Source organism: Melanotaenia boesemani, chromosome 11 (genome assembly GCF_017639745.1).
Source record: "Melanotaenia boesemani isolate fMelBoe1 chromosome 11, fMelBoe1.pri, whole genome shotgun sequence".
NCBI classification, from domain to species: Eukaryota; Metazoa; Chordata; class Actinopteri; order Atheriniformes; family Melanotaeniidae; genus Melanotaenia; species Melanotaenia boesemani.
Window position 1 is genome coordinate 8,795,536 of NC_055692.1, and position 144,179 is coordinate 8,939,714.

General features: G+C 37.2%; 3 protein-coding genes across 5 annotated transcripts; all 3 read left to right on the forward strand.

Moving 5' to 3' along the window:
• Window positions 1–1,508: 1,508 nt before the first annotated feature.
• Window positions 1,509–47,292, forward strand: LOC121649450 (transducin-like enhancer protein 4). 3 transcript variants are annotated; one of them, XM_042000294.1, is made up of 20 exons: window positions 1,509–2,091; window positions 2,412–2,509; window positions 4,254–4,317; window positions 4,418–4,462; window positions 16,279–16,341; window positions 24,562–24,636; window positions 25,174–25,375; window positions 29,265–29,281; window positions 36,111–36,233; window positions 36,944–36,997; window positions 37,098–37,250; window positions 37,532–37,664; window positions 37,765–37,952; window positions 38,358–38,434; window positions 38,564–38,813; window positions 38,917–39,164; window positions 39,382–39,529; window positions 40,236–40,386; window positions 43,355–43,431; window positions 43,871–47,292. In XM_042000294.1, the coding sequence occupies exons 1-20, from the start codon at window positions 2,047–2,049 to the stop codon at window positions 43,976–43,978; spliced, it is 2,319 nt and encodes a 772-aa protein (XP_041856228.1). In that variant the 5' UTR covers window positions 1,509–2,046; the 3' UTR covers window positions 43,979–47,292. The 3 variants fall into 3 exon arrangements, with proteins under 3 accessions (XP_041856228.1, XP_041856229.1, XP_041856230.1); XM_042000295.1 differs by having other exon boundaries at window positions 25,177–25,375; XM_042000296.1 differs by having other exon boundaries at window positions 2,424–2,509.
• Window positions 47,293–55,894: 8,602 nt separating this feature from the next.
• mccc2 (methylcrotonyl-CoA carboxylase subunit 2) lies at window positions 55,895–70,195 on the forward strand. The gene is made up of 17 exons (XM_041999877.1): window positions 55,895–56,125; window positions 57,377–57,443; window positions 57,887–57,971; window positions 58,171–58,272; window positions 59,069–59,196; window positions 59,537–59,649; window positions 60,625–60,738; window positions 60,939–61,003; window positions 61,377–61,476; window positions 61,565–61,660; window positions 62,335–62,407; window positions 62,508–62,584; window positions 64,299–64,365; window positions 64,594–64,750; window positions 65,255–65,369; window positions 67,654–67,739; window positions 69,925–70,195. Exons 1-17 carry the CDS (start codon window positions 55,994–55,996, stop codon window positions 70,040–70,042), a joined length of 1,695 nt encoding a protein of 564 aa, XP_041855811.1. The 5' UTR covers window positions 55,895–55,993; the 3' UTR covers window positions 70,043–70,195.
• A 2,993-nt stretch (window positions 70,196–73,188) lies between these two features.
• tmem8b (transmembrane protein 8B) lies at window positions 73,189–113,922 on the forward strand. Its single transcript, XM_042000379.1, has 13 exons — window positions 73,189–73,877; window positions 80,391–80,580; window positions 81,053–81,260; window positions 83,667–83,800; window positions 85,845–86,113; window positions 89,770–90,152; window positions 96,577–96,673; window positions 96,781–96,904; window positions 99,577–99,719; window positions 100,948–101,126; window positions 102,525–102,671; window positions 108,412–108,528; window positions 112,819–113,922. Exons 1-13 carry the CDS (start codon window positions 73,793–73,795, stop codon window positions 113,152–113,154), a joined length of 2,412 nt encoding a protein of 803 aa, XP_041856313.1. The 5' UTR covers window positions 73,189–73,792; the 3' UTR covers window positions 113,155–113,922.
• The last annotated feature ends 30,257 nt before the right edge of the window (window positions 113,923–144,179 follow it).

Genomic DNA, 144,179 nt, shown 5'->3' on the forward strand with positions numbered 1-144,179 from the left:
CCAGTGAGTTGATATCCAGTTGCTAGTGTGTGAAGCAAAGCACAGCTGTCACGTGAAGCTTTGGGCTGGAAAAAAAGAAAGTTTTGAAGAGTGGTTTTGCAGCCCTGGGACAATGCAGGGCAATGGCAGCTCTAAGAAAGTGCATAATGAATGTTATTGTACCAATTAAAATAAGTTAGAAGCATGAGGGTTTAAGGTTGATAACTCATTTATTGTAGCTTTAAAGTACGTGTAAACATGTTGCACTAAAAGTAGCACAAAATCATTCTCAGATCATTGAAGTCAAATATTCCCTCTATGGTGCTGAAACTGACCAAGGTGTTCAAGTGCTTTGTGCTGGGTTTGACCTGGAAGTAACAGAGAAAGTCAGTAATATCAGAAGATAACCACATCATCTTATTTGATTAAATATAAAACACACAGCATAAACAAAATGTTCAGGGCAGTGACATTTTCAATTCACCATTTAACTTACTCTTTTCCAAATAGCTAAAAGATGTTTTGGGCCATGATGTAACAGGTAAAAAAAAAAAAAGAATCAAGTCCCTTCCCCAACTCATGTAAAGGGAGAAGAATTGTGTGGTAAACATGCAAAAGACCCAGTAAAATAAGAATTTTTTTTTTTTTTCCTGTTAGATTATTTTTGAGTCAAGAAAGCTGCTTGTTACCTGTTAGGTACCTGTTAGATTTTTAAATTCATTATAAAATTAACATTGTTCCACAGTTAATGTTTGATACAATCTAAGTAATACACTGTGAATGAAAGAATGCAGGTGTATATTTAAAAAAAATTTTTTACATGCTATCACAGGACCAACAATCCTTCATAATTCAAATTTGACCTATTTTACTCATTTTACAGAAATTAACTAAAATAAGTATAAAGAGGTAGTTAGCATACAATCTACATTTTCAGCTGTAATAGTAATTCAGATGCAAGTGTTTACATTATCTTGTCAGCTCTCTAGATGATGTACACCCTTTGCAAGCAGGCTGAAGTACCTAAGTGTTGCCTGAATGAGAATTTAATTGCAGGGTAGGTGCCGCCTGTGTATATAATCGCAGACTGTTTAATAGGCTATTTCATTAAACAACAGCAAAAAACACGAGACACCTCTAGGCCATATGGTCGCTTCTGTCTGGAAAAAACACCACATAACAGATAGTTTCTAGATCAATCCCTGTGACATCTTCTTGTTCCACGCCGAGTCCCCACGTGGGGTTCTGCATAATTGGAGTCGTTGCGGATGTGATTGGTCGACTTGTGGGTGACTGGCAGGACGATGCAGCGCAGTATGTTAGCTTTTTGTCACTATTGGCTGTCTTTAATGGTTCCGCTCCTCCTTCAGATCACCGACCATTGGCGTTTGGGTGGGGGTGGGGGGGTGTACTTCGCGGAGGAGCCGGGAAGTTGTAGTTCTTTACAGCAGACTCACATCTGTAGGGCTTATTATCGACTTAAACGAATTAAACTACACGTCCCAACGTCACGGTACAGGCTCTTGTAATTGTTGTGAATATGTAATTGCGCTACTATGACTGGTTGCTTCTAAATTTGGCGTCGCAGGGGCAGCCTGGTACAGTTAGCGAGGTGGTCGCTCGGCCGGTGCGGTACAAGGATGTGAACGGGCTGTAGAAAAGAACAGCAGATAGATGCGCGACAGCGGGACCAGCTGGAGAAGCTCAGCCATGGACAAGCTGTGTCACGACATGCCAAAAGTTGCTGCTTTGTAGGAAAATTCAGAGAAAAATGTGAGATTGGTTCGTAGCTCATTAGGAAAGGTTTGATCTTTACGCAAACAGAAAAAAAATTGTTGGAGAATTCGAAGAAGACTGAAGCAGCTTCTGCTTTGATAATTAATCCGAGTGGACTTTTAAAAACACTCATATTTCTTTGGACTAGTCGAGGGTCCAAGGATGTTTCCACTCTTTACGGAACCTGCTCGTAGTCTGCAAACCAGCCGCTGACCGACCTTTTTACGCACAGGGGACGGAAATCTCTCACATATTTTGTTTTCGTGTGGATGACCTTTGCACTAATTTTCAATGATTCGAGACCTGAGCAAGATGTATCCACCGGCACGGCATCCGGTAAGTAGACAGCATTCAAGGCAGTGTGTCAAAACAGCGCTGATTAACAGCCGCGCGTCTGGTGCGTAATCAGTTTAGATCAAGTTTCCGTGCCACTGTGCGCTCGCACGGACAATTGCGCTCATTGTAAAAGTGCTGCAGCTGTATGTGTGTGGCTGTGAGTGGTTTAGCGTGTGAGAAGACTGAGAGAAATAAAAAAAAAAGGCTATCACAGAGGTCTATTGTCAGTTACAAGTCCTGCCTGCGTTAGTCATGACACTACATTTTGGTGGCTCAGTTCTTGCTCTCTTCTCTTGCATGCTATTTTGGATTGGGTTGAGGTCCCCCACCAGCCGGGACAGCCGTTCAAGTTCACTGTCACCGAGTCCTGCGACCGGATCAAGGAGGAGTTCCAGTTCTTGCAAGCCCAGTACCACAGGTAAGAGTTCTGAGGAAAACAACGGAAAGCTTTCTCTATTTTTGAGCAGTGATTTATATGTTGCTATTCTTTGTTCACATTAGAACTGAATAAATTGGTTGATTAACTTATAAGGAAGGGGAAATAACGAATTAAGTCATTTTAAATGGTTTTCTGGAAAATTTGGATGAGCTTGGATTTGAGACTGTAGGTCAGTAGTTTGGGCTCTATAAGAAATTATTGTTCTCATGTTTTTTTTCCCCCAATACAATGTTAACTTTATATTGATGGAGCAAATGGTTAATCAAGAAACCAGTAAACACACTAATCGGTTGCAATCACATGATTAGTTAGAACATGTAAACAACCATCAAATAAGGCAGAGGCCGCGAAATGTTAGAAAAAGATTGGATTATGTGTCGATGCTTGCACCAGTCATGTATGACTTATTCAGTATGACCAACATATTTGGAAGATACATGATGCAATGACAAGAAATACCAGCCAGAAACCTATCCAACTTATGATTGATCAATGAAACATTCTTAGTTTGACCATGTCAAGATGCTGCAAACACTCCCTCCTTAAATGCTCCTTATGAAGCTCACACACCAGCGTTGTAGGCCTTATTTGTCTCAGGTCCATCTATCACCAGCTAAACACAGGTAAAACCCATTGACCTTGGTATGCATGTCTCTCTCTGCAAGTGCAAGTGGTGTGAAATGCTGTTTTACCCGACATGATGAAGTGTGAAATGCGTTGCTACAGGGCAGAACCATAAGCACGATACCTATGCATAATAATCGCCCACTTCTGGCCACCTTGTAATTATTGTCCAATCACCTGGTGAGATGAACCAGTGGTCCAGTTTTCTGGTCAATCCTGGGGGCTGAACGGGCTGAACTGAGGATAATGAGCTGCATGTTTAATGCAGCAGCCACCCACATCAAACGGTTTCTTACCAGTGAAATCCTAACAGGAGCGTGGATTTGGAGAAAGTGGGGTGAACACAGTTCTTTGCTCTGAGAATACACCAAAAATTAAAAATGATTGTCTTGAGGAATGGCTTTTTGGTTAATAGATTTCAAGAGAAGTTGGCATGAGATAGCTTTCATCCAACAGTACAAAGCCATGCCATCTCCTTATAGTATTAATACTTAACTGCAGTTCTGTACCTGTAGTTAAAAACATGTTACACACCTGATGATTTTTTCATAAGCTGAAAAAAAGCTCTGTGTGGTCATAACCTGAAGATTTCCTGTAACCCAGAACATTTTTAAGAGCTAAGCTTTTTGTCTAAAATTGATTCTCATTATCTGGTTGCTTTTTTTGTTGATGGTGCAGTTTTAAGCTCCCACTCACACCGTAAGAATATATGATGAGGTTTGTGTGTTTGTCCATTGATCCAGTAATTACAACACTGCCCCTGATGTGTAAGTTCCTGTGTGTGTTTGTGCAGGAGGAAGCTGTTCAGATCCAAAAAGCTTTTTAAATGATATTTGTTTGGATCTGTTTTGTTCAGTGTGTATTTTTAAAGAAATAGGATGTAGCACCTTTTGGGGCAATACAGTCTGCTAGTTGCACCTGCATTTGAAGTGTGTTAATGTCACATTTTGGCAAAACGTGTTTAGTCTCAGCATGATGTGACACGTTCAACATCAGCTGCCATTCCAGATTATTTTTAATTTGCACTGATTGTTTGTACTTTTTCAGGAGTCTGACGCAGATGCAAACAAATATAATCTTTTTATTTCCTGTTTTTCAGTCTGAAATTGGAATGTGAGAAACTGGCCAGTGAGAAAACTGAGATGCAGAGACACTATGTTATGGTGAGTCTCACTACACTTGCAGCCATTGGTATTTTTATGGTGTGCAACACAAAGACATGTATGATTAACCTCGTTTTTAATCTTGATTTTTTTTTTTTAGTACTATGAAATGTCATATGGATTGAACATCGAGATGCACAAGCAGGTAAGAAGCTTTTTTTTTTATTTATTTATTTTTTTTACTAAAAAAGAAGTTGCTGATTCAAGCTGCACTGAAGTTTTTTATTAGAGGAAAGTAGACAGAAACAAGATCAACATGAGTTTTTTGCTTTTAAATTTGTTGATGCTGTTGCATTCTGATGTGTCATTTATATATGGCTACTATCACCCCCATTCCTGCAAGGTTCAATAGAAAAAGACAAACTGCAGTCACTTTATGGCAGTTTTGAAATTGAAGTTTCTCCAGGCCTCACATTTTATACAACCTGATGTTGACAGTTTTGCTGCCCTCTGCAAGACGACATAATTTGAACTATTTTGCCCTCTTACCTCCTTTGCAGCTTTATGGTCATATTCCCTCCCCTTGATATTCTGGCGTTAGCAGCAGTAATGGTTTGCACAGCACTTACATGACACCTTTTAAACTCAGTGGTTCTTAAAAAAAGCTATATGGTCACACATTGGTGTACCAAAATTGGAGGGAGTGGAACTGTTGTGCAAAGCTCTGGCCTGCCATCTGGAGCAACTTCGGGTATGTTGTGTGGAGGGGCTGCAATTAGACGACAACCTGCTTGTCCACCTGAGCAATAGCAGCCATTCAGTCACATAATCGTGTATGATGCATGGATGTTTGCCATTTCCTGAAAGGTCTTTACTGCTGTATTTGAAGATATTTATAAAATCAGCAGAATTTTAATGCAGAAATCACGTTTCCAAATCCAGCAAAGGTGCTGTAACATAAAAAACAAAACAAACAAAAAAAACTGTAGTATCTGCTTTTCACTCTCTTTTAAAGGTGTCAATATTTTGCTTATATTTGCAAAAATCACGACGTTTTCTGGGTTTAGTGCATTTTTACATTCAAATATTGCTATTTTTCAACTTTTTGGGTGATTTCATGAAGAAAATCTGCTAATTTGAAGGAGTGCCATTGAAAATGACCCATTCAAGAATTTGAACTCTCTCTTCATCCGTCTTATTTCAGAGCTGTTGGTTGCTTTGTAAGGATGAATAGTTCCTTTACATGCGGGTAATAATTTCATCAGCTTAATTGAACAAGAAAATTGGCTGAAAAATGTCTGGAGCCGACGAGGATTTGGCCTTTAACGAGCCTTTACATTACCTCTGCCTTTCTTTTTTCCTCCTTTTTTTTAAACACTGAGTGGCATTAGCATAAATGTCTGCGTTAAGCACATCAGCTGCCATGGTAAATGGACCACAGCTAACCAGCTACAAATTCATTTCCACAGAAATGATGTGTGTGGTGTGTGTGTCAGTATGAAAGGAAGTAATAAATGCTTGGCCTTTGTCTTGCTGTGCTTATGTGTTTTTCTGTAGCTATACAGTGTGTTTGCTTTGCTGTGTGTGTGTGTGTGTGTGTGTTTAACAGCCCGTACATACTGCACATGTTTACTCTGTCTGTGTGTGTTTCTTTGTGTATTTGTCTGTAGGCACACTGTAGTTGTTTATTTAGTTTTGTATGCACTATTTGTGAATCTGTGCACGGTACGAGTGTGCTCACATTTACTTGTGCTTTGCTTTTTGTGTTTGATTCTCTGTCTGAATGTGTGTTTCCATGTGTGATTGCTGTGCACACACACACACAGCCTTTTACTAGCACACTAATCAGAGTTGTCTGATGAAATATGGGGTGTCTACTATAAATCCTGGCTGCCTGCTGCTGTTTGTGTGTGTCTGCGTGTGAGTGTGCGTTTTGTTTGTATGGGCAAGATAGACAAAATGAGAAGCGGTAAAATGTGGCCTGTAGCTCTGTGTGGTGCCGAATGATTTTTGTCAGGAGAGCGGTTCCCTAATTTCTGCCAGCAGTTTGTGTGTGTGCATGGCTTCATGTGTGTGTTTTTTATGTTAGTTTTGGAAACAGATAGCATTGAATTAATGCGTTTTGGGCATTAATGTAGTTTTTCTGTTGTGGTATTCCTTATAGCAATCTAAAGTATGTGGCTCATTGTGTGGATGAGTGGATTTAAGAGAAGGATGATGGTGATGATTCTTGCAGGGGGGTATTAAGGCAGTCAGCCTCCACTACCAACTGAGTCGCTAATATTGCTTGTTTAGCATTTTTTAAGGGTAATAGGCCCATTGATTTTTGGCTCTGCTCTCTGTTTTATTTACACAGAAGAGCTCTGGTGCCCAGGGAGAGAAATGTACCGACGCTCGTTAAAGAGAAATTGACTCGTAGATGGAGGAGAGGACAGACTGGGAGGAAGGGAGGAGGCATAAGGAGGGAGGAGGGGTACGGGAGGTGCGGAGCATGGCAGTGAGAGAGGACAGCTAATCAATTGCAAATTAGTGAGGCTGAAAGAGAAATAAAGCAAGCGCAGGATGTGGAGAAAGAGGGGAAGGAGGCACAAAGACATAGTGGTGAAAGAAGGAAGTAAAATGTTTAGATACCGAAGACTGATGCAGAGTTCAATGAAGTCTGACAGGTTATTTTACTGCAGCAGAGAGGGAGCTATTTACTTCATTGTGAGAACTTTTTCACCAGTAATTAGTCTATTTTGATATTTAAAATTTTAGATTGTTCTTATTGATGTTTTTTTTCATGAAATGCCAAACAAGAGCAAAATTCTCTCAAGGTTCTCTTTTCCAGCAAAGGACAAAGTAACTTTTTCTCCTTGCACAGTTGAAATGATCTATTTTAAACTTGAGCTTAATTGATTTTTTACATTACTTGCATAACAAGAACTTTGGCTATCCAAAAAATGCAATGATCTTAACTAAATAGTCATTCTAACTATTTAGGAAGGGGGGTTGGCCTAGTGGCTAAGGAGATGGACCTAGAGAAGCCCCCTGACTGGCAAGGTAAACTACTGTGGGTCCTTGACCTCAGCCCTTAACTCCCCATGCAGTGCCTATATGACAGTTTGCAAGCTAAACTAAGCTCACAACCAATGGATGCATGAAATGCCATTAAATAGTGAATATGGGAAATGTAGTGATAAAACTACAAGGAGAAATAACTGAAATCATTTGCTTAATTTATCACCAAGACGGGTTAATTAATTTATACCCATCAGTACTGATTTTAACTTAGATATGGCAGGTTGCCATTTGTTAATTTAGAGCCCTGATTACATAGTGTAAGTCAGTGGTTCCCAACCTAGGGTCCGGGATCCCCCCCAACAGGGTCCTCCAAAGAGCACATTCAGAGCTATTGTAATTATTGTCCACATATTATCCCTATTTTTTTTATATATATATATATATATATATATATATATATATATATATATATATATAAACATGCAAGGTTTTTAACTTTGGCTTTATTGAAGGACTCAGTCAGAATACATTATTTATGGTGAGAATCTCACTTTGAAAGCAAAAACAAAGCATGGTTTCAGCATGGGGTGGGCAGGAGGTCCATGGCTTTTTAGTATTTAGGCCTACATGAAAGGGGTCCTCAAGGAAAATATGTTGGGAACTACTGGTTGTAATGTGTGATTTTAGAGGTTCGTGGTGGTCGGCAGATGAAACACACAAAGTCAGAATGCTAGAATAAATGTGTCAGGTTTATTCCCCGCAGCTCATGACACTCATCATTACATCTCAATGGGTTCAGCCTTATAAGCATAGAATAGCTTGCCCTACCTTTGACACGGACTGGAGAGCCAACAATCCCGGTAGAGTGGCTTAGAAAACCCCGGCTGGGCGTTCGTACGTAACCCGCAGCAGACTCTACCGAGATGTGGGATTTCCCCGTCTTTATACTTATTTAGAAAAAACACAACATCGCATGAGAGAGAGGATGGCCGGTCCTTTCCCACAGGCGAGAATGAGTCCTGAGATCCTGTCTTGTAAACATATTTACAAGACACCCTTTTCTCACCCTTCCAAAGATAGGCAGTTACACAGGCACCAAAACAAGCAGAATAATATAACAAAAACAGTATACAGGTGGTCACTTGGGACAAAACAAGCAGTTATATAATATAATAGCATGAAAGTGGGCATTTTAGGACACAAATTAGATATTCCCATATCACTGGTGTAAATAACTTCATAGCAAATTTGGTAGTTGGTAAAGTAAGTAGCATGTTGGCTGCATCTGAACTGATTAGTTTACTCAATTTAACCTTTTTTTTTCAAAGTAGCAGCATGAAATTTGTGTTTCTTATGCCTTTTGATTACACAGTGACATTTTTTATGTATGTATGTACATTTATTTATGCACTACATTATACAAGCAAGTGGATATCAACACACTCTCCGTTTTGTATACGCACCGTGGCTGATTCATTACAGAAATGCAAGAGACATTATTAGAGGAAGAGAGGACAAGAGAGAAAGAAAGGGACAGATCAAGAGATAAAAAAAAGAGTCAACATCAGACTGATTTTTACTGACTAGAAAGAGCTCAGAGCACAGGAAGGATGCAAGGTGGCTGCTAAAATAGCCATTGCAACCAAGTCTGAGTCCTGTAGTGCAATTCTACTACATTTTGGACATGTGGACAAATGGCTGACACACATTTTCAGCTGTGCATTAGAAAATGTGCCAGCTACTCTTACTTTGTGTCGTAGTGGTTCCCAACCTGTAGGTTGAAAACGCAAACTGGATCACAAGTTTAATCTAAGTGAGTGAACATCTGGTCTGACACCTTGGATACTAATGTTTACTTTTGACTTTGTGGCTATATGAGAGGTTTAATCTCGCCTCCTGTTCTTAGACAACCAGTGTGCATCGAATATCCTGAACCATCTTCTCATAAAGACTTGTTTAAACAGCGACTGCTGCACAACCATCTCTGTATTTTTCCTACTTTACTCTCTGATTGCTCCCTCTGGCTAGATGATCTTTAGAATATCCTGTAGTGTGTGATGTGCCATGTTAAATTCCAGCAGGAGCGTCATTGTATCAACAACAATTTAAATATGTCCATTGTTCCTTCACTTTGCAGCAGGAGCTGTTTGTAGTCTGTCTGCACAGCACCTTTTGTATTTCCTCTCTGTTCCTCCCCACCAATCTAGCAGTGTCTTTCACACACCCACTCACTCCGTCACAAGGGAATATAGCCTTTATATGGTGAGGTCCATTAGGTGTATTAGCTGGTGGTGAAAAGTGGTGCTGATGTGGTGCTTACAAAGCTCCACTGGGGAGATGGACATTTGATCTTCTATCTGACCCAATCTGACTCCAGGGTTCCTGCCTGATCTAATTTCATTGTTGTTAGAAGTTAAAGTGAGACTGTTTGAAGTGGTTCACTATATCTCTCTCTTTCCTTTTCTTTTGAGGACCTATTTACTGACAAATACATTCGAAAGACTTATTTTTTTAAACTATATTAGCTTGCTACCTTTTAAAAAAATAATACAGTAATCCAGTAAGTTCATAGAAAACATTGTGGTTTTGTCAGGTAAATAATGAAAGCACATTCAATGTCACTTTCTACAGAAACTCTTTTTGTTTGTAAGATTCTGTGACTTTGGCAGATCACACCATATCATCTTTTTTTTTTTTTTTTTTTTTGTCTGAATTTTGATGTCATCCAGCTTCTATTTTCTGGTTGGTCTCTTTTTAACTGGAGAAAAATTTCTAACAGTATGGTCAGTGATAAATTCACTGCCAGTGATCTCACCTCAGAGGGTGTTGGAGCTTTTATGTGACCGCAGAGTCCTCTAAACTAGCGAAACGCTGCATGGACCGACCTGTTTAGCGTTCTAACCTTAGAAGACTGTCCAATTATTTCACATTATTTATTCACTGTCAAGCCGATTGTAGGTCCAGGTCGAAGCTGACTGAAACAAATTCCCAATGTTTGAACAAACTGCAGGACACTTTCTGAGTGGAAACAAAAGGAGCTTGGCATTTCTCTTTTTTGGTCACTGCAGTGCAAAAAGGCGTGTTAGCCAAACTGCCTGACATCCCTGCACTCTGGCCCACAGTCACGATGGTCTGCTACTGATGTAAAATGTCAGCTGAAAGTAGCTGTGTTGCATAACGCACCTCCATTTCCTTTTCTGCTCCAGTGCTTTTGTTTCCTTTTTGATGCCAACATCTCAGGGTCAACTCTTCAAAATGAATCTTCTATAAACTCAGGTTATTATTGTTTAATGACATATTAATTATACATTATTTCAGAGATAATTTTCCTACAACATAAGTTTGATTATTATCATTATGAATGATGATTTAAATTTCAATTTAGTCGTTATCTTATTATTAAATTATGCCAAAAGAAATGTTAAATGTTAAATTATTTTTTGTTTTCTAGAAAGTGTAAAAAAAGAAGCAGCAGGTTCTTAATTTCAGCACAGTTGTAGTGAATAATAGATTATTCTTTAGTTTAAAAAGAAATTGAATTAGACAGTGACAGAGTTTGCATAATACAATGAAAATTAATATCCCAGAATTTCAAGTATACGGTGGTTTGTAAGACTCTTATGATGCCATGTTTTCTATTTCTGGTCAGCTCACTGTTTTCTCTTATAACATTTAACATAACACTAGCTTAAGATTCATTGCAGATTGTAATTTAAGCCACTAGATGTCACTATATCTTGAACGTAAGACCTCCAATAGGGAAAAAGTTTCCCACTAATTATTTGCTTAAAAAAACAAAACAAAACAAACAAAAAAAAAAAAACTAGAGTTACTGTCATGGTCTATGTTATTGTTATGCTCAGTTTTAGAAGCTCCAGCAGTGAGCCATCCTGAGCATGTTGGGCAGTGTGCAAAAGTGGAAAGGAAAAAAAAAAACTCCTAACAGGAAGGAAAACTTCTAGGCTCAGGAACGGTGGCTCTTTTCCACAACTGGTTGGGAGTGGAGAGGACAGAACAAAGAGTAAACAGACAGCATAACTTTAAGACAGAGATACCTGCTGCAAAACTTTAATGATAATAATAATTTCAAGTATTTATACATGGACAAAAAAATAACAAAAGCTGAGGGAAAAATGGAGGGACATGCTCAGTACATCAGGGGACATCCCCCAACAGTCTACATCTCCATTTCTACCAAGGGTTCAACTCTTGACACTGACTGTATGGTATAATTTGGTTTGGTAAACCCTGACCTCGTTGCTTTTCCACAGCCAACCTTACCTAGAAGGTGGGGTATAAGTTGGTTGAAATAGATGCATCAGCGTGATGTGCTATGCTATGCTATGCCTTTCTTGTATTATAATAAAGAACATGTCACAGAAACGAGGCGAAAATGTCGGACATCAACAATTTGGGCCAATTTCGTATTGGCCTCTGGCTTTAAACAACAGCAACAATTCACCGTATATTTAAACATGTTGTTGTTTCCACTTTTTTCTTATTGCTAAGTCACACAGAGAAATTATGTTTCTTTTGACCAATCAGTGGATTGCACTGTGATGAAGTTCACCCTTTAGGGTAGAATAGGTAAGATTGAAACAAAACGTAGAATTGGTTGGATGCAAGATATTGTGGCACCATCCTAAGTTTTTGTGTACTGTCCCATCCCGCACTAAGCCAAACCTCATAGTGGAAACAGGGGTCAAGTCTATACCAGCATAACCAAAGGCATGGCTAAAGATCATTCAAACCAGACCTAACTTTAAGCTTTATCAAAAAGGAAAGTTTTTCAGCCTCAGCTTTAGGTTAGAGAGGGTATCTGCTTTCCAAACCCAAACCGGAAGTTGGTTCCTTAAGAGAGGAGTCATTTGGAGACTCTAGTAGGGCTGTACCTTTCATCCACTATCTTCCTTAAACATCCACTTTCTTATGTTAGACCATAGGAAGCACTTCTCTTCTTCACTCACTTCTAATGCTATGTAAATATTGACCATGGCAATCACTTAACTCTTAGGTTCCCTTGAGCAAGGCACTTTTACCCCAACAAGCTACCTCTCAGAGGCTAATAGATATGACAAAGCTCCCTCGTGTGTGAATGTGAAGACAAGCCAAGCTTAAAAAGGGCATGTGTACTCAGCACATGTTGCCTGTATAAAGATTAAATATAAAAAGAAAATGTCAATGTTTAGGTTGTCTGTGCAGATGTGTGTGTTGCAGCTTTGTTTTAATAACAGGTAAGTTTAAAAATCAATCCTCCTTTAAGTCCCCATTTATGCCAGATGGTAGATGACTCCTTGATAGCTGATATTTAAAGGTCGTGTGTCTTACAAAAATAATTTCAAACACTGACTAAATTCAAATATGTCATTTATAGATGTTGTGCCTGTTAATGGGTAAGAAGTGAATAAGACTCAACTAGAATAGCATTGTGTCCTTTTTTCATTTCTGTCCACACTTCCTATTTAAATAAAGTCTGCAGGCAGCTTTATATGTTACAGTAATCTCTAGAAATAATGTCCACATCTAGTAAAGCTCTACATTGAGGTGCCAATTATTATGCATTTCTTTGCAAGTCTGTCTTTTGTCTGTGTTTGTGTTTGAGTTGCACTACTAGCCCTCCCTTTGGGACAGTGGATCAGGCAATTTCCTGTAAAAGAAAAAAATGCCACCTGATCTGGAGAGAGTAAATGCTGTATAATCTTTAAAAGCCGAGCCTTGGGTTCAGTAAAAACATCTGATGAATACAGAGAAGGCTGTGAAGGTGAATATAGCCTATGCAATGTGCTGTGCATGCTTGTGCTGTGTGTGCAAACAGTTGTGTTTATGTATACCGTCCTGCTGCAGTGTTGCTTGTGCTTCAAGCTGAAGGATTTATTTAAGTGTGCACCGTGGATTTGCTGTCATTGCCTCTGGGGGCATCTGTTACCGCTGATACCAAACTTCACCTCTTTCAAGGTTATATACATGAAACAAGGTTGGAGATGAGGCTCCTTCTGAGTTTCTGTTGGGCTCGAAGGAATTATTTTATGAGTGATACCATACAACAGGCCCTTTTTAATGGTAAATTGGACAAAAACCTGTTTTTTTGTTTAGCTGTCTTCTCAAGTTAACTTTCTTTTCTCTACTTTCTATTTCTGACTTTTTTTTTTTATCCTCCGTTAAGCTGAATGTTGATTAATGTTCAGAGGTAAAATAAACCTTTAGTGAAACTTAAGGAAAAGTGCTTTACTTTAACTGATTCTGGAGTGATGATGCTGATTAAATCTTTCATGCGTTGAATAGGCTGTGGTACATAATGGTCTGTGTTGAATTCATTATGTTGGGTTGCCCTGATTGTTTGTTTGTGTGTGGGGGGGGGGGGGGGGGGCAAAAAATTTCCTTAATGATTTAGCCATCGTTAATTATTTAATTTTAGCCTTTGTTAGCATGCAGACTGCAGTTAATAGAAAATGTAGCTAATGTAGCAGTTTTTGCCAGGATGAGGGATTGAATGTTTGGCGAAACCAGTCTTGACTACTTGCCAGGCAATGCTGCAGAGTCAACGCATCACTTAGCAGGTGGAGATATGTTTGGGACTATTAGTATCTTTAGGAGAAAGCGGAATGACAGTCTGTCCAGGGTTTACCTTGGGTGTGATGATTAAAGTTTTAAAGTTGCTGGAAAGAAATGGGTTTACCAAAGCTCTGAAACATGCTCTTCATTTCTGTTTTAGACCAGAGACTCACAGATACAAACAACAAAAGAAAAAGTCTATTGTTGTTTGTTGGATTTCATGGCCAAGATCCAATTACAAATGTAAACTTTTTTGTTTTACACATCAGCACCAAAGGTTTAAAGATGGTGCAAAATTTTGGCAAAACCTCTGTCTTTTGAGCAAGTAAGAGATGAGCTGATTTCCCCAAAAAACTTTAAAATATATATTTAGCTTTTATCTTTTACAAAAAAGTAAATAAAATAAACATTTTGTGGTAGCTTTATTCCTTCATTCATTTTCTATACCGTTTAGTCCAGTTAAGGGTTACAGGGAAGCTGGAGCTTATCCAGGCAATTAGCAGGCGAGAAGCAGGCTACATCCTGGATTGGTTGCCAGTCCATCGCAGGGACAGCAGTTCATAAGCAATTTTGTTAGAAGCTCAAACATGTTCAGCTTTTGGTTTTTGGGGATTCTGATTCAGTCTCTGCAAAAACATTGAAGTTCTGTGCCTTCTGGCTTGCATAAAATTTCACTAATTTGTAAGTTGAGCTCTGAGACCTATTTCCAGAATTCATCTGGTTTGTTTTGACATTCATTTCCATCATAGAGCTTTGTAGTGAGAATCCAAAAAAAGGTTTTCATCATGCCTGTACATGTATTGCAACAGAGTAGAACAATTTGCCACCACTTTGCTCCATCTTCCTCAAGATTTGTTCAACAGGCCTTAATTTGCCTCTAGCAAACAAGCAGTTCTTTCACATTTTTCCTTCTTTTAGACCTTTTGGTCTCCACAATTTATCTTAAGTGCAATTTCTTAGTTGTACCTCTGATTCAGAAAACAGAAATATGAAAACATTTTGCTTTTTTCCTGCAAGAGGAGCTTTTGGATGCTTATTGTTGTGTTGAGGTTTGGCTCATTTGGTATTTCTAGTGCCTGTAAACAAGGCGTACCCCTAACATATAGGGATGTAAATGACAAGTTTCATTGTGATGTGATTTATCAATTCAGTGAATAGTAATTTAGTCAATATAAGATGATATCACATGCTGATTGATAACAATAACTTCCATTCATATGAGGTCATAAAAACAACTAAAATATCAAAATGTATTTTTATACCCAAACTCAGTCAGACAATTAAATAAAACATCTGTTCTTTTAACAAAAATTAATATAATAGTCATATTCTGTATATTGAACTTTAAAATTTTCACATATTGTAAAAAAAAAAAACTGGAAAAATAGAACAGTGTTTGTAAAAGTCATGTGCAAAATGCAGATATTCTGTAGAGCATGTCCAAGTCCACTCCTCGAGAGCTACTTTTCTGCAACTTTTAGATGCGTTCCTTCTCCAACACATCTTAATCAAATGAATGGCCTGTTATCAGGAATTCTGTAAAGCTGAATTATATGCAGATAAGGGAATTCAGCCATTTGATTTAGGTGTGTGAGAAGGGATATATCTAAAAGCTGCAGGGTAGTATATCTCAAGGACTGGACTTGGACATCCCTACTGCAGAATGCATAGGCAATGTATGCAGTGTTTGACATTTTTAGCCAATGTATGAAATGCATTTGTTGCATACTTTTCCTTGGCACGTACTATTGTTTATATGCGTATTGCATGTATAGTACTCCATACCCTGTTGGTTTTTCTCTTTTGGTATTGTAAAAAATGCCTTGAAAATGTATGAAATGTCACAGTTTTTTATACTTTGATTATCCCGTTTTGGCATTGTATACACTGCCTAGGCATTCTATACAATATCAAAGTTACACACTACAGTAGTAGATATAGGCTACATTATTCAGCAAATAAAAATACATTAGGCTGTTGGAGCAAAGCAGATGATAATTTAACATGCTCATTCTTAAATAATTACTATATTGATGTCTGATCAATTCTGTTGACTCTTTGATCATTGAGTTCATGTATCAGTGTAGATCAATCTACATTGTCACACCCCTACAAGAAGCTCATCAAGGTTCAAGATCATTTTTTTACTCATACACTGTATGAAGGCAAAGCAATAATTTTCCTTAAAATGTTGAAAACTGTGTTTATCTTTACCCATCTGACTTTCTGAGACCAGTTCATCTTTTACTCACCAGTGACTGTAAGCAGATTCCCAACTGGGAGTGCATAACATTTTAATCTGACCATACAGGTATTTACATGAAAATGACATGGATGGTTACTCCAACATAAACTGCCCTGATCTAAGCAGTTGAAGGTTACGTGAAGAGGATGTTGACGCCTTCTTGTCTGCTGGTGAATTGGAAGATGATTGTGTTTCTTTGCGCCCACCCCTCTGTCTTGCAGGCGGAGATCGTCAAACGGCTGAACGCAATCTGCGCCCAAGTTATTCCCTTCCTCTCTCAAGAGGTAAGACTCAAAAAATGCCTGTCACTGCGAGTTAAGAAGGAAGTGGGTGAGAGAGAGAAAAAGGAGGGAGGAAAATAGATAGAATACAGAAGAGGAGGAGTAGTGTGTGGGGGATTCTGAGGAAAAAAGAGACAAAATATGGACACTCACATGCATGTGTGCACGAACACACACAGATTATCCCAGGCTAAGCCTCCCTGCTCAGGATAGGCAGATATGCTCTAACTTATCAAATGTCTCCCACTAACATATGCAGGAGCCAGAGGCTGAGTGTGTGTGTGTGTGTGTGTGTTAGAGAGAGAGAGAGAAAATACTTTTGTGTTAAAATATAATTTATTTGTGTGCACCTACAGTGGTGGGTGTGAAAAGTGTGTTTTATACAGTGTGTTTATTATGGAAACTTTAGCTGTGTGTGTGTGTGTGTGTGTGTTTAGATGATAAATCCTCCCTCTGAGGAGTTAACGGCGCTTGCGTGTGTGATTGTGTGTGTGTGTGTGTATGTGTTGAGGGGTGGGAACAGCAGGAACGAGTGAGTGTGGACTCCAAAAGCTCTCCTCCAGATTAGCCATGGATTAGGAGGGTTTAGGTTGGATTAGGAATAATGGCATTAGACTGTGGTGCTGCTACACAGCCCTGAGGCCCGCAGAGAGGGGAGGCAGGAAGAGGAAGCTGCTTTGTGTTGATGCACAGCTTTGTTTACTATGCGTGCATATGAAATATAACACATTCATATTATTATTGCGCAGCAAATCACATCGACTGTGTCTGCATATACTTAAGTGGTTTCATTTGACTTATTTACAGATATGGTTTTTTAGTCATTTGAAAACATATTTGACATCCTACTTGTTGTTACTATTAGATTATGCATTTGTTACTTCACAGAAATGCCTCAATAACTCATCTGCTTAATCTCACTATTAGTGAGATTAAGTAATACATCTTACCTGATTTTTTTTTAAACAGTGTTTTAGAGTGACATCTTTTTAAATCCTAAAGTATGTGTGAAATAGATATCAGGGAAACAATATCAGATAAATCCCAGATTCAAGGGCCTTATTGTTCTGATCAGAGATTATGTGATCAATGAGAAATGATGGCAGTACTTCATTTCTAATTAGCATTATATTGTAACATTGTTATAGGTTCAGTAGAAATGGGTGCAAATAAAATTTGATAATGATAGAAGCAACTTATACAATGAACTGAAATGAAAATGAGTCATTATATATACATATATCAAAAAGAGAAAAGAAAGGACTTTGAATAGATATCTGAAAAAGTAAAAACATTTTCTGGTGTGACAAAGTTGTAAAAATTGTGCTTTTAAATTTAACTTTTTTATTTGTATCTTTAAATAATCAAAAACAAAAATGACTGCACATAAGTTGCAAATTTTAAAACAGATTTCCGTTCTTGAATGATGGTAACAATTGCAATATTAATATTAACTCTTTGATGCCTGTCCCAAGAAATAATGGGCAGATAATTGAACTCTTTAAAGATGCATTGCAGAACTTTCTGACCTTAAAACTCTATATTCAAGAGTTGTTTGATGGCACAGTGACATCTATTATGTGCATTTCTAGAGGCTTTGCTGCCCAGCAGCGTCCCGAGGCTGAGAAACCGCACTATATAACTTTTTTATCCAGGATGCCAAGTGCAGCAGAGTTTCGCTTTACGCACCGCGTCACACGCTAGCAGACGAATTTAAACACACCGTCCGATTTAAATACGCGCCATGGCTGAAATGCAGGAAGACATTATTAGAGGAAGAGAGGGATATAGAGAAAAAGAGATAGAAAAAGAGATAAAGACTACAGTAGTATCGTTGAGGATAGAGACAAGAGTCAAGATAAAACTCGACCCTTTGGCTTTTGCTATATGACATGACTGAAATGTTATTGTACAAAAGGTGTCCACCAGGTGGTGTACAAGCATTAGATCGTATACAACAGGGTTTTTAGCAAAGTTTTACCATAAAGTAATGTTAAAGGCTTCAGAAACAGTGCATCAAATATAATAGTTTATGCATTAAAAGGTAATAGAAAATCATTTATATGTACATTTTATAAAATTGATTCAATTAAATTAACACTTTTAAATTATAAGTGTATAGTACTGCTCGTGTATTTTGCACTATATCTCATGTGGTGGAAATAGTTTTACCAAGAGTTTTGATAAGAAGATCACCCTCAAGTTTATTAAACTTTTGCAGCACAAGGAGGGCAGTCATACAGTCATACAGGACATCAGAATGAGGCTCTGCCTAACAGGAGATGTGGAAACCTTTTTATCCTAGAATGCTTTAGAAATACTGGTCCAGATTGGAAGGGAGGAAGGAAACAAATGGACAAGTTGTGACAGAGGAGGTCTTTTGCATACAGACATGATTCAGTGTTATTTCCCCTTCGTGCAATTCACGTTCGTTTGCATACAAGCTGTTCTGTATACAAGACTGAACTTAGACCATCCCGAGTAAAATTCCCATCACACTCAAAACAAATCATCAGGTGCTCTTGGCACTCATAGCGCTTCAACAAATTCATCGTATGCCACCACAGTTGATTGGATATTGTTAATTGTTCAGCATACATTATTAATCCACCAACACTAAACCTTGCCAAACATCTACTGAAGCGAACGTATACACAGAGGTTTTAGATAATGGAATAAAGGCTCAATTCAGGAATCAAAGCAAAATATCTGGGTTAAAAATTTTATTTTCGTCTGTACTGCCTCCTCCTACCCTGCTTATTGATTAAAAAGAGCCTCAAATATACTTCCTCTTAAGGAGAAGCTGTTGTTTCTGCATTTGAATCGATTTATAATTGGATGCAGACTTTTAACCTGCAACAACAGGTGTGCGTCTAGTTCCAGTTTGATGCGCGCTGCTCCAGGGCTGACAGGTTTGTGTGGTAAAACCAGGTCATTCAGAGCTACCCAAAAACAGAACTTAAAAGATACATGTTTGATCCAGAGACTGCATGCTGATCCGTACTCATTTTGGATGGTTTAGAATATAAACAAACCATTTAAAATGTGATTTTTATTTATAGCATTTAAGTCATTTGCATTCAAAATAGATCTAACCACCCAGAGGTGTAAAAAAAAAAAAAAAAAAAAAAAATTTCAGCCAGAAGCAACACATCAAAAGCCCCTTGATTTCACAGGAAAATACCTGGCAACCCTGCATGACTCCTTCAACTTAGGCCTCAGTGGATGTGATGCCATCCACACAGTGTTTCTCCATGAGCACTGTTTTTTAACAAGTGCAGCTTTAAAACTTTAAAACTAAAGTTACAATCAGACATAATTGAGAGAGCCCATTTAAATGTCTTGACAATGACCCGTTGATTAATCAAATCTTACCGTGAATTTAAAAACAGTTTATATCCACTTTCTTTTGTTAACTTACAGGGAAACATTGAGTAATACACCCACTTTAGAGCCAACACAGCAAATTGGATGTTTAAAATGTGTAGCATATATCAGTGTAATGTCAGACAGGCCTCTGTAGGGGTTTTTGGCAGTGAAGGGCACACAGGTGGAGGTGGAGGAACAAACAGGGAGGTTCATTCATATTCATTAAGGCAATGGCAAGCAAACTGTTGTACCTGTTCAGAACTTCTTTACACAAAACCTTCTTTTTAATGAAGCTTTGCAGCCTTCTAAAGGCATCTGTTGCTGCATGTTTCAATGTAATTTTGCCATTGTTTATAATTCTGTACAAATAATAATTAAATGCTACCATACACCTCCACTTTTGAACTATCGGAGATCATTAATACTCTGTGTAATGAGATTCTTTCTAATAAGTTATTCAAGGTATTTTTTCAGTAGAAAACCCAAACCCACTTTAAATGAATGGGTAGAAATGAGACTTACAGCATCACTGAACTATATTTAAGATCAATTTCTATGTAATTTTTTTTAGCTGACAAAGCAAATCAAGCATACTATTTAATTTTATATGGGTTCTCAAGTCTGTGATTATTATAACTAGTGATGATAATATCATAAAAGACCTTTGAAAGTATTCATTGTAGTGATGGGTCTGTTTTTGTGTGCGTGTCACGTTCGGGCAGGTTAGACATCAGTGAGCAGAGGTGTAGCTGAACTCGATGGTCAGGTTCATTTCCACACCTGATAAGCTCTTTCATCTTTGGTTTACTTTGATGTTTTGCGCTCCTGGATGAATCTTGCTGCTCTTTCTCTCTGTCTGGATCTGTCTGCCTCTCTGTACCATCTCTTAGACTTTGCATCGCAAGCTGTCTCTCTCCTATGTATAACTGTCTTCTTCTCTCTACCCACACGTCTGTGTCTCTGTGATGAAGACAAACTGCACTGTTTTGAAATATGTGAACAAAAAAGTCTTGAAAGATGTGGCTATAACTACTGTGTCATAAAAAGAAAACTATCCAAAACATGAAAAATACCTTACACCACATCCAGTATAAGAATACATTCAGGCACACTGGTGCTGTCCATAAATATTAAAGTCTGTAACTTTAATTCTTACAGCCATTGGTATACACAGACCTCAAGCTGCTCCCTTTGACATTTTTCACATTATTTGCTAACAGTAGTGGTGACTCAGATGTGTCTCAAGGATTTTTCTCTGATGGCGCTTAAACTGGCCAGAGTCTTAGATTTTAGTAACATGCTGGATGTTTTTGTCTAGAAACTCAGTGAATAAAATATGTGGTTCACAGTAAATTATGTCAGTCTTTGTTATCTCAACCATAGATTTCTTCCATCTTTGCCAAAAAAAACAAAAAAAAAAAAACAGAACATTGTTCTGTCTTTGTTGTTTGCAGATGCCAAACTAGACAAGACAGAAAAAAAACTGACCATCACTGTCACTGACTGTCTGTCATACAGCATCCTTTCGTTCACTAACCCTGTTAGTGAACACCAGTTCATTCATGGTGATGTGCTTCATGGCATGAACGTGCTTTTGCAACCACTCTGCAGGGGTGCTTTGCAAATGCAAGTCTACATGTGAGATCCTTTTGCTATCAGATGCCACTTGGTTTTAGTCTTAGAAATAAGTAGGCAATCTGAGGTCTGGGTCACTGGAAGTCTTTTCCCCCTTACTTCTGCAACACTGATTAATCTTCTTTTTAAATCAAAACTCATTCTTATCTGTTTAAACTCTATTAATCCCTGCTATCAATTGTTCTGTGTTGTTAGTCTTTAATGTCCTGTTTTAAAGTATTTTAATTGATTTATATTTTATTCTTTTCCAGTAAGGTGTCCTTCAGGGTCATAAAAGGTGCCCAGAAATAGAAAATATTTTCAGTATTATTCCTTATGAGTATTATAGTTGGTCATTTAGCTTTGCTCTGCTGAGAAAACAACAGAAGTAAAAGTAGACAAAGATCTACTTTGTGATGGGGTGAAACTAATAAATGTTAAAGCTATGAAGATTTCCCCGTGTTGGTGAGTTTCGGCCTCTTTAAGTGCTTTCAGACAGCTGCTGTTCTAGTTCCGGCTCTGACTCCGTTCTCCAGTCTCAGAACTTTGGTGCTTTCTCTAGCAAACTGGCCTGTGTTCACACCACTTTAGAACCAGAACCAAAGTGGGCGGACTGGGTGATACTTCACAAAAGAAAATACAGCTTGAAGATGTTGTCATAAAAGCTGATGTTTAAGTCGTCAGGCTCATTTTAAACATACAGCTACCCAAAATAAATAATATATTCAGAAAGCCGGGATTTTGTGAGATGTTATAATGTCAACATGAGCTTATATAAATTGTCTACCAAAATTTCCATAAGTTTCCAGGCAACACAGAAATGCATCGACATTCAGGTATACTCTAAATCAGTATTTATCAATCCAGGTCCTCAGGACCCACTGCCCAGCATGCTTTAGAGGTAACCCTACTTTAACACACCTGAACGAAATTAAAGGCTCTTTAACAGTTTGCAAAGTCTGAATCATATGTGTGTTTAAAAAGACATCTAAAACTTGCAGGGCAGTGGGTCTAGAGAACTAAGAGGATTGAGAATTGATTCGCCTAAGTTAGTCTGAATCTGAACTTTATTTTCAATGGGGGGTCTCCAGTCAATCTGCTGTCTTTATTTGTGAAAGATGCAGGCAGGGACGCTTGGTCGCTGCTTCTTCTTTGGTTTTAGCTGCTTTGAAGGCTGTCCAGCAGCTCCAAAGATGGCTGTGCAAAAAGCTGATTATGTGATCTGCTGTTCATTTAATTTTTTTCAACTTTATTGAAACATGGCATGTAATACAGCACTTGTGTGAACATTAACAGCGACTAGCCAAGCATATTGGTCTGAAGTTTTTTGTTTTGTTTTGTTTTTTTTTTTAACTTTATTGAAACCTAGGTAATACTGCGGTCTGGTGTTCATGAGAGCCAGGCATTTGCCCACCAATGTCTCTTTTGTTGCCCATTGAGAACTGACTTTTCAGGTTTTGAACCAACTTTTTCTTTTCTTTTCTTTTTTTTTTTTTGGTCATACAGCAAGTTCAAAATTTGATTCGGGAATCAGAATCAAGGGCTATTTGTGAATCAAGCTAACTCTGGCATCATGGTAGCTTTCAACCAATCAGCTTATGGACTTTGCATAGCATCAATTTCAAGGTCTTGCACTGTATGTGCTAGTTGAGTGACTAAAATTCTTCATTTCTTGTAGAATAAGCTCAACACAGATACCATATGCAAAAAGAAGGCAGATTGTAACTAAATGACCCACTAAGGATGTCACAATTATAATCTGTTTTCTTGGTATTATTATTGTCAGAAAGAAAATCACAATATTATAATTATTATGATTATTAGGCTTTGGATAAAAGCATCTGCTAATTGACTGTAGAATTATTATGCCTTAGTTATTTTGACCGCACTGAAAATGTGTAAAATCACATGAACACTGTTTATAATTCTTTTAGTTTTTTTTTTTTTTTTTAATTTATATCTTTTCATAACATAACACAATATTATAGCTAAATCCCCCATGCTCTGTAAACAACACAATAACTATGTTTTTCTCTCAGAGAAAATAGAAATAAAAGGCTGCAGGACTTCTACCTGGACTTGGGAGTCTTTCTTTTTTTGGTAAACTACATCATAAAAATGTTTTGAACATTTCTTTTGAGCCTGAGTAGAGAATTTTGTAACGCAGAGAAATAATAAAATGAAGAGCTAGCTTTTGACTTTCAGCTGTCGTTGAGCAGAATAGCTGTCTAAAACATAATACTGCTGGAACTGTGAAAACAAAGAGACCATAGATCTAAAAGGAAATACTGTTTCTGAGAACTTGAAAAAAGGCATCAGTCTCACGCTGTGTCAATCATGTCTGAACAGCAAAACTATTTGCCAAAAAATGTTTAATGCAACGGTAAGTGAATGGAGAAGTGAATGGAGAGTAGATGGTACAAAACAGGTTTTTATTCTGCAGGTGGTGAAACATATTCAGTGTATTTCCACCTATTTTCAACTTTTTATATCATGCTTTACATGATAGCGAGCCATCCCCCACAATGACACCTTAGCAATTTTATTTTAACCAAAAATATCCCACCCTGATCACTTAATCACTTTGTTTGTAGGGAATAACTCTTCCTCTGTCATACTTTCCCACTCCGGCATTCCTGCTCTGCAACTCATGGAATGATAAACAACACCAGCAATAACAGGGATATTGTCCAACTTTTTCCCCTCCCTACACGAGTTGCGTTTATCTGCCGATATGGTTCCATCATAATCTTCTCTGGAAACTGGCAATATTAAAAGACCTTTAAAGTTAATTATGAAATCAAGTAATCATAACATCCCTTTTCCCTTAATCTATTGCCCCAGTAAATATGTTGCTGCCTATTTTAAGGAATTAGTTACAAATGTTTAGGTGCTCTTTAAAAAAAATAATACTAATTTTGTAAACTGTAGTCCCATATAGAATAAAACAAACAGTAAAGCAGCAGATTATTTAGGGAGCGTGTACCTTGAAATAGAGAATCTCCACAATAGGAAGGTGTTTAGTGTCCTCAGGTTCTCAGTCAGGTTCTTCCTTCATTTATAACATCCCATTTCAAAAGTCCAAGGGGGTGACAGTCATAAAGCTGTTAGTGTAATGGTGACATAGTTGTCACCATAGATGTCATATTCTTCATAACCACCTATTAAATAATGACAATTATAATTTGTTGAAAGTCCAGATATAATTCATCAGCTCACTCTATTTCTTATCTATCCCAGCATCAGCAGCAGGTGGTGCAGGCAGTGGAGAGGGCCAAGCAAGTCACCATGGCTGAACTCAACGCCATCATAGGAGTAAGTGTATTCCACACACAAGCACACACAAAGTTAAATAGAAGATAGAAACATTTTCTGGATTGAAAAGGTGGCAGACAGATTAGGAAAGGAAGGACCATTTGTGGAAAGGGGAGCTAAATAAGTACTGCTGAAGGACATGCAGGATGAATGATTGAATGAAATGCTTTTACAAATTTATTTATTTATTTATTTAATTTATGTTATTCATTTGTCAAAGCCCATTTTTCAACATTTTTTAATTCAGTGTGTTTTTATTGTTACACTGGGTCAAGTTACAATGTGAAAAACCATGTTTTACATTTTTGTGACATCATCCTGTGAAAAGGTTGTAAAATGATTGGGTGTTTCTACAAAAAAAAAACACCCCCGCAGATTTAGATGGATTTAATATATATATCCTCATAGGTCACAAAAAAATAATAGTCACGAAACAATACTTAAATTTTCTTCTGGTATACAACTCCAGTCAGTCTGAAAGCTAAATGTTTCAAGTACCTAGTAAAGTCTTAATCTGTGTATCTGTGTGTGCTTCAGCAGCAGCAGCTCCAGGCTCAGCATCTCTCTCATGGCCATGCCATTCCAGTCCCGCTCACCCCCCATCCGGCGGGTCTCCAGCCCCCTCTGCCCCCTGGCGCCAGCACTGCCAGCCTTCTGGCACTGTCTTCTGCCCTGAGTCACCAGCTGCCGCTCAAAGACGAGAGGAAACACCACGATAACAACAGCGAGCACACAAGAGGTAAGACCTATACTGTGTGGGTCTGTTGTTGGTAGTGTTGAAAGTGTCTTTACCTGTTTAAAAAAAAAATTCTAACATGCATCACTGGGTGTGTGTCTGTGTGTCTATCAATCATAAAATGAGTTTTATTATGACTTTTATATATGCTTTCAGTTATTATCACTAAACATGGACGCTGACTCATTTTATTTAAAACTCATTGTTTAAAATGAATTAAGTTGGTATTGTGTCCAGCTTGTTGCATTACTGACATATTGATAAATATTAACTGTGGAGAGAAAACAAGATACAAACCTATTTGAAACCTTTTGATTTACAATATTATTCTTAATACATCACAATGTGATCAAATTGACACAATGGATGTTACAAAATGATCACAAACCAACTTTACATGTTGAATAATCACCACTTATACTGCTGCTTGATTGTTAGTGCTCTGAATGAACAGCAGTTCAAACAATTAAGAACTGATTTCTCATTATGGCATTTTAATTGGTCTAATAAGAAACAGTACACAATCACCACGATGCCTCTTTTCTCTTGTACGCAAAGAATTGCTTTTAGTTTTTCTCTGAGCTGACTTTGAGCTCAAGTATTTAATTACGGTTCATAATAACTGTGTGAGTGTGTGTCTGTGTCTGTGTATGATAGAAGCTGCATGTGCCAGCACTTAATTACTCTGTTGCAGCATGGCAGTGAGGGTTATTATCGTGCAGTCGAGCAGTTAACCTTGCCCTGTAGCTGCAGTAAAGCTAACAGCCGCTAATTCAGGTAGTGCTCACCCGCATTATGAACATAATCAATAGGAATGTAATTCCATTTCCTCCGAGTCCCTGTGAATTAATGTGTGCTTACTGTTGCAAGTTTAGTAATTTTGAAACTGAATTAAATGTCACCTCACCACCTTGACCGATGTGTCCTTCATTTACATATCTAGTAACCAATGTGGTTGTCATTTAAGGCAGACTTTTTTAATTGCTGATTTTTTATGAGCTTAGTATATTATTACTTGCTCACTGACAGCTGTATTAAAAGCAAGACTTTATTTTATAATATCATATTTATAGCAGCCTTTCTCTTTTATCCTTGTGGCAAGAGTTAGTTAAAGATCTCAAAGGATGCTCATTTTGTGTTTATTTTGTATAAAACAAATTCTAATTAGATACTAATATTGATGTTGAAAAACTCACTTTTAGTTGTCCATGACATGATTAGATTCCTCTCATGGCTGACAAGCTGGAGATCAACACAAAAGACGATGTGTGATGTCATGCTATACCATACTATACGAAATTACATCCCCAGTTCTTCACAGTGATTTTTTATTTTCCTTCAGTCTAAAAAAAATAATAATTTCCTGCTTATTGCACTTTAAAACAGTTTTTAAGGGTTTCCAGATATCCAAGTATCCATGTATTTCACACACTAATTCTAACCAACATTAACAATGATCCTGCTGGACATACTGTAGCAGTAAGTGGAATTTATTGATTGGCTACCCCCCACTAACGTCTGTCTTATCTTGGCCACCCCACTGAAAATGTCCTGGATACGCCACTGCTTATGTTTTCAGTTTTAAAAAGAGATGCTATGATTTTAAGTGTAACACATCCAAAATGCAAAATATATAGTCAAAGTAATCAAAGTGTATTTGATTGACAGCAAAGGGCCACAGATCAGGACTTGAACCAAGACCTACTGTTACAAGGACTTTCACCTTCTTCTAAGTTTTCCATTGTCACTCACCTCTAACGCAAAGTGACACATTTAATAACCATTTATTCTTATTCCGTATGGTCTGCACCTGATGTCTGAGTCTGATGGGTACTTTGTTTCTAGTTATTTGAATCTATCTTGTCAACTTTGTGTGTATATCTTGTGTAGTTCATTCTTCATGCAGTTTCACCAGTTTTTTTTTTTAACCATCATTCTAGTCCTTGAATGCCATTTGTTTTGTTTTTTTTTTTTTCTTTTTATTCATTTGAAGAGCATTTATGCTTGAAATGTCACCTTGAGCTGGTATTCATGAAGCAAAAGCTTTTTAAAAAGTCACATTTTGTAAAGTGTTTGCTGATGTTCTGTGAAATGAGAAAAGCCCCTGAAGTTCTTTTTTTAGCTTATATTTTCATCTCAGATGTGTATTTTCTTTTCATGAATGTAGCATTTTATGAAGAAAAAGTAAATACCCTCAATTGCCTGATGTATTTATAATTCCTTAAGATTTTCTGTGGATTACATTACATACATTATTAGAGTCACTTGCTCTGTGTGGTGGTTCAGGGTTAGGGTAGGCTGGGAGCAACTTTTGCTTTAAAGGATAATCTGAATGCATTACTCTGACATGTGCAGGTCCAGATATAGTATTACACAAAATGCAATATACAGTGTAAAATCAGTCAAGTTGCTAGGTATTGTAACAAACATGTTAGAATCACTAAAAGCAAGGTATGATTCAACATATAACTTAAATAGGAAGAACATGCATGAATACATGACAGCTAACACATTCTTGTTTATGGCAAACCTGTCATTTTCATGTAGTAGACACTTAAACACAGCAGCAGCAAATATTGATGCAGATGTGCAAATTTGTGCGTTTAAAAAAAAAAAAATGTTTTCTCTTCAGTCATTGCTGAATATAGTTCCTATATATGTTGATATAGTTAATCTTCCTTCTTGAATCCCGGTGTTTGCATTACAGTTTATGTAATCTCACAATGGAGAGTTCAGTCTGATGCTTGAGTGTTGAGCAGATTCACATAGGTGCTTCAAATGGTCTGCTTCAAATGAAGCCTGGTCCGCTTCCATGGATTGTATGGATTGTTTTGGAGTTAAATGAACACTTATTCACACTGGTGTGGAAGAAACAATAGAATTCTGGTCCACAAAACTGGTGATCTTGGTTCACAAGAGTGTTTTGTGTTGCCGGTGATGGATTGAGTGTTAAAGAAATGGTAAATGGAGTGTCATTATATAGTGCTTTTCTAGTTATTTTTACCACTCAAAGTGCTTTTACACTGCAAGTCACATTTACACACACACTCATAATCTTTCCTAGGAGTTATCTATGGAGTGTTTTTCACTATCACACACACACACACCCGTGAGCACATCAGGGGTTCAGTATCTTGCCCAGGGATATGTTAACATGTAGTCTGGGGAAGCAAGAATTGAACATCCAACCTTTAGGTTCTGGACAATAGATGAACCAGATTTTCTGCTTCCTCCTGCTATTGCTCAGATCAGAAGTCGTTTTAGACAGCAGTTGGTTTGGTTCGTTTGAGTAAAGTTTAGTTTGAAAGTAAATTAAACTAAATGAAGGTGCAACGTTTCTCTGCATTCTCCGCCCAATCTAACCAATATCCCTGGATTATCCTGGTGTGAATGCGCCCTGAAAGTCTAGACTGGGCCAAAGATCTCTTGGCCTACTTTTTACTGTCACTTCACTCCATACTTGTAGTCTTTAACCTCAACCAGTGACATCACTTCCTTTTGGATCCTCAAACACTCTCATACAGCACAACTTTGCCAACAGGATATTATTACAATGAACCCAGAGTCCCATATGAGGACCCTACATTTCAGCTTTTCCCATATCAGAGTGTGTGTGTGTGTGATTGAGATGCAAGTTGTAAAGGATTGTATATTTCCGGACAAGAAAGACAATGTTCAGTTTTTCCATGAGACCTGTTAACAGAATGAATAAATTAGTAGAGTAGCCTGGAAATCTTCCCTTAAAAAACAAAAGCAATACAAACTGTTTTTCTTTTTGTTTGTCTTTCACAATCTGTCTGACATTTTGTGCATGTGTGTGTCTTAGGCTGAAAATAATAATAAATATTTTAATCAGTCATATTTTTCTGTCTTTTGTCCTTCACCTCCTCAGATAGAGACTCAGTCAAGGTAAGTCTTTTTTCTGTTTTTCTTCTCTTTGCAAAACAACATTCTTGGTTACAGCGACATTTCTGCTCTCTCACCTTCAAAACTCCTTTTTTATTATGACACTCTTGCAATGTTTCTAAAAGGATTGAACAGTACTCTTATTAATTGATTTTTCCACAGCTAGAGGTTGGGGGAAAACTGGTATATTAATTTCTTTTTACTTCAGTGTGTTAATTCTTATGCCTCAAACTTCTATTTTTATAGCTAGATTGATTCTTGACAAAACAATGAAGAAAATGAAGTCATTTCACAGCTGCTTTTATTGATAATGAAGACTAAAGGCTCATTTATGTTCTTTGCTAAAGACGGTTTACACGGACGGGAAGGAGACTCTCCAGCGTCCTTTACCTGTGTAATTTGATCCATTTCCAGACCTCTTGCGAATACCATCAGAAACGACAGGGGCGGTGTTGACCTGACATGAAACCATGGAAAGGAACAAAAAGGAAGCTTCATTGTGTTTAATGGCTGCACAAACAACTTCCATCTACTGCGCTACATCTTTTTATGTCTCTTTCTGTGAATTATTTATTATCATGATCTCGTCCACCATCACTATGTTTTCTATTGTCTGAAACTGAAACTCGAAGGCGACCACTGAGCTCTGCACTAACCTCTAGTGGATATACTGGCTAACAACCGTGCCAACTTGGAGGATGCATGGGAGTATAAGGGCAGATGTATTAAAGAATGCTTGAAAAGATGCATTGTACCAGTTTTGGCCACCATCTAATTTGCCTCTGTGTTCCAATATTGTCATGGACCTTACAAGCAAGTGGGAGATCCACAGACTCCTGACATTGCCACCTCATTCTGGTCACCCGTCTGGTCACATTTTGTTGTGGGATGGTGTTCAATTGAGTTGAGATCTGGAATCACAGCAGGCCATTTCATCCTCTCCATTCCCAAAATCTGGCAGTATGGAATCAGTGGAATGTCATTCCAATATGTCTGTCTGTCTACCAATTAGGTGGCAGTCATACATCTGTGTCTGGCACACATCTGGCAGCACTTAAATCTCAAAACAAGAGGCAACATTGTCATAATCTAAGTTGAGAGTTGGGTATCAAGTGAAAAAGGTGTAATCTGTCTCTGATTTAAAAAAATGTTCATGTCTGCATAAGGAATCTATTATAAAAATCTCGAATGTAGCAGATCACACTAATGTTATTTAATGATAGTCAGACATAAATAATGAAAAGCTTCTGACCTTTCCTTCGCTTACACCGTCCCAAAATAGTCACATATTTAAAATATCTGACTTGTGTAGAAAAATTGTGACAACTAAGAAGAAACCCCAGCACAAACAAAGAAAAAGCTTAGTCGAATGGTTAGTAAAGGAAGAAGGGTGCAGAGAAAGGCAGCGCAACAGATCATAGTTACATCCAGTGCTTGTAGTAATTAGTCTTTTAAGCAGGGCTTTTTTTCCCTAGGCAAACATTTGGTTTGTTGAATACTCAATGAGCAGATTAGCATTTCTTTATACCAGCAGCCTGAGCTCACATGCTTGAGCACACATACACACACACACACACACACACACATTAGGATTTTGTGTGCTTTTTAGAGTCTGTGTAAACTGGGGGAATGTTTTAATGTTATCGCCTGCCCTCCCATGTTGCATATCCTCAACTACACACTCAAACAGGTGTGCATACCATGATAAAACATATTAGCAGTCTGTGTGTATGTATGAACTTGTATGTGTTTTGTGTGTGTGAGGTCATCAGAAATCTGTGATAAAAACAGATAGGCCAGAATGATGAATGCCTTTCATTAGCAGCCTGCAAGAACACAGGCTCACATACAGACACGCACACACACCCACACACACACATACATAAACATACAGAGATGCTCTTTGACACAGCAGCCAACAGTCACTCCATGAAACCAATAACTCCCTTGTCAGTGATCTACAGTTGCCTTGGCAACAGTCCACAGACTACAGTGCATGTGGATTGCATGAACATCTGTGCTTTAATGTCCTTGGCGTTAGCACCTCAAACACTGATAAAGGTATGTGGGTATTAACGGCACACACACGTGCGCCTACAGACTTATTGCTTCCAGTACAGGCTGCCGTGGTGCATTCAAGGACAACACCAAGAACTTTTACTGGTGCTGGTGGGTGGAAATAAATAAATGAAAATAAAGCTAATATATGGTTCATTTATCAGTGTTATCAGTAGATTTTTTTAATGACCCTAACTAAGTAGGACCATGTCCTGCATGTATGGAAAAAGTAGATTAATGAATTCCTATCAAAGCATCTTCAAATGATAACTGACCTTTGAAATCAGTGTCCCGTTGGATTAAACATAAGTCCAGTTTAGTGGTTGTGTGGTTGCTTAGATTACTCCTTTTATACTTGATCTTATTTTTGCCTGTTGTAAACAAGCCTCACTGCAGCAGTGCATTTCTCTGTTAATGCTGGGATGCTCTTTTAAAAGCTGTGACAGCAGCGTGCAGCCTGGACTTCCATGCTGTGCAGGTTACAGAATAACATTTTTTTTCTTTGATGGAGGCTATCTAATTGAGTTACTGTGTGAGCTGGTAGCCAACGAAAAAAAGGAGCAAAATTGGACAACTTATTCTATTTCCTAACTCGTCACATACTCCCGCTTGGTCATCACCCCCCGGTGTCACATTTTAATACATTGCAGAGTTTTTCTTTGTCCCTTATGAGTCCCTTTGTATTACCTTTTTGTTTCACTTTCGATCACTATTAGGTTTAGGCACACACACACACACACACACACACACACACACACACAAAAGAAAAAATACTGGGTGATGTCATGGTTTTAGCTGACAACTCGGCACCTTAAAGGGGTACCCATGTGTTACATTGTGATGCTGCAGGTCCGGATGCTAAAGGTCAGTTGTAGGAGATAGCGAGAAGTAAAAATGGGTTTCACAGGAAGACAAAGTATCCACAGGCAAAGTTGTGATTGTTGAACAGCAGTTAACACTTCCTCCTTATCACCTGTCAAGTACATTTGGTTCCGAGATGTTTAAAGCCTCTTATGCTCCCTGTATGTATGTAAACAGGTATGTCTATGTCAAAATTGTCAAAGCATGGCAACAGTGGAAGAGTTATGATAATGCACATTCTCAGAGACAAAAAGAGGCAGTGCACGGCTTCTTCTTAGTTCCTTTCCCTGGTCACACTTCACTTCACCCATACTGCTCCATTTGCACCATCTGGGTACACATCTCTAAGTTTTCTGAAAATGGACTGAAATACACATTTAACGGCCACAGAAGACGGACAGAAGGCACTGATTGTGTGTGTGTATATAATGCTGATAGGAAGCCAAGAAGTCATATGTCTGTGTTGGAAGGCCACCTTTTCACTGAACTATATGAACAACCACACCCCCAAAAAGGAGAGTATTTCTGGATTATATATTTATGTGCATTGATAGCAGTGATGGTGAATAAAAAGGATGCTTGTTTATCCTGTACTGATTACTAGAGATGCGTATGGGAATCTGTTTGTAAAACCAGGAAAAAAAAAACAACAAACAAAAAAAAAAAAGAAAAAACACACAAGAAGTTACAGATATCATCATCAGGACTTGCAGAATCAATTTGACATGGTAGGCAAATATAATTATGATGTCAATGAGAATTAATACTTTCACTCAGCCACACCACAGAGATCGTCACAGCAGCAAAATGCCTGTACTGCCAGCGGCGCTTTCATTTGTCTCCGCAGCAAAATTAATTTGCTTTGATGTTTTTGAAAGAGCTAATTTGCAGGCTAATTAATCTAATCAGTCTGGAAAGAAGGCGCCAGAGAATGAGGATGTTAGTTTGCTCTGTCTCACTTAAGGAAATACACACACCTGTTCCCACACTGACATCTCTAGATTATTTGCACATGGAGAGTACGAACATGTAAACAGGAACAAGTGCTGCACAACCACTCGCACACAGAACCTCACTCCTCCCCCACACAGAATCTTTGTCATCAACACTTGCAGCACGGCAAAGGGCAGTGGAAAGGTTACAAGCGTGAGTTAGTGGAAAGGTCGAGCTAAAGGTCTTGCTTTATTTTTCTTCTCTCCGTCCAGCATCTGCTGGGTAAGCAGCGCCTCCCAATGAGAGGGAGAGATCTGCAGAGACGGACAGAGCAAGAGGGGAAATGTTTAGTTGACCTTAGTTTGATCTTTGCTTCTCAAAGAAGATTAATCCTTTAGTAATGATATTTAAAGCATGCCATATTTGATTAAGAAATGGACCTGCTGCCCCTAATTCCATGATTATGTAATCAAACTGTAAAAAGAATGCTGCAAAGCTTTGGTTAGTTTGTGATAACTTAAAATCACAGGCAGAGACGTTTTTAAAGTGATATGGAGTTCAAGCTGTGGGGAAGAGTTGAGATATATTGTATGGTAAAATGTTCCAGCTGAACTTCTATCAGTCATACAACTGACTGCTGAAATGTGCATGCAGCAAGGAGCCAAGGCAGTGGATCCCCTACTCGCCTACATAGACCCTTCTCTTTCAATGCAATCATGCAAAAGCTTATCATATTAAAAAAAGAAAAATAAAGAATATGCACTCACCTATATTTTTAGGTTTTATAATAAAATGGCAAACCCCCCCTCTGTTACAACTTGATGTCCTAATTAATCACCCAAAACCCTTTATTGTCTGACCAAAGACAGCATTATAAAGACATTTTGAGGATTACTTGATTGCCCTGCAGGTCGGCTTTCTAAAAGGGGAATCTCTTTCATATTGTAGAAAAGGAAACTTCCCAAAAAATCAATTTGAGAATTAATTCAGCTGTTCTAAAAATGCTAATGCACTTGTCCAAGTGCCCAACCCAGCCATAGAGTTCGTCCAGTTATTTCAACATGGTTCATCATCGTCTTTGTCTTTGCATGACTGTCTGACTGGCCGACACTTTTATGCCTGCTATGCTTCAGCTGAAAGTAGATATCTTGACACATTCAGAAGGTTTCTATAACAATAAATTCATTTTTAAAAATGTGGTGATGCTGTGTAAAATATGAAGAGGAAAATAGAATACACTAATCAGTGATTTAAGAAGTATATACTTACAGGTGTTATGCATAGCAGAGGGGATAACTAGAGCAAAAAGTGACCCCATTTCCTTCCCCACTCTACAGAAAGACCATTGTCACATCAGTTTTTGCAGTCCCCTTGCAAGAGGCTTTTATTAAACAGGATAGGTTTAACCTTAGGGTGACAGGTTTACATGATCAAACACCAAAAAAAAGTCTGTGTTCTCCACACAACAGCAATAGTAACATTACGGATCATCACGCAGATAAGCTTGACCAAACCTGGTTGGGAGACTGGAACGCGGTAAAGGCAATTGGTGGCACAGATAGCATCCACTGTTTAAAGGGTGCACAGTCAGCGTCCTGTCCCATCACTAGTTGACATGTAAAAATCCTTTGGAAAAGCACACATCTACATCACACCATCCTCTGATAGGGAGGGAAAAACACAATAGAGTATTTAATATTACCCTAGGTCATAACACCGAGCAGTTTTCCACTTTTGCTTCAGTTCAATTTGAAGCCTCTAAAATATTTCTAGTGTTTCTGAATTTAGTTTAGTGGGGATTTTTTCACCCATGGTAGAGGTTTAACTTGTATTAGTGGAGCTTTGACGAACATTGTTCACTGATACTGGCTTTCAGAAGCATTTCTGAGCCCATGCTTTAATTTCCACGACAAAATCTTATTTTTAATGCACTGCTGTCTGGAAAAATCTGCAGATTTCTGCAGATTTTTACAGGTGACTTTTCTAATGACATTATGGACTATAAATGGGAAAATCTCCTTTGGTAAATTCCTCCTCTGAGGGTCTTAGTATGTTGTCTAAAATATTTAGCAAATAATTTAATTTAGTTTTCATTACATTTTCAACAGCAAGCCAGTTGTTTTTGTTTTTTTCTTTTGTTTGTTTTTTTTTTTTTTTTGGAAATGGGATTGTGCATTTAGACAGCACAAAGTGACTCCCTCTCTTCTACAGGAAGACCATTTCAAATTAGTTTCTGCAGTCCCTGGCGAGAGACTTTTATTGAACAAGGTAGTTGAAACTCAGGGTGACAGGTTTACATGATCAAACAGCAAAAAAAGTCTTTTGTGGGATTGCTTAAAACTGTGAGGCATTATTTTGGTAAGACAGAATTTACACTTGTAATAGCAAACGTGGAACTGGGATTGTGCATTTAGACATTTATCCAGTTTGGTGGACTATAAGTCATTTTTCGTAATCGAATAGTTTCCCTGCCATCGTCCCATTTCTCTCCGACATTGTGTCCTTTAACAAGGAAAGGAACTTTGATCTTTTTATCAAAGATCAAAGTTTTAGGTTGTGTTGCATTTCCTAAAAAACCTCTAATCTCCAATTTTTTCTAACCTGTAAATGACCAAGTATGCTCACCGTGTCATTGGTCAACTGACCTTATAGCTCTGCTTTATAAAGTCATTGTATAATATTTAAATTTATGCTGTATGTCACAGGCTAACCCTTACAGCTGTCTAATCTGACTCCCCTACGCAAAGCAAATTTGTTCAGCAACAACACAGCAGCCAGACCTGCTTGCTACGATGCTGGACTGGACAAGTTTAAAGAAAAAATAAAAAAAAAATGAAGATGGATACAAATGGAGGCCATAATTTATTATCAAATTTTTAAACGTATGTGTTACACACAGGCCATAGTTAATATATTTCTAACAGAAAGCTTTGTTTACTTCAGCTTACTTACATCTTTTTTTTATTATCCTTTTTTCAAGAGCTCTTCCGTGTCTCCGTCAGCCAGTTTTCGAACTGGAGAGAAACACCGGAGTTCAAGCGATTATTCATCCGAGAGCAAGAAACAGAAGACGGATGATAAGGAGCTGACCTCCACACGCTATGTGAGTGAAGATGCTCTGATTAACCTTTTCCGGAAAGAAGATTTAATGTTAAGCAAATTGTTTTTGATGGAATGAGAACATTTAGTTCACATGACCCCTGTATTGCTATAATTTTAGAGTCTTAGTTTGGGTGTAAATGGAAGTCTCAGGTCTTTTTATCTTGTTATTTTATTTTATTTATTTACTTTGATTTGTGTTTTTTTTATTATTGATTTATTATTAATTTTTATACATGATAAAGATTAATTTATTTCATATTTAATTGTTTCATTGTCTTTTTGTTATCATTTCCTTTTTTATTTATTTATTTATTTATTTTTTTAATATAATTGTAAATAAATTGCACACAGAGAAAAACCAAACCCGTAGTAATGTTGGAGTTTGGCTGTGAAACCATGGGCTCCCACTTTTTGGCCCATACCTTTTTATGATAATTTCAGTTTTCCACAGTGAGGCTATTTTCAAATTCCACACCTGATGCCTTTGTTATACTCTGATTTCTAGATGATCATTTGGTTAAACACACATATTCACATCTCTCTGCAGTTTGCGGGAAATAAATGAAAGGTGGTGATATTTTTTTCTTGTCAAACAAGAGGACACAGGAGTTTTCATAATCCTAACCATCCTAATCATTTGAATGCTGTTAGTGATATTTTGTACAAGTACCTCTATCAATGAATGAGATTAAATGGCATTTTGTGTCTCAGGAAAGTGATGGAGAGAAGAGTGATGAAAACTTAGTAGTGGATGTCTCCAATGAGGTATGAAACAATTTGCCATGATGTCACTCACTGCATTACCTGCTCAAAAAAATAAAATGAATCTCATTCCCTCACCTTAACCTGTGCGCACCTTCCTCAGGATCCAGTGTCTCCTCGAGGAAGCCCCGCCCACTCTCCCAGAGAGAACGGATTGGACAAAAACCGGCTGGTAAAGAAAGATGCACCCCTGAGTCCTTCTTCTATCGCCTCCTCCAGCAGCACACCTTCATCCAAGTCCAAAGAGATTAATTTGGTGAGTCATTTTGGGTAATTATACCTTTTTGATCTTTTTCATTATTTCTCAGGGTAGTTTTCTATTTTTAGACATTTAGACAAAAGTGAAAATCAGAAGCAGTCATTGGGAAAAGGTGTGGAGGAAAAATGAAGGTTTAATGTCAAAGACTGGAAACTCAGATGCAGAAAAGAACTCTTCATATGAATAATTTTGCTGTTAAATCAGGAAATGTCTTTTAGCTACAAATTTCTCCTTTGTGTCGTCATCTGTTAAGATTACATTTGTATTTTTTGTTGCAGAATGAAAAGTCCACAACCCCTGTGTCTAAATCCAGCACCCCTACATCCCGCTCAGAGGCCCCCACACCAAGCAGTACATCCACCCCGGGTTTGAGGTCTGCACCAAGTAAAACAACAGGAGTTGAGACGCTGGGTGAGTTTTGAAAAGATTATTAGTGAGATAATCTTGTCTTACCAAAATAGTCTCTCACAGTTTTAAGTATAACTGTCCTGGATGTGGCTCTGTCTTGTAGCTCCTGGTCTTCGCACGCCGCTGGCAGTTCCCTGCTCGTACCCTGGTCCGTTTGGAATGGTTCCTCACCCGGGCATGAACGGAGAGCTGAGTGGAGCAGGAGCAGCCTACACCGGCCTGCATAACATCTCCCCGCAGATGAGTGCAGTGGCTGCTGCTGCTGTGGCAGCCTACGGACGCACGCAAGTGGTACCAGAACATTTATGAACACCAACACTGATTATATAAACATATAATATTGCCTCTCATGTGTCATTGGTGTATGAATGCACAAAGAGCACTATGTATATACTAGGAAGTGCTTTATAAGTGTGTGTGTGAATAGGTAAATGTGATTTGTGATGTAAAAATGCTCTGAGTGGTCAGCAAGGGTAGAAAAGTCCCATATAAATACAGTCCATTTATCATATTCCATTTTAACTGTTGCTACTAGCAATTATTATATAACTTATTTAAGCCAGACCAACAAATGAATCTTGATTAAGATCATTTGTCTTGCTGATTAGTGTACGCCTATATTTTAAGCCACTTAAGATCATGTCGTGTTAACAGCTGTGTATTGTTAAAATTATCTCTATTTTTTAAACTCTTTAGGTGGGATTTGATCCTCACCACCACATTCGTGTCCCCGGCCTTCCGCCCAACCTGTCAGGAATTCCTGGAGGAAAGCCGTATGTTTGGTCTCCTCATTCTTGTACAGCACAGTCACATAGAAAAAATCAACAAAATGAACTGTTAATTAATCCTGTTTGCTCTTAACTGTCTTGCTTCTCTCCTGTCGCGGCTCTTTGTTCCTACAGAGCTTACTCCTTTCATGTGAGCGCTGATGGACAAATGCAGCCTGTGCCTTTTCCTCCTGATGCTCTGATCGGTCCTGGCATCCCACGCCATGCTCGACAGATCAATACTCTGACCCACGGGGAGGTGGTGTGTGCTGTTACCATCAGTAACCCGACGCGTCATGTGTACACTGGTGGCAAGGGTTGTGTAAAAGTGTGGGACATCAGTCACCCTGGCAACAAGACCCCTGTATCCCAGCTGGACTGCCTTGTGAGTGCAAAATGTTGCTCCTTACATTCATAAGGAATTACATAAATGAATTGGAGTGCCTTTTGTATAATTCTTAATGACAATGCTGTTTCCATCACATCAGAACAGAGATAATTACATCCGTTCCTGCCGGCTGCTTCCTGATGGACGAACTCTCATTGTCGGGGGCGAGGCGAGCACCTTGTCCATCTGGGATTTGGCTACACCAACTCCCCGTATCAAAGCAGAACTAACATCATCTGCCCCGGCATGTTATGCTCTGGCCATCAGTCCTGACTCAAAAGTTTGCTTTTCCTGCTGCTCTGATGGAAACATAGCTGTCTGGGATCTCCACAACCAGACTCTGGTTAGGTAGGTTGCAGGGGGGTGTGCTTGAAAACCCAAGTTCAATAACATGACAACAATTAAAACTAATTAGAGCAACTAATTATGTCTAACTGTGAGTGGCTTACTGAAATAAAAACCAGTTTTACTTTGCCATTTCTCCATGTTACGAACGTCTCTTATTTACCCGATATAGATGTTCAACAGTATTAATCAGTCTGGGTTTGTTTGTGTTTTCCTGCAGGCAGTTTCAAGGCCACACTGATGGAGCCAGCTGCATCGACATCTCTAATGATGGGACCAAGCTGTGGACTGGAGGCCTGGATAACACTGTCCGATCCTGGGATCTGAGAGAAGGGCGGCAGCTGCAACAGCATGACTTTACTTCCCAGGTACACAGAAACATAGTCCTTAATAAAACATATGAACCAAGCTACTTCTTTACCTGCATTTGTCTGTTCCAGCAGCTGGTGGGTGCAAGTAATTGGTTTGCTAGCTTGGTATTGGGTAGATAATTTCTTTTTTTTTATCATTATTTGATGCTTAAAACAAAGGAATAATGTTACAGACTGCTAAAATTGTCCATCATAAGATGAGTCGCTGCCATTTACAGTTGGTGTGATTACTGTCTCAGCTTTTGATGTATTGCAGTAATTTACAAGCTCAGTTCAGAGCGTTTAACCCACACTAAAGGCCAAACGTAGCTGAGTTTTTTTTTCTTTTTTTTTGTCCTGCGCTCAAATACTCTCAACACTAATAATACTTATAGTTAGAATTTGCTTTTTTACAGGTGAAAAGAAAAGCAGCAACAGTAGAACATTGCAGCAATTTTCCCTAATAGACCCATTTTAGTCTAGTGTGCAAATGAGTGTGCATTAAAGAGAGTTCAAAGATGGCATGGCTGATCTGGTTTTATACCCCCTCCTGAAAGTTTCAGCAAATTTATCACCATTAATTTCATAAAAAAGCAGCATCACTTAATGTTTTCTTTTTTAATATTCACCATGTGTAATAATATTATGGTTGTTCATCTAAATCAGGCACCCATGTTGTTTCATGTACTTCTGTTAAAACAGGATGTTTTTTTTTTGGTTGCAGATCTTTTCACTGGGATATTGTCCAACGGGTGAGTGGCTGGCAGTGGGAATGGAAAATAGTAATGTGGAGGTCCTGCATGTCACCAAACCTGACAAATACCAGCTCCACCTGCATGAAAGCTGTGTGCTGTCACTCAGATTTGCTCATTGTGGTAAGAATCCGGCACACTGCTGTGTTAATTTGTAAAAACTGTCATGAAATGTAATATTTCATTCATGATCTTTTTTGTCTCATGTACATGTGGAACTCAAAAAATTAGATTACCGCACAAAACTTAATTTATTTCTGTAATTTAACTTAAAGAGGAAACTCATATTATTTAGATTCATTACATGCAAAGTAAGATATTTCAAGCTTTTATTTGTTATAATTTTGATGATTATGGCTTACAGACCCAAGAAACATAACCTCAGAAAATTAGAATATTACATGAAATCAATAAAAAAGGATTTTAATACAGAAATGTCAACCATCTGAAAAGAATAGTCATGCATATACTCAGTACTTGGTTTGAGCCCCTTTTGCATGAATTACTGCCTCAACGTGGCGTGTCATGGATGTTATCAGCCTGTGGTCCTGCTGGGGTGTAATGGAAGACCAGGATGCTTCAACAGCAGCCTTCAGCTCTTCTGCATTGCTCCGTCTCATGTGTCTCATCTCTTGGAAACTCCATAGATTTTCTATGGGGTTCAGGAGAGAAGAGTTTTCTGGCCAATCAAGCACAGTAATTCCTGGTCATTGTACCAAGTTTTGGTTCTTTTGGCAGTGTGGGCAGACGCCAAGTCTTGTTGGAAAATAAAGTCAGCATCTCCAAAAAGCCTTTCTGCTGAAGGAAGCATGAAGTGCTCTAAAATTTCCTGGTAGACGGCTGCGTTGACCCTGGACTTAATAGTGGACCAACACCTGCAGATTACATGGCTCCCAAATTAACACAGACTGTGGAAACTTCACATTGCACTGTAAGAGTCTCACAAGTCTCCAGTCTTCCTCCAGACTCTGGGACCTTGATTTCCAAAAGAGATGCAAAGTTTGCTCACATCAGAAAAGACCACTTTGGACCACTGCTCAACACACTAGTTTTCTTTAGCCCAGGTAAGACGCTTCTGATGTGTTTAGGAGTGGCTTGACAAGAGGAATACGGCATGTAAAGCCCGGGTCCAGGATCCGTCTGTGTGTGGTGGCTCTCGAAGAACTAACTCCAGCCTCAGTCCCCTCCATGTGAAGCTCCCCCACATTTTTGAATGGCCTTTTCCTGACAATCCTCTCCAGTCATCCTTGCTGGTTGTTCCACCTTTTTCTTCCACACTTTTCTCTTCCATTCTACTTTTTATTGGCATGCTTTGATAGAGCGCTTAGCGAACATCCAGCTTCTTTCGCAATTACCTTTTGAGGCTTTCCCGTCTTGTGGACGGTGTCAATGATGTTTTTCTTAACAACTGTCGGGTCAGCAACCTTCTCCATTAATGTGAATTCTACTGAAACAGAGAAAAACCATTTAAATGCCCAGGAGTCATTTGCTGGTGTTTTGGATTAATTAGATGACTAGAGTGGCACTTAGAGGCTACAACACTGAACCTTTTCACACTATTCTATTTTTTTTAGATTTAGATTTTTGGGTTTTCATAAGCTGTAAGCCATAACCATCAAAATTAAAACGAATAAATGTTTCAAATTTCTCACTTTGCATATATCGAGTCTATACAATATGTTAGTTTCCCCCTTTTAAATTGAATTACTGAAATAAATTAAGTTTTGTGTGAAATTATAATTTTTTGAGTTTCACCTGTAGATGGACACAGAAGATAATTATACACAACTATATATTATATATCAAAGTTGTATAGGCAAAGTTGTTTACTTTTAGAAGGGCCAAGGGAGTGAAGGTGGTCCCAGTTCCGCTCATGACTAAATCAGTACTTTTTATGCTACATTTTATAATTGATATGTATTTTCTCTCACGGTTTCCTTTCACTCACTGTTTGGTCAGGTTTAGGCCTCTAAACAACTTGGTTAGGCCCACCATTATGTTAACCATTTCAAATATTCTTTCTTACTGGGTTGAGGAGTCTGACCCCATTAGTAGCTAACACAAAATAAACTTCCAGCCGAAGTATTGTACTGTATTAAAATGGGCCAATTGTCCCCCTCAAAAAGCAGTGTTAAGCTTGTTTGATTTCTGTGTTTGTGGTTATTTTATAATTGACCCTGACAGCAGGCCAAAGAGTTTAACGTGAAGATGTGACATGTTTTCCTTCTAAAACCAGCATTTAAACACGAAGAAAAGGAACTGTAGCGTTCCAGTTTGTAAACTTTAGAGCACCTTTTGGTTGAATTGGGTGTTTTTCTAAAAGTAAAAAGGTTGTAATGAAATTTGTTTTAGTTGAGTTAGAAAAAATATTAATATCTTTAGAATAGCCGTTTTATTTGTGTTGCGCTTCCCTGTTTCTACATTTAACCAGAGTGGACCAATAAGAGTTGCCAGATTTCCCTTGTCATTTTGATTCTTAATTAGAAAATGTGAATAAAAATGAATGGAACATTAAAAAAAGCCTTCCTCTAATGCACATATAACTTTAATGTTCTCCTCTCTAGTGTTTTTTTTTTTTTTTGCCTGATTTTGAGGAAGACGTCATCTTCATTAGGGGACATTAAAAGACTTTTGCAATTCTGACCTTGCAATGTTTAAAAATGATATCACCCAGCAGCAGTTTCTGGCCCAGGCCAAACACAATAAACTCGCATGAATGACTGTTGTTTTCTCAGATATAGTATCCCAAATTTTCCTAATAATATTCCCAAAGAGCTCCCTCTATTTCCCTGTTATGGATGTCCACCATAAAGTTTTATTTTTCTGCTGGAGGTTTGCAGTTAATACTACTACTCTTGATTCACAACCACAAGCAATTTAGCCCATATACTGCCACTATCAGATGTCTGATGAATATTTCCTTTAATATATTTTCATTTATTTATTTGTCTTTTCATAAGATTACTTCATATGCGCTTTGCTAGTGAAGGAAAACCTGACTAGTGTCTCCTTCTTTAAAAATTGCACATGAAATGCATAAAAGACTTATATATAGGTGACAGAGACATGTAAACATTTTGTCACTCTGCAGGGAAGTGGTTTGTGAGCACAGGAAAAGACAATCTGCTCAACGCATGGAGAACTCCATATGGAGCCAGCATATTCCAGGTTAGTATGGAAGAGCATGCCACTAGAATATAAAAATGCATTAGTTTGAGAACCGAGAATCCCAGCACAACACAGCTGTATCACCAGGAGATTCACCGAAATATCAAACCTGTTCCTTCTTGCTAAATTTATATTTTTCTGCAAAAACAGTCAACAAAAAGGATAAATGCTCAGTTATTGAAAGATGTAAAAATCTTTTGAACTATGTACCCTCATGTGGAGATGCAGGGTTTAACTAAATCACACTCAGCTCTCACTCAGTATGCATGTGCATCCGTCTGCTTTAAACTCATAGAAAACAGAGAACTGAAGGAAGAGTTCTGCGTTTTTTTGTATTTATTCATAGTCTTTTGTCCATTATCTCTGTCAAATTGTGGCATTTATCCTTCTCTTTTTTCTGTTTTTTTACATCCACACATACATTTTATTCCCCATGCAGTCAAAGGAGTCATCCTCAGTGCTGAGCTGCGACATCTCCATAGATGATAAGTATATTGTGACGGGTTCAGGAGACAAAAAAGCAACAGTTTATGAGGTCATCTACTAGGGGAGCTGAACTACGAGATCAAGCTTACATCTGGGCAGGAAGTCTCCATCATCTGTGTACAATTTTTTATGTGTATAAATTTGGATGGAACAAACCAGACATTTTCCTAGACCGTGATCTTTTGACCTGCTGGCTGGTTGTGGATCAGAGCAAACATGCGGAAGAGCACAGAGATTTTTCTTTTCTTGTTTGTTCTCATGTTCTTAGGTGGCTTTTTGTAGTTGTGAGGATGAGTGAATGTCCATGTGTACTGAATCTGGAGTGACCAGATTACATTCCTTTAAGTAACATTTGACACAAGCCCCTGGTATATTTGATTTTCCCTTCCCCTCCAACATTTAAACAAGCAGCTATGTCTCAAATATCTTGGTTCATAAGTTACTTGTTTATGTTCTTTGTATATACCCAAAGGTTTCAAAGTGCTGATAAACAGGGCGGTTAACCAAGGACGACTTCAAAGCAGCTTTCTAGAAAACTTGCACTGTATACCCCTAACTAAAGATTAGGGTATAAATATAAAACATTTTGATTTTAATATTAGGACAATTGCAGAAGAAGTCAAAGTTGCAAAAAGTTTCTCCTTTTTCTTTTTCATTGTTTCAGAGCCTGTTGTTGCATTTACATCCTGATTTCCTGCATCATTTGTTTGACAGCTGTGACTTACACGGGCGTGGCATTAATTTATAAGACACATTCTTTGTACAGGAGACATGATAGACAAGAGACACAGTTTTTTTTACATTAGTGGGTTTTTTTTTTCAAGCAAATTGTGAGAACAATGCTGAAATGCTTTTTTTATGCGCTCCAAATGCAATATTTTCATCTTATACTTTGTTGATTCTGTATTACCTTCACATGCAGTTCATTGTCATTTTGATTTTAAAACCTCTAAGATTTTTTTATATGCTTGTTTTTCATTTAAATATTAAAAACCTAACAAAAATGTACATTACAACTGCATGATGAATGGTACTTCATATGAAAGGCCCCCACTCATAATAGAAGGCTTTCTTAATATCTCAGAGCTCCTTCAAGGACTGACTAATTTAGAGGCTAAATGGTGAAAAAGGTGACATTGTCCTTCAAGGAACCTTAAACACTCTGCAAGCATTTCACATATTTGCAGAGAGAAACACAGTAACTCTGCAACCTATGACCTTAGAGCCATTAGCTTAGCTTAGCTTAGCATAGCTAAAGCATAAAGGTTGGCTGCAGAGATTTTTCCAAAAACAAAAGGGGTTTACTGTACATAAATGTTTACTTTATTTACATAAATGCTTGATTTAGTTATACTATATCGTTCCCCACATTAAACAAAAATGACATTGTGTGATCAAAATGTTTTTTTCCTCTCTGAACAGATGAGGCTAATTTGTAGTTTGCAACGGTTCATCATGCTGAGCTTAGTTAAACAACATTTCAAATAGTTTGTTCTATTTATTTAAACATGTTCTTATTACCTTCAAAGTTTACTGAGTTTTCTACCAGTGTTTCTTAAATGTTTTTATTTTTGTTATTTTCTCTTGTAATTCAATTTTATGTGAGTGAGCTCAGTCCATCTGTGTGCATATGTGTGTTGTGTACATGTTTGGACCTTGTGGGCACAGAATGAACAAACTAACAAGACTGCCCTTGGTGTCCTTACTACTGACTGACCCTTGCACTTGGTTCTGCCCCTCAGTTTGGACTCCATTGGATGCCCCCTGGCCGCCTCCTGACAGATTTCAGTAAAACTGATTTATTGGTGTTTTGAGGTCAAACTCCTTCCATTTCTAGTCAGGATTTTCTGCAAAGACCTTTTGGCTTTTATCTGAAAAAAAGTGGTCAGCAGTAGTGCCAGGGTTTATCTTTCATACTTCTTTTGGCTTGTAGAAATAACACAGTGCCTTTACGCTGCTGCGCTTCTGTCATTTTGTCCTGCTGATTGTTCAACAGTCTTCATCTGAAATGTCTTATGATGGCTAGGTTCTTTATTATTAAGATTTTTCTTTTTTTTTATTAAACTAGAGTGTTTGAGTGTACATCTTGCAACATTAAAGGATGGGTTTTGCTGAAAAGATCAGTTGGCAGTAATAGTTCCTCTGATCATGCACTCTTCTTTTGAAATAATCAGGACCAAACTTCTCTTTATGCTGACTGCTTTGCTGAGCAAGTACATGTAACATACACTATTCATGGCCACTGCAGTTGTTGCAGTTCAGTTTAAATCAGGGGAGGGGAACCCTTATCCTCTAGGCCCACGGTCCTGAAGGTGTTAAATGTTTTCCTGATTCAAATTAATGAATCCAAGTACATGAACTTGATAAGCTGATGGATCCATTTAATTTAAATCAGTTGCATTGGAGGGGGAAAACATCTAAAACCTGAAGGACAGTGTGAATTCTAGACATTACCACTATTTTTTTTTACCCTTGTTTTTTTTATTTATTTATTTTTATAAATAAAAAACCATTGTTTGTTTTGAGACTTCATTCTGGTCAAGCTGAAACAGAGATTGGTATCAAAACTTGCACATTTTAGCTTTAACTTTTAGTTTTATATCTACATTAAGAACAAAATTATTAAATGGTGGATTAAGAATAAAAAGGTTGGTACCAAACAAATGGCAGTTTACCATTGGTGTAGTGTTGAATTCTGTCTTGCACTAAAGGGAAAATGTCTTCTTTTACTTAAAGGCAAAAACGTCCTTACATAATAATGCCACTGATGTGAATGCAAAAGCACTTTTTTCATTCTTACTGGGATAAAAGGACCAACAAATTTCATGTGAAGCCACATAAAAAGTAATTTACTGTTATACCATATATCTTTGGAATTTTCCTGGTAGCCACACACAGACTGTGTACATTCAAAAACCTGGGTGCTTTGTCTTCCCTTTTATGTGTCTGCTTTTGCCATTTATTTTCTGTTTGCTTCTGTCAGCTGCACTTTTTAACTTGATATTTTTCACTTTGTTCTGCTCAAAAATGAGTCAAGAAATCTGGTGACACCTTTTTAAGTGAATTAAAGACTGAATTGCAAAATTTTGGTTGTACTCATGTAAAGACTCAAACTTGAATGTTTCATGTCTCATCTGATTGTTACCAGTTATATGAGCTTATACAGTAATGATGTTACATACAACAATGACGTATAGAGCACCTAGCTTGACTGAGCTCACAAAGGTGTTATAATTGACTGTAAACATGTAATTATTTGAGCTTACAGCAAAAAGAAATTTCCTGTTGCCAGTTGAGCTTTTTCATTCAGTACAAAATGCCTTTGCTCTCTTTTTCTAGTCTGTGGTTGATTTTAATAAATTATTGTGTGGCGTATTTTTCTGAGTGTCATTTACTCTATTTACTATTGATTACAACGAAATATCCCAAACACACCAAGCTGCATTACCAACCCATTAGAGGCCATTAATTGCTGTGTAATGCAGGAATGTTTCAGATCATAAACAACACCTTCTGTTTGTAATGTCAGGCATCTTTGAAAATTTGGATGAAACTGCTTTTTTTATTCCCTCCAAAAACATTACATTTTAGAGAAGAAGCTGCAGCAGGACCCAAAATGTGGCTAATGATGAAAAGAAAAACTAAGGAGAAGAAAGATTTTGACATTGCCGTAATTTATTGTGCTTACCCATAGGTTCAAACTTGAGCCATATTGAAAGTGATATGTAAATATTCTAAGCCTTGTGTTCATTTTCCATTTAATTAAGGAAAGTTTAATAAATTGCATCTAGGGTTTTACTGAAAACATAGTTGAAAACAAAATTTAAACTGCTTGTTCGAAACAAAGGTGTCAGCAACATCAAATTTTGGAGCAATGCATTATAATAAGAATGTAAATTTATATGGCTGTGTTTTCTCTGCTGACTGTGTAGAAAAACAGACTTTTAAAACAAGATAACAGTCAAAGACAACAGATCTATTCCCTGCTGCTAAAAAGATATTAAATGCTCATTATAAATCACATGACTTTTCCATTGCCACTGGTGTTCTCATTTTTCATCTATCAGTTCACACATTTATGTACGACAAGCTGCTAATGGCCTCATTATCAACCTCCCTATTTTCTGTCAGTGCCCAGGGCTTTAATATTGTAATGGTTTCCCTGGCGTTGTACAGTAATATTACAGCACTAGTACACAAAGATAAAACAACCGGCCACAGACTGACATTTAATAGCTGTAAAGTTTGCTGTGGCAAGTGTCTGCTTTTGAATTTATGTAACTGTTCTGTAGTACAACATCATCAATTTTTAGTTTGTCCCTTTATTTGTTTTACTCAGTTTTAAACTTAGGGACACTGTTTAATAGTTCTTTTGTCCACAGTGCATAAATATAGTAGCCTTACAGCAAAGGCATAAAAACTGTGAGATAGCAATGTTTTATGTTGCCTATTGTTTTCTAAAGACCAGTGTTCACATGACATAACAGCAGACCTTAACTACAGTATGCATTGTTATGATATACCTAACCCTTACAATGTACAACCCAAATTCCAAAAAGCTGGGAGGCTTTTTAAAATATAAGTAAAAACTGAATGTTTTGTATATCTCAAACTATATCACAATTCTGTCATGCAAAGAAGCAGCCAAATGTGATCATGATCCAAAAATACCGCCATCTTCTGTGGACCAAAGCTAATTTAAAATAATCTGAGGTAATGTGGAAAACTGTTTTGAGGTCAGATAATTTGAAATTTGAAATTCTTTTGTGGAAACCATGGATGCCATATCCTGCAGATTAAATATGTTACCATCCCCTAAACTCCACATATGTAATTAATCCTCTGTGTCCACTTTAGCGTACAGACTTACAGCAATAATAAAAGTATCAATCCTGACTTGTGTGTAGCAGTCCTATTCTACATTCGTATTAAGTGGGCTGTGTGAAACAAGGGTTTCAAGTGTTTTACTGTGGCATTTCAGTACAAGCTGACAGGTCAGAGCTAGTCTCAGTCTAACCTCCCATTGTGAACGTGCTGTATTCATGCAAAGCAATATTCTGGACTGCTAAAGTGGATTAAGTGATCTAAGTGAGGTCTGTGGAGGAGGATGCTCTGCCATTACAGTGAATGATACTTCTGCTGCAGTTCTCCAATCAGCACTTCACATAGCCAAAAGTGGTAAAGAAGGAGGAAAGGTGGGGATGCAATGTAGGAATGAGCCACCCTACTTCTACTTTTTATATTAAGAGCACTTACAGCATGCAAATTGCCCACTTTCCTGAGAAGCACATAAGTTGGATTAAACAAACAGGCCACAAAACCATAAGGCACCATCAGCTTTGATGTGTTACACCATGTTGCTGGTGGATTTGGCTCATATACTGCAAAGACAGCATTTTCCTTATAAGACAGTATGCATATGTTGATTTTTCTTTTTTTTAAAAGAATTTATGTTTGCCATTAATGTAAACTCCTTTAAATAACTATGTTAGTAACTGTGTTTGTAAAGTGCACTTTAACAATTACAACTCTCTTTTACTGTCAAAACTGCCCATACAGTGATTAATTCACTGGTTAACAACATTGACGGCACACTGTGGAGACTCTGAAGGAAGATTATAAAAGCTGTAAATATTCACTGCACTTCTAATCAAGTGTGTATGACACTCTCACGCTCGCTCAGCGCAGCTCACTACTAAAGCAAATAAGTAGACTTAGTCTGAAGGCCCCCAAACAACTTTGTCATACTTATGGGCAAAGTAGTTCTTTAGGCTACATATGCAGATGAAGATCAGCTTTAGTTCCTTTCCTAAAAAGTCACTTAAATATTTGGTCTGGCGATCTTAGTGTCACATTTGAATGTACTGAGCAAACCTGGGTAACAGCAATTTTCTAAAATATCCACTTTTGTTATTGTTTCTGTGTTTTTCTGCACTGTATCCCCAACAAGTTTCTTCTCCATTTTCTGATTTTAAAACATATGTTGCACATCAGCAAAATCATCTGTGTTTAATGTATTTCAAATGCTCTTATGCTTTCTTCGAAGTTCAGCTTCCTATCTGCTACCTCACTGAGAAGGATCCCTTTCTATGGCTGCTGAAGAAGTTTCATCTCCCAGTAAGGTTGATGGCAAACTTCTACACTTCACTGAATCCATCCTCACATCCACCATAACGTTTTGGTTTTCTGCAGCCACGGCCAACAGCAAGGCCAAGCTGCACCTCCCATTTCTGCTGGGCATCTCTATATTTTGTTATTTGCCAGAGCATTGAGCAGAAAGTTTTGTTACCTTATGGTTAATGGTCAAGCTGGACTAGAGAAAGTATTTATCTTTGTTTCCTGGCTTCGCTACTGCCTTAGAGCTCCTGTTGTGCTGCTGCTGATGCACCAGCCACTTGTAATTAGTACAATGCTTTTCTAGAATGTAGGTTGTAGTGGTGGACGGCTTTAAATCCTGAGACTTCAAGTGAGGGATTACAGATTTAAATCCCATCCTTCACTATCTTGTTTCTTAGTCCATTCATTTTTCTACTTTATGGTTAGGAGTTAAAAACACATGCTGAGAAAAATGTATATTGTCATGGAATACAACATTTTATACACTTTAGTTGAGGTCCCCTCCTGTAGCTCAGGAAGAAGAGCATTCATTTACCAATCGGAAGGTTGGTGGATTGATTCCTGTCTAATCCTGACTACATCCCCAGGTGTCCTTGGGCAAGACACTGAACCCCACCTTGCCTCCCTATGCGTCTATTGGGGTATGAATGTGTGTGGTAGTAGAAAGCACTTAGTATACAAAAGAAGTGCTGTATGAGTATGTGCATGATTGGGTGAATGTGAGATGTAGTGTAAAAATGCTTTGAGTGATCAACAGCCGACTAGAAAAGTGCTATATAAGTACAGTCCATTTACCATTTAGAAATGGCAGAATTTTCTACATAAAAGGCCCAATGAATGTATATGCATTGCTTTGACAAAAATGACATTTTTAGTGCTTATAAGTGGTAGCTGAAAATAGAAGAAACATAAAGAACATCAATAAAAATCATTACCTTGAAGAAAGAGCAAAGGATGACAGAAAAGTATAGAAATTAAAAAGTAAATAAACAAGAAAATGATAATTCAGTTTTAAATATCATGGCATTACAAAAATGTTAAGTGCTTGGGATTTTTTCTTTCTGTTCGCACTACAGTAAAAACTAGGGTGAAAAAAATATATATATACCACTAACACTGCAAAAAATGTCTTACTACACTGATGGTTGGTCCAATGAAAACTAAGAGAGAAATCAATGTTAGCAGAGAGTACTCAGCTCCACTGCAGGTTAAGCCATGTATTTAATGTCTTATAGTGTTTATTTAATGGGATTATGGAACATCTATAAGGCTTACAGGATTCTTTTTCATGGCCTTGTATATTGCATTTGACAATATCCATCCTTGACTGGCTTACATATTTTACTCTTCTCCCATTTTTTTACCTTGCCAGTACCATCACATCTTTGAAAGAGATTGGATGAGGGTGCATGGGAGGGAGCACATCCTTCAGCTTATCTGGTGAAGTAAATTTGACAGTGATCCTGTAATGAGATGAAAGATTTGCAAGAAGCTTTATACTTTGGCGCAATTCAAAGGGACATTTCTTGCAACAGCTGATGCTGCTAACAATTTCCTGCCCTGTTACAGGGAGAACTGATGATTAATTCATGTCTCTGCCGTTCTAACGAGGTTGTGCCCGTTAGTAGGCGGGGGGGGTGGGGGTGGGGGGGGGTGCACTCTGCAGAGCTTTGATTTCCTACATTCAAGGCTGTGTCACACATTAATGACTTCTTTGAGCTGTGAAACGAGCATCATTATCTCTTTCCAAAAATGGAAGGATGGGAGTTTTCAGCTCTGCTTGTATAAAGACAGGGGAGGAATCAGCCACAACGTATGTGTAGCTGCACATGTACGAACGTTTGAGGGACACTTGAGGACCGCGAGCTGCACCTGAAGGAGAGGATGGAAAAGGCGTCTTTTGCCACTTTTAATTCAGCACAAAATGACAATTCATTTTATTGAAACAGAGTAAATTTATTCAAGGAAAAAGCTAGTGGCACTTTATTTATTTATTATTCTTACTAAACTGGGTTAATCTGAATTTTCCTTGAAGGACATACAGCCTTTGTCCACCCACATGTTTTTCACAGATTGTTTTTAGAGACTGATGAAGAGTGGGAAGTTATACATTCAGTATTGTTGTTAATGACTTCATGGAGCTTATTCCATACTAGTTCACCTCAACCTCAGCTTAAACTTCCAAATCTCTGCAACAGAAATTTGAATTAATTTAAGTAGGAACATAATCAGAAAAACTAAAGTTAAAGGTCCAATGTGTAAAACTGGGGTTGACGGAAAGGTATTACAATGCTCCTAGCAATATGTTTTCATTAGTTTCAAACAGGGTGACAATAAAATTCGCCATTATTCTTTGCAGTTCTACCATGTTTAAGGGGGGTCCAAATGACTTTCAAAAGACATCACAACTCAGGCCCCTGCGCTTCTGAGCCAATTGGATTTCAACACAGCTTCTGCTAGAGGAAGTTGCCTAATTTTAATTGATATACAATATAAGGCATGTTTATAAAGTATATTGGTCAAAGAAATTGCTGCAGTTCACTTACAAGTAACACAACAGAACTTTTCTAAGTCAAATATACATACATAAAATATAGTATAACAATGGATATGTATGTATACATCACAAATATAAAAGACACAATGGTTTGTAATATGACATTAAAACACTAGAAATCTAAATATAATTGAGCATATTAGCATATATAGAGAATGCATCCTATATTTCAGATTTTATTTAGTTGCAAAACTAACCTTGTACCCTAAAAAATTATCATTTTCATATGTGAATAATTTACCTAACTTGAACATTTCACTGCTTTGTATCTGTTGTTCAAAAAATAAAGTAATTGTTGTTCACTAAAAGAAAAAAAAAGGAAAAACATTCTGATGAACTGTATAAGCCAGAACCCTATACTATATACTATGTGTCTTTAAATGAGGCCTCATTAGTCTAATTGGAACAAAAAATAAACAACTGTTTTCATTTTGTTTAAATTTTAGAAACCACATTTATAGGAACGTGAAATAAGTGAAAGTTTAGTCAGTCCTTGTAGCCATCTATTGATGTTCAAATCCAGGGGGGCCTTAGGACTGAGGTCATGTAAGGGGCTTGAGAAATAAGGTCCACATTTGGCCAGTATTAGTAAGTTGCACAAACACATTTCTATGGTAGCCTAGGGCGGACAAACCAGACTCAGACTGTTTTTCATGGCTGTAGATTTGTTTATCTGATGTCAATACTTTCTACAAAATGACACTTTAATCTATACAAAGATCTCAGTAAACATTTCCAGTGAGCCAACAAAAACTCAGTTTATTCTTTATGCCTGATATATGTCTGTTTTTCTGACAATGCTGTGAAAATGTGAAAACCCTGTTGGGTGTATGCCAGTCTGTCTAAAATATTTTAAGTGAGTGCTAACTGCCTTATATCTCAAGATGCCTTTTGGTTTTCTTTCTGTGACACAGTGCTTGTCAAGTTTAATTCCTTCTAAGTGGCTCACTGTTTCTTTAGATAATTTGCTACTGCAGCACTTTTTTTTCAGTGTGAAGAGTAGGATCAACATGCTCTGTTCCCTTAAGACATAGCCTTTGACCCCCCCAGATTCATGGATACACTGGTGTGTCCTCACTTAAAGCTCCTCAGACATGCTTCCTCTCTCTTTAGCGTATAGTTTCAGAGCTTGAGATGTTCTTTAATATATTTTACTGTGAATAATTATGGAATCACAAGCAGGAGGATGAAGGAGTGAAGAGTCAAGAAGTTTAAAATGAAGGAAATAACATTAGCCTGTTTATACCACTCACTGATGTGCTTCTCTTGTGTATACCTGTGTTTGAATTGTGTAGTTGTCTACACACTGATCCAGAGATCTAAAACCACCATCCGGTTAGAATTGGTTAATTTATTACTTAACATTTATAAACTATAACTGAGAAATTATCTAACAATATAAATACCTAATACAGATTTTAACAGACTTCATGACCAACGAATGTTTAGTTTCTATTCATGCAACACATACATGCTGTTCAGCTACTTCCCTGTACTCACTTTGTAGTTATCGAAATATTTAATCTATTCTTTTTTTCTTTTTACTTTTAAAAAAGGCTTTTCATTCTGCTACATTTATTCAGTCACTTCACGGCTGCAGCTGTGAAGGGTTCAAGGGTCAAAGAAAAGTAGACAGAGCTGGATGAGTGAGAAGGTTTAAGTTCACACACAGAGTGGAGGATTGTATATTCCCTAAGAAAACAGGAGCAGCCATTTGAGTGGAGGTCACGGACATTTCTTTGCATGGCGATAGAACAGGTGGGAGCATTGGAGGAGAGAGGCCTCTTAAAACCAAATGAACTAAAAGCTCTTGGTTTGAATGCTCTTCAGTCCATACTCTGCCAAAGGCACTCCGGCTCAAATAAAGCACTCGGGTCAGAAAGTGATATGTATTTTTTCAAGCTTTTAGGCTAACTACGATTTCCACTTAAAACCAACTTTAGTTTCCATTTCTGAACAAGATCATGTATTTTTCTGCCCAGTGTTTGAGTTACTGAAGCATGCTGTGAAATAGAATATTCTGTATATGTGAAATATATTAATATCAGAGAAACATGATTATGTGAATCTTAAAAGAACAAGAGAAAAGTAGTGCTCAAAGATGGGTCCAATTAAAATGTAACTGAGCGTTTTTCCTCTGCCTGAACGTAATTACTGACAAAATTTTCAATTACTTTCTGACTTCACAGTAAGAAAGCTGTTAAGATTTATAATTCCACTCAAAAACTCAAACTGAGACTTCTAAATTTATATTTTGATAGTGAGGAATAAAACTTAAGTGAATGAAAAGGAAAGTTATTCTTGCACACACACAGCAGGACACTATGTTGATATGTTTTACTTTCCTGCAGAACAAAGCACTACTTACAGTCATAATCTTTACACCAAATTTAATCATAACATAATTTTAGCTAAACCCTAAAACAGAGTTTCATATTATAAATTACTTGAGGTGGATCCCAAATGTGTGACAGTGATGAACTTCATTACTTTATAAATGACAAATTGGTTGTAGCGCTTTCATAATCCACATGGTGGCAGGATTAGCATGTGCTGCTTTGGAGACAAATTCCAGCATGTCATATTTCAATCCACAAATGTCAAACTCTGGTTATATTATAATATTATGTGGCTTGATAGTTGCAGGGGTATCAAACTCTGATCCTTTAGGACCACTATCCTGCAGATCTTTGTTTTTGTCTTTAACGTTTTGACAATTTTTTTTGTCAGATCTGTCAAATAAGTCACGTGCACACTTAAAGCTTCAGTAACAATGTTTTTTTGTTTTCCAATGTGATGCTTACAGATGTTTTTGTTAATGAAAACAAAACATGAATATTCTCTCTTGAAGTTAGGAATTGTACAATGAAAAATATACTGATGAGGTCAGGATACAGACTTTTTTATTTATTTATTTTTGGGAGTTGTCTTTTGTTTTTTTTTTTAAAAAGCATTTATTAATTTTATTAATGAAATTTAGTAAAAAAAAAAAAAAACTTCAGGAAAAGAAAACAGTAGGGAGTTAAAGTACTATTGTAGCTTTGTTTTGTAAAATTTTTAATTTTAAGGAGTGATGAAGAGAAAAAGACCTTGTATGCTGTACTAAAAATGTTGTATTGTAACTTAAAAATAAAATAGGTATTTTGGCAAAAATTTTCTGGATTTGCAAACTGATAATATTTTACTCATAAACTTATTTTGCCTATTTGTTGTGTGCATTTCATGTAAGAACTGTTATTTCTAATTAGGATGTTGGATTTGTAGAAAGACTCGTGTATGAACAGCAGGTGGCGCTGTAGAAGCGTCTTGCCAAGAGTGTACCTGCAGAAGAAGGCTGCAGTAAGGTTAGCTAGCAAGCTAGCAAGGGATAATTAACACGTTTAGGTTGTTTTGAGTTTCAAAATGCTTCTTCAGTCTATGAGACCATGGTTGCTTCGCATCAGGACTTACCCTCTGGCTTGCACAAGAACTTACCACGCTGACAAAGTAGCTCGACTCGGCTCCCAGCCTGATAAGCAGTCCTCTGACTATCAGGTAGGTTAGCCTGTTGCTAAAGTTTGCTAGCCAAACTGTAACGTTAACAATTAGGGTCTTTACTAATGTTGACGATTATCCAGGTGAGGAGAGTCAGAGCGAACAAGCAAGTTGGAAATCACAGTTTTTTCCTGTTATGTTCATAAGCACAAAGGCAATAATGATTTTTTTCCAGAAAGCCACGCAGAAACTAATTTTAGAGGTCAACCCACCTCAAAGCTGCAGTGTTTTTTAGCATTATCATAAGGGCTGTGAATTTTAAGAGTAAAATCTTTGGTATACAAACATTTTGTTTTTTTTTTTGGGGGGGGGGGGGGGGGGGGGGGGGGGTGTAAGATGGCCTTTGGAAATGATCAGAGCAGCAGTATTTATCAGTGGGAATAGAAGTTTTTTTTTTTTTTTTTTTTTTTGGTACGTTTGCACTTGTAATGCATCCAACTATTTTCCAAAAGTTCTAATCACACTGTTCAGTCATGGTATTCTCATTCAGCAACTCACCATCCTGCAACCAATACCCTTTGGATATTTCTCTGCTTTCACACACCTGATTAAAATAAACTTGTCACTGAGCAAAACTTGATAAGCTGTTGGATCCATTTAATTTGAGTAGGTGTGTTGGACAGGGTAACGCCTGAAATCTGCAGGACTGTGGCTCTCTCGGACCGAACTTGGACTACACTAAAAACACAAAGTCACTAGATGGCGCTAGAGACTCGTTGCCTTTTTGACATTTTTTAAAAATATATACACTATCAATCTAGTTAATTGAGTAATTGTTGCCACACTGATTAAGTGTATTGCAGTAGTGTACATACTCTGTCTCCATCTTCTTGTGTCAACTACAGCTCGATAAGAGAGTATACATTGGCAAATAAACTTCCCTACTCCACTTAGTCCCAGCTCCATAATCATAACCTGTCCTATTTTAGTCATGATGCTTGCCCCTTAAGACCACTACATCAGTTTTTACTAGAAATAGATTCTGTGTTGGTATCTCATTTTGTATTTGGAGGAACTTTGCAAATTATCTAATTAAGACTGATTATGCTTTAATTTAATTATTCATCAGTTATGTGTTTTGGATTAAAATAACTATTGAACCACATATTATTTTGGAAATCTCCCTCCCTCTGCTGTGTTTGACCAAACTGTCCTCTTCAGATTAAGTTACAGCAGTACATCGACACTGTGATCTGGAGTAATCATACAGACGTACAAGACTATAAATAAAGCCTTCTTTTTTTTTTCCAGGAAAATTATGATCGTATGAAAGATCTTGTTGATGAATTGAAAAAGCGGACAGAGAAAATTAAATTGGGTAAGTGTGGGAACATCAAGGAGACGATACACTGCACTGAATATAAATTCATCATTTTGTGTTTGCATCCAAGGAGTGTAAATTAGTGTCTGAGCTCATGAGTTTTGGGTAATGAAATTACACTTTTACCCAAGCTTATCCTTTCTGGTAAAACTACTCTGTATTCACTGGCAGATGATTCATGTTTCTTTCATGAGCGCTCTCAGGTAACAGTTCAGAGTAAATTACTTTAAATAACTTTTTCTTACTTTATTTGCTGTGATTAATAAGAAGTTAAAACTAAGCTTTAATGCAAATATTTACTGACTTTACAGTAGAACGATCAACCTTTGTGTGTATGTCGATCATTTAAGGTGATTTGTAAGCTATCACTTTGAATTAGTTAATAGAAGATTAATGAATTAAAAAAAATAAAGGTGGGTTATTTTTATTTATGCATTAAGGTGGGGGAGAAAAAGCAAGAAGACTTCATACTTCTCGTGGGAAACTCCTGCCCAGAGAGCGTATAGACAGACTACTGGATCCAGGGTATGACTTCTGTATTTTGCTTGGACAGATTTAAATTCATGGCTGCTTTGTATCCGGATTGGGCTCATTATTTATATGTTTTCCTGTAAACAGAGAACCAGAAAAGAAAGACATTACAGTTAATTTAAAAAAGATGTACACTTCTCCTGCATATTTTAAGATGAAATATGATATTTTTTTCCTGTGATTTCTTTTGCAGGACTCCTTTTTTGGAATTTTCCCAGTTTGCAGCATACGAGTTGTATGGAAAAGAGGAGGTCCCAGCAGGTGGTATAATTACTGGGATTGGGCGCGTTTCAGGGTGAGCATTGTGAACTGATATTTGCTGCACTGTTTGCCTTATTAAAATAAATTTAAAATGATTAGTTCTAATATCTAAATAAATAAAAATTAAACCGTTAAATTTAACTAAAATCTGCTCATTAGAAATGTGGAATGCTGCACAGACCGTTGATGTTTTTAAAAAGAGGCTTAAGACCTACCTTTTTAGCTTAGCTTTTAACAAAATTTGATTTGAGCTTAATTTCTTTTACATAATTTTATTTTCATTTTACTCAACTGTATTACTTTTTATTCCTTTATTTTCTTCTTTTTTTTATTTATTCATTCGTTCATTCTTAAATGTTTTTATTGTTTTTTAAGGTTATTTAATTTTCATTTTAACTCCAGTGTTTTCCTCGTGGGGATCCTGCACGCTGGGGATCCCCATGATATTGTGTCCTCACAGCATCATCCAGATGTTTATCATTTTTAATATTTTTATATCTATATTCAGTTTATAGATAGAAATTAGGGAGTCATATTTGCGAAATGGGGGGCATATGTGTGCGACTGTGTGAAAGACTTTAATTGTTATAAAATCTATTTTGATGTGTGTAAAGGCTTGTTTTATTTTTAATATGCATCAATTGCTTTTTTAAAATCATGTAAAGCACTTTGTGTTGCCTTCAGCATGAAAGTGCTTTATAAATAAAGTTTGATTTGATTTAATTTGATTTGATTTGATTATAGCCACATTATAGTCTCTGATACAAGATTGAGATTTCAAGTTTAATTTCACTTGATTGCTTTAAATGTTTGTTTTTTTGTTTCCAAAGGGTAGAATGTGTTGTTGTTGCAAATGATGCTACTGTTAAAGGAGGAACATACTACCCAGTTACAGTGAAGAAACACCTTCGTGCACAAGAAATAGCCCAGCAAAACCACTTGCCATGCATTTACTTGGGTGAGTATTTCTATATTTGTAAAACAAATAGTAAAAAAAAAAGAAAATTTAACCTAAAAAAGGAGTATTAATGAAAAGTATTTCTATACAACCACCAGAGTTTAAGACTGAAAATTGTTTTACATAAAGAGAAAATATGTATTTCAGCACTGTACTTAAAGTTATATTTTTAGTTACAGTATTTATGAAATTCAAAAATTTGTTCAGCCAGGTCTACTGTCCCAAAGATTCAGGCTGGCGGTTTTTATTGGGGAGAGAAAGTCTGTAGTACAGCCAAAGCCCTGATGCTGATAATAATCAATGAATTCTCTAAATATGCTGATGTTCTGATCTCCTTCAGTGGATTCTGGAGGAGCCAATCTGCCCAGACAGGCTGATGTTTTTCCCGACAGAGATCACTTTGGCCGGATTTTCTTCAACCAAGCCAGGTTGTCTTCAGAGGGACTATCACAGGTGATTCTTGTGTTTAACAATGCTATTGAACATACAACATCATCCTTACAGTAATTGCATTAATTTTAAATTTTCTGCTGTCATTTAAAATGATTTTCCTTTTTTATAGACAACAGTAGATCTTTATTGCGGGAAGTGCTGTCTGAAAAATCATTGTTTTTCAGCAGCTATTGTATTTGATATTTTTTGAAAAACAACATAAATTAAACAGCAGAATAGATGAGACCGTAAATTTAAATGCACTACACTGTTTTGGCTGTTTATCCTATTATTTTCTGGTGGGAACTAAATCCGTCTTCCAATACACTCAATAAAAACATGTACTTGTTAGAAAAAAAGTGTCTTTATCCTGATAACTGCAGTGGTTGCAGTAAAAGTTAATTTCACCTCTTTTTATCAAATCCTTTAGAGATAAATTAAATATAAAACCAATCTGAATGTTGATTTATTTATGCAAACTCTATTTCCTAAGATAATTAAAAACACATTATTAGGGTTTTTTATCTTTTGGTTTCTATTATTATTACTATTTTTCTTGTCATATTTATTATATTCTATATGTACCACAAGAGTCTTGCATTTAAGTGCCAGCTACCTGTAAGCCTAACGTAGTCTAAAATCTGACCCTGCATAGTTTGCCTACTTACAGAAAATTTTTTAGGTTTCACAGCATGTTTTGAACTGGTATTTCATTGTAAGATGTAGCAAGAGACTTGGTATTTATTTTAAATCACAGTTTGATCATTTTTATTCTACATAAAGAAACATACATTAACTTTTTAAAATGGATGTACTCTTCTATGATAGCTGGATTATAGATTGCATATTAGTTTTGGAACTTGGTAATTGGCAACAGTCGCACCAGACACAAGGTATAATTCAGCGCTGGGTATATTCTGTATTTAAAGAAGACTGGAAGGGATCTGTTAATATTGTACGTGTTCTAGACTTATTTCTTTTACTTAACTTCCCAAGATTGCTGTTGTGATGGGCTCATGCACTGCTGGAGGAGCATATGTACCAGCCATGGCAGATGAGAGCATCATTGTGCGGAAGCAAGGGACCATTTTTCTTGGAGGACCTCCACTGGTTTGCTGGTTTTTCTTTCTTTTTTTTTTTCTTTCAATAATAACTAATGTCTGATGAATCATCCATTACATAGTCAAGGTGTTTGACATTATGGTTCATATATCTGGCTAAAACTTTAAGATGAAGAAATTAGTAGTGTCTCTACTGCAGAAATATTATTTAAAGTATTTCCTTTTGATAGAGACTTTCTGTTTTGACAGGTCAAAGCTGCTACAGGGGAAGAAGTGTCTGCAGAAGACCTTGGTGGTGCTGATCTTCACTGCAAGTATGAACCTAGAACAGATCATGAAAATGTTCTTAACATCTTTTGATCTTTTCTATAAAAATCCACAGTAATAGATCAGCGTCTTTTATAAAATACATAAATTTGGGTTTCCTAAATATTATTCAGAACCCTTCAAAATAGAAAATAAATTTTTCTGTGCTGTTCTTCATCACAGTAATGTCATTTGCAAGCTGGGACCGTGCAAATAGTTGTGCTGTTATTGGAATAGTTTATTTCAATGTTTTTTTTAGAGAAATGAGAAAAAGATTGCTTGGACTGTACACATTGGTTATAGTGTATATTCATTACACATGCTGATGGTGTATGTGCTGTAATATCTCTGCAGTTATTAAATTGTTGCTTATTTTCACAGAAAATCTGGTGTGACAGACCACTATGCTTTGGATGATAACCATGCGCTTCACTTAGCCAGAAAGGCAGTGCGGAGCCTCAACTACAGGAAGAATATTGAGGTCGGCCCACTAATTAGTAGAGTTCACAATTACAGTCACACACTTGTGTCTGCACTTTCTGCTAATTCTTAGTATTTGTGTTTTTCAGGTTACTGTAGAGCCCACTGAAGCCCCTCTCTACCCAGCAGACGAGCTATATGGGATAGTTGGAGATAACTTAAAACGCAACTTTGATGTCAGAGAGGTAGTCATCAAGTGTCCTGCTCAAAATATATGAGTCCTTGTTATTCTTTTACATTACAGCTAGTGGAAAATAATTCCTTTGCTTCCCTCTGAATGTTACGTAGATGTTACTGTGCTGTAATTAAATATTTAATGTATGCCAAGCAGAGCAGTACCATAAATTAAATGGATTTGTTATTTTATTACAAACAGAATGAATTATTTATTGAAAACAGACTCAAATTTACCACAGTTTCATAACTAAGATTTATGAATAAGGCACACAGATATGGCTTTTACAGGTTCAGAATGCAATTTAAGCAAAATATAGCTGTCAGGTCCCTGTATCAGGCTCTAAGTCAATAATGGCTGGCTGGCATCAATCACAGTGTTTTTCTTCTCTCTGGCTGTCTGAGCCTTTGATTCTTGATGGAGACTCAGGAGCAGGAATTACTGTTAACTCAAGAGATGCCAAAGTGTTTGTAGTGTAGAACAGGATTGGCAGTCCATTTAGGTTTCAGGATCAGCCCAATTACGTCTTTACTGAAGTTTTTTAACTATACACACCTCCTGCTTAACACTACGTGCTCTAAATGATCTAAATGAGCTCACTGAAGGTAAATATGTGGACGCTGTTACACAGGTGTGTTTTCTGTGACTAGCCTTTCAGAAGCTGACATAATCATTGGGTTGCAGGTTATTGCCAGAATTGTGGATGGCAGTAAATTTGATGAGTTCAAGGCGTTCTATGGAGACACGCTTGTTACAGGTATATGAGTCAATATTGTTTTAAATTTCTACATCATAGAGAATCATAGCTTTGTTTTTTTGTTATGTTACCATTTCATTTCCAATCTGTACCTTTGCAGGTTTTTCAAGAATATTTGGCTACCCAGTTGGAATAATTGGCAACAACGGAGTCTTGTTTTCAGAGTCTGCAAAGAAGGTATTTGTCTTTTTTTTTTTTTTTTTTTAACCCAAAACTAATTTAAATGGTAGTTTTTTTTTTTGTTTTTTTTTTAAAGAATGATTAAATGTTGTGTTAAAACCTGCTCAGTGTAAAAGCTGAGCCCCATGATCACATTAAAAAGTAAGCATTTATAATAGCTGTATGCTTCCAAAAATGTCAAGGACAACAGTTAAGGAAGTGCAGATGGTCATAACCCACAGAGAGTCTTTGTTGTACAAAAATGAGTACCAATATTTTTCTCTTGCAGAAGCCTTACACTTCATACTTGTTTTGTACTTACTCTTCACAGTGCAGAGTTTATAGGATACAATAAGCTCTTAAATTGCACTTTGTGTCATCTTGTGTGTATACTGATGAATAGAATTATAATAACAGCATTTAGAAACCATGGACAAGGGACAATCAAAATTTTCATTCCATATAATTCACTTAATTTGCACGCCAGTGCGCTGCGAGCAGAGCTGAACTTTACACAGGCTTAGTGAAGATGAGGAGCTGAATTCATGATTATAGACTAATAAGTTTTTCCAAACATGTTTTGAATTAGATTACAAGCTTGACTCGGAAAAGATTTCTTCGATCGTTTTCTTTTTTTTCTCTGAGGTTTCCATATGACAGCCTAAGCCCAGGCTATCTCGATGTAATTACTGTCAAAAGGGACTGACGGTGCTTCATATAGACACAGATGTGGAAGAGACATGCTTGAGGGGCAAATTCGAGAAAAATCAATGCCGCACCTGCGTTTCAAGATGCATTCGTGAGACATGCTGTCATCACTTAAGGCAGGTCTAAGCTTCTGTTAGACTTGCTGTTAGGCTGTTTAAAAGCTTCTCCCCAGATATTTGTGGTGGTGAAAAGGAGCAGTAACGGGGGAAAAATTAGCTCTGTTGTTGTGCAGGAGCAAACTGATGGATCATTTTTCTCAGGGTAACAGTTGCTAATAGTCAGCTGTCTCTTGTATTGGCTCCAACTTCTGTTTACACTTTGTAATGCAAGGCAGGCTGCTTCACTGAAAGGCTGCACACTGAAGTAACTGCCAAAATAAATAACATACCTGAGTACTTCTGTATATGGAAACACTGAACAGACCTGTATCCTTGTTTTCCTGTTTGAGACATTGTGTGTTAACTTTTTTCCTACTGGCACAACTGAATGGGAGTCACTTCCATCATATTTAAAGTAAAATCCACCAAATGCAACGATGGATGATATCTCTCCCAGAATGATTTATTTTTATCGTCTCAGACATAGCTGATGATTGGAGGTGAGGCTACCAGGTCAATTGTCAGGCAGTTTTCACCGGATTCTTTTTTTCACCAGATATCAAGCGAACTGTTCAAAAGCATCTCTTCAGGCAACATTTACAGCTTCTTGTGAGAGCACAAGCTCCAGATGTGATCCAGATAGATCATTTTGAGTGGGCTGTTGCCCAGCCGCTACCTCAAGCAGACTAACATGTAAGACATACGTGCCTTGAATAAATCTGCTATTAGATATTTACGCCTCTGTTTCTTGAGGCAGTTCATTTGGAGTTTATTTTCTTGTTTCTTGAGCCGCCAAGAAATATAAATCATTGCCATGATACCATTTATTTAAAGTAACAATAGCACATGTGTGAGTTTTCACCTCTTGGCAGTTTTCCAGTGAAGGGAAAATACTATATATATTAAATGTTTGATTTTCTTTTCAGGGGACACATTTCATTGAATTATGCTGCCAACGAAACATTCCTCTTATTTTCCTCCAAAACATCACAGGTTGGTGTGAATTATTCTACTCTTTTAAGCTTTAAGCTTTTTTATTCCCAGTTTTTGTGTTTATTCAGCCGCTTACTGCATAGTGACATATGATAATAGGAAAAAAGATATCACAGTTTAAACCATAACTTATCACATCGTATGATGTACAAATCTGCCCCTGTTCCTTGAGATAACAACTCAGACCCGGTTTTTATTTGCTATCTTACTTCTTCATCTTCATCCCAGGCTTCATGGTGGGAAGAGAGTATGAAGCAGGGGGAATTGCGAAGGATGGAGCCAAGATGGTCACTGCCGTTGCCTGTGCCAGTGTACCTAAGATTACTGTTATCATTGGAGGCTCCTATGGTGCAGGCAACTACGGCATGTGCGGAAGAGCATACAGGTAAAAAGAAGGTCTTTGTAGTAGGTTTGGTAGTTTTGTTCCTGCAGTTAGAAAACATTTAGAAAATATTCAGTGCATGTTGTTGAGTTTGTTGATGAATATGCATCAGTTTCTCTTTCATTATTTGCTTGTAAGTGCAAGTGACCTTTTGTATTTGCAGCAACGCAGAGTTGGAAGCTGAACACATATATTAGAATAAAAATATCAAATTGTGGCTGAGCTTTCTGGCATCAACGTTTACGAATAGCTTTAAGCAATTTTTTATGTTTTTCAGAAGTAAACAGTAGTAGTTTCCCAAGATTTATAAGCTATTTGACATCTGTCAGCCAGGTTCCTATGTATTCGTTTATCAAATTTTTGATTCTCATACTGTTATAGTCCCAGATTAAACCCTCAAAAATGATGATTTACTTTTGCAGGTTTAGATTTGACTTACTTGTTTTTAAAGGTAATTATTCTGGTATAAGACCAATAAGAAAATCGATTATCTGTCTTATTTCACAGCCCCCGATTCCTCTACATGTGGCCGAATTCCCGAATCTCTGTAATGGGCGGTGAGCAGGCGGCGACAGTCCTGGCCACCATCACTAAAGATCAGAGAGCACGCGAGGGAAAGGAGGTAATGACTTACATTAATCGTCCCATCTGTGCTTCACTGGAAAGGAATAAATTGGTTTTGGTTGATTTGCTGCCAAAAGCATAAACATTATGGAAGACTCTTTTCTTTTAGTAAATGGTGTGACATAGCAAGATAAAATTATATTAGCATTAAGTGTTACAGTGATGACTTATCCAGAATAACTGCAGTCATCACATGGCTGTAATTAAACTGTGTCAGGTGTGCTGTTAAAGGTATATTACCAATGCTGTAATTGCTTCAGAATGATGCCTCACATCAGTGCCCAGGTGACAGGTATTTTATTGACGTTCAAGATGTCTCAACATTATTAGTTGAAATTACAAGATTTAATTAAGAATAAGAAGCTTGCTAAACACCTTTAAGGCATAATCAAGTCATCTCCAATTACAGTTAGACAGCAGTTAGAGCAGTTAGTCAAATTTTGTTACATGATGTATACAGATAAATGGAGCATACCCAATCATTTTGGGGCACACCCACTTCCAAATCTCCTTTGTTGTTCATTAAATTCAGAAGAATACTGATTTTTCTTTCCCCTATGAATACAAAGACTGGAACTGCACCTCTTTGTCTTTAATTGGGTAGCAGTACTTGTCCCCATAGGATGGATTTGTTATGGCTTTAATTCAGTTTCAGTTATCACTTCGGTTATGTTTGTTTGGCTTCAACTTCATACTGATTATTATAGTTTTTATGTCTACAAAATATGAATACTTTTACCCGTCACGGGGTATTTGCCATCTTTTACTTGGCTCTTTACAGGCATTATTGTTAAGTGGAATTCGTGATGGGGTTTATACAACATCTCCTCAGTCTTTAACTTTGAAAACTGCCACAGATTTGTTGAGTCTTTTCCCTTCTCTCAGAGCTGGAGTACAACATTGTCAGTTCTTTGTAAATTTTTGGTTTATTAGGGTTGTTTGTGTTGCTTAATGTTGCAGCAATTATGTCACCAATTTAGTAACTCACTGGTTGCATTACTAAAGTATTCCATTTTAGACAGGCAGATATTGCACACAATTACTTCTTTGGTCTCTCACGCCAACCTGATCTTGCGCCTTCTTCTGTGGTATTTTAAAGCACTTGAATGTAATGTACCAGGATAACTTTGTAATTGTATTATGCTGCTGCAATAGTTGACTAAACTCTGAATTATGTTTTGTTACTTCCCTTTTTGGTACCAGCTCTGCACAGTATCAGTGGGAACACAAACACCTGGGTGTGTGAACACTCATTTTTAACGAGGGCACTGAGACGAGGGCAACAAGCAGTGCAAAGCTCACTTTTTCTGTAGAGAAAAACACACATACAGGCCATAATTTCTCACATGGAGGTTCTTAAACTGAAAACTAAGGGCTTACAAACACAGTTCACTTTTACTCCAACAGTTTGGACTAGAATTAAAAATAACAAATACCTCACAACCATGCAAATCAAAAATACCGTGGTCCAACACAACCTGCAGCATAAAGGGTAATGCCATCCCTTCGTGTTGTCATGGTTACAAGTTTGTCCCCTGGGAGATGGTTTTATACTGACCTGCTTTGGAATAAGCTGAGGGCCACTATTACTACATTCATATAATAGCTATTACTGGCTTTAAGGTGTCACTTTAGTAACTTTTAGTTGTATAATCTAGTATTGTGACAGCCTGCTAATCTCTGGCTCGCTTTAAGTATTAAGCACAATTATTAACTGTAGTTATACCCAAAACCCCTTTTTTAGCTGGCGGTGTGCAGTAAGATGTTGCGCAATCTGAAACTACTGTGCCTAGGCTGCAAACACAAAACTTATACTCTGGTGAAATTAATTCTGTTGTCATTATGTTGCATTCCTCAACTTTCTCACCAGAGTACAGCTGCTTCACAAGGTACCAGAACAACAGTCCAATAAGAAATCTAAAACTTTGGAGAGCTTTTGTTGAATTTGTTTGAACAGCTTTCACTTTTAAGCAGTTTTCTAATGTTTGTGATGTTTTAGATTTAAGTGTATCTCTGGTATTTATTTTGTTCTCATATCTGTGAAAAGAGACCAAAAGCGCAGACAAGGTGTAGCAGTCACTTCGAGGTTTTTCATTATTTTCTTTTTTTCCAGAGTTGATTCACTATTTCTAAACAGATGAAACTGACCTTCATGACAAATGAAACAGCTTTGTGCTTTCAGCTTTACATTTCCCCGGCGCCTTTAATAATTCAGACAACCTTTAAAATGCTTCTGGCTCAGGTCCTTATAGCCTTATTTTGTTTTCACTATTTATTCACAGTTCACAGCAGAACAAGAGGCTGCCATGAAGGAGCCAATTGTTCGGCGGTTTGAGGAGGAAGGCAGTCCATATTACTCTAGTGCCAGGTAAGATGTGGTTATGACACATTATATATCTGACCATATATATATGTGTGTGTGTGTGTGTGTGTGTGTGTGTGTGTGTGTGTGTGTGTGTGTGTGTGTGTGTGTGTGTATGTATGTATCTGTGGCTTGTTATATATGTGTGTGTGTGTGATAGGAAATCCTGGGAGTTTAACAGGTATTGCTGTAAGTGTTGTTTTTCCAACAGCAGTATTGACAGAGATGGACTTTTTCTATTTATTTGAAATCTTTTCCAACACTCATTGCTGATCTTGTTTTTCCAAAAACGAAGAACCACCAGACAGACTTGACAGACGAGGAGTGATGCTGTGATCTCTTTCAAGTGTGTTTTGTCTCCTTCAGATGTCCTGTTGCTTTTATTTGCCTTTCATTCTGTCCTGTGGGCTATGATCATTGTGTCTGTGAGGAAAGCGCACATCAGATGATGGAGTTCTAAGAAATATCATATGGTGGAAAATTGTGTTTTTGTAGCCTCTTTGTGATGCTGTTATAATTAGACAGATTAAATATAACTGAAGGAGTCTCTCTGAGTTTGAAAACCTCCTTTACAGCAGTGTCCTAGCTAACATAAAGCTTAAAGAGTTTGTTTGTGCTCATTTACAGGTGTATACTGTCATTTTGGAGCCACCAGAAATTACTTGGGTGGTTTTATGTACTTAATGTTTAAAAAGAATAAACATCAGCTTATTTTTGTTATTCTGTACATTGCTGCAGCATCTCCTGTTGCACTGTCTGAAATGCTCTGCGGTGCTTTGACTAGGAGAAACTGTTTGTCAATCAAGCACTGTAACCAAAAACTGCAAGTTGGAGAGAAAGTAAAAAAAACAAGAAAACAAAACTTAAACAAAACAGTGCACAGTGTTTTCTTCCAGTGGCACTGGGACCATCTGGTTTGAGCCAGTGCTTTCTTCAATCCGTCTGAGGGCAGGGCTAAACCTAAATGTGTGTTGTGAATATTTGGTTATTGCAGAGGTCTTCAGATCTAGTCCTTGAGGGCCACTGCCCGGAAGGTTTTAGTTGTTTCCATGCTTCAACACAACCAGTTCAAATTAAATGGATCTCCTCAATACCTTATTTTCAGCTTATCAGCACAAGTCTGTTAATGACACATTAATCAGGTTAGTGCAAGCAGGCTAAAACCCAGTGGCCCCTGAGGACTATTATAGAAGAACCCTGGTTTAGTTAGTAGGTATTCCCTTTCTAATTTTTGTGTGAATATAAATATTTTTTTATTGTTTAAATATTTCCCAGCTCCTCATGCCTACCATGCATGTCCTTTACATCCGTCAGCTCACTTTACAGTTGCTAAACAAGCCAACATTTCTTGACTTCCTTCAGAGGAAAAGCATAATCATTATGAAACACATTATCAGTCAGATGTGCACCACCATGACAGCAAGGTCTTGTCTGTTCTGCTCGACCAGAGTCAGAGAACAGCGAGCAGCTGCAGCTTTGTGAGGTGTTTTCACATGCTCAGTGTTCTGGTCGTTTGTAACTCAGATGGAGGCTGGGAGCTGTTAGAGAAGCCAAGAATGACACAGACACATTTAAGTACCTGGCTTATATAACCAAACCTGTAAATATAACCAAAATCATATTTACATACAAATTCTAATTAAATCTCTTAGTTATTTTTAGATTTTTCTACTTTTTCTTAAGTCATAAAAGTCAGCTATGGTTTGGATAATTGAAGTTGACTAAAACAAGCATTAATTTTGGTCCTTTGATATGTAAAGGGACTTATTTTCCCACAATTGTTTCACATATTCTAATATATCCATTTTTTTAAATAATTAATAAAAACTTTTACATTCCACCCTCATGTCCTTATAGACTTGTACAGAGAGAAATCAAATGTTTTCTATCTCAGAAGAGGTAGCTGGATTGCAGTACACACTGACATGTATTTGCATTTAAAATAAGATGTTTCTTTTCACACATTAAATAAAAAAAATGATGATACTGGGTTGAACTTGAATCCAAATTGGCAAGTAAAGAAAAATCTTTTTAAACTTCTAGCATTGAGTTAAACAGATGTGAGTTTTCCAGGAAGAAGAGCACGTCACCACTGTAATTGATTATAGGCCTACTCAAGTGCTTGAAGGCATCATATGAGTGAGGTGTAATGTGACATTTAATGATATAAAGCTCTTCATTATCTTCACAGACTGTGGGACGACGGCATTATCGATCCTGCTGATACTCGTCTGGTTTTGGGACTGAGCCTCAGTGCCGCTCTCAATGCTCCAGCACAGAAGACTCGTTTTGGAGTGTTTAGGATGTAACGCTCATGTAGCTTGTAGAGGTACAGACCTCAGAGTTGTGCTGTATTATAGTAGTCTGTGTAGTTGTAAATGTTTCACCAGATTAAGAGAAAGAACCTAGGAAAAAATTTATTAAAAAAAAAAAACACTAGCAGAATCACACCACCTTGGAAACTTGGGAATGTGATTGGTTGTGGTTGTGGGACATTTCCACTGTAAAGTTGTGCCTTAACTGTTTCTGTTCCCATGTAAATGAAACTGTACTTACAAGTTTTCCTTTTGATGTGTTTTGTGTTTATCACATACTGTAAATGAAAATAAATAAAGGTGAAAATTTTAAAATACCTGTATATGTTTTTTTTCTGATTGTGTATATGTTAACACAGCTCTTCATAAGAGGGCACTGTTTAGCCAATAATACCAGATTCAGTACCTCGTTTGGAGGGCACTTAAGGGTTTATCATTTTCTTGCTTTCAGAGCTAATTTACTACTTAGTTTTCAAATTTATTTTTGTGCTAATTCTGGCTTGTAGCTGGCACAAATAGGAAGTGGTGTCATTTCACACGGTACTATTTTTTAAAGCTTCCTCAGAGTGAGAGCTTTTAGCTGAGGCTGGTTGCAGCCTTTAATTTTCCTCCCTTTGTTTTCCATTTGCTCAGTTTTATCTCTTTGACTAAACAGTTATTGTTTTTACACATTATCATAGAGCAGGACAACAAATCAGTTTTATTCAACATGATTCACAAAAGCCAGGGGTTTGATGCAGTGGTGGATTTGCATGTTTGCATGGATCCTGGTTAAAGTGCTTAACTAGAAGCCCTTCATGCTCCACTGTGAATGACTGGGATGCTGGTACACTGAGGCTGTGAAGAGGCCCACCTTGGGGAGAGCAGAAATAACTCAGGCCATGATGTGCATGGAGGATGTGTATTTGTGTGCCACCCACACATATACTACCAATTTTAAAAACTGGTTTGCTGTTAATGCCTACATCTTTTTGCACCAAATACCACTGAGAGAGGCAATACCAAACCACATCAGGCAGATATTCAAAATGTAGATACAGGGAAGTTATCAGATACTGAGACAAAGATTCAGAAAATGTGTTGTACCTGTTTTTACTGTAATAAAAGAAACAGATGATGGGAAGACAGAAAATTGATCAAATCCAGGTAATAACAACTTGTGGTTCATTCTATCTTTGCTGTCAGAAACTATCTTTGATAGCTTTTAATTGCACCAATAATCATTCACTGGGTGGCATCCAGGTCTCTGACTGAAGGGTGAGTTCATCTTTTTGTCTGGCTAGAACACCTGGCAAGCTTTCCATCTTCTGTAGTGATGCGCCTTCAAGGTTCACAGCCTTTCTTTATATACACTGGATTAAAAAGGAGACAAGCTGTGAGACACACAGACACTCATTTGCAATGTTTAAGATGAATGTCTGAATGGTATGATGAAGCTGAAACCACTAAAGGTTCCATATCAACTTTGTCAAACTGGGCTCCTAGGCAACAGTAGCAGCAGCAGTCTTTAGATGATTGTAAAGACTTCACAATTCTGCATCATATCAGCGAGATGTTCTGGAGAAATTAAGAGGGGACCATCCACCGTGGCTATGAACACACAACAGATTGTTGTATATGTTTTTATACACATGAATGTGGCAATTTAGAGCTTTGAGGGAAACTCCAGGGTGAACTTAGGCCACAGTTAACACCACACTGGTTATTCACAATGGGCAGTGCAACAATTTGTGTGAATGAGAAAAGCAAACATCAAGTAAATTTTGCAGCTTATGCTACATATGCTCAGTCAAGAAGAACTGGAGCGCAGGAGAGAATGTCACCCTATTTTCTCAGTCCACAGACTTTTATACTAAGATGTAAACAAACTGCTCTGCCCCTGAAGAAATATTCTGTGTATACATAAAACATTTAGATAAGCAGGTTTAACCATTCTTTTGATTAAACCTTTTTAATGTCCAGATTAACCAAAAAGCCTTGAGCTCCAAAAGTAACAGATACTTCAGTCCTATAGGTCTTTAACCATTTCAACCTCCCACTCAGTCTATTATAAAACAAAAGCAGAAAACCACATTATAATATTTTTAAACTATTAGATGGTAATAAATGGTAGACCCCCCCCCCCCCCCCCCCCCCCAAAAATAATAGGCTAAAATAAAAAAATAAAAAAAATGTTCTATTTTGTTAAAGACCTCATATGAAAAAAATTGACTTTTCTTACCATTTTTTCATGGGTCAGGCCTTAAAGGGTTAAATACAGTTATAATGAAACACAATTAGTTGCCAGGGCCACAAAATAAATAAAAGAATCCTTTCACCTCTAAATACATCTCCGGGATTAGTTTAAATAAAAGCAAAACTGATTGAGGATCAAACTAAAATCAAGGATTAGAAAACTGAAATGGATTTTTGAGTCTTTTTTTTTAAGTTTTTGCTTCCATTAATCATCTCAGGATCCTTCTGAATGATCTGTTATTGTTGTATTAAAAAAACTGTCGATAAAGTAGTTCAAACTATCTTCTTCTCCAGCAAGTCAATACAAGATAAAGGTGCTGAAAACATATTGATGCTTCATCATTAATAATCCAATGATGTTACAAATAGACTAATGCTTCCACTACAAGCTCCTGCCAGCACCCTTTTTTATTATGCAGGAACTGCTTTATGTCTGCTTAAGTAAAAGACATGACAAGGCAGAACTATATTTTTAAAGGAAATCAGTGACACTTGGTCTCAAAATGAAAATCGGTGTCATTACAGTCAGGCACTTCAATAAATTTGGCTTTTTTTTAGTTGTAATAATTTAGTTTAATGATCCATTCATGGCATATTATACCCAACCTTGACTCAGTCACTTTTAAACAAATGTTCTTGGACAGTTATGAGTCATGTTGGAGTGAACCACAGGCCAGATGTGAGTAATTATGTTCAGCTCCAGGAAGATGGGTTATTGTCTAATGTAGACACTGACAGTGATTTCTTTTTATTTGTTTTTCCATTTGGCATCACCTGCTGACCAGGAGATGCTTAAAATTAATAATTGCTTTGACTTTTTGTAACTTTTTATTTGAATCAAACTAGATAAAGTAAAATAGTGTATTTCAGAATAAATGCTATTTAGTTGGGATTGGCATTTGCATACCCTAATTTACATGTAAACATTTGAACCATAACTGAAGATAAACCAATATAGCCTATATTCTTTATTTAGATATATGTTGCATTCAAGAGTCAATAGCCTACAGCCAGCACCACCACTAAGTTACTAATGATTTATAAACTGTGAAACATCAAAACCTCCTCATTCCAAAACATAACAGGGTGATGGTTGAGCTAAAAAATTGATTCCACAATTTGTAGCCTACCATAAGAACCGTTCTCTGTAAGCTCTGCGCTTTAGGTCCTTGATTCTCGCCAACTTTCTGTCCCGGGTCCCTGGGGGAGGAAGCTGCAGCCTCACTCGTCTGCTGTGCGGTGGCCCGGACGCCCAAGTGACAAGCCTTGTGGTGCAATCTACGTGTGTACCATCCTCGGACTGACAGGGCCGGAGGCCCAATGAAATAATTCGACATATTGAGGTTGTCAAATCAAAGCCGAAGAGGAGGCGCTGTCCCGTCACCATCTGAATGACGTCATACACAAACAGCTGGTCGTTGGCAAATATCTGAAAAAATGTAGACAAGCACAGCGACTGAGAACTGCACCCGGGCTGCAGCCCCTTCACAAGATCTTTTGCTTTTAACGATGTGGCAGCTGGAGCGTCTGGGCTGGGGATGTAGCCCTCCGCGGCTCCTCTTGCTAGTTTACGTCCATCTCTGCGCTGTTGGAGGTGAGTGCTTCTCTTTCAGCCTGCCTGGCTTTGATTCTCGCGGAGAGCTGTTCCTTTTGTCGGGGTGCTGAAATCCTCCCAGCAGCGGCAGCAGCACCGCATCCTGTTTCTGCTTTCAGTTCAGTCTCCCAAACACCCTCAGCTGCTGTCTTTAATCCCGGCCACTGACAAAAACGGTTTTCAACAATACGGGCTGGCTTCAGTTTATATGTCGCACGGGCAAAAGGTTGCTGCTAATTATGGCACGCGACACACTGACAGATGCTCCTAAAGGTTGGGAGCTACTGAGAGCCGATAAAAAGCACATTTTACTGCACGTTTTCATTGTTGTCGACTCTCATTACGTTTGTTTGCAGTTGTTTTATTTTGTTGTAGAAAGCAAAGCGGAGTTACGATACCACTATATAGTACAAAAATAATATCTGTCGTGTATTTAGAGATTGAGTCACACGTAGTTATTTCTGGATTTTAATTAAACAGTTTGAACATCGAACTGATTAATTGGTCAACGTGGCATTTTTCTAGGTTTAATTCACAAAGAGATTGCTACTTCCCTCCCCACGGGTTATCATTATTATTATTGTTATTATTATTATTAAAACAATAAGTGTAGAAGCTTTTCTTGTGTTTTTGGAAGTCCGCCCACCAGGACGTCGCTGCTGCTTCAGGAGAAAGGCGTGAAATAAAAAGCTCAGTGTTGAATTAGTGGGACAATAAATCTATACATGCAGGACATGTTGTACTAACTGTGGTCACAGAAGACTTTAAGGGTTTGTCTGAGGGTGTTGCAGACTTGTTGCTGTTTTAGTCCATCAGTTTCTTTTGACGTGGGACCCCAATTATTCTCCCCTTTCCCCTTGTTTTTTTTTTTATTTTGGAGGGGGATATACTGTACATATGGTGGTATATGAAAATGCAGTCAGAAGATAATAAAAAAGAAGGCTTCCCATTTACAGCCTCTTTCTGACTGTGTGTTATCCTTGAGGTGGGTGTAAACAGGTTAGAGCAATATCCTGACTGACAGTAATTAAGAAAACTCAACTAATTGTTTGCCACTGTTAAATTAGGTTTACTTTTTCATGTTCGTAATATAGACAGTTTCTCTTTAGCAGCTATTTTTGTTAAGAAAGATAAAGTGTAATTTCTAAAAGCAGCCTTTATCTTTGCTGTTTGAAAAAAAAGCCTTAAGACAACTGTGTGAAGTATTCATGTGTAAATCTCATGTAAAGATAACAAAAAGCAGGATTACGTCTGGTTCAGGCTTCCACCGGAGTAAGACAGCGGTAGGGAGGTAAGATTGAAGAGATCACTGAATTCAGAATTGTGCTGGCAGAAAGCCTGTAAACACTCTGCTATATCCGTCTTCAAATGATATGTCTTTATTTGGCAAACAAACAATCATATTTAGATATCGTGTCATATTTACAGCTCCAAATTAATGTAGCCTTAATACATAGCTGCCAGATTGTCACTGATGCCTGCTCTGTTCGCTTGGATTTAAATTTTCTTTTGCTCAGTGTCGTTTTCACAAGGAGGATTTCTTAAATCATACATGTTTGTTCATGAATAATTTTCCTGTCATGTAATGAAATGATCACAACAACCTCAGATTGCTTTATGTTCAGAGTGCGACATGCCTTAATATTTTATTTTAAAATATTCAGAGATTATTTACAAGTTACAGCTGGAAGTAGTCCAAAGGACAGCACAATATAATGACCAGTATTTGCTGCATGTTAAAGTTCATAAATAGCTATTAGCGGTCAGACATGCAAACACAAAATGAGCTACTCAGACTGGGTTCCACCTTCTTTTTGATTTTCATTGCCTTTGACTCAGAAAAAAAAGACACATTTCCATTCCTAAAAATTAGAAATCATCATTGCACAGTTAAAAGATTAATAAAATTGAGAGAAGTTTGAAAAATAAACAGTTTCAAATAAATAATCACTTTCTTTTTATTCCTAGATTCAGCAGCAATCTCATGACCTTTTCATTAGAGTCCTGTCCTGAGTGTGCACACTTATTTTTAATGATAGATAGGCACTTACTTTGCCTGAAAACCACAGGGATGAGAAATTTATTCTAATTTAAATATCTCTGTTGAATAGTAAAATCACCATACATAACCAGACTTCCTTCAAGATCTGCTACTTTTTTTCCCTTTGAAACATCTTTCTGACTAATTAGTGATCAAACAGCTGCAGTATGTCATTAACTTTTAGCATTCGCTGCGGGATCTGTGTCTGGAAGGAAATCTTATCCATTTGTTTCTAATCAGATAAGCAGAACATACAGTTGGCTCATTGCAGACTCAAGCAGTGTTAATGTCAAACTCACCCTTTTTTCTCTCTAGTCTGCAACATCAGGCATAGTTATCAAGTAATCAAAGGGCAAAGATGAATTTGACTGTGAAGAAAGTTTACATATGATACAGATAGTGTTCCAGAAGAAGGCATGAAGGAGAGTATTAGTAGAGGCTGGGAGCTTTGCATAGGATTAGGCTTTAGCTTTTGACACCAAGATTGCTTCATTTCTTTCAGTTTCCGCTTCCTTATTCTTCATCTTTAGTATTCAAGGTCGCCTCAATGCTTTAGGTGAGATCCAGTATAAGCTTGGAAAACTGGCTATAATGTGAGGGGGTGGGTAAAACAGAGAGGGGTCATTTTTCGTTTTGCACACAAACATCTGAAAACTCAGCACATTCAAAAAATCTTTTCCCTTCATGCATCTTGCACCTCGTGAGTGTACAGGGTCTCTTGGTTTTCTTCACTTGCTAAACAAACAGCAGCATTAATACGAAAAGCTTGCTTTCTATATCGCCTCAGCTCTTGAACAAATAGGGTTGTTTTTCTAATCTATCCTCAAAATGCTACCATGAAATCTTGTTTCGATTTTTTTTTGTACAAATTGCAAGTGAGATAAATAAACCTCAAAAGGCGTGCTTAAACATTGAGAGATACTACCACAGGTATTGCAAGTACAGGTGGATAAACACAAATAGAACATGTTATAAATGGAAATAAATTCTCCCTGCAGTCAAACATCAAGGTGCCTTCACGTTGTTCCCATGGAAATCTGCTTCCATACTTGCACTTGTCCAAGAGATGCTTTATGTTCTGCTGTAGCAATTAACTGACGCACACAGTTTCCTCTAGATTTTACCCACCCGCTGGGTCTGTTTGATTTGAAGCCCATGCTCCTGTAGGTAATGTGGCAGATTACACCTGCCACTTGTTCTGCTGCTTTTATATGCAGAAGCTTTGGTGGATATAATCCAAGGATTTGACATTATGCAGGGTGTGAATGAGCATGTATTCATGCATACATCTCCTTCAGCTGCTTTAAAAGGTGTTAAAGTCTGTGATCACATATTTAGATGATCCAGCTGTTTGCTGGGTTCAAGGAGGAGCTTGTCATTATCGACTTATGATAGGGAGGCACCATATGGCTCTGTGCTGTTTACAAGAATGATAGCATAACTGATGAATTGGAAGATGTTTTTACTTTGACTCTAGTCTAGCAAAATAATGTTAATCAATGAGTATCCTCATTTGCAGCATGACTATGGATGTTTGTCTGTGTGCGGGCTGATCTGTTCGACTGATCCAGACTTAAATGTCTTTACATCTAGTGAATGGACTGCCATGAAATTCTCTTTAGATAACCTCTTTGTTGTCATTTATTTATTGACACATTACATCTGATTTATGTGGTCACTTGCTACCAGACCAAGTACGAATTTTTCAGATGTAATTATTTTTAAGAAATCACTATTGATGCAAGATATTCAGAACAGATTTTGTACTGTAATGCACCGATGCTAGTTGAATTTAATTCAGCCCAGTTTTTGTTTGGGATTGTCATAAGGGAAAAAGTGAATTTAACAATCAAAACTAGGTTGTTCCTTACCCCGTACCAGCCTTGTCGTGACCTACTTAACAGCATACCCAGCAATATTTTATATTAAAAGTAGTCAAACTTGAACTTTCTGACATGAATGCAAGACTTTTTAAGGTCCTTTAAAGTCTGATTAAAACAGAAATAAAAATAAATTCTGAGTTTGTCACATCACAGATAAAGATGTTGTTAACCACTCAACCAAATATTAATGATTAAAGCAACCAAGTAAATCAAATTAGGTGTCCAAATCACTGGAAAATGAGTAGTACTCTCGGCTCTGAGATGGTGGAGACTTGTCTGTACAACACCATGATTGACAGATCTAAGATCAGTTTAAATTAAAACACACAGGACACAGTGATCATTGGTATTTCTATTTGTTTTTTAAGCTGAAGCAAACTTTTTTTTTTTCCTTTTATTTAACTTTCATTTAACCAGGAAAGTCTCACTGAGATTAAAAAGCTATCTTTCAAGGGAGTCCTGGCCAAGAGGGAGTAAAAAAATTAGATGTAAATCCCAAACACACACTCCAGATATTAAATATATTGGTCACCTTCAAACTTTAGATTTAGTTAGCGTTAGCAATACTGTTGGATTAAATTAAACGTACTTTCTGAGGTATGGGATGTCCTGTGAATACTTAAGATTGGCGCAGTGTGTGAGTCTCAGTCTGGTGGTCACGGCAGTGTAACTGGGTATCAGTTTACCCACCTGTTTCCGGTAAAAGAATGTAAAGCACCAGGTAACTCAGTGGTGGGGAAACACAACTCATTCAAGTCAAATGGCTCCAACAGCCTATCAAGTTCTACATGGTGAATCATTGATTTGATTTAGTCATTTACTGCTACTTCCAAAGCTGGCTGAGCATGCACAAGAGCTTCATTTGAGAGAAGAGGCTTTGGAAGCAAAGCTGAAGCACAGCAGAGAGGGATGGACCTGCAATTACTACTGTTCACATTTTCAAAAATTTCAGGAATAGCAAGCTCTGCTTAAGTGTATGCAGCCACTGGATGCTGTGGAATCTTCTCATTGGAAGCATGCAACCTAGAAATTCGCAAAGACATATAGTATGAAACATTAAATGTTTTAAAGGTATGTTTACCAGTTCAATATTACTTTAATGTTTGAACGTTTATCTATTAATTTCAAACCACCCAGTAGCAGAGCCACACTTTTACACATGGGGGACCAGAGAATGAGGAAAACTTTATTAGGGGTCTATATAGTAAGAAAAGAAATGATTGTGTTCCTCTGTAAGACAAACACTCATAAACACTGCTGCCATAACTTTGGTCACATTAGAGTGGAAATATTTGCAACAACTTCAAAAAGGTCCATAGAAAGCCAAGTTAGTTGTTATGGAGTCCAAGATGTGGCACTTGATATGGTAGTAGGATCAATGGCTTCTCTCCGTAGCAGTTCGGGTTTACTGTCCAGTGGAGGTGGTAAACTGGATCCTTGTGTCTGACCACAATGGTGTGTAGCTAGCTCCATGCTGGGAGCTGCCTGTCTAGGCCAGATCAGTGTCCTTCTGCTTTAAAAAAATAAAGAAAAGTCATAAATCTCTCTCTCTCTCTCTCGCTCTCTCTCTCTCTCTCTCTTTCTCTCTCTCTCTCTCTCTCTCTCTCTCTCTCTCTCTCTCTCTCTCTCTCCCTCTTCATTCTTACATATTACTTTAGAAAATAAGAATGGTCACTGTAAAATCAGCTAGCAGCCTTGCTAACCTCCTGTTTAATTTAAACTGCATCATGTAGCTCTAGCTTAGTCAGCGCTAAGTAACTTGGATGCTGAGATACTCTTTGAGCATCTTCATAGTTTATTTTCAGCTCCAATCTGAAAATCTTGATGAACTGAGTTGATCTGTACTCCCTTAATACACTCGCTAAAAACTAATTATGACATCTTATTCCCAGATTATCTTAAAACTAATCTAGTTCAGATCAAGCCTTTCATAACAATAGCAGTTGTACTTGTATAGGGACAAAATCTTTTCTAGGAAACTACTTTAGAATTTACTTCAAACTGGTGTAGAGACACCGGTGATAGATTCCTATCTGGAAAGACCTTTCTGTAGCCCCATCTCTGAAACTACGCCTAAGCAAATGATTTATTGATTTGTTTTTTTTTTTTAATGAGATGTAGTTCATATCACCTAGATTTTAATTATAAAACAACATTGAAATTCTGATTGGGGCTGGTGAAAGTAGGTCAAAAACCTCCTTGATCTGTAAAATCTGGTGCAGACACCCATGGTTCCCAGAATATGAATCCTCATAATTTTTTTTTCAAAATCCCAGACTGTTTAGCTCTAGCCCAAATTTAAATTTCCAACTACCAAAAGATGGTAAACATGGTAAGAATAACAAATTAGGCACCTGCTAAGCAGCAATATGTTAGCATTGGCATTAAGTTAGTGTGTGAAAAAGCTAACATACTACACTAAAAAGGTTAAAAAACAACCTCACAAATTTAATTGCATATGTTAATATTTGAGCTGAAACAAGTCTTTGCACCTACATTGCATTTTTTGTTTTAAATTTGAAGAGATAATTTTATGTGCCACCCCTACAAATATTTATGGAGAATTTCTTCTGGCTTTGTTCACCACAGATTGCCTTTTTGTGACTGAATACTTCACCCGCACGCCTCGTAAGCTAAATGCTTTCAACTCCTTCGCTAGTGTGGAACTGTTTCACTTCAATGTGCCTGACGACACCATGATGGCCGTATGGAACCTCATCACCTTCAAAGAGCAAGGAGGCACGTTTGGGGACAGCTGCCCAAACCGCAACGTGACAGTGTAAGATGATGAGTTTGTGCCGTCATTTTTTTTTTTTGTTCTGAGATGGCTAAAAATATTTCTTTTGTTCTTTGGCTGCAGTGTTCTTCTTTCAGTGGGAATTAGTATTTTCTAATCAGCCTGTTACCTGTGGGAAAAAGGTTGCCATAGCTGGTTATATCTGAGCAGGGCCAACAATTACTAGTAATGCTGTCACATATAGGAGTGGCTCTGACAGCATTAGCTGCATTAAGGTTTTGTCATCATATGAATCATCATATGTATTTCTATTCTGTGCACTTCTGATTTTCTGTCTGAAATGACAGATATTGCTATTCTGTTTGAATTTGAATGAGTCATATTTTAAATTGATGATGCCATCTATACTCATGTCAGCCTTCCTGTGGATCAGGTCCATATTTGGCAGATGACCATGTTGTTCATAAAAGTGTGAAGACTAACATGGTTTGAACTGTGACTATGTGATTAATAGGTACTTCAGGTCTGGAGCTCCTCCAGTAATCAACCCCCTGTACACCCGCTTCCCCCGGGATACAGTTGTACCAGGGTCGTTTGCTGTGACGCTGACCTGGACTCTTCCCAACCGCACAACAGGCGCGTTCAACGTGACCAGCCCTCTCCCTGGAGACTGGTTCCTAGCCGCACATTTACCCAAGGATGAAGGCAAGATCTCAGTCAAGGTGAGGCCAAGCATTTATCACAACTAACTGACTCACCAGAGCTCCACTGACAAACACATACTGTGAATAAATCTGTCTGGATATTGATCCACCAGACCAATATTGCCATCTCTGCAGTCATGCAGTTAACTTGGCTAAAATGTAAAAATCCCCCATCCAGCATCAGCTCTTTAAAGCAGCAAATTTAAGGCTTGAGCCACTGTTATGTTGTTCATCCTTCACCTGTGGTGACTGGTAACATAACTTTAATGAGATCTACTCCTAAATTTTCTCTTTACGGTTGCTTAACTCCCCTTTATGGATGACAAAAATCAAATAAATATGATGTAAGTAGTTGCTGGGATTAGTATTCCAGCTTGTGCTGCAAAGCCTAAAGAAGCAGAACAGTGTCAGAGAGTTTTTCTTCATCTCATCATGTTCTCCTATTTGGCTGCATAAACACCTGCTGATTTCCATTTCAGGCAATTTATTTGTCACTGGCATGGTGTTCTGTTGTGCTTCCTTTGTGGTTTCCACTAGCTGGCAAAAGTGCACCTTGAGTACACAACAATCAAAAATATCATCAGAAGTTGCCATCAGCATCAAATGTGCAAAAGAATTGGTTTGCGTTGGGACATTGGGGATGAAAGCCACCGTGGCTAAAATGTGACTAGCTTCCAATGACACACTGCATAGATGGAAATACCAAATTCTGCTTTATAGAGCAATTTTTCAAGCAAACAAGATGCTTTCAGTTCAGAAAGGAAACACAAATAGAAGCAATTCAAGAAGAACACAGGGATGCACACTGCATTTATAACAATCATTTCAGCTCAGAAGTTATCAACAAGGATTTAGCCACTGAAAATAAAAAAGTTTTTTTTCATGGCTTGCTAAAATGTGATTTACTTCTATATATAATTATGTATTCACTCGTTAGTCTTAGGTTTTCTTAACAGAATTCAAAAAAAATATATTTTTTCCACCTGCATCGTGTTTTTCAACACGGGGCACAGATCTGAAATCATCACTCTGCATAAATGAGAAAGCTGATGGGGAGTTGTATATAATATCAAACATTATTGCATCAATCTCTGTGCTGTAACATGTTCTCTTGCATGACTTCATGAAAGTCTAGACCATCCAGTCATGTCAAGGTTACAGAGATGCCAATTAAGTGAAATAAAAGGGGTTGTTCAAGTTCAGTGAAAATGGCTCCTGATGCTAAAAGCTAAAAAAAATAAGGTCTTTCTGTATCCATTATTTAAACAAATCAATTGCTGTTTTATGATGCTCATTAAGCTCTGCATTAGTTAGTGTTTTATAGTATATGGTAGCCTTTTTTTGAATGGCTATTACCCAGTCAATATTGAGGCAGCATATATGTAATGCAACTTTAAAAGGCTGCAATGAATTAATGAGTTTAAATTCTTATTTTAGTTTATGAATGACAAGACAACACCACAAACAACAGGTTAAAAAATGCTTTTAAAAGAGCTACATAAAAGCTCTGAGGTTTCATTTATTGCAGCACTGTTGCGATGGATTGCATGAGATTGTTCAGGTGCACCTAATAGACTGGAAACTCACTGTATACCCCAGAGTTGACCCTGAAAATGCACAGCCTCTGTGGGCATGTCTGACCGAAGGAGCTAAAATAATGGAATTAGTCAGGATTTCTTTGGGGAGTTTTAGTGCTTTATGTGTTAATGGAGTTTAAGAGGCTTTAACAGCTTGCCAAGACTGAAATTCTGCAGAAAATAAGTGGATGCCAATATCTGTGTTGGTATGAAGCTGTTCAAATTTAAAGATATTGAACACCTTACAGTGTGAAAACATTGGCCTTCAAAAACCCATATTTAATGAGTTATAATTAAGACGCAACCTGCTCTACAAGACACATGTGCAGGTGGAAGTGAGAGGCTGTAATAAATCAAAGGGTCACCCTGGCAGCTGCCAAAATAATGACACGTCTCAGTAATTGTTGCCTGAGCATGAGGGGTTAGTGATCAGCTGACATGAGTGAGGGACCTAATTTGGCATTCGCACCTGTCTTTTTGAATCAGGTGCTGCGTTTCTACAAACATTTTGTACAGCAGATCGTATGTAGCAACAGTGCACGGTCTCATGCCTTTTAAGTCATTCTGTCAGCTGGCTCATCTCACAGCATTAATGGATCAGAGCAACACAAGTGAAATAGTGGGTGCCTGCTCTACAATGTGTGGCAGAGTGGAGGAGGAAGGCGTGATATTAATCCAGGAGGCTGACAAGCTTAATGCACACAGTCCATTAGGAATTTTCAGCCAGTCTGAATGATATCTAATCTTCTCCTTACCAGTTAAAAAAAAAAAAAAAAAAAAAAAAATGCAATGTTGGTGAATTTACTACAAGATCACAGTTTAAACCACTGCTGTAATATCGTTGTAGGGTCTGTCTGAGGAATGCCAGTATTTGTTCCAGCCGCAGCTCATTGTCCAGAGGCTGATTGGGATTTCAGTGCTTTATCCTGGTTACTTCATCGACCAGATGATACCAGTCCATAACAGATCTGCACTTTACAAGTAAGTCCTCTGTGTGGGCTTCCAAATCCTTCACAAAAACAGAATGTGTAGGTTTTATAATGACACACCAAGATGAAAGAGAAGAAGAAAGCATTTTACTTCTTCAGTTCAACTCCTCGTTTGCTTTTTAAGTTATGATTTCCTTTGAGTCTACACTATAAGCTGGTCTTGCAATTTCTGTGTGTGATTATGGTTTCCTCACCTTATCGACTTCCTGCTCTCCTGCTTTGATTCTTGAGAGCAGAGCAATAGGAATTTTTTTCAGGTTCATGTTTTTCATGATTTTTTTTTTTTTTTTTGCCTAAAGGAAGGAAAAAGCCATTATTATGTAAATGTATGAAAGAATGATGTGCAAGGAGATGAACTGGTTGCCACTCAAAAATATATTCATTTAACAAATTTTACTAAAAACCTTTTATGAAGCTTGACAAGCACCATGCATTCACTGAAGAGGCTGCTTGGTAATACTGACCATAATCTTTTGCTGAGCTTTGTCACTTTTATACTGGTGGGTCATAAGTTGAAGATTGTTCAAGCAGGCACATTGTGAGGCTGTTACTTACTCTGAAATTTAGAGTTTTGATGACACAAAGGTTAACCGCTTTGCTAGAGTTTTTCTGGCCTTGGTGTAAGGATAAGGAGACATACTGAACGAAGAGTTCCTCTAAGTGTCTTATATCCATACAGCTGAAGGTTGTTAACTTTGATTTAGATTTATAAACATAGCACAAATATTAATGAAAAATTTCTTTTGGAACTTATTTCTTCCCTTTAGTATAACCAATTGGTATAGTATTGTACATCTTTAAAAAGCCTGATTAGTCCTTTTTACAATAAGGTATGATTTTAAAGATCAGGCTTCTGTGGAATGAACAACACAGCTAAATGTGTAGGAGGTGCATAAAAAAGTGTACCAAAATCCCCTGAAATATTCTTCTATTGGTATTCATGCTTGTTTTGAGATTCAAGACCTACCAGGTGTCACAGATGTATGAAATATTGAAATGTTGAAATGGATATTGTGAGGCTATTGGCAATCCCATATCTAAAGAATCTGGGGCCTAAATTCATCCTCCAGGATGACATTGCTTTCCCCCACAGAGCCAAGATCATCACAGAGTACCTCCAGAATTTGGGAGTGGAGACCATGAAATGGTCTGCTGTGAATCCAGAGCAACTGAACACTTGTGGGAACAGCTTGTGTGTGATAGAGAAACTGACTCAACCATGCTTGAGCTACTTTCAACAACTACTGGTTGAGGAATGAGATGCCGTCCCACAGCAAAATGTGACCAAGCTAGTGACCAGAATAAGGGGAAGGTGCTGAGCTGTTGTGGCTGCGTATGGATTTTTCACATTTCAATATGTTTCCTGAGAGTGTAAAATTAATAAAGTTTAAAAAGTGTAAAAAAGTGTAAAAAAAATGTATGTGTTTCTAACTCCTACTACTGTGGGAAAGTTTAATCATCCAATCCACCAAGCAACTCAAAACATGAGTGATAACAACTGCAGGGGTTTCAGGCACATTTTATTGGGTGGACTACCCACATATTTAGTTGTTTCTCATTCCACAGAAGAATAATCCTTACAAGTTAAACCTCATTGTAAAGGTGACTAATCAGGCTTTCCTATCATGTATAATACAGCACCAACTGGTCTTATCAAAGAAGAGAAAAAAATCAACCAAATCAAATTTCCTTACCTTTTGTGCTAAGTTCAGTTGTGGAGGTGTTACTGACTAAACTTAAGAAAGTTTTTCCAAGTGGAGAAAAGAAGAAAAAAAAGTATTTTAGGGATGCACAATATTTCTTATCTGCAATCATGGCTGTTGATAATATTGTGCACTGTTTAGTTTGAAAACACAAGATGTTTGCAGATTAGCAGTATTATCACAGCAGGATGAATTATTTTTTTTCTTTCTTCTCTTTGTTTTCTCACCAATCCTAATAAATCCTAACTTGTGCTAAAACAGAAGTGTTCAGGGTGTGTGCACATTTTGCAGTGTGATAAAATACCTATAACCTCAATCCATGTGTCTGTGCAGGGTGTTCATCCCCAATTATATATCAAAGGTGAAGGTTCAGCTGGTAAACTGCAGCACCAAGAACAAAAGCAGTGACAGCTGTCCTGTGGTGCTGAAGATAAGAGCGAGGGCGCCACCGGTGCATAACTCAAGTGCCCTCGACTGCAGGGAGTGGAGCCCGTGTGAATTAGTCACCTTCGTTCCTGTCTGGGAGCAATGGTACTACATCCTGGTGGAGAGGTATCTGAGTAACTCTGACGTCTACTTTCGCATCGGGGTGCAAGTCACAGGTGAGTGTGTTTAACAGGAATAAATCTGACTGATCTTTCCTCTTCTTTTCTTGCTTGTAGCAAATTTTTAGTTGGATCAAACATGAGACTACATTTCAAGAGTTTTAGAGCCTCATCTATTCATTCACTGAAATCAGTTTTAAATCTCTGTATCTGATTTAAACTATGTCATTACTGAGCAAATGAAGTTAGGCTGAAGCTCTGTAGCTTCAGTTGAACAGCAGCCTTTTCAGCCAAATATGACAGCAAAAGGATGTATAAACTTTAAAAGGATGTAACAGCAAGAGCAGAGGACAGAATCAAAGTCAGTCAATAGACTCACAGAATTACTCATAGCATTACTATAAGTAATTCTTCACGAAGTAGATCTAAAGCAACTCCACACAGAGTTTATAAAAGATGACATTTTTGTTCTCAACTGAATAAATAAGTGTGTTATGTATTTCACTTTAAGGGCTACATGATTAATCCTTTAACTGGATTCTAATAAGATTAAAATACAATATTATTTCATAGTACTAGCTCCTAAATCATTGCCACCTGGGCTTAACTAAGTAAATAGGTAAGTTTCTCCTATTGGATAATTACTGCAGTTACTGGCAAGAAGTTATTCAACCCTAAGTGATGCAATGAGTAGCTTTTCATTTCTTAAACAACCATGTCGGGAAAAATGTCAGTCTGTTTAAGGAGGGTCAAATCAGTGGCATCAAGCAGGGAAAACATTTAAAGTTGAGAAACTAAATTTGGGTTAAGAACCGTCCAATCATTAAAAACAAGAAGGATAGTGATATCACACGCTGATGTTCTTGTTTCTTGTTCTGATTTAGAACTGAATTGGCTATTTTTAACTTGCATGTTTATTCCCACCAGCTGCTTGTTTTATAAGCCCGACAACTGTACCAGTTTTACAAATGAAGTCAAAATATCTAATGTTAATTTGTAGGATTTCTCTTTATTCATTCTCTTTAATTTAAAGATAATTTAAAAGGTTTTTATCTCTAGAATAAGTGAGCACTTTGCTACTATCATAGTCTATTATTATTTGTTCTTGCTGCTTTGGTTGTGTAATTTAAAAAGATGCTGGGGTGATGTCTAAAAATATTTGAATTCATAAGTTAAACTTAATTAACTTAATTTCATCTCACAGTGGATCACTGCAGGACCTATGCCCATTTTGCAGAGACATAAGATGTTATGTAAAATGTGGAAAAAAGTGATAAATAATTTTAAATCTATATTTAACTGAAAATAATGAATGGACAACATGTAACAACAACAAAATGGAAAGCTTAAAATACACACATTTTTAAGTGGGTATAGAAAATGGATGGATGGACGTTATGAAGTACTTGAACCTGGGGGAGCATTTAAAAAGTTGCATAACGGTATTAAAACACTTGGAGGAATGTCACACAGTGAATTAAATTAACTGGCCACAGGTCAGTAGCATGATTGGAAATAAAAATCTAAGAGAAGCTGTATGCTTTGGAAATGAAAATAGAGAGGGGTCTAATAAAGTGTGAAAAACTATAAACGCAAATTATTTAGCAATTAAAGGATAATGTTTATTTCAGAATTTCATCATCATCCATAATGCTTACTGTTATTAAAAGATGAAAATAATAATTAGAAAGTGAAGCTGAAAAACCATTCACTGGCAGTGGTCTGCAGGTCCTCATGCTGTACTGAATGAAAAACAAACATTATTCTTGAGTGGAAATCACAGAAAGATATCAGGTACACCTCTGAGAACCATCGTTTAATCTTTTAGGTTTAAAAGTTTAGTTTAATCTTAATGCAAGCATTTGCAATATGTAATAAAATTGTTACAACAGAGGCTCAGAACGGTTGGGAGGATGAAATCCTTCATTAAGCAAGAACAAAAGAACATTTCACTTTAAATACCGCAGATGGTCTCCTTAGCTGTCAAACGCTCACAGTGCTGTTATAAGAAGAGGTGATGCAACACAGTGCTGAACACTCCACAGTTTATTTCAAAGGTGTTGCTGCTATTAAATTCGAAGTTTTAGTTGCAGTATTTGATATATTGTCTTTGTACTTTTTTCAATTAAGGATTAGCTTTAAATTAAACTGTAATTTCACTGACATGTTCAACACCATTCTAGCTTTTATCTGTTTAGATAGAGTCCTGATTCCAGAACTTCCAGTTCTGCACAATTTGCAGTTTAGAATTTGCTGATAAAAAACTTTTACAGATAACTTCTTTGTATCAGCGCAAACATCTCCAAATGACTCTTGAAGTGTGTCCACAAGGCTTCAGCTCTTAACAGATATAGGTCAGAAATTGATTTTTGGACAAGAAAAGTGGAGGCCAGTTATTGCTGGACCATTAAAAAGCTTGTTCAGGGAAAAAGGCTGGAGCTCAAACAGAGGTAATTCATGAGGGATCGCTAAGAGGCCAGTGATTCCATGTCTCACTGCTGCTTTCCATTTTTTGGGCTGTGGACAGCTGAGATATTCTTGATGCTCTTCCTACAGGGATGGCTCTCAAATCTGTGGGAAGTCCACTTCCATGTAGCGATCCTCTCCCTCTGTTCCACACTGTACAGTGCACTTTGTCACCATGGCAACACAGACACTAATTATTCACACTCTGTGTCTCCTCCTGCCTGCCAGGCAGATCTTACTTGACCTTTTGTGGATTTGAATTGAAGAGCACCCCAGGTTCAGGAAGAACACCATCTGGAGTTCTCACCTTTTTGTTTGCTCGATAATATTAGTTCTTGTTGTAACGAGCTGTGTCAGAAATGGAAATATGCAACCTTATTTGAAATCAGTCCAATATACAAGCATCACAGTCGCTGGCTAGACAGCATGTGGTAGAAGTAGGTTGCAATTTATTATTTATTATCGTTGTATATACAGGCTTTTCAATGCAGGTGTCCTGACCTTGATTGACTGGATACTGAAGAGAGTTCATGTCTACTGATGTTTGTAAAAGCAAAACGAAGCCACTTCTTTAGATATAAATGTAATAAAACATGTTTACACAGCCTCTCCTCCCCCAGCCACCCACTCGCACAATTACATATGCATGTGCTTTATGCCGCATGAGACTTTATGATTTTACACTTGTTCTACATTAAAGTTACTTTGGTCTTATGCGTGCACTGTGTGGTATTTCAGTATTTTTAGGAGTGCTTCAACTGCCTGAATACATGTCAGAATACTTCACACTCTTTCAGAGACAACTTCATGCAAACAAGGCTGTGCTACAAAAGCCTTTGAAAAATGCTCTCCCCCTTGGGGACTGGTGGTATTTGATGGTATTTTGCCAGTTGCCATCAGTGACCATTTTGCAGTGAGTTGCTTTGTGCTGAGATGGAGCATACCATTTGCAATTACAGTGAATCTTTGTCTCATTAAGGAGCTGTGTGCAGCTCTACATTTTGCTGATTACAATATGGAAGCCAGCTGAAGTCCATAATTTCAAACATTTGTAAGATTGATTGGTTACCATGCATAACAGTGCGATTGATATGTTTTTTTTCTGATTTGTTTCAGAATTTCAATTGTTTTATTCTGCAAAATGTTGCAAGGTGCATTGTAAAGCCCTTTAAAAAATAAACCAATAAAAATCCACCTCAATGTTTTACTAATGCTGGAATCTGACTTCATCTTTCTGTTCTGAACAGATTGCTCCAAGTCTAGTTTGTCAAAGGACAGGACGCAGACAGGCTCCTCCATGAACATGCCACAGTCGTTCGGAACAGCGATGGGTTTCTCCCTGTCTGAGACGCTGCTAATGGCAGCTCTTCCCGGCCTGTCTCAGAACGCCAGTCACCTCCACACCTCAGAGGACAGCATCATTTACCTTGCGCCCACAGCAGACACTAACAAGTGCTGGCCCATCCGTCCAACCCTGCGCAATGAGCTGGACACTTTCTCTGTGCACTTCTATGTCTTCTTTGGTCCAAATATTTCAATTCCACCAGACAGGGCTGCTGTATTTGCCATCAACTTGATCCCTGTTTTAGACAGTGGAGGAGTCCTCAACATGGAGCTCAAACTAAACATGGTAAGTTCTGACATGTTTCTTTGATATTGCACATGGCTAACACATAAATCACAATACTCCTGGACTGCTTGTTGACAAAGAAACTGATTTAATGGACAGGGTGTTGCATTCCCTCATCCTTCAAACAGTGCATGCATTTTAGTGCATGAGACCAGACTGTAATCAGTGGAGTAAATATGCAACAGTTAGTGAGGAGAAAATCTGCAAGAAAGGGTGAATAATTGGTCTCACAAAGTGTCTGGCTCAGCCAGACTGCTAAATATGGATGCACGTATGGTTAAAGACTTTGCAGTGGGAACTGAAAAGTTTGCAACTAAACAGATGCCAGTGTTTGGGCTTGCGACATATGTCTCTAATTAAGAGTGAACAAATTATGAGAAAAAGAAATCATGCAAGCAGGATTTGATAGATCTCTGTTGATCTGTCTGTCAGAAAGTGATTGGCATTAGGAATGCACCTGCAGCGACTCTGAAGGTCTGCAGAGTACTAGAAAGCTACAGCTTCACAGACAGACTTTAAAACATTTTATTTCTTAATAGAACTAGAGACCGCCAGGGCTGAAATAAACAGAGGCAAAGCTTAAAATGGAGATCTTTGATTTTATTTCAAAGGAATGTCCTGACATTTAAAGAAATATTCCGTTTTGTTGTCTTCCCAAGAGTTAGACTGATAACAGTTTCATCTCTCTGCATTCAGAAGATCGATTGGTCAAGGACATATTTAGCTCATCCATCCAGCATCTCCCAAAAGTCCTACTAGATTTAACAGAGATGATGATCCATTAATAAATTGAAAAATCAATCTCAGATTAGTCATTAATGAAAATAATCTTGGTTGCAGCCAGAGATTACAGGTTTAAAATGGTTTAAAATGCAGCTGCAGCCTCCGCGCGGCTGCCTCCTGACTTTGAGATAAGCGAGGCTAAACACATTCTTCATCTCCACCGAACACAAAGAGATGAAATTGATAATCAATCTTCTCATCTAACCCCCGGCAAGAAAGCAAACAGCCGTACTTCCCCAAATGTCAGAGAGAGAGAGAAAAAAATCTAATTATGGACTCATAAGGAAATGAAAATAATTTCCTGTAATTAATTTTTCTTTCTTTTTTTTACTGACTGCCTGGTTGACGTTGCCATGAACAAAGTGATCGTCATAGTTTGAATGGCAGCTTTGATCTTTTCTCTGTTGAGTGTTCATTTTCTCCATGTTTATGTGTACATTTCATCCTACAGACATGTTAGGAGAGCCTCTTTGTTATCTGATAGCATCGCTGAGTGTTTTCTGGCCACATTATGCACACAGGGACCAACCTTTACCCTTCTCATCCTATGTGCCACTGTGATCACAACTGAGTTGTTTTGCTGATTTTTAACTCTCCAGAGTTCACAGAGATGGTATGTTGTGATGAAACCTGGCCGGGTGTGATTGTTCTGTACGCCGCGCGTTGTATTCCTTAGACAGTGTGTCATGGTATATTATTCTATGGACAGATTTCTCCCCCTTCAGTGATGATCTGTCACTTGCTTGTCTCAGGCAGAGAATTCAGTCAGCCGCTGCCAGTGGGGGACTCTGGCAGATTTACAAGGTTTTTGGAGACAATTGCTGGAACTCGTCTGCCTTGTATAACTCTGTGAGCAAGAGTGTGAAAGGAATGCATATAGCTTTTATTTCCAACAATTCCTCGAGTGGCATTGCATTGATTTAATCGTCGTGAAGTCATTTTTCAAAGTTCTTTTTAGCGCTAGTGCAGAAAATAACATTTTAAGTGCATTTGAGTGCTAGAATCTTAAACTGCAAAGCTGCATGCATGGTTGCCATTTTATGTTTGCACATGCCTTTTATTTGAAATTATTATCAATATATAGAATTTTTATTTTTGTAAAATCATTATTTAAATAAATATAGAAAGCTTTTTTTCCTCCATTTAATTTTATTTTTCCAGTATTCTATCTTTAAATAGAACCTGCAGATGATGTGAAAAAAAGCAGCTAGATAAATATGATGCTTTATTGAAGATCATGCACATGCCAGGGAATAATGCATGAACAGATCACACCATAAAGAGATAAGATTACATTTTCTGTATTATTTTTGTTCATCATGTTAATCTGTATTGATTTATGTGTATATTACTCTCCATAAACACTGCTGTTTTCCACATGTTGGAATAGTTTTGACTTGCATTTCTCCACAATGACAAATTAAAACCTGGTTAATGTAATAGAAATCAGAGGAATAAAACTTCTGATTTATAAAAAAGTTCTAACCCTTCTTGCACATTTGGCAGCAGTATAGATGGAAGTATTATTCAGAATGATCTCCCATGCTTCCCTTTGAGGGTTTTTATACTTCTTAGCAGAAATGGTCTTTGCTCTGAGATTCTGCTCTTCTCAGAGATGCTTTTCTGGGAATAAGGTTCACACTCTGGCTGCATTGCTCCTGAATTTTCGTCAACTTTTTCTTAAGTTCCCTCAATACTTTTTTGGTAGTATATTTCAGATTGTTGTCTTGTAAATGTAGCCCTTCACCACAGTTCAAAATAATGAGTAGGAAAAGGTTGGAAAAGGTTCAAACCTGGAAAAAGTTTGAACCTTTTCCACAGCTTTTCCAGAGTGAGATTGCACAATATTTCTCTACTTAAAAAAAAAAAAGATAAAAGAAAAAAATATCAAACCGCCATCTTGCCATCACAATGCTTGACTGTAGGGATGGTATTAATAAGGTGATGCTTACTGCCTGGTTTCCCACACACACACACACACACACACACACACAAACATACACACACACACCGCTGGACATTGTGCTCAAATAGTTCCATCTTTATTTCATCAGATCAGAGGATTTTGCCCAGGGGGCTGTCATGTCCCTTTTAGTGAGGAATGTGTTGTTTCTGTTTACTCTACCATAAAGGCGTGACTGGTGGAGTGCTGCTCTGGCGGTTGTCCTTCTGTAAGGGTCATCTAACTACACAAGCAACCTTGGATCTCTTTCAGAGTGATCATTAGGTCGCTGATTACCTGTCAGACAGAGATCCTTCACTACTAATTGCCCAGTGAAAGAAGTCTGTTCATTTTAAGATCAGGAAGTCTGTTGGTGGTGCCTTCTTGCTTGTAATGCTGCAATATTCAGAGAATGGAGCTATAAAGAGGTGATTTCAGTCAAGTTGTAGAAGAATCTGACAGATCATGCAAAGCTAAGTTACAAGTCGTATGTATACGTGCTTGAATATTTAATGTAATTAATGTATTTCAGTCTTTTCCTTTTTGGACTTGATCTATTTTTAAGGTGAGCCTGAAACATGACAAATTGTGGAACTTGAAAGGGTCTTCCTGCCGGCATGTTATATACACATTAATTTATTTCATATTTATTTTTAGTCTGTGACAACCAGGAGAGTCAGTCGGGTAGATTCACCATCTCTCCTCACACAGGAGACTAAATAAAAATATAAGGAATAAAAGACGAACAAAAACACTCCTATTCATGAATATATACATACAAAAAAGCATAAATAAGTAAGAATAATAAAGATGTAGGTCTGCTGATTTATTTTTTTGTGAAATGAAAGTGGTGAATCAAAGCCAGAAAAACATTTCTTTATTGTTGCTAAGCAACATTCATATGTTCGGAGGACGTGATGTGTCCTGAAATAATATTAATATAATATGGGCTTAAAAAAGCCATTTGATAGTTTTCTGATCCAAATAAAGACAAATGAAGAAGTTATTTTAATAGTTTGTAAACTAGAATGTGCAGCATCCAGATGAAAAATCAAGCTGAAATCTGAGGAAAAGATCAAAAATACACAATAAAAATAAGCTGGCATTCATTACCCCCGTCCCATATTTTTCAATCAGACTTGATATATTCATGCTCTTGGAGGGCTTGTTAAGAAATATTTATACAGAATATTTTCCACAGTGGTTGTTTTCAATCTGTAACCTTGATTGTTATTTTGTTGGTAGATGGCACTCCTGACTGAATTATTCCTGTCGTTCATTCACCCATCATAACCAACAGACGCATCAAGAATCAAGCATATAAATCACAATGTTAAATGTGATTAATACAGCAGCATTCACAACAATGTTAAATGGTATTTTATATTCGCAGGAATTAAATAAAACCCTTGAACAATTAAAAGAAGATAACAGACATGAATTTATAATGGAGGCTTAAAAACTGAAAAAGCTATGAAAATAAACAAGAGTTCACATAATGCTCTGACAGCAAAGAAATTTTAAGAATATCTAAAATCCTGGTTTCTGAATAGTTACGATACAGAGTGCTGAAGATAAACCTGGAAGACAGATGGAGCCTGAGAAGTTATCTGTAAAATCTTCATTCCAGCTCTGCACAGATAAGCTGAAAGGAGTTGAGGAACAGGAATTTCCTGTTTTCTACAGTACACAGGTTGTTCAAATGATAAATTTGAGAGATCATACATTATATATTGCAAAATAATCACTATATCTTGAGATAATCTTGCCTCATAATTCCTCTTGTTTGCTAGTGAACCTAAATGTTTAAGCAAAAGGAACCATTTGTCAAATTGTTCACCAGATAAATGGTCCCCTCTTAAGATAGCATTGCTGGAACAGTACATCATCTCTGAGAAATACTCTCTCTTAAAGATACCCCAAACATAACTGTCATCTTGAGGGTGCAGAACTTCAACACAGCACTTTTTATACTATTTTAGCTTGCCCTAATTGGGATGGCCAACACTTGTAGAGAGATATGCAGCACAAAGTGACTTCAACAGATTTACAAAACAGCGTGTAAGTCCTGAAGCATCCTGTCAACCATGTAGCAAATTTAAACCTGGCAGTAATATTAAGTGGGGTAAAAATATATAATAGTTTGTAATAGAGCACTTCAAAGACATGCCTTTCAGAAAAAGTCAAGATTATGCCAAAACATGTAATTTAGTATGTCATGTTCTGGTTTATGAATGTTTGTTACCCCATTTAAGCCTCAGTAAAAAAGGATAAGAACTAACGCGGATCTGTTCAGTCAGAATCAGTTTAGCACAATTTGTGTAAAATTTAAACCTGCTGATGGTGTTAGAAAAATAATCAGAAGATTGCCAAAACTCACTCTAAATTTACTGATCTTGAATGTTTGTTGAAACTCTTGTGACAGTTATTGACATTTAACTCCTAATGTCAACTTCATGGCTGCTTTACAGAGAAAACAAATAAGCATGTTAGCACCATGAATGTGTCTGCTGCTGCCACATGAGGGAACATTGAAGGTGCACTAATGCCATTAGGATTTACCCTCTACGTTCCTCAAATTTCTGTGGTAATTTTCCTGTAATCCATCAAATAATCAGCGAGTGGTGGATCAGAATTTTCACTCAGTTCTTAGGGGCTCTTTGTTTTCTCTGGACCCGTTTGTATGGTAGATTTGGTTTTCAGTTTTCCACAATTATTTTTATTTATTTATTTATTGCTTAATCCTTCAACTTGAAACTGCAAGGGAGAGTCAGGATGAAAGACAGGGAGGAAAGGGGAGAAATCGTGTCAGATGCCAGTAGGCATGATTTATTCTTACTACCAAGAGAGTAACAGGCCAGATGGTGAGTTTAGGAGGTCTGAAATCTCAGCACCTGGCAAAGTGTTTGTTAGTCATTGCATTAATCGACAACTCTGCCAACTCCCTGCAAAAACATTATGCTCATTTTGTGCCGTGGGGGCGATAGAAATCTTATTTATTCCAAAAATAATTGCCTAACACCATCCCCACTATCAAGTGTATTTCCCTCTGGACGCAAAGCAAATGTGCTGAATCTCATTGTGTTAAGTGTTTGTCTTAAATCGAAGAACTTTGTCTGAATTTTTAGGCCACTTTCGAGTTTACTAACTTAACTGGACAGTTTTAAGTTGTAATTCACTTTACACCAGCATCTGCTTTTTCACTCCAAAAGACAGGGACGCTATAACAATGAGGGGAATTTTTGAAACTCTGAGGTGTCAGATGAGGTGCTTGAGAACATGCTGATATTTTATGAACCCATCCAGTTTTCTTTTTCTTCTTACTGATATTTGTTCTCTTCTTGCCCTTTTGCTGATAAATGAAAATTACCTGTGGTTTCCATTCACCCCTCTGCAGAATGAGTCACTTTATATTGCATATGCAGCTCCCAATGCTTGAATAAATTCCCTGGATTTTTTTTTTTTATGCATGAGTGTGTTAATGTTTAATTGATGCTCTAAGGAGACAAACTGCCAACATCTTCATTTAGTTGCCCGTGGCAGACAGAGGGAGAGTTGTTTCACTTGATTTGTTAGTTTTAAAGTTTACTGTCTGAGGAGGCCTGCGGTAATCATGAAGAGTGTTAACTCACTGACATGATGGCAGATGGTTGATGGCTGTACAGATGATTGACGTTTGCTTGTGTTTTCTTCTTCCAGTCAACACTTAAAGGAGCCAATCTCACAGTGTTTGGCTGCCTGAACCATGGGATGCCTCTTTTTTTCCAGGAAAACTCTTCTCTCAATTGTGAATCAGGTATGTCTCATTTAACTAGACAAAATAACCAAATTTGGAGTTCTATGATCCAAACAAAGATTTTTTAAAGTTTTTAAATCTCTTTGCTGTATTGTTTTTTAAATCAGAGTCAGTGGCGGGATTTCTCCTCTCTGTGAACATGTCTGCTAACGTCACCAAGCTGAGAATTCCCTACCCACAAACAGGCACTTGGTACCTCAGTCTGCGCTCCCTATGTGCCACCGAACATGGGTAAGACAGACAATATTGTGTCACTGGAGAACGTAATCCAGCTACAACAAAAATAAATCACAATGAAACTGAAAAAAATTTGTTTTTATGTCTTTGAAGGAATAATTTGACACATTAATAAAAGTATTCTTCCTTTTAATGATGGAGACGATCGGGATATTTTTAAATTGAGTCATCTGCCAACTAACTTAACAAAAAAACCAAAACAAACTAGAATGTGGTACTCTGTCCAATGATAATCCTTTTGATAACATAAGAAGGGTATCTATCTTCTAATCCAGCTCTCGGTAGGAAAGTGAGTAAGCACATTTCCCAAAAAATCTAACTGCGCCTTTTAAGTGGAAACAACTGTGTTAAGTGTATTCTCTGGGGTGCTCAACCCAGAAAGTCTCAAAAACATGATTTACAAGCAGAAATTCTTAAAATGAGAGGGTTGGCTGTTGCTCATAAATTTTTGACACTCATAATAATTTTTTAGGCTTGGTCCCAACACCCCACAGCAACATCCGTGAGACAATATTCACTGTCAAATACAGGAAAACAACTGCAGACGGGGATGTATGATGTGAGGGCACACATGATAACAAGTCTTCCAATAACAGTCAGTATTTGGTTTACCAAAATCAATAATTCAGCATCCTAATGAAGAAGCCATGCTATTCAACCACATCCTCTCTAATCTGTCACTCAGCGGACTAATTTGGCCGAGGAAATCTTCTAAATAAGATTTAATAGCAAAATTTGTATATTTCTACAACTGTATGTTGAGAAATTTAAACAAAACGTTTCAAAAATGCATAAAAAATTTTATATTTATATAAGTTAAAGAAAAAAAATCATTGTTTGATAGTAGTAAAAGCTGTTGACTATATTTTTCCTGCTCCTGTACATACAGCAGAGCCACGTGCCTGAACTCTATAAGTTTTGTTTTGCAAAGTGCTTTATAAATAAAGATTATCATCATCATCATTATGCTGTCCTTTTTATAATGGGCACAACTCTTATAGTTCGTGGACTTGATGATATCTTGTAATGTATAACATTTTTTCCACCTTTATGTATTAGATAGACAAATTTTTTTTTCTTCCCTCTGAGGGTTTAAAATCACTATGACAGATGTTGGTGGAGAATTTGGGAGAATATTTCAGTTAAGTCATCCAAAGCTTTTTAATGCGCTCTTAAATATTAGAAGCTCAGAAAATTGAGCTGTTTTGTCAAACCTTTGATAGCCCAAAAACGTGAACAGAATGAAATTAAGTAGATTTTTTTTCAGGCTTTCTTGAGCTCTCCAGTTGAATTTGAATAACAGATAATGACAGATGGTGTGGGACATGTACTCATCTTCACACATAAGCTAAGCTGAGGTAAGAAAATGGTGACAACGTTCACGTTGGAACATGTTAGATTTCACACTTATACACATACTAAATTAGTCCTTTCCGGTCTTCTATAGACTGAACTGGACATGCATCTAATCCAGACTGATTATAGAAGAGAGCTGGTAGTGGCTACAATTATGGAAAAAAAAAGCTAAATTGTGAATAGGCATGTGTGTAGTTTGAAATGTTTTTAAATTGCTCTCAAGAGTTGATCACAGAAAGGACAATCTAAAAAAAAAAGTGTTAATTATTTGAAGCACCTAATGATGGTGAAACCAGTGGAACTAGGTTGGTTTGTAAGGAGCAGGCACCATTATGACATTAGCTTTAGCATTTCTTTTATTGAATTTGAGATTACATAAGTCTAGCGTACAGTTTCTGAGACCTGTTTTATTATTTTATGGTAAAAACTTATCTAAAATCCCAGTTGTAATCTGGGTCTTGTCTTCTGCCCCCTGGTGGAAATCTTTTGTACTATTAATAATAATTATTAATAGACTTCAGATTTAAAAATATTAAAATTTCTCCCCATTATTTCTTGGGTCAGGCTTTAAAGGCTAAAATCCAAACTGCTCAGGCTACAGCTTACCAGAATATTTGGTGGACTACAAGATAAGAAAAGACAAGGTTTTTAGTGAGGAAACAACCATTGCCAGAGTCATAAGTGTGAATGTCTGCATGATAATAAGCAAACAATGACATTCATGTAGAATATTGCTTACATGTTTACTAAATTTAGTAGGATAGCAACTAACAGCGAAAATTAGCCACAGCTGGTTCCGTTATGTGCATGACAATCTTTTTTAAAATGTTTGTCTTCCTGTAGAAACGGTCATTAACAGAAGAAAATAGGAGATTTTGATCCAAAAGATTTTATCATCTTGATCCAGGCCTGTCACAGTTTGTGCTCACCTGATCAAAATGTCAGTGAGCATGTGTTGATATCATCACCACGTATGATTTCGGGTTTAAATCTGTGTGCGCGATAACTTGGAGGAGGTGGTTTTCCAGACTTGCAGAAAAAAGGTGACAACTACATTTAAATAGAGAGCTGCAGCTGAAGTTCTGCTCCAGCAATTTCATTTAATAGCTAAAATCTAAAAGATAAACAGAAGTATTTTTTATTATCAGTGTCAGTGTTTATTAGCAAATGATTAAAAGAATATTATAAACGTTCTCTGACATAAACACAGAGATTAACTCCATGACATCATTATCTGTGTAAAAATGACTTGTCAACTGACGTTTCATGGTGATAACAGCACTATGTTTAACTTGTCTGCCTTTTTCCAGGTTCGAGTCTTGCACTAATGTTACTGCAGAGGTGTATATGCGCTCCTACCTGACTCCTTGCATCAATGACTGTGGGACATATGGACAGTGCAAGCTCCTGCGCACCAACAACTACCTTTATGCTGCGTGTGAATGCAAAGCAGGTAACGATTTCTGTAGAGAGTCTGTTGCAATGCAGCACAATGTCAGTGTATTTGTCAGGCTGACATGAAAAGCTCCTTCTCTCCTCGCTTGCTGATATGAATTTGTGCCCACTGTGAGCTAAAATCAGATCAGGTCGTCTACGGTTGTCTTCCTTGGATTTGCTATTAATGTCAGATGCAAACAAACCTTTTAATGTTATTATATAGCAGCAGAGAAATAATTATTCTGTGATATGCTTGACAATGCTGTTATTTATTAATTAGCAGTCAAATGTGCAGAAGGTTTGACTATAAATTAATGACTAAACTTGAATTTCAGCAGTCAAAAGATTTCTCAGCTTGCAAGATGATGAGATGAAACTTTCTGTGAGGGAATGGGGTCATCATCACCACTGCAATGAATTTCTAATTTGTTGGAAAATACATCATGCAGAGTGACAAGAAGATGGGAGAGAGCCAGGTGGGGTGGCATAAGTAATTTTCCACAAGTGAACTGACAATACTGCAATTAAATTCTACATACCTCTGTCCAATGTGGCCTTGTATTAATCTAATAAAAGCTGTTTTGATAAGACAATAAAACACGCTCTCAATTATGAACAGCTTTTCAATAACAGATGAGCTTAGGAAACTAAACAAAGCGTGTCCTCTGAGGCTTTTTAAAATCCTACCGTTGATCTTCTTTTATCATAGCCCATTTGTCTTCAGTTAAATTCATTGTCATACTTCACATGTGTCTCTGCTTCCTGGCAGGCCGTTTGCACCCAGCTCTCGCCCTTGGCCCAGCTCACACAGCAAAACCTCTCCTCAACAGTGCTCACAAATATTTAATCCACTATGTCTTATCCAATCCACTGCTTGATAAGGATCCAATGTAGCAAACGGGTGTGTTAAAACAGATGAGAGCCCTCTCTAAAAGGCTCTATTTTGTTGGATAAACAACTTCACACAAATCTGTTTTTTTTTTTTAACAGAGAAATGGCTTCTCTTCAGGGATGGCTAATGATGCACTCATTTTGTCAAGACATTAATATTTTCTGCATTTCAAGAGATTTTCATGAATTCAAAAGAAAGTTTCATCTATAAGAAAGTATCTGCTCCATTAACTAAAGCATTTTAGTATAATTTCCTAAAGATCATTCAGTGTAAGAAAAAATTGCTTAGATCTCCTCTTTCTTATATCAGCCTCAGCTCTGATAGTGCATTCATGTGTGTGTGTGTTTGTTAGGCTGGAATGGGTGGGGATGCACGGACAACTCGGAAGCCTACTCCTACAGTTTCCAGCTCCTCTCCACTCTCCTGCTCTGTCTCAGTAACCTGATGTTCGTCCCGCCGGTGGCTATCGCCATTCGAAGCCACTACCTGCTGGAGGCTTCGGTGTATATCTTCACTATGTTCTTCTCTACTGTGAGTAATTTTAAAATGATTAAAGTTGTGGCTGAAATACCTCTTTTGTTGTTAAAAATGATTCTGGATTCACATTTAAAAGTTACTAAACAAGACATGAGAGGAAAAAATATCTTGGCACTCTAACTTGAAGAAATTTGTGGATTTGTTATCTTTAGGTGTTTTGACAAACCGTGATGTTATGGAGAAATGCATTTATGAACTTGTCTTTTTGTTTTGGATACGTGTATAAAAATGCCCATGAACATAAGAAAGCAGGCAAGCGATGCCACGCATGTTTGCACTGCTGATGTCATGAGGATCATTTGGTGATACATATCAATAAAAGCAAGTATTCAGGCTGATAGCAAGCACTCAAAACCATTTATTTATTTATTTATTTATTTAGATAAGAGAATGCATATTATGTCATGGTATGCAGAAGACTTGCTCCTCTTTACTAATAATCTATTTAAATCTACAGTATATCACATTAGAAACGGTTAAACCTACAAGGCCTTGTTGCAATTCATAAAATGAATGTCCTTCTTTTTCTCTAGTGTTGTCAAGATGCTGCTTGTATTTCCATTAAGCTGTTTAACAGACTAACAACTCTTCATCTTCAACGAGACATCCATGTACTGCTTAGTCCAATTCAGGGTTGCGGAAAACCGTAAATAAGAGAGAGAGAGAGAGAGAGAAAGAAAACAGACTCAAGATTGTGTCAGTGTTACTGTTATTACTGAGCTTATAAAAAATTCAAGTTGAAAACAAGCTAGTGATGAGAGACTGAGCTTTCAGGGAGAAAAACAGTCTTTCTTGTTTGTATTTGTACAGAATATTCAAACACACCAAAGCAAAAATCCAAAACTTTTCCAACCATGTCATAAGAAATTAAATTCAGTCACTTCACAGGTTTAAACCTGCATTATTTCCTGTATTATCTGTATAAATTGCTGTAGTCCTCTCAATATATTTCTTTATTTACTGCAGAAAAAATATAGTTTACTTTGTTGGATCGCTATTTTCAAAGGGAAAATGAAAATGCTTACTTTAAATAATTAATTGCAGTCAAGTTTTCTTCTCATAAAGTTGTCTAATGGTTTGCACAGAAGCTCAGATCAGAGTGGAAAACTTTTTGTCTGTTTGATGACATGTCGGTGAATTCTCAAGCGGAGTTACCTTCTGTTCATGTTAGCAGTTAGCAGTAAGCTAACGTGCACACAGTCAGGTCAGAAAATAACCATCAGACATCCAGTTCTTAGTAAAAGTGACGTGTACTGACAATATTGTTTTCCCAAATAAAAACAAGGTTTCAGTCTTACTGGATCATTTCCTTTTCATAGCGGCTTTGCTGTATGTTTTGCAGACATGTTTGCTGGATGGTGTAACCTCAGCCTTTTCTATCTCTTCCCACAGTTTTACCACGCGTGTGACCAGCCAGGTATCGTGGTCTTCTGCATTATGGAGTATGATGTCCTGCAGTTCTGTGACTTCCTTGGGTCACTCATGTCCGTGTGGGTCACTGTCATTGCTATGGCGAGACTAAAGTCTATCATCAAACAGGTATGTTTCTTTTGAAATTCAGAACAAAAATCCAACATCATGACATGATAATATGTTAAGGGAACAGTTTGTAAAGACGAGTCAGTAAAGTAATCTTTGCCTTGGTAGTCAGACCGAATAAATGTGCTGCTTTATAAACACCATACATTTTAAATAAAGCATAGGAGTCCTGTAGAACAAACCTGAGAAGATAAGCTAACAACATGTACATTAATAACCCAACAAATACTAATGAAGAAACTACATGTCACACAGCTGTGGATGCTGGAGTATTAAAACCATCATTTCCATTTAACCATGCCTCCTGTCACGAATACATGATTGGCGTTTGTAACAATGGGAATAATAGCTGAGATGATATTAAAAACCCTACAACAACATAGCAGTTTCCCTCTATGATTAATAAAGTATTTTTCATTAAATTTTATTTTCATTTTATATTAAAATCAAATTAAAGCAAAATCAGTGTCTGCCAGTTTGGTAGTCAGTGCGTGTTTGGGAGCAAAAAGAAAGGAAAAACCTTATTAATCTTTTTAAACACCGAAGAGCGTTTTTTTGCATCTAAAATTAGCAAAGATTTATTTTACGGATATTACATTCTTTAAATTTATACCCTAGTATTAGTAATCACATATGTTTTGAGCTGTACAATTCCTATTTCACCAAGGAAACATGGCTCTTTCATATAAGAAACATCTTGTGCTGCTTCCTATGGAATTTACCAAAATCATGCCATAGAGTTATTGTATTGGTGGGATCCATATGAGAACTACGGAAACACACACTGTGTCTAAAATTGCTTAGTAGAGCTACTACCTGCATATTGCTTATCCTATGCTATGTTAAGGAATTATAATTATGAAGTACTGAGGATCAGACACTTCACATTCACTACTATCATCAGGTGAAGCACTTAACGATTTTATTTCTTTTCTTTTTGATTATCTGAGCCAAATAAATAGGGAATAAAATTATCTAAAAATATGGTTTGCATCTGGTGCTCTGACACACCCTCACTCTGAGACAGTGAGCGCAGGTGAAGTGAGTAATATTTTTGTAAAGCTGACAACAATTGCTCTTGTTATTATAAGTGCTGTAAAATCCTTGTGAAAAGCCAATAAGAGCCATTTATCACACTGACTTTTCAACAAGCTTTAATATGTAGAGAAGCAATATTTTTTAACTGCACCCATCTATCACAAGTATGTTTTACACAACCACAGCACACTTGTCAGGCTAATATTGATTGTCACTTCAATATGAAATGTTACAGAAAGAAGACTCTGACCTCATGCATCATCCCTCACAAAGTTCAGTCCCATCCTGCCTCACTGGCAAATATTGTTCCTTTACTCCCCGTCTCTCTCTGTCACTGTCAGAAACATTAACATGGAAGTGACCTGCATCTCAATAGCACAATGCCATCACATTAAGAGTCTGATATGGCCATTAATGTCATGGATTGTATTTCTGAAACCAGTAGAGAACCAAGACTCACAAATCTTGGTGTCTGACCCTTTTTCTCCTCATAAAACAAGAACAAAAGAAAATAAAGTTGACTACTGTCTCGTGTAGTTGTTCACCAATGATGACTGACAAATCTTGCTTTTAATAATTAAGGTTGTAGTCCAAAACTACAATTTAGGAACAGTAAAGTGAAAATTCAAATTGAAGTGATAAAAATCTTTCCATTATGCATCTTCATTGTGCACTAAGGGGCCGAATCTGGACAATTATTAGGGTATAAAATTCAACAATTAAAATCACAAAACCAGCTTAATAACAGATGAGATGCCACATTATGCATGTATGTACTCAACCCAAGTGTCCAGTTACCAGCAGTGAACACAGAGGATAAATGAGATAATAGATAACTTATATTTGATTAGGCCAATCTGTCGACCTTACATAATTGTTTATTTGGAGTCCGTAACCGTTCCTGGAGTGCCATGCCTTAGCTGCTCAAAATCCTCCTGAAAAGGCTTGATTTTAGGCACCAGATTTGAGGTTGCCTTCAACTTATCAAATATTAATCTCGAAAGAAGCATGGCTAATAAATTAGCAGTGATCTGCTCCTCACTGCTGTTTCTGAATAACAACCTAACTAGTACATCATTTAACTGTCGGAGCAGTTCTCCATTTAAAACTTACTGGAAAGCTCTCGGTTAGCTTGCACAAATTGTAAATCATGACATGGGCCTTGTCATATATTTTGTGTTTAAGAGAATAATAAGTGAAGTAAGTTAAATACTGTAGATCTCCGTACAATTAAATTAGTCCTTCCTGCTGTAACTCTGCAGAGGGCTTACTAGCAGCAAAGAACTGGGGAATTCTACAAAGATGATGAATAGACTTTCTTTTTAATTAAATGCTCACATTAATGAATGAGCCTATTACATAAGCCTATTATGTCAAAAACATTTAATTAAATTTAGTAATATTACAACTGAAGATGCAGTAAACACATATTCTACTAAACATATGTCAAAAGTTATCGAAATATCTACACTATCAATAGATTTAACATCATTTGCGTTGTGTCAACTTTTAGTATTTTTCCCACCCCACTGCTGAAAGCAAGCACTAACGGGCCCTTCAGTCTGGCTACATGGAGAGTAACTTAGATCACCAACGTTGTTATGCTCTGATTGGCTTAGTTATTTCTCTAAACAGTAAAGCAGCTATTCAGAAAAACTGTGCAACTTGTTTAATTTGCTTGACAAAATGTTCTACCACTAATTCCCACTTTAGGAGCCAGACCTTTTTGAAACTCAAATACCTCTACGATGTAATGTCATCTGATGGCACCTAAACTGAGGCTGATAATATGAGCAAAGCCTTCACAAAAAGAGATTACAAGTCTCCATAAACAAATGTCATGCATATGCCTCAAATCACTCTTATAAATGAAAAGATCAGTGTGATAGAATCAGCGACGTGTGCCTCTAAATTCTCTGGTTGTTGACATATTTCACAGGATAAACACTAACAGGTGCACCTTCTCCCTGGGTCACCCTCTGGCTGCACACCAATATGGAGCAGTCTGAGGGAAAGATAGTGTGTGTGTATTAGTGTAAATGTGTGTCCCTGTCCATAAATGAGACGAAGAGGGTGGTGGTGAGAAGGAGAGGAGTTGTGGGAGGGAGGGAGGGAGGGGGAGTATGAACATCTGCTGTCCTCTAGGGTTTTCATTTTTGCTTAGTGCTGCAGTATGCAGTCACTAATCAAATCGCACATGTCAGGACTGGCAAGAGGACCTGTGTGCGTTTGTGTACTTGGGTGAGACATCGTGTGTGTTTGTGTGTATATTTGTTAATGTCTATGGCCACTGTAGCAGTAGAGGGTAGAGGGGGCAACATCATCTGATAGTTTGTGTGTTAGTGTGCAGCACATATGTGACTTTTGGACCCAGAAAGACCTTCACAAGTCTTCACAAATATGTCAGCAGTATCGTGATAGGACGCTTCTGTAAATCTGCACACAGGAAGAAGCTTTAGGCCATGTGGTAGCCTCAACCTGCCAATGGTTATTCCATCAGAATAAGTCCCACAAAATTAACTAGATAACAACGTCTTTCTGGGATTCTTCTTTTGTTTTCTAACCCATCAACTTTTTGTTTTTAGGTATAATTACAATGACAAATTATAGCCATAACTACAATGGAACAGAGGGTCTATTTGTAATAGAAGGCCAAAATAACTAATTCAAGTCTATAAAATATAATTTTAATATGATTTTTAATGTACAGATTTTACACTTTACCAGAATTAACAAGAAAACTTTTAACACAAGATTTCTAATTCACAAAGATCTAAGCAAAAAAAGAGAAATATTATTAACAATAGAGGCAGGAAATAATGGAAGTAGATCAGAAGAGTATACAAACCAAGAAAATTAGAGCAAGGACCTATAAAAGGATGGGTTCTAAGATAAGATTTCAGTGTTATTAAATTCTTAATAGGCTCCATTATTTGTTATTTAAGAAATGACTGAGATTAGCTTAAAAGTTAGAATGCCCATATTCAAAATAATTGCAGTTTTTAACAACTTTAGACGTATTCAAGTCTAATGTGCCACTACACAGGTCCAGAAACCATACCACATTATGTTACTGTATATTGGTGAGCATGAAAATACATGTGGCTGATAAAAATAGGCTTGCACCAGAATTTTATAAGCTCGTCCATCACGATGACAGGTAATGATTCATTACAGTAAAAATACCTGCCTTTGAGTGTCAGTGCATTCATGCCTGTGTACAATTCATGCATGTTTGGGTGCCTGTGTATGATCCGGTAGCGCAGTATGACTGATGACTGTGGCTGCACAGAGTCCTCAGGCTGCAACACGCTGCATCTCTCCTCTGTGGTCTGTGCCAATTAGTAATATTCTCCTGCAGGCGGGTCATCCCCTCCCTGTTAAAAAATCCCCAATTTCCCCTCACATCACCCACCAGCTAGCAATAATACACACCCCAGACATTTTGGTTGTCTTTCCAAATTATGTGTGTTCAGCTTATTGATTTAGTTTTTTCATTGCCAGTTTGTCTCTTTTATCCTCTAAATTTATGTCCAATTGTGAACTTGGTAAAAAAGAATAAAAATAAGTAGTGTTATTTATATGATTGGGGTCTATTGTAAGCATTTTTTCTTCATTGTTATACCATGGGTCTCACTGACAGTGTAGCACATCACTCTGCAAATGCTTTGCAATACCCATTGGCATTTCAGCATATCTCAGACGCAGTAGTGTCCTGTAACAAACATTTCCCCACTGGTACATTTAACTGGTGGCATATTTACATAATGAGAGGCTTTTAACTCTCATACTGCAGCCCTACTGTTTGTAGTCAGCTCAAGTTGTGGATGGTTGAAGTGACTTTCTGCATTGTTAGCTGGGTAGATGATCAAATGATCAGAAAGCTGTGATACTGCAAAACACAAAATGACCACAATAAGGTGCAAAGATTTCCACACATGGATGCAAATTACTAAAAAGAGATGCACAATTATTAGAAAAACCAAAAAAAAAAAAAAAAAAAAAAACCTTACAACAAAAGACACAACATTATTACAAAAACACACCAACTGACAATGAAGAGAAAAATTACAACAGATACTAAGTGATACAAAAAAGAGTAACAAAATTTTCACAACAATGTACAAAGTGACAGCAAAGAGACACAAAATGACAAATAAGGGGCACAAATTATACCAACAAGACACTTAATTACCAAATAAGGTAACAAAATGTCCACAATAACACAGAAAATGACAACAAAGTGGCAGAAATTTTTCACAGCCAGGCACTAAATACAAAATAAATGCAAAAGCCTCACAATATGACACAAAACTAACACAAAGACACAAATACAACAGAAAGAAGCAAAAGATTGGAACAAAAAGAAACAATAATCATATAGTTTCTAAGTTAAGATGCCTAAAATAATCATACTAAATACCAAAATAAGAGATAGTAAAATTTACTGCATAAATAGCAGAATAAAAAGCATAATAGAAATCAACATTTGGTGGTTTAATATTCACTGGTCATTTCTAGATTAGAAGTAACTGCAAAGCCATTTTCTTACACGTGTGGTGGAAAGATTACAGTTTGGACAAAGCAATAGTAGAGATGTGCTGTTGCATGACCATACAATTGTACTCTCGTTCCCTGGTGGTGTCGTGATGTTCACAGTGTTTATGGAGGGCAGGTATTGATCCATGTGGTTTTTGTTCAGGTGCTGTATCTGCTGGGGGCAATGTCTTTGTCCATGGCTTTGCAGTTGGATCGTCACGGTCTGTGGAACCTGCTGGGACCCAGCCTGTTTGCTCTGGGCATCATGGCAGTAGCGTGGGTAAGGAAAATTTGTATATTTGCTGATCATTAGTGAAGCAGTCTATTGTAAATTTGATAGAACTCTTTTCATTGCATTTGTAAAACAAATATAGTCAGTTGTTTTTTCGAAAAAAAAAAAGTGCTGTCATGAATAAAGTTACATTATTTTTGAGTAATTTTTGAGTATATGCTGGCATGAATGCAATTTTTTTTCTAGTCCTTTATTAATGAAGTGAAGACAGTAGCAATTTTTAATAATAAACTTCTTGACCAGCTGTTTTAATCAATGATAATTTAACATGTAAACATACCAGCAATGCTCAGCTTAGTTTTAGTTATTTGTATTTTTTTTATCTTTGCATTTTATCCACTTTCCCTTCTTTATAGATGCAAATGTTCTTATTCTTTTAGTTTTGTCTCTTATTGAATCATTCAGTTTATTGATTAATATATTTAATATTTATTGTTTGACTATTTACGACCTCCCTAAATCAGCAAAGGCGCAAAGGACTCATAACATATAAGAGTCCAACAACTAATGAACAGACCAAAGTATAAGTTTAATATGAAAATGTACTCAAACATGCTAACAAAAACAAAAAGTGAGGGGAGAGCTCCGTTAGAGTCTCGTTCAAAAATAAATAGAGGGGCAACGCCTCAAACCAGCCCTGCGTTGTGCCGTTGAGGGAGTAATCCTCCCTTAATGTAAAACCGACAATTTAACTTAAATCAAACCAAAGCTAAAAACAGAATGGCTAACTTTCTTCTTCTAAAAAGAAGAAGAAAGAAATAATTACTCACAAGCAATCACAGCTTAATCAATGATGTGCATAACACCTGCACCCCTATATGTTGACCAGTTTACACAGAACCACTAGTCAACACAAAGAGGGGATGGTGACAATGCGTCCGCCAGACCCGAAGTTTAAATGGATGAAAGAATAAAACAATCCTTTTTTGAAAGGTTGGAAGTTGGTAGCGTTGGGTGGGTTATTTGGAGGTATCATTATTGGCCATGGACCTTCGCCACATCTATTGACATGGGCCCTGAATTGCTCTACAGGGATATTTTCTTACTGGATAAAACATGAATCACTTAATGCTTAGTGTGTGTTTTAACATTCATGGTCAAGCTTGTTCAAACATGCAGATGAGACATGTCTGCACTGTCCCTCTATTGTTCCTCATGACCGTCTGTGTAAAAGCATTTAATATGTCGTTAATGCTAACAGATGGCTGGAACACGTGTGTGGTCGAAAACTGTTGGTTTCTGACCAATGAAGCTATTTTACATTAGCGCAGAGGAGGCTTAAAAAAAGTTTTCCAGCTTTGGGTATTAGTCATGGGTTGTAGTTCCATTATAACTCTGCTTGTACTTTCACTGACTCTTTGAGTCATAATGTGCTCCCTGAACTGAAAAGATAAAAAATAATAGTCTTTCAGGCAGAGTTGTTGGAAAAAATAGACGTTTAAGACCAAACCTCTGACATGAGTTTGAAAACAAGGTTTGTGGTTTCCTTTGGGAGAGCATTGCATTAAATAATGTGTAGGAGTTTCAGATGTGAGTTATCTTAGTGTGCGCTGAAAGATCCTGCAGAAATAGAGAAGATGAACTTTTCTTTCTTTAATTTTACCCTTTAAAGAATCAGTATTTTTAGCTATAGTGAAAAATCTTCCTGATTTACACATTGTAGTTGGTTCCCATCATTAGGCTGTAGTTTACTTGTAGATGGCTTGTTTATTTGACATTTATGTGACAAAATCTATTGAATTAAATAAAAAATTTTCACATATTTCTAATCTTCCCAATGAGACCACACTGTCTTGCAGCAAAAGTGAATTCCTTACAACAACTTTTCCATAAAAAGTCACTCGGGTCTCATGCTAATGTTGCAGTTTTTTACATAAACCTGGGCTCATGCTTTGATTTCTTGACAGTTAATAGTTTATAAGCTGCAGTATGTCTGCATTTCAACAGTGCTTCTCTCAGTTTTAGCACCAAGAGCCCTTTCATTTGAGCATGTTTCTGCCGAGCTTGGCATTCTGAATGTTCCCAGACACAACCGAATTAGATCAGTGAAGCGGGGGGGCACGCGGTGTCTGCTGCTGTGCAGGGATGTCATTAGCAGTAAGAGGAAGGGGAGAGTTTTAGATCAGTCAATGCCAAATATCCTAATACTCCAAACTAAATGAGGTCCATTACTTGAACATAAAATGAGACATCCTGATCTGAAATTGTTTGCTTTAACAAGAGAAATATGCAGTTCCAAAGGGGCATAAACAGCAAAAACAAATTATGTTTTACCTCACTTGGTTTCACACAGATTAGTTGTCTTTAATCTGAAATAACTTAATCGTAATAACTTAATAACCATTACTTGAAAGGATATGTTTATATTTGTCACTCATGAACTGCTTTTATTTCCCTTGATAATGGAGGAATGCTTTATTATAACATTTCATAGATGCACACGTATATAACTGTGGCTATATTTGTGTACTGATAATCAATGTTTATGAAGTGGTGAAAATAGGCTAGGAAGAACAAAATGCTGAAATTAGGCAAAAAGAGACATACACTACTCATAAAAAATTTTGGGATAATTGGCTTGTTGAATGATGTCAGACTGAACCTAAAATGTACTATGACCTTTACAGGTGAGCTTAATTAGACTTTTTCTAAAATTTTGAATACAAGTGTACAACAGTTTAATGTTTAAGTGCTAATTGCACAACATGTTGTGACTTACAAAAGGAAGTGTTAAACCATATATGGTCCACTAAATGTTCTGATTCATGTACAGCTTGCATCTAAACAGTTCTCTTCATCATATTGTTCACATTTAGACACCATCAAACAAAGGCAACACCCAACACATGACAAGCTGTTAAGATGTTAACATTTTTATGTTGTGGTATACCCATCTGTTTTTAGTTTTTGGTTCAATAAATTGTCTGAAATGAAGGAATTACCATTACATGATTCTACTTAAATGTCTTGCTTTCATGATATAATTTCAGTATAGCATCAACTTTTTACAATTTCTGTATATTCCAACCAAAAGTTGAATATCTCTATCTTTTCATGAGTGGTGTTATATCCAGTTACCGACAAAACCAAACAAGAGCATAGATGACAGGATAGATAAAGTGGTGACTGGCCAGACACATCCATCTGATGTCAGTGTAATAGATTTTGCTAAAACATTAAGTGTGTATACAAATTCCAGACAATAAAACCACAGGAGATTTATGAAGAACAGAGTCCCTCATTTCCTCCAGTCAAAAATGTGGCTGCTGGTACTTCACATAAATCCCATTGGTCTCTATTTTAATGAGTCCATGTGTGAGCTCCCCCTCCAATGACCTATGTCTACATAGACTATTGAATGTTTAGAAAATTAAATAACTTTCAGCATTAAAAGCTCTTTTGAAATTCCACTTTCATTTAGTGTAATAGATTTTGTGTGTGTGTGTGTTTACACAGTACACATACTGTGTAAGGTCTGCAAAGTTAAGTCCAAAGTCTACATAAAAATGGCATATTCACTCCCTTATATTGTTAAAATACTCCTGCTAAACTGTTTGAAAAGCTGTGTGTAGTCCAGGCTTTTCTTCTGTCACCACATAGCTCATTCTCATAATTCTGGCCTAGGGGTTAGCTTTGCACAGCATTAGATTTTAAAAAGGAAGAATATTAGCAGGAAACACAATTTTGTTACGCTAATTAGCAGATGAAAGGTTACTGCAACAGGGTGAACTTCTTTGGATTTGTATCTCCCACTCAGTCCAAAAATATAGTGTTAATACGCAGAATGCTGAGTGGAAGTAGTGTACCAGGGTTAGTAATCCAATTAATTTTCTTTTGGTAAGATAGCAGTATGTTCCAACATGCCACCCAGCATGGTAGATCTTCACATTTAAGTCTAAAATGGAGAAATTAAACAGCAGGGACTAAGTTTGAGTTACTGCATTTTCATTATTGTAAATATATGCAAAAAAAGAACACTGTTACCTAAAAACATGGTCAGTTGTTCCATATAGCAAAATCTAGTTTAAACCACATACAAATGGACCTTGGGGTTTTGCCATGAGAGGATGATTAGAACAGAAGTTATGGTAGTAAAAGAGTATGAAAGTATTGTAGTATATAGTGAATGCATGGTGGGCCTGAATGAGTATTCCATTATGTACCCTCATAATCCAGTGACATTACGTTAATATAAATATTAATTTGAATTAGTGGATTTTTGCAGGTGCTTATGTCTGTAATGATGCAGGAAATCATATGTGTGTGTTGTCCTATTAGACGGTGCGAACTATCCGTCGCAGGCGTTGCTACCCACCCACCTGGAAGCGCTGGGTGTTCTTCCTCTTCCCAGGCACCATGATCGCCACATCCGCTGTGGCATTGTACGCCTTTGTGGAGACTGAAGAGAACTACTTCTACATCCACAGCATCTGGCACATGCTGATTGCGGGGAGCGTGGGTTTCCTCCTGCCCCCTCGAGCCAAGCCCGATGCCAAGGTGACCCCGCTAAAGCGTAAACGGGGTTGCGGCTATCAGCTGTGCGTGAATGAGCATGAAGAGCTGGGTTTGGTGGATCCGGCCATCATATCCATCAACAGCATCTGCACCAGCTGATGAACTCCCCACACCTGACCTTTTACCTTAGAGACACATTGCCTTCTTTTACTTGGAAAATTCACACACGGGAAATTAAGCCACAGAACTTAAAAACAGCAATGTAAATAAATCCTGATGTGACACACAGGAACTTTTTCTGTTGTAATGGTCATGGTAATTACGATCAGTATGTAATTATTATTATCTATAGTTAAAGTTCTGATGAATTGTGGGTGTACAGTGACACACTGTTGTTTGTGAATATGTATTTAAAGTCAAAGCTGAAACACTGCTGCTATCTGACGGTGACTGTAAAACTGCTTCTGTTGGTTATTTATTGTTGGTCTTGTAAGCAGGCCAGTTCCGTTGTTGTAGGGGCACAGGTAAACGGAGGGGGGGAGGGGGCACAGCTAGACATTCATCAAGGGCACGGCATTTCTGAAATTCTTTTGAGATATATCTTTTGCACTGAGACACAAAAAATGTTATTCTGTAAATTTTTATAACAATATAAACAACCGTGGGAATCACGTATGTAAAACCTAGTTGTCATGTGGAATGTTAGACTGTCTTTTGCAAATGCAATGTATCACCTTTACACAAATGTGCTCTTTTTTTTTTCTTTTTTTTTTTTGTGTGTGTGGAAGGAGAAATCCCAAAGTTCTTAACAGAGAAGAGGGGAGGTAGGAACACTTCAGAGACCTCAAATCAAGACTTCACCTCCTCATTCTTCTCTGGCAGGACCTGTGTGATATTACATTCATGAACAATAAATGTTTCTTTCTATGCCTCAGTATTACTTTGCTGCATTCAGAGCTTTTAAATGCTGTGCAACTGGTGAAATCTCTCACAAAGACATCACATTGCAATTCCTGGCCCTAATGGAAGCTTGTGGTTCTCAGACAGTGAGATGAGACACTGTCAACAGCATCCTCTCAGGAATAGAGCAAGAAATAAATAATTCTCCTACACAGCAGCAGCATGAAGGCAGCTTCAGAGCACGCTGTCGATATGTGGCCTTTCTCTTCTTCTGGAAGAAAAAGCAGAGCTGTGAGAGTTTTATGACTCTGCTATATTCCTTTTAGGTGTGATCCATCATTCCTTGTGCAAGCAGGTTTTTTCTTTTATGAGATTATTTCAGAACAGATGAAAAAATTTATTATTTTAGCAAGTGCACACAGTGCAGTGCAAAGGTTTGTGGTGATCGGGGGACTTGATATTAGACATTGAATAAATGCTGGTGGCTCTTATAGGTATGGTTTGGCTTTTTGGGAAATATGTTTACTCACTTTTTTGTATTAAATGAATTTTTGCTTTCCTTTATGCAAAACACTAAGCATGATCCATAAAATATCTAGCAGAGAAAAGAAGACTAAAACCAGCTTGCAAGGATCTTTTCAGACTGAATAGATGGAAATCTTTAGAGGTATAAGTTTGCCACAACATTAAATTTAACAAACAAAATTGAGATTGTCTCCCTTGGCAACAAAGTAGAAGGGCAAATTTTCAATAAGGATTGACATATATGTGAACTTTTGTTAAGTTTTGAAGCCAATAAACCACACAATATGTACACAGTTATCACCCAGTAAAATGACTTTTTCATTCTTTATATTCAGGGTAAGACACTGTGGATGATTTTTCAAAAGCTAACCCTGCTACAACTAATTGTGTCTCAATTTTTCAATCTTTTTTTTTTTTTTACTTATTCTGTCTTTTCAGCTTTAAAAATAGGATGGAATGAGGCCATTGGAGGCCATAGAAAGTCCTTACATTAGCTTCTCTTTTCAAATGCTCTTTACAAGAAGACATTTCTGTGGTGTGATGCTGCTGGTGTCACTAAATAGGACACAGAGAGAATAGGTCTCATATATAATGATTTTGTTGAATCATGCATCAGTATCCTTTGTGTTATTGTATTATACTGAGGATTATCTACTAAACTGAACACAGTTCATCCCACACAACCTACACTCTTTGTTGTGCCCTTCAGCTCAGCAAATAGAAAGTTGCATTGGCCTTCTTGGTCCAGTTTTTTTTCTTTTTCTCTTGAAAATTATTCCAGAAGCATCATTATAAATCTTGTCAATATTGAAAGAACAATGACAAAAAAAAAGTAAGAAAAGATTCTGGTTATTAATCCAGTGCGATACTTTGTGGAGCTGTACACATTTTCAGGGCATTATCAAAGTAACTCAGCAGTAACTGTCATAAAAATCCAAGTAATGGAAATTCATGTAATAAGAGAATCAATATTCCAAGTGCAGAGCACACCCCTTGGAGTGAATAAAAAGGCCTGCGAGTGTACTTAAAGAGACAAATTAGACCAAAATGACAAGGTCTTATATATTGAAATTTCAAACAGTGGCTATCCTTTTACTTCAACCACACATAAAACCAAAGCAAGCACCTTCTTTGTATTCATGGATTCTTGACTAACATAACAAGATTATTACTCTGAAGCTGCATAACCTGCTGTACAAGAGCTCTCTGTGCTCAGTATATTTGCATGGATATATTTTCCTTGGGTCTGAGTGCAGAAATGCTGTTCTAGACGGAAATGTAATGAGCTGCATGGTGCCAATAAATAAATAAATACATATATATATATATATTTATATATATATATATATATATATATACATATATATATATGTATATATATATATATATATATTTATAATTTTTTTTTCAAAGAATTTTCACAATTAGTATGTTATTATTATTATTATTATATATTATTATTAGTATGTAAGGTCATTTGTTTGTGAAGAAAGGTGAACAAATAAAAAACAAACACTGAAAATAAAATAAAAACTGAACACAGAACTGAACTACACTTGCACAAGAAATAGGGAAGTGTGGATTTTGACCTTTTCTTACGTTTACTCTCATTTTGGGGGTGGCTGTAGTTTGGGAAGCAGAGTGGTCATCATTCATTCAGAAAATTGCTGATTCAATCCCCAACTTCCTCAGTTCAGATGTTGAAACAGCCTTGGGCAAGATTCTGAGCCCCCACACTGCCCACCCATGTATTTCTCGGATGGATAAGAAAAAAAGAAAGAATACCAGCTAAATAAATGGATTCTCAAGATAACATAGACTTTACAGCTTATTTGGTTGGATCATTAAGTAAAGTTTTAAATACTTTAAAAGAAGGTTTACATAATGCTTAGTAATTCTTAATGATTTAAAAAAGAAACACTAGACAGTGTGGAGTGCCCTTTCCCCGTCCGGAATGAGATCCTGCTGCAAGTGGAGGAGTACAAATATCTCAGCGTATTGTTCATGAATGCAGGGAGAATGAAGTGGGAAACTGACAGGCTGATCCGTGTGGTGTCCGCAGTGATTTTGGTTCTGCCATCAGTCTACGTTCCTACCCTTACCTACGGTCATGAGCTGTTGGACTCAAGCAGCTTCTGCAGGTTTGATGGGCTCTTCCTTGAGACAAGGTAAATGGTAAATGGTTAGTGAATGATACCCAAAGCACTTTACATCATACATCACATTCACCCATTTACACACTGATGGCAGAAGCTGGTATGCAAGGCGCAAACCACGACCCATCAAAAGCAATTCGGGGTTCGGTGTCTTGCTCAGGGACACCTCGACATGAGCTCGATAGGCCAAGGATCAAACCGGCAACCCTGAGGCTACAAGACGACCTCTCTACCCACTGAGCTCACCCAAAGTGAGCGCCTTGGTCATCTAGGAGGGGCTCAGAGAAGTGGTAGAGGATGGATGGATGGATGGATGGATGGATGGATGGATGACAAAACACAACATTTTTTGAACTATTAGTTAACTTCACAAAAAATTCAACTCAATCATAAAAGTTGCCAAAAAAAGTATGAAAAACTTTAGAAAAAGTAAACTTGAAGCCTCCAGATACCCATTCTTCTACAGTGCAACCATATTTCAGATGTACCTGAAGTGATGAGAAGTACAAGGTAAGAAAAGCCCAAAGACATGCAGGAGAAAGATGGCTAAACACACCCACCACTAAATAAGATTGATGAGTTAAAGCATTAAGATTTGATCAAAGAAACACCTGAAGACATATTGTTCTACTAGTTTTATGGACAGATTAAATGAGGGACCTTTGATGGAGGAGATGAATCACATGTGGATATGTGGATAATTCCAAGTCAGGCACCATTAAAGGATAATTAGGACTTTTTCATGTTGAGGGTGGACTAAAAAGCAGCTCTGTGATAAAACTTGTGATATTTGTCACTCCAACTAGGTAGTTTTAATTTCAAAACATAGCTGAGTAGTTCAATGGTTAACCAGGAAGCTTAAGTAAGTAGTGGTGATGCTTATAGCAAACAGCTAGTGAAACTAAACTGGATTGTATGATTCTGCTGCACACAGCCAATGTTTATTTGCCCTTCTTTATTCGCGGATGTTGTGGCTTGTTCAATGGCATTTGCTCTGCTAGTATGCAGGTAGAATAGGCCTATTTTGGCCCACATGAATTAGTAGAAAGCACACTAATAAAACTTTCACAACTGTGTGACAACAAGGTTGAATTCACTAAGACCTGACTAAAAGGATTTTGAAGGTAGTGGTACAGATCAAATTGCTGACAGAGACCATGGGATGTTGAAAAAAGGGTTTTTAATATTTCTGTGGAAATTGAAAAAATTCCTTTCAATCAGGTTCAACACCCAATTCATCGCTGTAAACTGTTTGCAAGGCAAAATTACAAAGGAGTCATGCAACCACGTCATTGCTATTTCAGCATTTCACTATTCAGTAGCAAAGTTATAAAAGCAAACAAGAAGAAACTCATAATGCCGAAAGACTGTTGAATACAGCTCATACAGCCTTTAAAGTGAAAATGACTAAATCAAAACATGAAAAATGTGCCCAGTATGAACAGTTCAGCTTGCAACTTTCCACCACCTAACGTCAGCAAAGCTCCACATCATTAACATCCCAAAGAAGGACCTCTGACTGAGATGAAACATTAACACCAGCTGTGCAAGGTCAACAGAAAGATGCATCATTTGATCAAAAAAGAAAAGGGTCAAAAACTTTTGGATGGTAAACTAATGAGTCATCTTTTGATCCAGAAGGGTTGGAATGGGAGTGTATTTAACCCACAATGTCTGTTTCTCACTGTTAGACATGCTGGTCAATTTGCAATAGTTTAGGCATCCATCTGGTGAAAGCCATCAAGTCCAATGTTTGTTCTGCATGATTGCATATTAACCAGGAAATATGAACCCATTTTTGTCAGACCAGATGCACCCCAGGGTGCAAATGTCAGTCCATAATGATGCTAGGTTTGTCTGAATTGAATTAACAAAGAACCAGCAGGCCAATCCAATCAGTGAAAAATAAAAAAAAAAGAAGATAAACTTAAAAAAAGCATAAAAAAACTCTTATTTGTACTTTATTGTTTACTTTTTCATGGAGACATCAAAGTTAGTGCTCCAAAGCAAACATTAAGGGGCCAAACATTGATTTTTTTTTTCTGCATCCTAACCATTGTTCACTTAAATCGAGCTTCAGGCAGTAACAGGTCCCATTTTCCCTGTGAGGGCATAACATCTGTTATTTAAATATTAATGAAAGATTGGTTAATGTCCATGAGGGACATTATGAGTTACGAAAAAGCATGAAAAGCAGTAATGAATTTCTTACTTGTTGCTGCTCTTTCTTCATCAGTTGAAGAATAAGCGCAAGCAGCTCAGAGGATGAAGGGAACATAAAGACTCCTGTGCTTTATCTCAGTGCTGCAGGTGAAACACTGTGTTAAGCACAAAATCCAATAGTAAAAATAATGTTTTGCCAACTAAGTTGCAAGTCTCTCAGCAGGACATTGTATGTTTACTTTATTCTTAATGGCTGCTAATTTGTTCTGGTAACAAGCAGTGACTCTCCTCATTGCTCTCAGTGTGCAGTCAATGGCGAGCTCATATAAAAATCCTCAGGCTTAACTATAATGTAGCTGTTGTTTTGTTACAATTGTATTAAATGTTATTTAACAATTACAGTGATCTTTTTCACTTTTAAGTTATATTGTAGCCTTCAGCCTTGCTAACAATAAAGCCAGGAAGAGCATGTATTTCTGGTCTGATAAGCCTCAATTACATTCAGATAGTAAGATCAGAATATGGTATAAACAACACAAAAACATGGATCAATAGGGCCTTGTACCAATGGCCTAAAACCTAAAAAATGGCCATGCCCCAAATAATTTAAAAAGCAAAATAGCTACTTAAAGACTACTGACATTACACATATTTCTGGTTTTCTAACAAGTATCATTACAATGTATTCTCTGGGGACTGTTACCTGCATTTCCTCTGGAAATTATTTCCCCTTTTTAATCAGCATCCAGTCTGTTGTATCTATGCTTAAGTAGAAAAACAGATTTCACAAACTGAACATGCATGAGAATTTCTAAGCTTATCCATCACATTAATCCGTATTGAAGGAATTTTACCGGATGTTTTATTTTACATGTATTGAATGGGTGTTTTATGTATTTGTAAATAGAAGGGTTTTGAAGAGGCAGAAAAACTGTCAAAACATGGTAGATCTGAATAAGTAGCTCCATTTCTCTGATTTTGACTTTGCTCTGCTCCTCCTCCTGATTCCTGTCAGCATGTTGTGGACCCAAACACATCAAGCAGACAGCCGGGCTGTCTGATGAGACCAGAAAGGTCATGCTACATTTCAGATTCTGTGTAGAGGGGGATTGGCTGAATGTCGGAGCTGTGAGATTTAATAAAGCCTGTCGTGTATATGCAATGTGTATCCTCCACACATACATCTGTGACATGCAACAAAATGATGAGTGGCTTTTTGGGTTGGTAAAGTGCTAATGATGCTCTTGGTTTTAGATACAATAATCTTGTGACATGTGAACTTAGTGCACTTGAAACACAGACTCATATTTGGCTCCTGCAACAGAGGCACTGGGGCTTAAATTAGAACTGCACAGTGTCAAAAATGTTACTGGTGAGATGCCAAGTCCTTCACTATATTTTTAAAATATTTTTCACAAGCAACTCCAAAAGTAATAAAAGAAGTCAAAACATGTTCATGTAATATCTTATATGCTTTAAATGTGACACAGATTTTTGATAGTTTAAGGAGGTAAAAAGAAAGTAAATATATATTTCATTCTTTGTTTAAAGTAGTTATAATTAGTGTCATAATAAGTGATATATTCTTGGGAATTATCACAATAATCTGAAGCTCTATTCAGCTCACAAATTAAACAGTCCAGCCCGTTTTGGTGAAATTGTACTCATATAAATAAATTTAGTTAAAGCACTCATTGCTGCCCATAATTATAATGAATTGATGTGACACTCTGTACCAAAGTAATAATACTGTGAGCAAATGCGAAGGTGAGGTGAAGAAGTCACAAAAGCTGCATAGAGAAGAGACTGAAGTGAAAGGACGGATTGTGAAATCATTGCACATCAGGAAAACAGCACTTGTTTCTCACTTCAAATTGGAAATGTAATTTCTTTGTTTCTTCAAAAAATAATAATAATAATTCAAACCCCCTTTCTATGTGACGGTTGTGATTTGTTGTGGATAAATGTACAAGAAAACACAGTATGTTCTTTTTAGGCCGTACTTGTTAAATGCAATAAAGCATATCAGACTGAATTTTCACACTTCTTTAAAATAACTGAAAATACATAAAAAAAAATTAAAAAAAAGCAGATAAAAAATAAAAAAAAGAAAGAACACCTCCATAAGTATACCTTCAGATTTATGAAATCAGAATCAAAGCTTCCAGATCGGCTGCCAATGAATCCCCTTAGGGAGTAACAGGTGGTCTGTCCAAATCATTTCCTAACATCTGTCCAAGAAAGCTCTGCGCACTTTAGGTCTGTGGTGATATCAAGCCAAGTTTAAAGAGCTCTTTAAGGCCAGTAGAAAAAAAAAAAAAACCTGTGGAAGCCCATGAGTCTGGTAAAGAATTTAAAAAGATGTCAGACTAATTTTCTTCAATTCAACTCCAGACAGAATTGTCTACAGGTAGAATTCATACAGCTGCATGTTTGTCCAGAACTGTCAAGCTGTCTGCTAAAGAAAAAAAAAATAGCCTAAGAGTTGATGCAAATATCATTGATAGAAACCCTAAAACTTTATTTCAAGATCTGCATATAACTACCGACACTGCAGGGCTTTTATTTACAATCAAAGTGCACATCTGACCTGCATGAAAATATCACAAAAAAAGAGCCAACCTTTGCCAGTGATCATCAGGGCAAAATATGGAACTCAGGTTTTGTGCTATAATGGTATCAAAACCATAATCTGTTGGGACTCTGTTCACAAGCAATGGATTTATCCCAGTGTTTTACATCAGTGTATTTCACCTTATGCAAAAGTGATATCTACTTCCTGTATAAAACTAGGGTGCTTCACATTTGATGCCCTGCTTTGAGTTTTGTTGTCTTAGAAACATGGGTCAATAAATTTTGAAATGGTTTCTGAAAGAGCTCTGAAGACAGATGCATTTGAGTTGCTCAGCATGAGATACTTGAATGTTAAATTGCATACAGTGCATAAGAGACCGATCCACTCATTTGTCATACTCCCCTCATATCAAAAACATGCCGAAACATTGCTATACCCACATGATTTTAGTGTATTTGCAGAAAACAAACAACATCCAGGAATGAATGTTTAATATAACTGACGCCTGTTATGAACTGTCTTTATCAGCTGGATTTTCACCGGCTATTGCTGGAAAATGTGTAAAATCTCAATGAAATGAAATACATAATTTAGTTTTAGTTTTTTTTTTTTTTTGGACATATTTAAGACCCAGACAAATAACTGAAGGGGACATTTTTTTGTACATGTTCACAATGTCCAAATGTTATTGCACACTGTGATAAAATCCAGCCCACTGTATTCATTTCCATTTTTAAAGCATATCTCACTTAGTAAGGAGTTTTTCCTGAACGTCTCCTGTTATAATTGCAGGAGAGCAGATCGTATCCTCCTGCTCTTTGGTGGTTATTACACATCATGAGAGACATCTGGCCTTCATGTTGCTTGCAGGGGTGTTATCCATTATGCTAAATAGTCAAACCTATTAGCACACCACATGTAGACTTGTAGCAGCAGCTATGTGTTGTGGATCTATAAAAATAATTTTAAATTATATGATTAAAACAATTAAATTGATCAAACTTTATATCCTCAAGGTTGTCATGTTTTTCACGTATTTCACAAAGTAAAGTCTGCAGGTGCACATTAATTAACCTTTGATGTAAAAATATAATCCTTGTTGCAACAGTTTGCCTGTAAAATGTGTTATTTGATTTATTTTTAAAAGTTTTCACTTCTCCACCAGTGTGAAACTGCATAGCAACCACAGTTTCTATCATTTCGCCTTGTGGATGATTGCTGTGCCTCATACAAAGAGTAAACATATTGACAGGCAAGTATTTCTTTTTTTTTTTTTCTTTTTTTCTGGCTGTCAGCGGTTGCTGTTGGACTGGTGTGGCCTGTGTTGTGATCTTTTCACAGAGTGTGTCAATCGCGTCAGACACTTATCTCATGCCACTGAAGCTTCAGCTTCATTGCTGGTTGTCTAAAATTATCCACTAACTTTTAACTACAGAATCTTTATTTGCAACAGTTCAGTATGTTTGACCTTCATCAGTTGCAGTGGTGGGGTTGAGATATCATTGTGCGGCCACAAGAGAAAGAGATCATTGAACTATCACCACGCATTACTCGGAGCTGGAAATCCTTTCTCAGGATGTGGATTTCTCTTTTGATGTGGGGTCAAACAGCAAGAAGAACAACTTGTATGATTCCACCTTCTGTTTGTCTAAAACTACAAGATTGGCTTGACAAAAATGTCTAGAACTAAAAGATGCAGTGGTGATGCTCTTAAAAGACACAGCTATCTTTACCCGCTTACATATGTATCTTTTTGAGTTTGAGTCCCAAAGTAATTTAAATTAATCACTGCAACTTCTTTCTTAAACTTTGCATTATATAGTTCACTAACACTTGTGCCTTTATTTACACCTACAAAAAAAAAAAATGCACAACACAAACTAATTTTAACTTTTGTGCCTGCTGTGTCTATTGTTTCTGAGCCTCAGGGACAGATACAGTAGAGTGTCTGTGTGTGTGTGTGTGTATGTGTAATGGTTATAAAATGATTGTTTAGATGTAAAGCGAAAGAATATAATTTGGTAATACTATGTGGTAAAAATGTTATTTGCTTATAACCATCATAGTGCCAAAAAGGGAGAAAAGAAGACAGATTATTCTGTGGTAAATGGAAGTTGCAGAACAAGTATACTGCGAATTACAGATTGAGTGATCGATGATCTAGGATCGACTACTTGTGTCTTTAAGCCGTAATGCTATGAAAAGATACATTAGGTTGATAACATGCTTAAAAAACGCCATTGATTGAACGTTATTCAGTTCATCTTGATTATACATGACTTTTAATTAAGTATTTGTCTCAAGATTTTGTGTTAGTAGGGTTTGATCTGTTTATCGTATCTCGATTGATTAAGCCTGAGTGAACGTAAGGGAAACGTGTTGCTTCTGCTCATCCATTACAGCGCTGGACGTGGCAGCAGTAACACTGTGGCTGTGTCCGAATGTGCATCCTACTCCCTACATAGTGCCCTATATATAGGGGCCACGCCATTTTGTCGGAGTGTCTGAATGTCCAGAAAGAAAAAAGTAGGGCACTCAAAATTATCCACAATATATCTTCAAAAGTAGTGAGCATCGATGGTCACTAGACAGGTAAATATAGACCACAATGCATTGTGGGCAGGAGCTCAACATGGCGCAAGGAGGAGAAAAAATTGAGCTGCGCGAAATTACTTATAAGCAAACAAACAAAGTGGTTGCCGTGGTGACAGCGGTAGTCACGTGGTGACGAAATGTGTGTGAGGTAGATTCTTTTTCTTTTTTTTTAACCTGTCCTGTCCAGCATCATAGCAAGCAGAATGATAGTCTGGTTGCTGTGTTGTGCCAAACAAGTTTGCTTTGCCAAGGGGAGGCTTATAGGTATAAGGCTCCTCTTGATAGTCATTTATTTACTTTGAATTATGGAATCTATGTAATCTTGCTGGACCTGACCAGAGGGGACAGAAAAAGAAGGAAGACAGCAAAAAGAAGCAAAAAGGGAAAGCAGAAAGAAGAAAGAGGAAAAAAAAAAAACACCACAGACAGAAGGTAACAACCCTTCAATTCACATTATCACCAGACAACAAACTGCTACACTTGCACATAAATACACCAGAAAATTTCCTACAGTTTTTACAGAAAAACAGATCTGCCTCGCCTCCCAAGCAAACTTCCCCCTTGATGGTGAGCTGCTAACAGCACTGGGCATCCCCGTTCCCTGGTAGGCCCCCTAGAGCAAGACAGGCCAGGAACAGTCGCCCCCATGTCGCTGCCACGCAGCTAATGAAGCCAACAAGCTGCCATCGACCCCAGAATGCACCCGCCACACATCCAGGGGAGAAGGAGAGGAGCGGAAGGAGAATAGGGGGTGAGTCTGGATCCATGGCGCACTAACACCAGGCCCACCCAGGCCTCCCCTACAGGTTCATGCGTACACACACACACACACACACACACACACACACACACACACACACATACAAACGTCCCTGTCTCACACCCCACCACAGAGCAGCCCGGTTCCACATCACAGGAAACCACCAAGAACCCACAACCACCAGTCACTCCTGGTCATTTTCCAACCCCCAAAGCAACAAGGTCACAATCCTCCACCTACACTAAGTGATGGAGCAAATCACAGGGGACCAGAGGGAGTGAGATTCAGCTAACTGAAGGCAGACATTGTCTCAATACTGATGTGGTCTACTAAGAGATTCCTAAACTGCTGAATACACAGATTATTTTTGGTTTTCCAGTTCACAAGGATATTTTTCTTTGTGATTCATAATGCCTTGCATATCATGTGTGCAGAGTTAATTGCTATATTAATGTCATCCAAGTCACCTAGTAGACACAGTGCAGGGTTTGCAGGAATATTACATTTAAACCATGTTGACATATCTTCACAAACCTGGAGCCAAAACCTGTGAACGGGTGTGCAGGACCACAAGGCATGGAGATAGATGTCAATTTTGTTATCAGTGCAGCGTAAACAGATGTTTGATTGTGACAGACCCATCCTGAACATCCTTTGTCCTGTATAATAAATTCTATGCAGAATTTTGAATTGTATTAGTTGCACATTTGAATATTTGAGGAAGATTCTTTAATTGTCTGAAATAATTTGGAAAGCCAGAAAAGTGTCTTATTTGAGCATAGTATTGATTACTAACTCAAAACTGACCTGCAATCTCTAATTATTATTATTATTATTTTCTTTAATGGACACAGCATCTGTTCTGTAAGAGCATCCAACCAGCTTTGCCCTTGAATGCAGACATAGAGTAGGTCTACTGTAAAACATTACCAAAACTGTAAAACAGTCTGAATGCAGCCCAATTCCTCCCTAAGCATGAGTCCAAATGTATTTTATAGCAGAAAGAAATTTAATTTTAAAGCTTCTTCTTTTTTTTCTTTTTTTTCAGGTATGTCCAGGTGCTCTCTAAAGATGGCTGTATGGCCCACAGAAAAATTACCCTATAATAATCCTCAGATTTTCCAGTGGCATGATGATGTCTTTACTATGTGCTAAAGCTTTAGATTTGCTGTTTGCCACACTGACTGCAATAACTCTAAAAAGACTATGGATAAAGCACAGGAAGAACAGATGATTTGTCTCTTTACAAAGCTTTCCCCACTAGACATTCAAAATATGACAATTCATTTTCAGAATTTTATTGTCTATGTGATGCAATAGTCCACCCTAAGCTCGTATACACTTGGCTCGGTATATACACTGCAGAGCATGCCACTTGGGTGCAGAGCAAAAGCATTTAGAAGACAGCTGATGGCCCTCTGGTGAGCCTGTAAAATTTTAAGGGGTTAATGACTTCTCCTCACTTGTAGTCAGATTCCAAACTATAAAAAGACAATTTCAAACATGAATTAGCTAAACTGCAGAGTGAAGTCACTCATGGAGAATATAAGTAGACCCATTAAATGGTCCTTTTTGATGTAAGCTGAATAGCTCATCTTTAATCAGCTCCAGGGTTATATCTACAGGCTCCCAATCCTGGTATATTGATTTGATTTGATCAAATATTATCATTTTGTAAGATTAAAAATAAAATGTATATAAACAACAGAACATTCAACCATGATATTATAGACGTTCCTCAAATGTTCAACATAAAATTTCCACCCTGTGCTTTCTAATGTCATGTAGACAGCTGGTGATTTTAGAAACTGTGCTGTTCGTCTAGTGTGTGTCTTTGTGTGCTGCTGCTTCAATGATGCCACCAGTAACTATGCCTTAACAAGCTCCACAACCAGCATGCAGTTCCACTCCTGTGGAGAGGAAGACATCCTGATTGGCTCAGTCTTTGCTGCAAGCCCACAGACTTCCCAATTAGGGGCTCAGAATATTGCTGTGGGAGTTGAGGGACAGGGAGCCCAGGAGGTTGGGTCAATCACTGGGTTGAGTCTGGTCAGCTCCATACAGCTTGTTGCTGTTGCTGTGGGTTCATGAATGGAAAAGGTGTATTTTGGTATTACAAATTTCTTCTTATTTCTGGACAGCTAGGAGCACAATTTTATCCTATAAATATCATATCATGAAACGGGTACTCACATTGGAAATATTCCAAATCTTTGCTGGTAGCAAAGTTGTCTTGAGTGCCTAAATGTAGCTTTTTGGCTTTAGAATAAAAAGATATATAAATTTGGCTCTGTGTAACAGTATCCTCCCATGAACCCCTCGATCTCTGTGTTCACCTAGAATTAGCTCTCAGTGGTATTGAGGAGGATTTGCAGCAAAGACGTTTGCTGAGGGAGTGACATCTGGTTAGGATGAGCAGGTTTGAAATTATGCTGGAAATGAGCCAGAAAAAAAGTGGGTGGGAAAAGGGGAAAAAAAAGAAAGAAAGAAAAGAAAAAAGGCCAAAACAAGTTCATTATCAGCTCATCGCGCCGATGCAAGAGTTGACATGAAGCTGTTAAATGTAAAGGAAGCTGTGAAAATTTTTACATGCTTGATTAACCAGCCTGCACACTCTTTTCTCCAAACCCATTAAAGACTTTTCTTTTGAGTGCAATTACCATTTCTTCTTACATCTGAATCCTTAAAGCAAAGCTATACTTAAAAGAATATTCTTGCGAATTATGCGTTCAAGACAGATTTAGAAATGACTAATCTAAAAACCTTTTACAGTTATGAAGCATTTTCAGATCCCATGTCTTTTAAAGATGCACCACAGAACTTTGCCATTTTCCCATCAACGGCTAATTCAGCATCCATCCTGCATCCTACCTGTACTGTGAGCTCGGCCAGTCAAAGAAAGTCTTGTCTAGACTCTTGTCTTATCTCTTGCTGTTTCTATCTTTTTTATCCTTTTCTTTTTCTGATATTGTCTTCTTGTATTTCTTTGCTGATTCAAAACGGCCAGTGTGTTTATATCCATTTGCCAGCATGTGATGCGGTGCATAAAGTGAAACTTTGCTGCAGCGAACGCAGCATCCCGGATTAAAAAACTATATAGTGAGGTTTCTCAGCTGCGGGACACTGCTGGGCAGCGACAGCTCCAGAAATGTTCACAATAGATGTCACTGTGCTGTCCAGAATGCAGCGTTTTAAGGTCGGGATAGATGGACGGACGGGCGGACCGACTGACTGACTGACTGACTGACTGACTTCCTTCGAGGTTTCAGCATTGCTAGCTTTTTTCTTGGAGGTAAATACATCTTAAAGAATGTCAAAAAAGGTCTTGTGTGCTCTCATTTGCAATTTTTCCTTGTATGTACACACAATATGTCAGCATCTACAAGCTTTAGTATGCACTCAGTTTGGAACCAGGCAACCTGAGGGTTTTTTTTTTTCATAGCTACAATAACTCAAACCTTAAAAGTGGATCCAGCAAATGTTTCACCATGCCACTTCTGCATCAGACAGTGTCAACACACTTTTTCAAACACTGGTTTTGCTTTACTGCTGAAAAAATATGCTCCTCTGTAATTTAAACATGTCAAATAGAGGCAGCTCAGCCCTGCATCATGTGTCCTTACACCAAGCCTCCGTCACAGAAACAGCTAAGTAATGAAAGCACAGTTAGCTACAAACTGACAGTGCTTTGGCTGCTGTCGAATTTTAAGGTAGGACACTGACTATTCAACAAAACCTCCATTCAAGGATGCACCTCCAGGTGCATACCAGAGGTGCATACTTAGTTCACTTAAAGGGTTAAGACTGCTTGGTAAAAATTAAATAACAATCATGGTTTGCTGAAGTAATGCAAAGCCATTGTTAAGGAAATTTTAGAAAAGAAACATTAAATGAATCAGCACGATTAAGTATAGAAAAACTATTCATTTTTTCTTTTTGATTCATTATTCAGTACCATCATCTCAGATAGTTAAGTGCATGATAAGTTTAGTAAGTATATATTGTATGATTGATATGCTAAATGTGCCTCAGTAAGATCTTTAATTAGAAAAATCTGCATGTGTAAGAAAATATATTCTTCAGTCTGGAGAAGAAATCTAAAAATGCAATATCTTGGCGAAAAGAAATAGAGTCATCTCAATGTTTTAGTCTATTTTTAGCTCTATGTAGATGCACAGCTTCCGGCTAAAATTGACTCAGACTATATAGGAGGTCACACATTTACAACACCTATTCTTGTTAATAACTATTACAACCAGCCAGCTCTTGCATTAAAATACAGCCAGTACATCACAGTATGCAGACATTTCGCAACCCTTTTATACTATGGAGGAACAAGCAGTGAGAATAGATAATTGCGTCTGCAGTGATAATGAATGCAGGTGCATACCAGAGGTGCATCCTCAGTTCACTTTTTTCTACATTCACATTTCACTCATGACTGCTTTGCAAAATATGATAGGGACCGCATCATTAAATTTGCAAGCAGCAAAACTGATAGAGGGAATTCAGAATAATGGCAAGTCGTTTTCACAGAGTAGAGTTTGTGTGAATCACAGAGTGGTGAAGGGGAAATAAAATTGATTCAATGCAACCGCAATGAAGCCGATAAATCCTGGCTTAAAGGAAAACAACAGAGAGCACAATTTGTGTCTGTGTTGCAAAAGCTTGTTTTTTTTTTTTACTTTTTTTTTATATATATATATATATACAATGACCACAAAAGTCATCACTGTCCATCTGTTGTAAAAGGGGTTTAGTCACAGCTCAAAAATGCCCAGACTAAGAGTGAAGACATTCATGTTGCTATATAGTCAGAGAAGTGTACTGATAAGGACTGCAGGCTCTAGACAAGGTTGTAAAAGCTTAACATTTAACAGCTGTGGAGCACAGTTGCCATCTGTGGCTGCCATTTAGGCTCTATGAACGGGAGATGGTCACAGATGTAAAACCAACATGAAAACAGGCCGATCGCTCCGCTCTCATCACAGGGGTGCTATTACTGCAAGAGCTATGCAGACTGAACTAAAAGTAGTTTGAACCGCAGTTAAAAACAATTTTACGCCCACGCTGACCAGCTTTTAAACTGGCTGCAGCGCTTCACTTTACAACTCTTTACTGCACTTTGTTTATAATTCAAGAATTAGTTTCATTTCTATTGTGTGACACTTTCTCATCTCTTTATTGCTTTTTCCTTTAAGATGTGATTATTGATCAAACAAGATGACATTTGAAGATATTTTTTCTGGCTACACGTTTGTTACTTTGCTGTCAAACTGATCCCAAACCGTCTCAGCCGGCTAATAGTCAGAGGACTAAAATTTCATCTACTGCTGGTATCAAAACCCCTTCTTCATCATTAAACCGCATATACAGAGCATGGCAGATGAGTTCAGGGTAAGTGTCTTCTTTTTATGATAAGTGACATCCTCAACAGTTAAATGTTGTGCTAAACCCCCTCACTCATACATTTGGACCTATTTGAGATAATTATTCACCCAAACATATTTCTTATTCATTTTTGTTTGCTTGGTTTTCTTTCTCCCTTAGTTGGGATTTCTCTGATAGGCAAGTAATTCTTATTAAATATTAAGTGTAAGCACTATTTGGAAATAATCAGGTTTGGCTTTAACTTGAAAAAAGGTGCTCTAACTTTAATGCATTAAACTTCTGGGGTAACTTTTGGTCTTCATGTTGAGCTTATCAAGGCAAAGCAAGGCAGGTTTATTTGTATAGTACACTTCATGTTTGAGACAACTCAAAGTGCTTTACATAAAACATCAAAAGTGTTAGATTAAATGTAGGATGAAAAAGAAACAAACAGAAGTGCATTAAATTTAGAAGATGAAAACAAACTTTAAAGAATAAAATAAAGTGAATAGAAATACAATAAGACAACAGAATATATTTAGTAGGTTACATATGACACAAACAGACATCAATAGGATACATCATCATCATCATCATCATCATCATCACCATTTCTTTAAATATACACATGCAAGAAAGCATATTCAGAAAGAAAAAGAAAAACTTAACCTGAATTAAAAGCAGTGACAAATAAAAGAGTTTTCAGACCTGATTTAAAGAACTGTGGTTTGGATCAGACTTCAGGTTTTCTGGTAGTTGTTCCAGGTATTAGGAACATAAACTAAATGCCGATTCTCCTTGTTTAGCTTTAACCCAACAGGATAGAAAGTAAACTTGACCGAGATGATCTTAAAAGTCTCAGTCGTTCACATAGGGTCAGCATATCAAAGGACTGCACCTCCTAAAGTCTTGCACTTTCAAAGTCCTTGACATTTTGTGGACCAGCTACCTTTAAGAAGTAAAAATCAACACTTTTCTTGTCATATGAAGGGATTACAATAATTTGCTGTTTACCAACCACGATACAAACAGGGGCAAGAAATTCCAGAAATTAAAGTTTGGTTAAACTTTAACTCCTTTTTTTTTTTTTTTTTTTTTTTAACTCTTTAAGGTTTGCACAAAAAAACAATAGAAAAAGTTGTCCTAGTATATTTTCATTTCCTTGGGGCAATAATAAAAATAAATTATTTTTAGCAAATGGTTACAATGACAATAAATAATAAGGTAAAAAAAGTTTGAAGTGTTCAAAATCTGAAACCATAATGGGATATAAAATATTTTTGGTATTATATACCCAAAACAAGTGGTAGAGATAGTTTGAGTTTGCTTCCACAATTTCTTTTAACAAGATTCATGAAATTTTTGCTCTAACAAATGGACCCAGTTAAAGGGTTAAACAGAAAACACATCAGCTAAAACTTTATAATATTGTTATTTAAAGCTTAGGTGGACCTTGTGTGCATATGCAGCAATGCCAATATGGAAAATAACATTTACCTAGTCTATAATCATATAAGGAGGGCAATGTTATCATTTATCTCATTAGGGATCACTTTTTGCTCATTAGCGCATGAATTCAGTCCACTGTAGATTTTTGATAAACTGTGGTCAGCCTCTTTCATGTATTACTCCAAGTAGTCAGTTTAATAATGAGCTCAAATAAACTCTACTGCTGTGCAACTCTGCATGCAATAAGCAGAGACTGATAAAATACAAATCCCAAAATGAGGATCGGTTCACAGCATCAGATCTACAATTACATATAAAGATATCTTCAATTATCAATAAAGTCGAAGCCTCAGCTTGTGCTGAGAGGCATGACATTGATGCAGCCAGTCACTAAACAGCACATTTGGTGTGTGTAAATTATGCAGCATATTTATCTGTTGTTTGTCAGATAACCAAATCAAGCCCAAGTTTCCCTTTTGAGCCGAGCATATATTGCTGTTATGAAATGAGAAACATAGCCTGTTTCACAAGGGACTGTATTAGATAAGGGTGATTGAGTTTAATCAAGTTATTGTAAATCTGCAGCTTGTCATAAATAAATGGGTGAGAGCTAATCATCCTCTGCTTAGGAGCCAGCCTTTTAAATTACTGCACAACTTAAAGCCTGACATGTCAAAAGGAGGTTTGGGAGTAAAACATATAGTTTACTTCATGACAACATGACATACACTTCCATTTAGTACGACAGATCAGATCTGGAGGTCGCATTATTCATTCAAAGCATCAAAATATATTCTATTTCAGTGTTTTGCAAGTAAAATCATGTCTAGGGTGAAATAATATATGCAGCAATTATGATACATGAATAGCAGACTCACCACTCTGAAAAGTTGTCTGAGCTAATGCTCAGCAATCCTTAGAGCTAAAACAGCCACACATCTCAGTGTTTGGATATTAACATCAGCTATTCATGCACAAAATTGACATCTGTCTATTACTAAAACATGGCACTCAGTGATACAGATTTTACTTAGCTGTTGCACCAGAGGGATAGTGAGTAGAGCACCATCTAATACTGCAGTTATGATTACAAACTTTAATCTCCATTCACCCAGTAGTAGCAGAATACTTCAGCCTGGATCACAGTAAAGAAACTGCAATGCTCTTCTAAAAATCATGCAGTTAAGTTGCTGATAAAAACAGAATGCTGATCAATGTTTGCCCACTTGCCAAAGGCAGTTAAACAGGTGTCTGTGGAAGTGAAATGTCTCAGGTAGTCTGATCGAGCAGGGGACAACAAATAGATGCATTCATCATTTTTTTTCTTTAATGAAAATGTTTTTTTTAATAACCATCTGCTAGCTGTCCATGCTGCTTGTGCTGATTCTGTCTACCAATCAAATCAAACCTCATTCATCACTTGAGGACCAGACAAGTGTTCGGAGCTCAAGCATGGAAAGCAAACCAACTGAATTTGGATTTAACATGTTACCCTTAATATTCAAATTTGATCAACCTTGTGAAAGAATAAAATAAACAAATAAATGGATAAATAAACAGAATTAAAATAAAAATGAGACATGAGAATGAAGTGGAATGACAAAACGAAATTACTACAGAGACGTTCAGCAAAGTGTCCCTGCATCTCCCCCAATCAAAAGAACAGCAGAATCTTGTATGTTAAATATCAGTTGGAATAAATTCTGGTACTAACTTTTTTGGGGGGGCTCATCAGTTGAATGATGCATTATTATAATATAGAGGTGTAAAAATAAGCATGCATATCTGAAACATTAACCACTTTGTTAACACATCTTTTTTTTTTCTTTTCACAGCACCCTGGTCGTAATTGGGTACTGATGAGAGCTGTTGTTATTCTGAAAGCAAAATGCTGTTGCATCTGTGTATGATTAAGAGATTCAGCTGCTCAACAGTTCTGGAGTCATTTCATTTTATTTTTCCTTTTATATAAGACAAAATGAGTGACAGCTGATTATGGACTCAACAACAGGGCTGAAATGCTGCTATAAGAACAGGGTGGGGTTTGACTTGGTCTTGTTGAAATAAGTAAGGACTTGATTAAAAGAACACAAAACAAAAAACAAACAAAAAAAACAACAACTGATATTCAGTAATATACATTGCTCCAAAACCTGTATTATCATTTAGCATTAATTGTACCCTTACAGATGAGTATGAATAACTGAAATGTTATGTGCATTAATCCACCCACCATACCACAATAAGCAGGTTTCTCTCCTCCTTGTTCTGATGGCAGCAGGCAGCCTCCATGATTTCCATAAAGGGTTTCAGGTTTTGATTTTCTGACCACAGGACACTTTTCCACTTCACCTTAGCCCAGTTTAAGACAGTGTAAAGCCATGATGTTTCTGGATATTGGTTTTTGTTTTTTCTTTTGATGGTGTGATTCTTCACTGACGATAGTTTTCAGAATAATTCAGAAGGTTATGCTGTGATTTCCACAGTAGTCCTTCTTGTTGTTTGTGTGAATTCTTGAATTGGTAAATATAATTTAGTAGTACAGCCTTTAATGGATTGAAGGGCCAATTCCAATCTTTCCTTCTAAACGACTCTCTGGGATTCTAATTTTCCTCTTGACAGCCACAAGAGAAACCAAAAATCAAAGACTTGCTTCTTAAGGAAACATAGCTATACTCAAATTAAAGCCCATTTCTTAGGGAATAAATACCAACATGTGTTTAAGGCATCTCAAGATTCAAGGTACTTGTGGACAGTATGTAGTCCCTTAGAGCACACATGGCTTCTTAAACCATCTTGAGGGAGAAGTGTGCGGATGAGGGGGAGTGACAGGACTTTCTAGGTCAAGGAAAGTGAATCCCAGGAAAGCTTTTAGCTAGAGCAAGACAATTTGCTTATCTTGAGCTGCCAAAGCTATAATCACATTGTCAGCCTGCAAGGATGCAGTATTTATAGGCATTTCTATTCATATAAACAGCAAATTACTGCTAAAGTAATCATCCTCCTAAGTCATAATGTAAGCTGGGTCATTAACCTTGTCACAGTGTTTAATTGAGTACAATTTTTGAATGGATTTGTTGTTGAAAAAGAGACACATTTTAAACGTTTGAGTGGTTATATAAGGAAATCTCAGAAGATGATGGCCCAGTTTTTCTTTTTTTTTTTTTTGTACATTATTCCTTTTGTGTGTATACCTTTTGGCTGTTATCCAAATCAATGCAGACTGTGCAAGAAATGTTGTTCAAAAGTGAGCATTTGAGTTACTGTCCATCTGTGCCAGACGTGTTATTATCTGGAGTCCTGCCCAGTGTTTTGGGGGGTTATACTTCAAGACCCTGCAAACGAGCAAGACAATGAATAATTTACAGTATGGGCAGATTTACCACAGTCATACCATCGCAGCCACCCTTCATTTTCACTGTCTGATTCACTTGTCATCGGAATTAAATGGCAATATGTCTGCAGGATTTTGGCATTTACTCACACTCTCCTTCAGTTATGAAATTCTGATAAATCCACAATGCCTCCTACGCCCTGTTTTATAAACAGCAAACCCATATTCCACTTCAGAATGTTTTTGTTTTTGTTTTTTTTTAGAGCAGCATACTCCTGATCAAGTGGTATGCAGAAAACAACTGCAACTGCACACAACATGTACTTCTTGTCAAACAATAAATGATTCATCAAACACAGAGTAGCATTAACAATGTATCCATGCAACACAACATGATTTGAGAAGTTTGAGCAAAAACTAAAAGATTGCAGCAGATATTTTATTTAAATGATATTATACTTGAATGCAAACATTTGAAATTATCGATATATAATTTATACAATTGAAATGCTCGAATTAAGTTTGAACTTTGAGAATTATAGTGGAAAAAAAAAATCTGGTAGGGATGTCAGGAGCATAATCACAAGATTATTTTTTAAACAAGATTGTTTTCAGGCACAATGTCTATGGACTTAGTTTAGCTTTCTTGAGACTCACCTTTGCCTAAATCCATTTTCATGGAGTGCTTATCATGCAGGCCCAAACCAACTGTGGTTATGTTTGTAGAACATGTTACTTGTTTTGTTCTGTGAGAGCAAGTGTATGTGAATTTCCAAATAGTTTTGTTTTTATCTATGTTTTGCTAACCTTAAATAATTGAGGTATTTAGCTAAATAAACAAAGAGGTGAAAGGGTTTTGCTGTAATGTGGTACATTTATATGTAACCTAGGCAACCAGCAAAAGTAGTCAAATCTGGTGTTGGCTGCATAGTAAAAAAGAATGTATTTAAGTTATAAGCATGAACTTTATCTAACCCCTAATTAACTGATGTTATTTTTTTAAAGCCATCCAGGAAGTGACAATGATTTTGTAAAACAAACGCAAAGGTTTTGTTTTTTTTCTACGTAACAAAAGTCAAAACGGACAAGTCATCAAGCGTTGATTTTGAAGTTTTGTCATAAATTATCAAAAATGCTATATTTTCATCCCTCCAACTCCCACCTCCAACCTTTCCATGAGGATTTTGCAGCATCTTAAAGTAGTATGACCTTAAAAATGCATGTTTCTGACTCATTTTGATGGCACAGTGACATTTATTATGTACATTCCTGGAGCCATCATTGCCTAGCAGAATTCCTATGCCTGATCATTTCCCACAAAACCTTATATGAGTTGCATTTCTTTACTATTGCTTATAGGGGTTGTGATTTACTAGGTGGTATAATGGGTGTTTTACTTATGAATGCATGAAAAAAACTACCTATATAATATGAAGTTTCATATGTTACAAGCTCCACATTTTATTTAAAAATCATTATTCATAAACTACAACATTTTGCTTTGGTGGCCAACACAGCTGAGGGAAATTTTGATACAAAAATGTAGAGCTTTTATTGATACAGCATGCTTCTCATCAACTGGTTGTTTCTTCCCCTCTGCTTACTGTGTGTTACTGTGTGTCTTTCACTTCAGAAAATCTCAGATTTCACAACTGAGACACTGAAATGTCCATTATTGATAATTCTTGAACTGTGCAATAAGGCATGCCTCAGGTTCTTGTAGTGAGTGACTGTAAAGTTGTACTGTGGTAAGAATGTGTGTGTGTGTGTGTGTATTTTTATTTATTTATTTATTTATTTATTTATTTACATTTCCTATCTGTTCCTGCTTTATGGTGTTCTAATCCCACTGAGAATGATTTATTAGGGGAATTCAACCAACAGAGAAGCTACAGAGATGGGCCTGCATGCAGTCTTTTAAAAACAGCCAACAATGTGTAACTGCTTGATGATGACGACCCGGCTTGTATGTTAGACTGATTGGTTTAAAGTTAGCTTGATTTAGAAAAGGAGGACTAAAGCTTGACTTACCATCACTAGAAAAAACAAAACAAACAAACAAACAAACAAAAAAAACAAAACACAGAACTATTGGGTTTGTTACAAAGTACCTCCTCATAATTTTTATATTTTAAGCAACATAGCAAGGCAAAAGTCCAACAAGAATAAAAACACAATGGAGCCTAAATATAAGCATCCTAGTAGGGAACAGAACACTGCATCAGGTAGACATGCATCTGCAAAGCTCATAGAAAATACAGTCCCTGCGGGGATCTCCACAGGGATCCACACCAGTTCTACTAAAACAAGTTCCCCACTGATAACAATTTGCAGAGCATCTTTGCCTCATTGTGTGCTTTCGACACAAAGAAATACAAATAGACAAACTGTTTTTTTCCTCATGTACCACAGAAGAATCATAAGGAAATGCAGCCAGGTGATTCTCCAGTGCTGGCACAGTCCTGTAGAGATTCCACTGGCTCTACAAGATTAGGAGCAAAGCTTCACAAAATCTTGCAGTAAGTAAGTTGGCAACATAAGTTTTTCATTGCAAAGATTTAGTGCATTTACACAACAAACTTATTTGGAAAAGTGAAACAAATGGGTTTCCTTTTAGTTTACTGGGGCTTCAAGACTCTCAAACAGTAAATCAAACAATTGTTCTTCAATTCTCAGCTGTCAGATCAGGTTGAGTTTTTTTGGAGTGCTAGCAAGATAGCACAAAGCACTTAGCAAATGTTCTTTGGGAGTTAAGTGGACAGCAAGTAACCTTTTGTTTTATTGGATTGTGTCAGTGCCTGTGCCAGGCATTAGGCTAAACAACTTCTATTTCTCCCTCAAACCCTGTAATAGTGTTCAAAGACCTCTGTCTGCCAAAGGTCAGTGCCTGTCAAAGGCAATGGCGGTTAAATTAGAAATACGCCATTCTTTCATTCGCTTGAGCGCCCATGGTGGTGGTCCCATCAGGTATATTAGGTGAAGTACGGGGACATCGCATGTCCCTCAAATTCTGTTGAGCTAGTAATAGCATCAGGGCCTACTGTGGACAAAAACTGACCTTGAAGTCCAAGGAAGCTTGACATATAAAGGCAATTTATATCAAGAAAGTTTTGGTGTTGTCAGCATCAGTTAGAGCAGGCAGGAAATGTAATTTTTCATACTTAGCATCTGACGGTGAAGGTCTATAGAGCAGGGCACTCCACAATTCATCCAAAAAGAAAAAAAACATCTCAAATTTTCTTTCATTGCAAGTAATAATGATGTGTTACAGGAAATGACTAAAGGAGGGAGAAGAAGGGAAGGTGAGTCTGAAGGGCTGATTTGAAGCAGTGGGGTTTAGAGTAAAGTGGTTATATGCAATTTTCCAACAGGTGATTTCAACACTGAGGGTGTAAAGAGGATTTCTAGAGCCATTACCAAACTATAAGTGGTAGTGAGTACTTATCAAGTCTATAAAAATAGACCGTGTACAGCCTGTGTTTTTGCAGCAAAATTATGCTGGAAGTTTTTCAGAGTTTCAAAAATGACTTGTTCAAGTTGAATATCAGCATTTAATGACTGCATTGCCAACCTCTAGTTTGCAACACTTTAAAGACGGACGTGACTCAACTCGAAGACTTGACTGTCCATTGACAGTGGGGTAGGTAGTTGCCCACGTGTTAAAGGTAAGGACAGTGTTTTATCAAATATTTTATTGTCATTGATCCTTGAGTAATTTGATATTAAATTACATCTAATAGTTGTCTAACTTGTGTTTATTTTGGATTTAAACAATGAAGGATAGGAAGTTAAAGTACGGGAGATGTTAAGATCAGCGCTAAATGCTGATTCACCTTGATTTCTTTTCAAATTTCTATGTTAACACAAACTTATTGAACTCATTGATGTGAAAGCTTTACATAGTTTCTATCATGTTTTTGAAATGACATCTGAAACTAGCCAAAATTCTGGTCTTTAGAGATGAGCCACAGAATTAAAAGCATGCAAAACAGCATTGTGTCATTTCTGACATTGTCACTTCAAAACAAATTTGCTGTAAAAGACCAATACTTCTTCAGTGACAGATCAGTACCTATTTTTATTAAACTTTTGCAGAATTATTTTAAAGTCATATTGAACCTGGGACAAAGTAAGATAGTCAGTGTGTAACAGGAGATTAATGTGTCCCCCCATTTCTTAACAAATTCTGTCATTTCCCATCAAAAGTATTATTTTTTGGAGTGCTGAAATATAACTATAAATTTCTGATAAAATCCCCACAAATAAAACCTCATTAAAGAAAATCACCAGTGTTAAGATAAAATTTCAGAAGAGACTGAGCTGGATCGCCATGTGTTTTTTTTTTTTTTTTTCTTTTTTTTTTCGTACCTCTCAAATAGGCACCAAACAAAAGTCACTGTATTCAAGCAGATAGTCAAGATAGTCATAACTTTCCAAGTAATGTGTGAGTTAGAAGTTTCTTTTCTACCTGCAAAATGTTCTTTAGCAGTTTAAGGAGGTTTCTAACAAAAGGTAAATGTTGTTGAAAGTTATTTTAAGGCAAGTTATTGTGATTTTAAAATCCTAACTGACTTGTTTTTGTGCCTAAAGCAATCCACAAGTTAAAACCAAAGTGGAATTTAATGAAACACTGTTCCTGACCTCAAAATTGTGTGCTTTTGATTTATTTTCATTCGTAACGCACATTCTTGGGGCCGCACTTCACAACTTGTTTTTCCAGCCTTGGGCATTACGTGACAGCTGCGTTTTGATCTTTGGCACCGTATCGCTAGCAACTGGATATCAACACAGAGGCCTTTTTGAATTTAAATTATAGTTGATTAAGCAAAGAAACACAAGAGAACATTATCAGAGAAAGAAAGAGAGAAAGTGACAGAGCAAGAGTTGATATTGTGCTGACTTTTATTGACTAGAGAGATAGTGCGTTCCAGGTATCTGCTGAGGTGGTTTTCCAAAGGAATTTTTGCCAGAGATAAAGATGCTCAGAAAACTCATTACTACTGGAGAACCTAATGATTCCAGATTTCATGATGGCTGCTTCCATTAAACTTTGTGTCCATCAAGTTTCTTGTGTAAACAGCACTGAATTTTTTATTAATAATGATGTTGTTATTCTTCATGAAAGGTTGTGTTAATATGTGTGTTTAAACTGTTATTGACTAAATTGGCTGATGTTCTCATGGTACATGTTTTAAAATTGGTTTGTGATTTTCAAGTGGCCATTTTAAAGACATCAATGTTTTTGTTGGTGCAGCAGGAATGCCAATCACCTGATTATCATGTCACCTATGTTCTGGCACATGGCATTGTGAGACAAGTGGAATGCACCAAGAGGTTAAAAAAGAGAAAGGATCCAATCTGGATGCTAAATTAGCCTTTGTTAGGCGGTGCCAAAGTACTAGTATTGACCAAAATTTTGAAAAATAAAGGGCCAGATATTCGATGAACGTTTCTATTTTTCAGCTTTTTTTCACCCTCTAATCTCTCAATGGAGACGTTTCCTTGTGTAAACACTTCTTTCCAAGTAGTTCCACAAAAAACCTTGAGTCATTTTTGTTTCCATGTTTGTAAACATACACACAAATAGGAAGTCATGCCCCAAGACAAAAATCAATAGATTACCCTCTGTGACAGTTAGGTTAACTGCTGTGAGACTGTGTTGGAAAATATAATAGAAGCTTTTATTTTAGCGCAACACAGCCCAGCTGAAGGCTTTCACTTCCAAACACTACACACTTTATACTGTAACACTACCAAGACTTTCAACCTGACAGGGAAAACTGAACTTGCAAAGGTGCAGTTGTTCTTTGATCTGAGTGGCTGTCGAACTCTTTATCAGACAATGGCGTGACAAGAGCGGAAAGCTCCAAGGTAATCTTTGTTATTCTGCTAGAAGAACTTCTGCCCACAGGGAGAAGATTCCCAGACTGTTTAATCAGCCATATTAATCATACATTATTTATTACAATTACAAAAGCTGCTCTCCAAGGCAATAGCCCTTGAAGACATACAGCTTGAAAAAGAGTGTGTGAATAGATTAAACTGAGCCTTTGGCTCTTGTAAAAAGAACAAAATGTGTTGGTCGGGACCAAGACAGAAGACATCTTACCATCAGCCCTACGTGCTATTCCAAAGGCAGAAAGAAATTACATCTGTGTTAAGGCTGTGTAGTATTATCACCCAAAATGTTCTGATGCCTCTTAGTGCAGCTGTGTCTGCACTAAAGCTGATTATCTCCTCCAGAAAACAAATACGGCACAAGGGGGGAATGTAATAATTGAGGTTAAAATGTTGAAATCTTTGTAAAAGAACATGCTTTGGTTCTTTTTATCACTTGCTTGGTTCAATACTGTTCTTTCTGAGGATGAGCATATTTGCCAGACACATAGCAAAGCACAGAGCTTGCCATAGGTTGTCCTCCAGGTCATCCATCATCATGGCTCAGCCGTGCTGAGGTATGCTTAGGTGAGCCTGATTAAAGCCAAGGATGCCTCCCGACTTGCTCCAAAGGAAATGAGAAGGGAGGGAGGACTCGAGACCCCGCTCCATCCATCTCCCTACTGCTTTATTCATGCGCTATCTGGTTCACTGGCTTTTGCTTCGTGTTCCCTCTCCATTACTTGTATTCTACAGCAGGTGCTGGTGAATTGTGCATGTCTCATGTCCCCACAATGCGTCTTTTACACCTCTTTTGTGTGTGAATAAATGTGCCTGGAGAGATTATTGCCAATCATCTGTTCTCAGGATCTACCTTGCCAGTTGATAAGACCAAAATTAGCCACATATTTTTTTTACTCTTACAGCTGCTTACTAATCTGTTACTGGTATAAGAAAAAACATATTTTTATGACATTAAGTAAAATTTGCAATTGTGGATATTTAGCTACAGAGTCATTTTGAGTTCACCTTTTTTTTTCTCCTGTTTGATACTACATAGTCAAAGCTCAAATTTAAATTTAACTGAATATTATTTTAGTTTTATTCTTTTTTTTTTTTCTACAGTGTACATCACATGAATGTTGCAGCTGGTAAAAGCTGGTCTAATTACTTTTATTAACTGTTAGGCAGCTTGTGGCCTTCTTAACTAATAAAGTATCACATTTCTCTTTAATAATACATTACATTTATATGTGTTGATTGGCCTATATTTTTTTTTATCAACACTATAAATTTGTTAAGTAGCAGGTAAATTAAACCATATATGTGCTGGGGAGTATAAAAGTAAACCAGAAATTTAAACCAGAGTAAAATGCTAAAAATAATTTTCTGAAGTGCAACTCTTTGATTGCTATTGTTTATTTGTCTATGTTAAATGTATTGTATGCTTGTTATGAAGATTTCAGGATTCTTGTTGTTACTATGATTAATTAAGCACGCAAATATCCCTTTTTTAATACCGGAGTTTGTCCAAATGTAAAAAACACAAATGTTTTCAGTTCTGAAATCCTTCTCGCCCAATACAAAATTCCAATAGGGGCTTAGAAAGCAAAACTGTTCACTATGAGCTCCAAGACTAAATTTAACCATGCATGAACACTAATCAGTAAAAATTTGAATCGATTCTAAATGGTTAATACATGCAGAGATGTCTGAATTGGAATTAAGTGATTTTTACAAATCTGGAGTGCAGCATGAAGAGCAGGAAGGGATTGTGTGAGATGTGTGACTTGACACCAACATAAAGCATTACATTGCAGCTTGAGCTATAAAATGAAGACTTTTATATAAATGATCATTTCTAATAACTGTTGTAAAAGGAAGGATTTGTAATTTAACTTTCTAGAGATTTTTTAAATTGAAACCATATCACTTTTAATATCTGGTGAAGTCTTTTCTATTTAACTTAATAATTTCCAGAGGACTCTGACTGTTATTGAAAAATCTAAATAAGTAAAGCAGAAATATTACATGAATCAAGATATCAATCACTATATGTACTGCGTGGCAGTTAGTTAACTTTGTGTCTTAAATCAATGGATGAACATTGCGACATGAATTTCTCTGCTACATCAGAAACAGATCAGACCCACAGAAATTATGCAAAGCGGTGTGTTACATCTCCGTGTTCTCAAGGCAAGGGTACATCTGTCAGCGCTAAATACAAAGCATAGTCATTAGCTTTCATTTGGAAGTGAAAAGCACTGAGCTCTTTTTTCAGATGATGATACAACAGTGAGAAACAAAGACAAGCACACTAGAGGAGAGTCTGGAGGTGGGATGATGAGTGCAACTTACCATTACTGCCATGTGCAATTGGCTGGTGTAACAGACAGCTTTCCACATTAATACATCATCTGTAATCCAGTTTACTAGAGGTGCACAGTACTTGTAGTCATACGTTTGATTGATAGTCTGCAGTTTTGAAAGATGCACCTCGCTGCAGGGATGCTCCACAAATAGACTCTGGATGGTCATAATTTTTTTTTTCATCCTAATGTTTAGTTTCACAATGAGCACATTTGGTATTTAATGGTTATATATGAGAAAATGCACAATTAAAAAAGAACAGGGCCTGAAATTAAACTCTGAAGAACTTATCAAGGTATTGTGTGCTCAAATGAGTGGGAATAATGTAAGATACTGGCATGACAGGGGCAGTTTAGTATTTGGTCTTTGATGTCAATCTGCAGAATTGAGACACAAATTTTAATTTCTATTGTCAAATGGTGCATTAAGATTTAAGAGGGCTAAAATTAAACTTTTAACCCAATAACTCTGCTGTTAATTAAAAATTAAACAAAACATGAATAGTATAAAAATAACTTATTACTACACGCCTTGGATTTTAAATATTTGCATGTAAATTATTTTTAAATGATGTATTACCCCATTGAATGATTAGAAAGATAAGATGCACATTGGTCTTTTATGCTTTCAGGGTTTTGCAAAGCTGAGGGGAGAAGTGATTGATTTCTCATAGGTGAGAGAAAATATCAGCTTCCTTTAATATGAAATCAGATGGAATTATGAATATTTGTAAATTAGCTGCTCTCAAGTTGAAAATGCAAATTCATTCAGAACTAGTTGCAAATTTAAGCATCACGGCAACTGCAAAGAAACAGCAGCCATTTGCAGTTGTTTTTCTGATTTTCTGATTGGCATAAAATGATATTTCTCCTGCTGAGAAGAACATTGTCAACATTTACATTGTCATTTCGGAAAATGTCAAGGAAAGAGAAGACTTTAGACTCAAGAAACTATTTTTTTTTATTTATTTTTTTGTTTTTTAGGGATATAAGGTTTATATCACAGACTGTTTTTCAAACAGTAAGTGTAACATTTGCATCTCCAAAGGGAAAGGGATGCACAAAAGTTTAGCTTTGTTTGCCTGCTTTTGTTAAGCAGAAAATAAAATAT

Excerpts from the sequence above, each read along its gene's own strand:
- LOC121649450 (XM_042000294.1), top strand. The coding sequence starts at position 2,047 with ATGATTCGAGACCTGAGCAAGATGTATCCACCGGCACGGCATCCG. Across the intron at positions 38,435-38,563 it reads GGAATTCCTGGAGGAAAGCC|AGCTTACTCCTTTCATGTGA; the intron begins GTATGTTTGGTC and ends TTGTTCCTACAG. Across the intron at positions 39,530-40,235 it reads AGCATGACTTTACTTCCCAG|ATCTTTTCACTGGGATATTG; the intron begins GTACACAGAAAC and ends TTTTGGTTGCAG.
- mccc2 (XM_041999877.1), top strand. The coding sequence starts at position 55,994 with ATGCTTCTTCAGTCTATGAGACCATGGTTGCTTCGCATCAGGACTTAC. Across the intron at positions 60,739-60,938 it reads TTCTTGGAGGACCTCCACTG|GTCAAAGCTGCTACAGGGGA; the intron begins GTTTGCTGGTTT and ends CTGTTTTGACAG. Across the intron at positions 67,740-69,924 it reads CCATATTACTCTAGTGCCAG|ACTGTGGGACGACGGCATTA; the intron begins GTAAGATGTGGT and ends TTATCTTCACAG.
- tmem8b (XM_042000379.1), top strand. The coding sequence starts at position 73,793 with ATGTGGCAGCTGGAGCGTCTGGGCTGGGGATGTAGCCCTCCGCGGCTC. Across the intron at positions 81,261-83,666 it reads AAGGCAAGATCTCAGTCAAG|GGTCTGTCTGAGGAATGCCA; the intron begins GTGAGGCCAAGC and ends ATATCGTTGTAG. Across the intron at positions 108,529-112,818 it reads GCATCATGGCAGTAGCGTGG|ACGGTGCGAACTATCCGTCG; the intron begins GTAAGGAAAATT and ends TTGTCCTATTAG.